The 144,179-nt window shown below is 38.7% G+C and overlaps 1 long non-coding RNA gene across 1 annotated transcript; it reads right to left on the minus strand.

The window, feature by feature from the left end:
• Positions 1–71,378: 71,378 nt before the first annotated feature.
• LOC148128928 (uncharacterized) lies at positions 71,379–74,957 on the minus strand. Its single transcript, XR_015746001.1, has 3 exons — positions 74,887–74,957; positions 71,627–71,758; positions 71,379–71,538 (listed from the first exon to the last, which is right to left on the minus strand). It is a non-coding gene; the product is annotated as an uncharacterized LOC148128928 (long non-coding RNA).
• Between the last annotated feature and the right edge of the window lie 69,222 nt (positions 74,958–144,179).

The raw sequence follows: 144,179 nt of genomic DNA on the forward strand, positions 1-144,179 counted from the left end.
TATGAATGAGTCTTGGTTTTTTGTCCCATAAGAAGGCATGCCAACCTGCTTGAATGTCGTGGCCCTCAATTGCCTAAATTCTTTTATTTTTCAAATTTATCCACTCCTTCACCCATAATAGTACTGCTGCTTGGTAATACAGTTCCTATTTTGGGAGTCCAAGGCCACCTCTACTTCTACTATCTTATAGCGTTTTTAGGCTTATTCATGCTTTTTTACCCAACCATATGAATTTCATAACTGTCTTGTTTAGCTCCTGAAAGAATCTCTTATCCAGTTTTATAGGGATTGTCTGAAAATAATATAGTAATTTCAGTAGAATATTCATTTTTATCGCTACTGTGCTGTCCAGACAGTTTAGAATTAATGGGATTTGGATAGTTAGTTAGGATTTGAGAGCTGTCCCCTTAAGGGAATGCATCATGGTAAATGTAGTTAAGGTATCCTGGGAAATGTAGTACATGTCATGTGGCCACATCTGTAACCCTGATTGGTCACTGAATTGACCCTTGTTGGGTCGGGGGAGGTTTCTTCTCTCTTGCCTGAACGCACAGCCTCGTGGTAGCAGCTACTCCCTGCCTCTACGATATGGGATGAAAGAGATAACCATCTCTTTACCTATAAAGACAGATATGCAAAGGATTGGACATTAAGAAGAACCTCATCATAACTGTGAGTTGATGGGGATACCTGATGAACCAATAAAAGAGACTTTGTATGGATGCTTTGTGGAGTTTATCTATCTGCCTTTATACAGTATTTGTACAGTATTTGTACAGGACAGGCAGAATAGCTACTATCCGCCATAATAAAGATAATTGTAGTTTCCTCCAATTTGTCAGGTCCTTCTTTATCTGTTGGAGTAATTTCTTATAATTGTCCTCCTTTATAGAGGAACATCTCCCTGATAACCAAATTCCCAAATATTTAGTTTTTTTTTACCATCTGCAATCCCATTTTTTCTTCTAAATTTTTTCTCTCTCTTTCTGTCAAATTTTTAGCTAATATTTTGGTTTTTTCCTTATTAATTTTTAATCCTGCTACTGCCCCATATTTCTCCAATTCTTGTAACAAATTTATCCCTGTCTCCATTGGTTCTTCAATAAAAAAAATACACCAGGTCATCTGCAAATGCCTGTACCTTATATTCTTCTCCTTTAATCCTCAATCCACTTATTTCCGTATTTTGTCTGATCTGGGTCAAGATGAAAAGTAGAGGTGACATTGGACATCCCTGCCATACACCCTTCCTTATTTTAAAACTTTCCATAGTCTCTCCATTTATAATCACCTTAGCTTTTTAGTTTGAGTATACTGTACTTATCATTTTTCTAAATTTGATTCCAAATCCCATTTTCTCTACCTGTTGAATTAGGAACTGCCAATAGAGATTATCGAGTGCTTTCTGAGCATCCAAGAAAATCAATGGTGCCTGCTTTTCCGGGTGGGCCTCATAGTATTCTAATACATTAAGCATTATTCTCGTGTCATTTCATAACTGTCTGGAAGATGGAAAACCGTTCTGATCTGGATGTATAAGATCATTTAGTACTTTCAACCTTTCAGACATTATTGTTACAAATATCTTATAGTCTGCATTCAATAACGAAATTGGCCTATAGTTTTAATATTTGGCTGTGATCAGTGTCTTCTTTGGGGATTAACGAAATATATGCTTCTGTCCATGATTTGGGTAGCTTGGTGTGCTCCAATACATCATTATACAGATCTAACATCACTGGTTCAAAACACTCATACAGACATTTATAAATTTCTACCAGGAGACCATCCGGTCCTGGAGTCTTATTATTTTTCTGTTTTTTAACTGCCATATCTAATTCTATGGGTGTTATTTCTTTATTTAGTATGTCTTCTGTTCTTCTCTTATTTCTGGTAGACCTTTCTCTTTCAGATATTGTTCTATATTATCTTTGTTCATCTTATCCTCCTTATATAATTGTTCAAAATATTTTTGCACTATTTTTTTCTTCTCTGCCATTCGATATTGTCTGCCATTCAATATTTTCATCTCCCAACTCCTGCATCAGCCTTTTCTCCCTTTCTATTTTTAATTTATGGGCTAACCACCCTCCAGGCTTATTAGCATGCTCAAAAAAATTCTGCTTCGCTCTTTTAACCTCCTTTACTCTCTCTTCCTAGTTCATAATATTTAACTTATGCTTAACTAAAATCATCTCCCTTCTCATTTTCCCATCTTGTGGTGTTTTTTGTAGTCTGCTTTCTAACTCTTTAATCTCCTCCTGTAACCTGTTTTGTTTTCCCCACCTTTCTTTATTTCTTTTAGCCATGCAGGCTATTATTCCTCTCAAATACGCTTTTTCTGTGTCCCATAATATCTGTATTGATGTTTGTTGGACAGTATTCTCCTTAAAAAATAACTCCATTTCTGTTTAATTTCTGACACATATTCTTTCTCTTTCATGATCTGGGGGTTTAATGCCCATCTTCTCAATTTTCTCCCCTTCCAAATTATTTTTAAAGGATTGTGGTCTGCCCATACATTTGTCATAATCTCTACTGATTCCAATTCATTTCCTAATTTTACATTCATCCATGCCATATCTCATCCCAACCATGACTTAGGTGGATTGGAGTAGAAAGTATAATATTCCCCCGAATTTAATCTCCTCCATTGGTCCACCAAATTCAATTCCTGTATCATCTCAAAGAAGGATGTTGGCAGGGTTTTCCTTTTCTTTTTCTTTTTTGTACTAGTCCTGCCACCCACTATACATATATTTCTTTGTCCAATTTCTAAAATTTTATCATGTAAATTACTATAAAATTGACTTTGGTTTTCATTCAGGCCATAAATTACAACTAATAATACTTGCTTCTGACATATCTCTAATTCAAGTATCAACACTCTTCCATTGAGGTCTACATATTTTTCTACTGCCTTTATTCCTCATTTGATATATACAACTATCCCTCTATGTTTCTGATCCGCCATATCTGTAAATAATCTTCCTAGTTTTGGGTATTCTAAGCATTTCCGAAACTGTTCTTTAATGTGTACTTCTTGCAGATACTGTATATTATTTCTACTTTTTGTTCAGCCAATCTCGCTAGTCCTTGTTTTCTTTTAATGGGTGAGTTCAGTCCATTAATGTTTAATAATATTAGCCTGGTTTCCTCTTCCATCATCCTACCTATGGGTTAATATCTTCCTTCTATTAATTCTCTTTGTGGGTGTGTTCTTAGTCTCATTTCTTCCTTTTCTCCTTGCTCAATTTCCTTTTTACTTCCTCCTTCTTGTTCCATTTCTCCTAGTTCCTGTCATTGGTCTTCTTGGGTCCCTGTCTTCAGCTCATTCCTGCTGCTACTTTCTTCTTCCGCTCCTACTATTTGGTTGTACAGGTCCTGTGCTTTATCCAAAATGTCTATTTTCAACCTCTTTTCCTGCCATGATACTAACATCCTTTCTGGGATAAGCCACCGAAATGCTATATTTCTTTTAATCAGTTGCATTGCCAGAACTTTACAATCTCTTCTGTGCTCGTGTACTTTCTTCATGATTTGTTTTAAAGTTTGTATCTCTTTATCTTTGTATATTAACGGTTCATCCCTCATTATTTTATATATTATGTCCCGTATTTTCTTCCTAGCAAACCTAATGTGGATTTCTCGTGGTAGTCTATTGTGTCTTGCTTAGCTGGTTTGAATTCTATAGGCTTCCTCAATCTCTAACAGGATTTCTTGACTTTCTCTCTGTAAAGCTGGTTCTGCCATGATAGTGCTCAGATCTTCTCTTTGCTCTCCATGATGTTCTGGAACTTCAAGTAAAAAGCAGCATGGTCCATTTTGAGATGAATAATTTGTTCCTCTAATTCCTTATTCAATGCCATCATCTTTCTATCTACTAACTCCAGTTTCTTCTCATTTTGCTCTGATCTAATTTCCACTACTTGTAATTTTTGTTCATTTTTCTCAATAGTTTGTTGTATCGTGCCTACTTTATCTTCTAGCTTGTTGATGTTCCCCTTCATTTCCACATGGTTCCTTGATATATTCTTCTGCATCTTCATCTGCTGCTCCTGCATCTTCATCATGGTATCTTGGATTACCAGCAACGATGCTTGTATTGTTTGCATATTAGACGTTGCACTTTGCTTTTTTGCTCCCAACATTCCCTCGATCGTCCCTAGCCAGCAGGGGATGAGACTGTCAATACTGGGCTAGGTGTTGTCTTCTTTGTCGTTTTCAAGGTTGATGTTATGGCACTTGTCATGTTTTTGAAACTTCTATTTATTTCTGCCCACACTAGCATCCACTTTATGTTCTATTTTAAGGTTTTATTTTGGTTGATCCCTTTTTTTTCCTTCCTACTTATTTCTACTTTAGAACCTACTCCAACTTGTCAAGTTTTCCTTATTTTAAATATTTAAACCTTTCCAATTCACTATATCCCTACCATCACCAAACATACCTATCTGCCTCTCAACCAAGCTTTTTCTCACTATTCCTATCCTATTTATATACAATATTATGTTAATTCCTTTTAATCCATATACTAAATGTTCTTAAACAACATCAAGACATCTTTTACATTTTCTTATCATCTTCCTATATACACATTTCTTTCATTGTACAATTTCAACTTAATATATAAATAAATATATATAGATATGAATATAGATCTAAGTATTTATATAGTTTCTTATTCTTTACCTAACTGTCAATTTGATTTCTTTTTATTCTTAAACCATTCATACCAGGCCTCCCAGACATTATAATATATTGATTCTTCTTTGTCTCTTAATTTCATTGTTAATCATTGTCCATCTCTGCACAGTCTAAATTTTTTTTTTATAACAACATCTGATGGTACATTTTCCTGCTTCCAAAATTGTGCATAGGAAATCCTAGCAGCTGTTAAGGTATGTAGTATAATGTATTTATCTTTTTTATTATATTTTTCTGTTATTATGCCTAATAGAAATAGTTCTGATTTGGAATCAATTTTCTGTTTTGTTATTTCTTCTATCCATAATTGAATTATATTACAATATTTCTTGACCTCTGGGCAGGTCCACTACATATGAAAATATGTATCTTTTTCCTTTTTACATTTCCAACAGCTTGGGCTTAGGTTGAACATTTTTGCTAGTCTAGTAGGAGGAAGATGCCATCTATAAAACATTTTATATAGATTTTCCCGGTATTTCCCAGGTATTTGTAGTAATCATCTTCATCCAGATTCTTAATGTTATTTTCATGGGGCATCTTGACTCCTTCAGTTTTCACTATTTTTCCTTGTTTGATAGTGAGTGTGGCACATTTGTCCATCCAAACTCCATTGCAATATCTTGGCTATATAAACAGTGTTGAGCAACAATTCTATTTTAGAGGGTGTTTTTCCATAAAGCTTCAGATTATCCATGTAAAGGAGGTGGGACAGTCTGGCAAATGTTTTTGGTGTTTGGTACAATGGCCTGAGTTATTCAGTATTATTGACAAAGGAAATAGTGCAATGACAAACAGTAGTGGTGATAGTGAATCTCCTTGAAATATTCCTCTCTCACCAGTCTCTCACCATTGACCTGCAGCTGTGTCTTCTATTATGTCATCGATCTTTGCACAAAACTTCTGATGTTTCTATTGACTCCTATCATTAGTAGAGGTGGTGAAGAGTGGGGTGACTGCCAGCAGGGTTGAGGAGAGCTGCATCTTTCCTCCTCAGCTGGCCATTACTCCCTTTCCCGAAGGCGGTTGCAGCGGTGGTCAGAAATTGCCACCTCAAAGAAGAACTTGTCCGGAAAAGAATGTGCAGGAGGAAGATAAGAAGAGAAAGTTTTGGTTCACCGGGTTAAACTGAAAAAGCAATAACGTAAGGTACCCTGGAATTTAAACTAAATACCATTGTTCCCAAAGAAGATTTTGAAGCAGCGAAGGAGAGAAAAAAGGGAAAGGATTAGGTTTTTTTCCCCCTTTCATATACTGACAGCTAAGAGACTTAAGCAAGAAATTGAAAAAAAAATCCACTTTGACATTAATAGGCATTTAAGCTGAAAATAAAAGTCAAAGGTTTCTGGATATTTAAAAGTTTTTAAAAGCAGGAAAGGAGAATAAAAATAGAATAAAAGGGTAGGATCTGGAAAAATGGAGGACACTGCCTGGAACTAAGGAATGGAACTGTAAATAAAAGGAACTTACAATGAAACTTTAGCAAGATTCCCCAAAGATACATCCTAACTGAAACTTGGCAACAAAATAATAGAACCCCAGGAAGAGAAAGTGGAAAAAAGAAACAAGAAGAAACAGCTTTGGATTATTTGGATTACTTGGTGATTTTTGGTTTTTGCAGCTAAATGACTAAAACTAATCGGGTGGTTGTTTAAAAGTGTTTAAAATGGTATCACTCTTAGAAGAACTGAAAATGGAATTTAAAAAATGGAAAGAAGATGCACAAGAAGGGAGAGGTTCTTTTGGCTTCGTATTTCAATTCTTAGATATGGAGATCTGGAACTATGAGAAACAACAAGAAACACTTGCAGAACAAGAAGATCAGGACAAAGAAGAAGCCATCTTTAATGATCAAATAATTTTAAGTGGGGGAAAAAAAGGAAAGGGGGGAAAGAGAGTGAAAGGTTTAAGACTAGAAAAAACAACCAAAAAGAAGAAGAAGAGTTTGAAAGAAAAGTATAATATTAGAAAGCAACAGAAGAGGGGATTACAGATGAGAGAGTTAGAAGTAGAGAGATGAGGGGGTAAAAAGGGGAGGGAGAAGAAGAGGGGGAAGAAGGCAAGGAAAAGAAGTTATAAAAGACAGAAACAAGATATAGAGAAACAGAGAAAAGATATAAGGATTGAAACCATAAGCCTGTTTAGAGATAATGGGTGAAAATTTAATTGTAAAAGGGATTCTGCAAAGGTACATAAGATAGCATTGTTATATTACAAATAGAAATAATTTTAGGAAATATGACTAAAATGATGGATAAAATATTCACTGTAATGTAGTGGAATGTTTGTTAATAAATAAATGAATTAAAGTGAATGAGATAATTAAATTAGGAAAGGATGGGAACATTTTAATTATTATTAATGATTTATAAAAATATAAGTGAGAAATATGGAAAAAAAGAGAATTAATTATGGAAAGTTTATAAGTGTTCCCAAGGAAGTATGATATTTAATTAAAAAGAAATGTTAAAAATGTTAAGATTTTAATGAATATTAATGATAGAATTGAATTAGAATGGAATGTGTGATTTATTTACATATATATATAATCTTTTCTTTTTAAGAATATAGTGTGTATTTTAAGAATGTACCAAGCAGAATTAGATTGGAAGTTATGTATGCTATAATCTTAAATGCTATAATCTTAAAGGCATACATTGAAGCTTAAATAAGAGTTTGAATGGATAAAATTAAAAGATATAAAGGTGTCATACTCCAATTAGTAACTACAGGGGAAAATTTGTTTAATGAGAAAAGATAATATGAAATTGCAACAGGACAGACAAAAGTATAAATATAATGATTTGAATTGAGATGAGATAATTAAAATAAAGTTGAGAAAATTAAAAGAGGGGAAAAACTATGTAGAAAATATAAAACAGTAATAAGATATGGAATAGAACATAAAAATGAGCATGAAATTGAGTTTGTCTCTGTATGAAGTAGTGATAACCTGGGTCCATGCTATTTCCAAAAAACGATGTTTTATTTGTATTTTGTTTTTGTGAAAACCCAAATAAAATTTTCAAAAAAATAAATATAAAATAAAATAAATAATTTTAAAAGTGCTATTCGTAACAGCATACATTTTAAGAAAATACTTGGTTGATACCTAGGATGCTGGCAGCGACCCCTATCAACCATCAGAGCCAGTCAATGATATTTGTGATACATGTTTAAATGTTCAGTTGACAGTTTCATGTTTAATGAATAAAAGTTTATAATAATAAAATAACAACAACAATAATATATGTGTTGCCATTTTGTCATTGGCACAATTTCTTACAGAAGCCACGGCAGGCAACCCATATGAAAGATGATCCATCCAAAGGCAGACACACAATTGGACCACTGCATTACTCAAGATGTCTTTTAAAATATATACATAGACAATTTTAATACAAAAAATAGAACATTCTAGATTATACCTCAAATGTAAAATTGTTTCATGAAGTTGATTCAGACACTTACCTGCCCATTGTAGCAGTAGAATAATTATATTATTTCTGAATTAGCCAAACAAATAAAATTCTAAAGTTTAACTTGTTTTCATTAATTTTCCCCTGCTTTTTTCTCTTTTCACATAATTTCTAATCTTCTCCACTTTTTTTATATCTTGTCTATTTTATTTACCTCTTCCCCATCCTCAAATCCCATAAATGGAAAAATTTCTTATTAGCTGTGTAAGATTTTGATGTTTGTGGCTACATATCTGTTTCTGAAAGTCAATATTTCAAATGCTTATTTACAGGTCAGAAATCCAGTTTAATTAAAACTTAATAAAGACTACAGAGTAGAACTACAAAATAGAATATACAAAATAAAATAAGACATACAAGATTAAAAATATACAATCATGTTTGCATTATTCAACCATCTGCAAGATATGAATTTTACCATCTGCAAAAACATTTTTTACTTCTTATCTGTTAGTAAAAATTGAACATACCTTTCTCCAGTTTGTCACAGGAATGAAGTTAAGAGGATAGATCTTTACGTGTCTTGATAAAACTTGAAATATGTAGAATGTGAGTTCGTGTTTCAAAGATGTAAAAAATATATTAAAATTGAAATTTTATTAAATTTTCTCTGGCAGAAAATTTTATTAAATTTTCTCTGATGATGAAAGCTATGGTTTAACTTCTAAACTTAGACTAATGTGCTCAGATTTCCAAAATAATTTCATTAATGACAGTATTACAGTAGTGATATTTCCCTGACCAAGCATTTCCATTGCTAAGCAATGTCATAAAACATGAAGTCACATGACTGTGCTGCTTAGCAACAATAATTCCAGCATCTGGTTACCATGGGAGAACTACACAGTCATTAAGCAAGAACCTCATATAATCACAAATTTTTCAGTTTCTCCATTGACTTTACTTGTGGAAATTCAGAATTGCAAATTGTAATTATGTGACTGTGGGACACTGTTGAAGTAATTCCACATTAGGAGAATGAGCGCATACAGGGATATGTATTTGAGAGTAGTGTTTGAATAATACACATACAGAACACAGATACACTATACAGTAAATGTAGGTTTTTACTTCCAGAAAGGTTTAAGCAAAGTTCAAAATAGGCAGTCCAAAGTTATTCACAGTTAAATCAGTCAGTTTTTCAAGCCAGGGATAATCCAATAACAAATTCCAGTGTCAAAAAAACAGTTCAGTATCAGACTTACATCAAATCCAGGAATATCAGTCAATTAGGAAAAATGGAGCAACGGCAATACTTTCCAACAGAAGGAAAACAGAGATACACTCACACTCTCTTCTGAGGCTCAGACTAAACAACCCAGGTTTCTGGCTCCATCTTATGGCCGTTTGAGAAACCACACCTAATTACAGTTTTGAATTTTCTTAAAGAGACAGTATTAAAATGTCTATCCTGGTTTATATATTTCTAACCCAAATACCTGTTAGGTGACTTATATTCCTAACAGACACCACAATGCTAGGATATCCAGGCCAATTACTGAACACTCAGAATGTAAATTATGTAACTGTGGTGTGTTGCACTTGCTGGGCCTTTGAGGACTTGTCATTGCTGTCACTTGTAAAGAATCAACACAAATTACAATGGTCATTGAACAAGGGGTTGTTAAATGAAGATTACCTCATAAACAATTTAGTAATCCAGACAGAAATATAGGTAGCCCTCAATTTATGATCATAACTGAGCCCAATTTTTTTTGTTGCTAAGCAAGACAATTTTGCCCCATTTTAAAACCTTTCCTGCCACTTGTTAAATGATTCACTGCAGTTGTTAAATTAGTAACATGGTTGTTAAGTGACTCTGGCTTCCCCATTGACTTTCCTTGTCAAAAGATTGCAAAAAGTAATAACATGACCCAGGACACTGCAACTGTCATAAATATGAACAAGTTGACAAGTGTCTGAATTTTGATCCCATGACCAATAGAGATGCTGCAATGGTCATAAGTGTGAAAAATGGTGATAAGTCACTATTTTAAGTGATGTTGTAACTTTGAACAGTCACCAAATGAACTGTTGTAAGTCAACGACTACCTGTAATGGGAAATGAGAACTATGATGGACAAACAAATAATAAAAGTGTTTTACTGCATTTGAATTATTCAAATAGGACATCTGCTTGCTAAGAAAGTATTGCTCTTTGATAAGAATGCAATTGAAAAACAGACTTTTAGGTGGAATGCCATGAGTGGCCAATATGATTTCTTTCAACAACCTTTAAAATCCAGTATTTGGGAAAGTCATTGGCCAAACTTAGTAGATTTCTAGGTGTCCCCCACTACTTAAGCTTGACTTTAATTGTTCTTGGCAGGTAGATATGCTTCCAAACACGTTCTGAGAGTTCATCATTCTTATTTAAGAAAACCTATTATTTATCAATACTGCCAATATAGTGATTTGTTCAGTGAAAGCAAAGATGTTAATTCCAAGAAAACAGAAAATGATCCCAGCAGATATTTTACCATTCATTTCTTCATGGTTTTTTAGTTCAGGAAAAAAAATCCAAAAGATTATTTTGCAATTCTGTCTGAATTACTTCAATATGTTGCATGAACAATTTTCTGCTAGAAATGCTTGCCAAAAAAATCTTTCCATGCTTATTTAATAGAAAGGATTATGTAATGCAATGGAACATATTCTGGCTATGCATAAAATGGACTATAAGTTTCACTGAAAGTTATGGAATATAGCTTCTAAATGTAAATCTTTTATAACTCTTATGTTAAGATTCTGTTATATTATATGTTGTTACTGAATAATTCACAGAAGAAATTTATAATTATTGCAACTTTAATCATTTGTTTATAAACCAAATTGGGACATCTACTTTTAAAGATAGAATATGAGTTATTATAACAAACAAATAAATTATTATCTTATGTTTGTGATGAAAAGTAATGCTGTGGACATTTATTTCTGATATTTATTTTGTGATTGGAGCATTCACTTTTTCAGTGCCATATTCACTACATGTGTGTATACATTTAAAAAAGAACCCTAAAAGGAGGATTTTGTATATGTGATCTCATGTCAGGTCATCTCCTACACTCAAATAAAAAAAGAGACCACATCCCATATTAGCTTAATTGTTTTTATTATTGTTCCACAAAGAACAAATAGAATTTTGTGCAGGATTGAAACATCTGGAGATGCCATTAACAATGCTTTTATTCAGAGCCATAAATCCACACTGTTCAACCACCTAAGAATTTAGTACACTCCTGTAATTTTCCCATGAAGTCACTGCTCTTATTATTCAGTTAAGTGCTTTTGGCTAAGAAGAATATATTCATTCATGCATGACTACACATGTTTGGAACAAGGAGAAAAAACCCTTCCCTTCACTATTTTTTGCATGAACCAAAGTCATTACCTGCATCAGGAATGTATAAATGAAAAGTAAAATATGCACTTGTAAATGATTTATCTCCCTTATGATGTTGGATCTATAGAATAACAAAAGGCTTGGAAGATCACTTAGGCTAGATGGGTCTGCTGTCTTTCTAGCAAGATTTCTTTACAGACTTCAGAGGCTGTCTTTGTACAAGGGAGATAGTGCTGCAAATTGAGTTCAGCCAGTCAATAGTTTGTAACAGTAGAGCTGTTACAAAATCATTAGCATTACCAACATAATTTAGAAAAGTGTAACAAATGGTCGGAAGTGTGGCTTTTTGCTTTGTAGAGAAATGGCGGCTCTTTAGAGGTAAGATTTTGTTATATTTGAAATGATGAATCAGGCAAAGATATTTCCAAGAAAACCTTGGGTAGAAAGTACAAAAACTGACATTTCAAACAGCTGTTTTTGAGAGCTTTGCACCTGCAGCACAAATTGGGTGGTTTCTGGCTGGGTTGCTTCAAGTATTCCAAGTATAGGGTGATAGGGCTGCTATTTTGTGACTTCGTAGAAACATTTTTTTCTAGTCAACCCAAAACAGCAGAAGAAATTAGTCACGCCCACCTGCTGTTGTTGTAGATGGCTTGGGTGATGTATAAGTATAGTGTTGAGGACAAAGAAGAAGTGAAGCATATGGCCAGAGAAAAGAAGATAGCTTAGAGTTCCCCTCCTAATTTTCTTTGAAATTGCTTCTGGAAATTCAAGATTGCATGAGTGTTTGCTCTGAATTATTTTATTTTATTTATTTATTTGATTTGTCAATCGCTTACAAGATAATAGTTATAAGTATAAACATAGTTATGAATACATGAAATGGATACACATAAGAAAAATAAAAAGAAACAATAGGACAGGGACAGTAGGCACGTTGGTGCGCTTATGTACACCCCCTACAGACCTCTTAGGAAAGGGGTGAGGTCAAGAGTAGACAGTCTAAGGTTAAAGTTTTTGGGGTTTGGGGAAGAAACCACAGAGTCAGGTAGAGTATTCCAGACATTGACCACTCTGTTACTGAAGTCGTATTTTCTGCAATCAAGTTTGGTGCAGTTTACCTTGAGTTTGTATCTATTGTTCGCTCTTGTGTTGTTATGGTTGAAGCTGAAATATTCATTGACAGATTGCAATGTATGATTTTATATACTATACTTAGATCAGACCGAAGGCAGTGTAGTTCTAGATTTTTTAGGTCTAGAATTTCAAGTCTGGTGGCATAAGGTATTCTGCAACGAATAGAGGGGTGGAGAACTATTCTTGTGAAATATTTCTGGACTTTCTCTAATGTGTTAATATCAGATATGTAATGCGGGTTCCAGACTGATGAGCTGTATTTGAGTATTGGTCTAGCAAATATTTTGTATGCTCGAGTTAGTTGTGTGATATTACCAGAAAAAAAGCTACGTAGGATTAGGTTAACAACTCTTAATGCCTTTTTGGCTATGTAGTTACAGTGGGCTCTAGCACTTAGATCCTTAGAGATGAGTACTCCAAGATCTTTGACAGAGTTTGGATCCACAACAAGGTCTTGACTATTCAGCTTGTATTTTATTTTCTGATTTTTTTTGCCAATATGTAAGACAATTTATTTGTTGAGATTTGAAGTTGCCATTTGATTGACCATTCTGATACATAGTCATGGTCTTTTTGAAGGGTAGCAGTATTGTCTGTGGTGTTGAATAGCTTTACATCATCAGCAAAGAGAACGCAGTTGCTCTTAATATGACCACAGAGGTCATTTATGTAGAGTATGAAGAGAGTTGGTCCTAGAACACTGCCTTGGGGGACACCACTGTTGACAGGTACAGGATTTGATAGGACGCTCCCAATTTTGACCATTTGCTGTCGGTTTGACAGGAATACTTCTATCCAGTTATGCAAGTGTCCAGAGATACCATAAGATTTTAGTTTTAGTAGTAGTTTGTCGTGTACCACTGAATCAAAGGCTTTACAGAAGTCTGTGTAGATTGCATCTATTTCTTTGTCCTGATTGAGTTGTGTAGTCCATATGTTTTTGCAGTGTAAGAGTTGAAGATTACAGGGTAGTTTTTTTCTGAAACCAAATTATTTATTAGAGAGTAGATTGTTTGTCTCTAAGTGGAGGATAATGAATTGGTTAATAATTTATTCCATGACTTTACAGGTGACGCAGCATAAAGAGATTGGTCTGTAATTTTCAATTAGGCTGGGGTCTCCCTTTTTGAAGATGGGGATGACTGTGACTTGTGACCATAGTTTTGGCAAGGAGCTGGTCCTGAAAGATTTTTCAAAGATTATGCTTAGAGGTTTGGCTATGAGAGTGGATAGCTTTTTAAAGAAATAGGCACATATTCCGTCCGGTCCAACAGATAGAGATGGTTTTAGATTGCGTAGTACTTTTTCAACATTGTCTTCTGTAAAATTGATATGTATTAGATCATTGTAGTTGTCTGTGGTTCAACTAGGAAATACTGGGCATGATCCATTGCTGTTTACAAATACTGAGCCAAAGAATGTGTTGGCTTTAATGGTGTCATTGTTGCAGTCTTTACCATTAGGTCCTTTCAGGGGTGGGATGGACCTTGAGTCTTTTAGTTTGTTGTTTACAAAATTGTAGAAAGCACAGGTGGAATTGCTGTGTAGAAGGTTTTCCTCCTGTTTAATGTGATAATTGGTGCATTCAGTCTTTATCTGGTAGCATAAATGTATAGGTAGATAAGGCATAGTTGTGTATCCATAATAGCATTATGGTGCTTCATATACACCGGATATTAGTCAGTGGTGGGATTCAAGTAATTTAACAACTGGTTCTCCTAGTGACTGATTGGGTGGGTGTGGCTTGGGTGGTGTCATGAGACTGAGTGATGTCACTCACGGCAAGTTGGGGCGGTGCAGGCAAACCCATGCTGCAGAGAGCCCCTTCCCTCCCCCTTGGACTGAAAAAATAAAAGTCCATCTAAAGATCACAACTGCCTGCCGCATGCTGGCAAAAGGAGGCTAGGGAGAAAAAAAAAGAAGGACTGATGGAATCGTCCCAATTTCCACCTCCAATGGGCTGTCTGCACCATGCTGGATTGGGATTGGGATGGGGAGGTGCGGGGGAGCAAAAAGCCCACTTGGTCCCTATGTACTCACCAGCACAATGGAGATTCTCTTCTAGCTCGCCAGTTTGGGCATTGGGAGCTTGAGGAGTAGATTTATGTGTCCTGAAATCCAGCTGCTGCTGCTCCAAGCCCAGCTCTGGCTGCAGCAGACCATTGGCCAATTTTCTTTCAGTGCTCATGAGAGGAACCCAGGGACAGTCAGCATATTGAACGCTTTTCACTCCAAGTCTGTGTTTCCTGCACAAGTGCTGGAAGTCTCGTACTCCTTCCCCACCCAGTCAGCCTGCACTCCCTTCTCACTGCAGGCACCGATTCCCCCAGCACCCTATGTGTGCAACCACCCAAAATGTTAAAGAAATAGAGCTGCGTGGAGGCAAAGCACACTCACTGTTTCTCTACGACTAGCCTTGCCTGCCCTCACAATTGGACTCCCTTTTATCACTCATATGAGGAACCCAGTGAGCTTAGCAGCAGCATATTATATGCTTTTCACTCCAAGCAGCCCAGGCTGGAAAACGCATGGTTGGGAAGAGGAGTGGTTCTCCTTAACAAGCTCCAAACTGTTGCTGATGCTGTAAGCCCAGCTCTGGCTGCAGACATGCAATTGTGAGGGCGGGCTTTTCCAAGGCTAGTCGTAGTGGGAAAAAGAGATGAGTTTATTTAAAGTTAAATTTATGTTCCAAACTGCCTGAATCCCACCTCTGGTGTTACTGTTGCTGAAATTCTGCTAATAGAAAATATAAATACAGTGTCTCTTAAGTTTTTGTGTCTGTGAATTCTGTGTATGCTGTAGTGATCTGTGGATGTTGAGCTTCAGGCTTCCTTTGTGGTTTCACTGGAATTATTGAGGTTTGATATGTATGGTCTGCACAGAGTCTTCTTACAAAATAATGGGAAACTACCGAGACAGTTTGGTGTAGTGGTTAAGGTGTTTGAGTCAAATTTGGGAGACCATGAATTCTAGTCCTCCCTTAAGAAGCTGACTGTGTGACTTTGGACCACACATTCTCTGATTCTAACATGCCTGATAGAGTTGTTTTGTGGGGAAAATAGAAGCAGTTACCTTAAATTGCACAAAATAAATGTGGGATATAAATTCAATAAATTAATAAAAAACAGCTATTTTTTCCTGTAATGTGTGGATTGAACTATTCAGAGAGTTCGTGTAAAAAAAAATATTGAAAATGCCTTTGTTTTCTCTGTTTAGAAAGAGGTGCCTATGTGTGAGAGAAATTTTTCAGCAATAGATTCTAATTTCTTTTCCCATGCAGTGTGAAAATAGAATTATATTCCTCCTGTTTCCTGTAGGAATTCATTAAATTTGTTTTTCAAAAATGTTTTAGAAATAATTAATTTGGCCAATTTTTAATAGTTTCAATGGTAGATAACACTCAGCATGGATTACTATTCCACCCACGCTTGTGGTTTAGAAGTGAAGAAAGGGAACAGAAATGAATTCTAAGTTTCTATTGTTGGCCAGAATATTCTAAATGTTCCAGACTATTGAAGACATGCTGAATTCCTTCCATCAGAAGAGCCAATTTGAAATATTTTGACAGTTGTGGAGGCTGTTTTATTTAAAAGTTCAAAATAAAAGTAAGTAGGTTGCTCTTCTAAAATTCTGGTTCAGAGCAATTCTAATTATTCATTAGATAACCCATGACTTTCATCCTTCCTTCTACAAATAATATAAGTTGGTGTTGTTTCCCCTCCAGAAGGAGGCAGGAAGTGGGTGAGGCCTTTCCATCTTCCCTTGTACCATACAATCTATGGGTTTCTGGGAAGTGGGATTGGAAATCGCGATCTAGTGATCTGAGCTAATTGTGGCGACTCTCAATGGGCACAACTTTGCACATATAATTGGTGTGAAGATCCTTGCAATTTCAGTTACACTGGAATAATGATAATATTATTCTGGTAATATTACAGTAATAACTAGAGCATACAAAACATTTGCTAGACCAATACTTGACTAGAGCTCATCAGTCTGGAACCCACATTACGTATCTGATATTAATACAGTTGAGAAAGTCCAGAAATATTTCACAAGCACTCCTCTACTCGTTGCAGAATACCTTATGCCACCAGACTTGAAATTCTAGACCTAGAAAATCTAGAACTATGCCGTCTTCGGTCCAATCTAAGTATAGTATATAAAATCATACATTGCAATGTCCTACCTGTCAATGAATACTTCAGCTTCAACCATAACAACACAAAAGCAAATAATAGATACAAACTCAAGGTTAATCGCACCAAAGTTGATTGCAGGAAATACGATTTCAGCAACAGAGTGGTCAATGTCTGGAATACTCTACCTGACTCTGTGATTTCTTCCCCAAACCCCAAAAACTTTAACCTTAGACTGTCTACTATTGATCTCACCCCTTTCCTAAGAGATCTGTAGAGGGCATGCATAAGCGCACCAATGTGCCTACCATCCCTGTCCTATTGTTTCTTTTCTTTTCTTTTTTTTCTTGTATGTATCCATGTATTCATAACTGTTTTTACTTATACCTATTGTCTTGTAAACAATTGACAAAAAAAATAAAAAATAAAATGAGACTTGGTTCAAAATTGTTGCTCTGTGGTGTCCCTTTACAAACACAAAGGAAATATTAGTAGCATATGAGTTCAAGTTCATTTATTTTACTTGCTGAATTCCTAGTAAATTGAGATATGTATATATTTGGTATAATCTATTGATACTTAAATTACCCTAATTCTGATTGAAGAATGTTGAAATATATGAGTTCCCTCACCAATGAATCTGATGATGGAAATGTGAATGAATTAATATACAACTACAGACTAGCTGTTTTTAAGGAATCTTATCAATTCAGATTCCTACAATAATAGAAACATGGTCTGACTCTATTGCAGTTTGGTGAATTGCTGTCATTATAGTTTCATTCTATTTTTATCACAAGGACATCAAATCAAATGTTTAATGTATTTTCATTTCTTTTTACATGCAGTCTTGACTTCACATGGGCCCCCAATTTTTGTTGCTAAGCAAAACATTTGTTCAATGAATTTTTCCTCATTTTATGACCTTTCTTGCTATAGTTGATAAGTGAATTACTGGAATTGTTAAGTTAGTAACAAGGTTGTTGAGTGAATCTGGTTTCCCCATTGATTTTGCTTGTCAGAAGGTGGGAAAAGGTGATCACATGACAGTGCAACAGTCATAAATATGAGTTAGTTGCCAAGTATCTGAATTTTGATCACATGACCACAGGGATGCAACAACAGTCGAAAGGGGGAATAATGGTCATAAGTCACTTTTTCAGTGCTGTTGTAACTTTGAAAAGTCACCAAATGAATTGTTCACTTAGTCAAAGACTACTTGTACTAGTTTTACTTTAGCTTTTGTAATCTCTGGTAAAACAAAATAATGAATGTTAATTACAATTAATAGATATCAAAGATTAAGAAAATCTTTGAATTTAATATTCCATTATTTTCAAGATCCAAGCTGTTTTTTATTTTTATCCCACAGTGTTTCAGCCATTCAAAATAAACTGTTTTTAAAAAAAGATCTTCCCAAACAAATTGAGATGCTAGAGTTAAAAATAATCTCTCAAACAAGATTCCATTCTTCCAATATTTTATATTTAATTCTTTGAAACCTGGCATGAACAAATGAAATCTATTTTCAATGATGCTAACAACAATGCTAAGGTGATATAACCTTAGACTGTCTACTATTGACCTCACCCCTTTCCTAAGAGGTCTGTAAGGGGCGTGCATAAGCGCACCAACGTGCCTACCGTCCCTGTCCTATTGTTTCTTATTCTTCTTTTATTTTTCTTATATGTACCCATTTCATGTATTCACAACTATGTATACACTTATACTTATTATCTTGTAAACAATTGGCAAATCAAATAAATAAAAATAAATAAATAAATAAATATTGGGCTTTATTATTTACTTATTTATTTGTATCCTGCCTTTTTTATTTATACAATAATTCAAGGTGGCAAACATATACAACAGACTTTCCTCCTCTTGTTTTTCTTCACAACAACTCTATGAGGTGGATTGGGTTGAGAAACAGTAACTAGCTCAAAGCCAGTTCACTTTAATGGCTGAGGCATTAGAGCTTTAACTTCTACACCCAACTTATATAAAAGAAATCAAGAACATATATGGAGCCACGCATCTCTTTAAATTAAATATATTTCCCAGATGTTACATGACTTCTAAGGTGTGTGCATATATCACATACCACCCTTACATATAATTAAGTCCAAATTCCTAAGTGTGCTATTTCTACTTTGCTTCTTCTTGAATTCAGCACTTTGTTTAGAAATGAAAATGATTTTGCTGAAATTGGCTTAAACTCTACTTTATTAACAAGTCTCTGCCTGATCAGTTTTCTTTCTTGATCGATTTTCCTCTTTCTGGAAAGCCAAACGTTACAGTGAGTTTGTACCAGTGTGGCTTTTCAAGTGCAGCCTTCTTGAAATTACTTACAACTGTGATACAACAACAGGGCTTTTGGTACAGCACTGTTCCAGTAAAGCAGGGAGAATTAGGCTGCTAACAGTAACATTTATAAAACTGATAATTTAAACCAGTCAATTATCATCCAGTATTATTTGCTCAATACACGGCAGGCCATTTCTTTAGCCCACTTTAAATTCTCTGTTTTTAAATTTTGGAGGGAATATAGAACAGCATGAAGAGAACTTGCTCCAGAGATTTGGAGGAACCTGAAACTCAAGCTATATATTTCTTAAATGTTATTTCTTTAGCAACTTGTACTCAGACCGTAAATTTTGCCTACTAACAGTAGTCTCCCCAGGTATGAGATAGATAATAATTTCATTTGCACCTTACTATTGGACGGAAGCCCTAACATTTCTAGGAGAATTTGCTAATTTCTTTCAACTGCTATTGCTTTCTACAAAAAAACTACTTCATTAACTTTTAGGAAACTATTAATATGACATTCATTTCAAAAACTGTCTTTTATGTGTATGCTCTCTGTTGTATTTTATCAGTCACTGGCCTAAATAAAATCTATATACATATATGCCCATGCTTGCTTGGCATTTACTACATAAGCATTTTATTTTTTCACAAAGAAATTTTACAATCCTACAAATAAATAATAATACATGATTATTTTTATATAATTTTAAATAATCCTATAAGTCAATTAGATTTAACGTTTAGAGTCGTATTTATTATTTACTGCAATTCCAGTGTTAAATGATATCATTTACTTCTATTGATTTTAGAATAACATCAGTGCTTTTTATCTTATAACTTCTCATAATAATTACACAAATGGCTCATCAGTGATTTTAATAAAATTAGATTTTTAAACAAAATATTCTTTTTTAAAGTTCAATAAGGTCTGTTGTAATGACCAAATCAGCTATTAACTTAGTCAAATATCTTTATTTATTTATTTGATTTGTCAATTGCTTACAAGATAACAGGTATAAGTATAAACATTGTTTTGAATACATGAGATGGATACGTATAAGAAAAATAAAAAGAAACAATAGGACAGGGACAGTAGGTATGATTGGTGGGCTTATGCATGCCCCTACAGGCCTCTTAGGAAGGGGGTGAGATCAATAGTAGACAGTCTAAGGTTAAAGTTTTTGGGGTTTGGGGAAGAAACCACAGAGTCAGGTAGAGTATTCCAAACATTGACCCCTGTGTTGCTGAAGTCATATTTTCTGCAATCAAGTTTGGTGTGGTTAACCTTGGGTTTGTATCTATTGTGTGCTCTTGTATTGTTATGGTTGAAGCTGAAGTATTTGTTGACAGGTAGGACATTGCAATGTATGATTTTATATACTATACTTAGATCAGACCGAAGGCAGCGTAGTTCTAGGTTTTCTAGGTCTAGAATTTCAAGTCTGGTGGCATAAGGTATTCTGCAATGAGTAGAGGGGTGGAGAACTATTCTTGTGAAATATTTCTGGACTTTATCAACTGTGTTAATATTATGTAATGTGGTTGCCAGACTGATGAGCTGTATTCAAGTATTAGTCTAGCAGATGTTTTGTATGCTCTAGTTAGTTGTGTGATATTACCGGAGAAAAAGCTACATAGGATTAGGTTAACAACTCTTAATGCCTTTTTGGTTATGTAGTTACAGTGGGCTCTAGCACTTAGACGATTAGAGATGAGTACTCCAAGATCCTTGACAGAGTTTGGATCATCAACAAGGTCTTGACTATTCAGCCTGTATTTTGTTTTCTGATTTTTTTTGCCAATATGTAAGACAGAGCATTTATTTGTTGAGATTTGAAGTTGCCATTTGTTTGACCATTCTGATACATAGTCGAGGTCTTTTTGAAGGGTAACAGTATTGTCTGTGGTGTTGAATAGCTTTACATCATCAGCGAAGAGAACGCAGTCGCTCTTAATATGATCACAGAGGTCATTTATGCAGAGTATGAAGAGAGTTGGTCCTAAAACACTGCCTTGGGGGACACCACTGTTGACAGGTACATCTTTGTTCTTAGAATTGGCAGCACACAAGCAAATAACAGAGACAATATCCCCAACATTTTGAAATACCATGTTCCTGCTTCCTTTTTTCACAACATGTCTACTAATATTTGATTGTTACACCAGAAGGACAAACGGAAGATTGTATTTGAAAAAGGACACCATGACTTTATTTCAGTCACTGAGCAGCATTCCGTAAATATTATGAGAATGATACACAATGAAAAGATTTCTGGATGACTTTATAGATGCATTCATGCAGTTTTTCTGGCTGTATTACTGTATAGAAATGTTTTGGTACTACTTTCCTCTGCAAAAAAAGTCATTCATTATCTAAGTATTGCTATCTCCCTTTAAATGTTAGCAAATGGTGAGATAGGAATGTGTCATCCTTTTTCCCTCCTCCTTCCTTTCAGGGTGGGGAAAAAAACCCAAGGGATTCTAAGTTCAATACACATTTTTTTTTCTCTCAAAGGAAAACCAGATTTGGCTCATTGCTATATTTAAAATATGTGAAACCTTGAGAAAGACTAGGAACCACAAAGAAGGAAAAGCCTGCACTAGTGAAGTTCTTTAAGATAGATGATACATATTTCAGTTATTTTTGACCAATATATTAATGCATACTTGGTAAACTATGCATTAATATATTGATTAAAAAACCTGAAATATGTATCATAGTTTACTAAGTATGCATTAATATATTGGTCAAAAAATAACTGAAATTGAACCAAACATTAAATACCAAGGAAAATCAAATCAATAAAATAAGTCATAATGTCCTTGCATGCTCACTAAACAACACACATTCATTTCTCCAAATTCATTTAGAACACTGGCTTTGGAATTCTGAGAATAGTAGAGATTAATTAATTCTGTGGGCTGTTTTGAGGTTAGGAGTCAAGATAAATGAATTAAAGGAAAGAAGGTGGTGATATTTTTTCTTACTATTCATTTACTAGGAAAAGGTTGCTTCACTACTTTGTGCAGAAAACTTGGAAAACTCTTCTTACACTTGAATTAGTTATTAATCAACTAATTGGATTCATATGTGATATTTCATTGTGCTGGATTGGCCATGCACATTATATACTAGGATTGAGCAATTAGCAGGCTACAGATGTCTACTAAAACATTTAAAAATTAAAATTGTATTATTATTATCTCTTTTGTTCGTTAAACATGAGACTCAGTCAACTGAACATTTAAAAATGTATCACAAATATTATTAACTGGCACTGATGGTTGATATGGATTGCTGTTAGCATCCTAGGTATTGACCAAGTATTTTCTTAAAATACTAACAGGAATTTGTAACTATCCTTTGCGAATGCTTTCACAATGCTTCCATTTCCCAGTTCTATTTCTTCTATTTTTTTCTATTTTTCCTCACTGTGCAGTTGGACTGTGTTTGTTGAGTATTGGCTCAAGTTCTGTGGGATTTTTCACATACAGTTTTAAGTCATCCATGTATAATAGATGGTTTATCTTGCCATGTTGGCTTGAGATTTGGTATCCCAGTTTTGTGTTTCATAGGATTATTGGCAGTGGAATTAATGCAATGTTGTACAGTAGTGGCGAAAGTGAGTCCCCTTGGAAGATTTCTCGTCTGATGTTGATTTCACCAATGTTCTCCCCATTTGCTGTTACAATTGTTTTCCATTTTTGCATGTTTGCTTTCAAAAATGTATAAATATTTTTGCTGATTCCAAAGTTTTCCAGACAGGTGTTAATCCACTGTGGGGTAGTGAGACAAATGCCTTCTTGTAATCGATCCATGCCATATTCAAATTTGTTTTTCTTCATCTTGCATTTTTTAGTACCATTTTGTCAATGAGCAGCTGATCTTTTGTTCCTCTCGATTTTTTATATTTTCCATTTTGTTCTAACTGATACAAGCTGTTTTCTATCAGATCATTGTATACTGAATTTGCTAGTATTATTGCAAAAAGTTTGAATGTTGTTGGCAGACAAGTAATTGGATAATAGTTGCTTGGTTCTGTGCCCTTTTCTGGATCTTTCATTATCAAGTATGTTTGGCCAGTTGTTAACTATTCTTTGCTTGTTGCATTTTGAAGCATTTCATCAAATTGAGTGGCCATGCGATGATGGAGGCTGGTCAAATGTTTTAACCATGCAGTTCGTCCAGGCCAGGTGCACTCCAGTACTTGACCTTCTGTGCTTGTTTTGCAACCATGTCAGTTGTTATTACAATATTTTCCATTTTGTTTTGTGTTGTTTGTTGTTGAATATATTTGATCCAGGGTGCAATTTTGTTGTATTCCACTGGGTTTTCTCACAGTTTTTTCCAAAACTTCAAAGTTTTTTATTTACATTGGTGAACATTAGTTTGGACCCAATTTTCATCAAGGGACTGGTAGAAGAGATGTTGGTTTCTTCTGAACTGGATATTTTCACGATATTGTTTTATTCGTCCTTTGTGTATTTCAATTTTCTTTGCTGTTGCTATTACACATTATTTTAGTTCTTCCATGATTTCCATATTGTTTTTTCCTCCAGGTTGTATTTTTTGTATGAACTATTTTTCAGCTTTTTGTTCTTTAGTTTTCCTTCTTTCAAGTACTTCAAATTGCTGATATCCCCTCGTAGTTTTATTTTCAAGTTGAATTTTCCACTTCGTTGTTCCAGTGGGTTCTTTTTTGGCATTTTATAACCCAGTCCTGCAGATATAATGGTGGCTGTGCTATATATTAGTTGGTTGGTTTCATATAGCATGCTGGATGGGATGGAAGTTAAAATGTTGTACATGGCAGTTAACAGATCTTTCACTCATTTGCTGTGCACTTTGCGAATGGTAGGTAGTCTTTTTTTTTTGTATGTTTTCTTTGATGTGGTTTTCAATCTTTTTTTTCAGCATTTTTGCTAGATCACTTAGCTCTACACTTTTGAGTTATTGCACAGGAGGATCTTCATCCTGTATGTTGGTTTCTTCTACTGGCTGGTCAGTTTGTTCAGGTGTTGGAGTAGTTTCTTCAGCTTGTTCATCATTATTTGTTGTTGTTTTTTTAGCCAATATTTCTAGATGTTTCATTTCCACATCTGTGAAAACTTTATTACGGATGATGAAACACATTTGATTCATTAATCTTTGTTCAGTTATGTCACTTTCCGGATGTTTTTCCTTTCACAGTTGCATCATTCTTTTTTGAAATCCCCTGGTTCTTGCTTTTGCCTGGTAGTAATATTTGATGATTTCTCAATTTTTCAATGTATTGCTGCTGCTGCTGCTGTTGTTGTAATTATTATTATAATACACAAAAAATGACAGTGTACACAGAAAATGAATAACTATGCTGGTTTTGTATCACAAATCACTAATTGAACACTTCCCAAGCATTTAGGTGATGTAGTAGCGGATTATGCGAGCAGATCCCAATAAGGTGGCCTTCTGCAGCTGACCAATGGTGATCTTATCAGTGCCAATTGTTTTTAAGTGCTTGCCTAGGTCTTTAGGCACAGCACCCAGTGTGCCAAGTACCACTGGAACCACCTGCACTGGTTTATGCCAGAGTCTCTGCAGTTCGATTTTCAAATCCTGGTATCTGGTGATTTTTTCAAGTTGTTTCTTGTTGATTCTGCTGTCACCAGGTATGGCAGTGTTGACGATCCACACTTTCTCCACAAATCCACCCTCATTCAAATCAAAAGTCTCTAGCCGCATCTCAGAGAAAAGTAAATTGGTTTATTAGAATTTGCCATGTTGGTGCGTGGCTGGATGCAGCCGTTACTAAATCACATCATACATTTCCCCCTTGAACCTGGTCTTTCCCCCACCCCCTGGATGTGACTTCTCCAATGGGACACATCCACCTCCAAGAGTCATCCATTATGCTCGCCAATAACCTTCTTATGCTCCAACAACTTTGGGCTGCCGAAGTGATTATCTAGGCATTTCAAGAATGCCTTGTTTCCCCCCACTCCCTTTTTCTGGCAGCTGAAAAGACCAAAGGAGTATCTTTTTAGTTGAAATGGGGTATTGTGTTCCAAAACTTTGTCAGTCTGTATTCGGAAGTCCCACAGTAGTTTTGCATGCTCATTTTCGACCACTTTCTCAGGCTTATGATCCCACCAGTTCTTTGCTACAGGCAGATGGTAGTTGTGACACAAGTTCCAGTGGACCATCTGAGCGACTATGTTGTGATGTTGTTTGTAGTCAGTCTGAGCAATTGTCTTGCAACAGTTTCCAACGAGGACTAACAGAAAGGCAGTGCTGCTCCATATTTTTCCTTTTGGAGTAGAAGTGTAAGACAGTGCAATAGGGTTTATTTGGTGGTTATGGCTGAAGGTACTGATCCAGAATGGATGGTGGAGGAAGGCACCGAGGTGGCTGAGGAAGTGGGGAAGAATGGACAGGAGCTGCAGGCTGCTGGAGAGAAAAAGCAACCCATGCCACCAGCATTGAAGCCGGTAGTAAAACCTAAAATATCCAAGGAACCTGACCCTGAGAGAAAGTGGCAGAGAGACATTTAGGTGTTTTTGGTGTGATAGACCTGGACATTGGGCTATGGAATGTCCTGTACCACCATTGACAGTGATGAAGGATCCCCAAGTGATTTTATCTCTGCATCAAGCTAAACTGGGTAGACAAGAATGACAAGAGCATATTCAATTAGTAAGGCAGGTGCTCAAGAAATTATTAGATGCCCATCTCTATGTAAAATTATCAAAATGCGAATTTCATACTCAACAGCTGGACTATCTTGGTTATTATATCTCTGAACAGGGCATTGAAATGGACCCCAAGAAGGTAGAAGCCGTGTTAAAATGGCAGGCTCCGACTACCAGGAAACAATTGCAAAATTTCTTGGGGTTTGCAATTTTTTATAGACAATTTATACCACGCTTTGCTGATATTGCTCTGCCATTGACTGATCTACTGTGGACCAAATCTATTGGTATTGAAAAACCAAAACCGGATATTTTACCATGGACAGCAAAATGTCAAATAGCTTTTGATAATTTAAAGAGTCTGTTTGCTCAAGAGCCAGTATTGAAACACCCGGATTCAAATCTACCATTTGTCAGCCAAGCAGATGCCAGTGATGTAGCGTTGGGAGCTGTTTTGTTACAAAAGAATGTGGAGGGAGTGGTACAACCGTGTGCTTATACCTCTCGAAAATTTAGTCCAGCTGAACGAAATTGGGCAATTTGGAAGAAAGAAGCTTTTGCCATTCGCTGGTCTTTACTTACCTGGAGACATCTACTGGAGGTGGGGTATGGACTGATCATAAAAACTTGGAAGCACTTCAGAATCCACGCCAGTTGTCACCAAAGCAGGTTCGATGGGCGTTATATTTCAAACAGTTTGATTTCATATTAAAATATGTTCTGTTGGGAAAGAACTTTATGGCAGATGCCTTATCATGAGTTCCTCAGTATAAGAGTCAGTGAGATAATATAGTTCAATCACTCATACCACGTACTGATCGGGCTGACTCGTTATGAACCACTATACTTGCAACTGATTTGCCTACAATATTGGCAGAAGATCAGTGGTTGATCAACAATAAGAGCCAGATAGATATGATAAATGGTATCACGTGGTGATGAGATAAGATATATGTGCCTGACCATCTGAGATCGATAGTGTTAAAATGTTGTCATGACGTTAAACAAGCAGGGCATTACGGGTTTTTAAAAACCTCACATTTAGTGAAGCAACAATTTTGGTGGCCAGGTATGAGAACAAATATAGAGAGTTATGTGAAATCATGTCCCACTTGTATAGTAAATAAAACAAAAATGGGAAAACTTGCAGGTTTACTGCAAACCGTATCTGAGCCAATGAAACCCTGGCAAGACATTGGTATGGATTTCATAGTTGAATTACCGGATAATCATGGGTACACTGTTATATGGACTGTGATTGATTTGTTTTCCAAGCAGGCACATTTCATTCCCTGTAAAGAATTACCTTTGGCTAGAAAATTAACAGATTTGTTTATAAAACATATATACAGATTACATGGCATGCCTTGCAGAATCATATCAGATAGGGGAGTACAGTTCACTGCAAAATACTGGTGAGAATTTGTACATCTGATTGGGTCAACACAAGGGCTGAGTACAGCCTATCATCCATGTACTAACAGGGTGGCTAAAAAGGCTAAAGGCGCCATTGAGCAGTACTTGCAATGTTACATTAATTATCAACAGAGTAACTGGGTAGACCTGCTCCTGTATGCTGAAATAGCTTATAACAATACGATGCATAGCAATATTGAGTATTTCCCATTTCATATAGTTAGTGGTATGGAATTCGTACCAATACCTGAATGGCCTCATAAGAAACAAGAGTTAGGTACTGCTACCACATGGGCAGATAATATACAGAAACAATGGGAAGTGGTCCAACTTGCATTGAAAAGCAGAATATAAAATCCAAGCTCATTAAAAAAAAGATCTGCACAAATTCAACATAATGTGGGAGACACACATACACTTAGGTCTAACTAGTAAAAAAATGGGACCAAAATATATTGGGCCATTTACAGTGGTATGAGTAATAAATCCTGTCATCGTCAGTCTTCGACTACATTCCCGTTTTAAGAGAGTTCATCCTGTGTTTCACATCAGTCTTCTTAAACCTGCTGATATGAACAGACAAGAACCTAGATTAAAAACTCCAGGTCCGGTTCATTATGACAATTATGAGATTGATGAAATATTTGATTCCAGTTGTAGACGTGGAATACTACAATATTTGGTTGCTGGAAAGGCTATCCGATAACAGACGCATCATGAATACTGCGTAGTGATGTATCCGCTCCTTGCTTATGGTGACAGTTCCATATAAAACACCCCACAGAAGTGGGTGGGAGGGATGAAGTGGAATTTATACATAATGGTAATCATATTCTCTCTGTTTCAGACAGAACCATGGTAGAGGGGGCCGCCTGTCGGACTTCAACTATCTTGCCGGTTTGTCACATGGTGTGAAGCCCAACACATTGCAAACCAAGTCAACTGCCCGACAGGGACTTGGTTGGGGGGGTTATTGCTCCTGCCATTTTCTCACTCCTGCCGTTCCTGACCTGTCATCCATTCCCAACATGGCATCAGTCGCCCAGTGCAACAGAGAACTGTTCTGGACCATGGCTTTGTTGCAGTGATCCATAATCATGCAGTCACATGATGTGCGGAGCAAGGTGTAGAGAGGCTCAGGGAGTTTTGGGTTATTTGGCTGTTCGGAGGCTCCGCCTTGAGGCTGCTGAGGATCTCCTGCAGTTAGGGCACACGCCAGGAGGACAGGTGGGGAGAGCAACCAGCTGTGGGCAAGGGTGGTTTGTGAGTGTGATCAACTGTTAGAAGTAGTTGCGATTAGCACTGCGGGGTGGAGGCATGAGGGGTTAATAAGGAGGGTGGATGTTAGCTTAGATGAAAGGGGAGGGACTGGTTAATAAATGGCGCTGAAAGGCAGTTGCTCTCAGCGCTGGCTTAACTTGGGATTGCTATTGTTGCCTAGTTGGAGGAAATGAATTATAATAAACCAGTCTTTCCACAAAAAACATGAATAACGTTGTTTATTAACAGAGTTTCTACAGTTTCCAACGAGGACTAATACTTCCTATTTTTTGTGTTTTTGTTTTTTTTATTTTTTTTTAAATAAAAGTTTTTGTTTTTTAAGACAAACATATACAAACAAAACATAAAAACATAGAACCATCTTCCATTTTATATACATACTGTGTGTCAGGTGGTTACAAATCTTTTGTGCTATCCTTTCGTAGTCATTACTCAGTTTATATAATTTTTCACCTTGTCAAAGTAACATATGCTTATATATTTATCAGTTCTTAATCATCCATGACTGAACTATTTATTCCATCATTTTATACGAGATATTCCAAATTTTATTTTAAAATTTATATTGTACTTTCATCCAATGGTTATATATATCATATTGTGTTTTATATCAATCTATTGAACTTCTATTACAAAAATATCTAATCTATTACATTACCATGTCTTTTTGTCCAACCAGCTGTGAGATAGTGAATCAAATGTTTTCTTGTAGTCAATCCAAGTTGTATGCAGATTTGTTTTTCAGCTTTTGCAGTTCTCTAGAATCATTTTGTCGATCAGGAGCTGATCTTTTGTGCCTCTGCTTCCTTGTTTGTTTCCTTTCTGCTCTACTGGCAAGATGTTATTTGCTTCTAGGTAGTCCTGGATCCTGTCAGCTATGATGCCGGTCAGCAGTTTGAACATGGTTGGCAGACACATTATTGGCCTGTAATTTGCAGGTGTTGCTCCTTTTGCTGGATCTTTCTGTATCAAGTATGTTTTTCCAGCTGTTAACCATTCACTGATGTTTCCTGTCTGCAGCATTTCATTGAATTGTTCGGCCATTTTTCTGTGCAGGCTGGTCAGGTATTTGAGCCAAAAGCTATGCAGTTGATCATTGCCAGGCGATGTCCAGTTCTTGACTTTTTCACTCTGTTGCTTATCATTTCAGTAGTTATTTCCAGTTGGTCCATTTTGTTCTTGGAGAATTTCATCTCAAAGTCTCTGATCCACCCAGCATTTTTGTTGTAACATTTCTCAGTCTTCCACAGGTCTTTCCAAGTTGCCATTTTCTCAGGTTTTTCAATTTTCGTATCCCCTGTCTGATTCAGACTCTGATAGAACCATCTTTGGTCTGATTGGAACAATTGATTTTGTTTGTACTGGATGACTCTGGCTTGGTATCTTTCAATTTTTCTTGCTGTTGCTGTTATCTGCTGCTTCACAATTTCCAATGCTTTGTCAATTTTTCTTGTGCTGAGCCCATATTTTTTATCAGATGTTTCTTGATCTTGCTGTTCTTCAGTTTTTTCTCCTGCAAATGCTTCAAGTTGCTTGCATCTACTCGCAGGCTCTTGATTTTCAACTCCAACCTGATTTTCCACTGCGGTTTTCCAGTCGATTTTCTAGGGGGCTGCGGCTGTTGAACCCCTAGTTCTTCTGTTACTATGACTGCTGTACTGTAGGCAAGCTGATTTGTTTGTTCAATTGATGTTATCTGGACTGCTGCAAGTGCATAGTTCACATCTACCATCAATGGCACCAAATGTTTTATAGGCACAGTCTTCAATGTTGGAAGCCTTCTTCTTTCTGCATTTGTTGCAGCATGTGCCAAGATTTTAGCTTTCAGTTCTTGCTGCCTGGCATTGAGTACTCCTGGTGTTTCAATGATGACTTCAGGCCCTTGCTGATCCTGTTTTTGCAAAATATCTGCATTTTCTTCGAATTCATGCTGTTCAGTTGCTCCAGATGTTATTGGGGTATTTTCTGCTACCACTTCAGCAATCTGTTCAGCAGTCTGTGTTCCCATTTCACAATTTTTCCTTATTTCTTCAAGTTCGACTTCACTGAACACTTTGTTCCGAGTGATGAACCGTCGCTGATCGGCTATTCGTAATTCAGTTATCCTTGAGTCTGGGTATTCTTGTGTCTATAACTTGTACATCCTTTTTTTGGTTTTTCTGGTTCTGCTTTGTAGTGCGGTTCTCTGACATGGTGTATTTCTGCCACTTCTGAGGTTGTTCAGCTTCCAGTAGTCCTGCAGGCCCATGCCCTGGTTGCTCAGCTATGGGACCCATGGCCTGTAGCCCACTTGTTGATGGATGCCCAGGTTCCCCAACACCCGATGCGGTCCTTGTTAACCCGGGCAATGAATGAGCTGGTATAGGCTTTGTTCGGTTGTGTTTCACCATGATTCATTGCATGGGTTGTTGGGTGCACTCAGTTCTGCTCCTTGGCCTAGACCTCTCTCTTTTTTTTTTTTATAAAAGTTTTATTGATTTTAACAACAAATAAAAACACATAAAACATAAAACATAACATAAGAACATCGTCATTCTTCATAAATTTACAGACAGTGTATCGGTTGGTTTATCACTCCTTTTTGTGCATCTATTTCATAGTCATCATAATAATTATGTTACATAATAACTCATATTATCAATCAACAATTATATATCCTAATATCCTTATTAAACAATCATTTGACTATAATTTAACTAATTCATGCTTAGCGAGATAACTATAATTTAGTTAATTTATAACAAATCGTAAAATCATACCAAATCTATCTTAATATAATATTCTAAAAATATTATCAAAACCAAAATATATATATATTCTATTATTATATTGTTTTATCTAACCATTGATAAAAAGATCCCAAACTTCATAGAATTGTTTATCTTCTTGTTCTCTAATTTCAAATGTCAATCTACTCATTTCAGCACATTCCAGTATTTTCTTAATAATTTCTTCCTCTAATGGTATTTTCTCACTCTTCCAATTTCTAGCAAATACAATCCTAGCCGCTGTTAACACATTTACAATCAAATACTTTAAGTTTTTATTAAATGTATCAGGTAAGATTCCCAATAGAAAAATCTCTGGTTTCAAATCTATATGTTTTTTTGTCATTTCTTCCAACCATATGCGAATTCTAGCCCAGTATTTCCTGGCCTCCTCACAAGTCCACCACATATGGTAATATGAGCCAGGGATCTGATGACATTTCCAACACTTTTCGGATTTATTCTTGAACATTCTTGCTATTCTTGTCGGGGAAAATGCCACCTGTAAAACATCTTATACAAATTTTCTTTATATGCTACTGACATTGTCATTTTATAATTTTGAGACCACAATTTTTGCCATTTTTCTAAATCAATCCCATATCCAAAGTTCTTCCCCCAAACAATCATTGTTTCTTTGACTTGTTCTTCCTCTAATTTAATTTCCAACAAATAACTATATAGTTTTTAATCACTTTTTCATCAGCACCTGTCAAAATCCCATCTAAATCAGTCAATTTATCATAAAATCCTTCTGTTTTAGAATCTTTAAGATACCTTGAGTGTATTTGCGCATATGAAAACCAATTCATCTTTATATCTTGTTCTTCTAGCTTTTGCATCGTTTTAAGTTCACCCTTTTCATCCAGTATTTCCCCATATCTAACTGTTTGTTCCTTCTTATAAATTATGGGATAGGAAAAAGCTTCAATAGTTGATAACCAAACTGGAATTTTCAAATAACATTGTTTCTTAATTTTCTCCCAATTCAACCATAATGATTCCCGTATATAGTGCCTTCTGAAATAACCCTGCGATTTAGTTCCCTTATACCATAAAAAAGCATGCCAACCCAATAATAAATCATGTCCTTCCAATGCCAGTAATCTAGACTTTCTTAACGTTATCCATTCTTTAACCCACATTAAATTTGCAGCTTGATAATACAACTCCCAATTAGGAAGGCCAAATCCTCCTCTAATTCTAGCATCCTGTAAAAGTTTTAGTTTTATTCTCGCTTTCTTACCTTGCCATATATACTTCAACACCATTTTATTTAATTCATCAAAATAGTCTTTACCAAGCCTAATTGGTATTGTTTGAAACAAATATAAAATTCTGGGTAAAATATTCATTTTAATTGTTGAGATTCTACCTATCAAAGATAATTGTAGATTTTCCCATTTTTTCAAGTCAGATGCTATCTGCTGTTTAAGTTTAATATAATTATTCTCTTTCAGTGTAGTACATCTTGACGTCAAAATTATCCCCAAGTATTTAACTTTATTCGTAACTTGAATTTTCAATAAGTCTGCCAACTCTTCTCTTTGCCTTAATAACATATTTTTTGTCAGAATCTTTGTTTTGTCTTTATTTATTTTCAAGCCAGCCATCTCACCATACGTCTCTATCTTTTCCAGTAGTTTTAAAGCTGTCTCTAGAGGGTCTTCCAGAATAAAGACCAAATCATCCGCAAAGGCTTGCAATTTAAATTCCTCCTTTTTAACTTTCATTCCTTTTATATTTGTATCCTCTCTAATATTTCTATTTAATACTTCCAAAGTCAATACAAATAACAAAGGGGATAGTGGACATCCTTGTCTTGTGCCTTTTTAATATTGATAGTGTCTGTAAATTCTCCATCTATCATCACTTTTGCTGTTTGCTTATGATATATAGCTTCTATTGCTTGAATAAATTTTCTAGCAAAACCCATCTGTTCAATAATAATAACATAAATCTCCAATTCACGTTATCAAATGCCTTTTGAGCATCTAAAAATATCAAAGCCATTTGCTTTTCAGGGTGTGCCTCATAATATTCCAAAGTGTCCAAAATTACTCTCATGTTGTCTTTAATTTGTCTCTTTGGTAGAAATCCATTCTGATCAGAATGAATAAAATTATTTAAGTATTTTTAAGCCTTTCTGCCAAAATTGAAGCAAATATTTTATAATCTGCATTCAATAAAGAAATAGGTCTATAATTCTTAATTTGTAATGGGTCAGTCCCTTCTTTTGGAATAAGCGTAATATAAGCTTCTGACCATGTTTTAGGCATCTTCTTATTTATCATAACTTCATTCATAATTTCTAACAATGAAATACTCAATGATTCTTGTAATGTTTTATAAAATTCTGCCGGAAACCATCTGGTCCTGGTGCTTTCCCGTTATTCTGTCTATTAAGTGCTTCAGTTAATTCCATCATTGTTATAGGATTTTCCAACATTTTCCCAGTTTCATCAGATATCTTGGGTAGGTTGGCATTTTGTAAATACTGTTTAATTTTCCCCTCATCAAAATCCTCCTGCTTATATAATTGTGCATAAAAATCTCGAATAATTCTCTTTTTCTCCTTATTACCATGACAGACTAGACCCTGTTCATCCATTAACTGTAGTATTCTCCTTGATTCTTTCTCTTTTCTCAGTTTGTATGCTAACCATCTACCTGGCCTGTTTGCATCCTCAAAATAGTTCTGTTTAGCACTTCTAATTTTTTGCGCCAATTCTTCTTTCTCTGTTTGATCCATTTTATGTTTAATTATGTCCATTTTAAATTTAATATCTTTTTTTCTGTGGCATTCTCTGTAATTCTTTTTCCAATTTTTTATAATCATCTTCTAAAGTTTTAATCATTTGCCTCTTTCTAATATTTTTTTCTTTGTGTATTCCATTATCAATCCTCTTGCATATGCCTTCATTGTGTCCCAAACATTCTGTATTGAAGTATCTTCTTTTCTGTTTTCATTAAAAAAGAAGGCCAGTTCTTTTTCCATCCACTGTGTAAAATCTTTTTCCTTTAAAATAGTATTATTTAATGTCCATCTAGATCTTCTTTTTTGTCCTATCCATTTAATTGTCATTGGGTTATGATCTGCCCATGTACTTGTTTCAATATTTATTTCTTGAATATTAGATAATAATTCTGTTGACGTCCACATCATATCTATTCTGGACCATGATGAATGTCTATTCGAGTAGAAAGTATATTGTTGAGTTTTAGTATTTCTTTCTCTCCATATATCTTTTAGTTTTAGTTCCTCTATCATTTCAAAAAAGGATTTAGGGAGGATCTTCCTATTTTGTCATGTTATTTTTGCTGTGTAGTCCAATTCATTGTCTACAATTCCATTAAAATCTCCCATTATAAATATATTAGCGTAGTCCAATTCAATTATTTTCATATGTAATTTTTATAAAATCTTTTTGTTTATCATTCGGAGCATAGATTGCAACCAAAAGTATCTTTGTATTGTTATCCACTATTTCAACCATTAGTACTCTTCCATCTTCATCAGTATAAATCAATTTTGCTGAAATGGTTTCTTTAATATACAATACCACTCCTCTTTTCTTACACTGGGCCAAAGAAGTAAAAATTTTCCCTATTTTTGGTCGCACCAATAATTGTTGATGTTGTTTTTTAATGTGTACTTCTTGTAAGCAAATTATATCAAATTTTAATTTCTCTATTTTATGAAAAGTTTTCCTTCTTTTAGTAGCTGAATTCAGTCCATTTATATTCAAAGAAATCAATTTTTTTCCTCCATAGTTATGATTTATATTTAGGTCTAACGGCTCTCGTTGATCTTACTTCACGTTGTTCTTTAGTCTCCACTTGTCCACCTACTGCACCTTCTTCTTTTCCCATCTCTATTTGGTCCTCTTGAAATTCAGTTAAGGTAGTCTCTTCTTCTATCTCTGTTTCTCTTCTTTTAAAAATTCCTTATAAAACGATTCTGTTTCATCAATTGAGCCAATTCTGTATCTCTGTTCTTTCCATGTAACCATTAATCCTTCTGGAATCAACCATCTGTAATTCACCTCCTTTTCCAATAATACTTTAGTCAGGAAACGATATTCTCTCCTCATCTCTCTAATTTTTCTGGGTACTTGTTTTAAAACCCCAATCTCTTTATTTCCATATTTCAATGTCTTCTCTCTTGCCGCTTGTAATATCTGTGTTCTGATAGATTTTTTAGTAAATCTAACATGAACTTCTCTTGGTAACTATTCCTCGATGCATATCTTGTAAAACTCGGTATATCTCATCTATTCCATCCATCATTTTTCCTCTGTTATTTCCAAAGCTCCAGCCAAGATTTCTATCATTACTGCAGCAAGATCTTGTCCTTTTTCTTCCTCTATATTTTGAAATCTGAGGTAATATTCTGATCTATCCATCTCCCACTTCACCATCTCATTCTTGTTTTGTTCAAGCGTTGTCACTCTGTCATCAATATTTCCAATTTTCTCATCTCTTTGATTGTCTTTCTCTTCCAATTTTTGCAATTTCTCATCTCTTTGATTGTCTTTCTCTTCCATTTTTTGCAGTCTCTCATCATACTTCGCCATCATCTGTTGGATGTTTTCAATTTTTTGTTCAATACTCCCCATCCTTTGTTCAATACTCATTTTAAGTTCTTGAATTCCTTGCATAACCGTCGTTAGATCCGTTTGTCCTTTATCTTGCTTCGCCATTGTTGAAAGTCGTCCTCCAGTTGATGGGGAGGCAGGAGCAGAAGTTGATGCGCCAGAAGGTAGAACTTTCTTACTCATTTGAATAGCTCAGAATCTTCCCACTCTTTTAATCCAGTTGGCAGTGTAACAATTATAATCCAATTAGGGAAAGGAAAAACGTAAAAAAGAAAAATCAGTAAAAAAAAAAAAAAAAAAACCCCAAAATTTAAAAAAGGAAAAAAGTTTCAAGGAAAAAAGAAAAATTTCTTTCTTCAGGTTCTTCTAGACCTTAATCCTCAGTTGCAATAGTCAAAAGGAGAATAAAACCCAATAATATTAAAAAAATAACAATAATAATAAAAGGAAAAAAAAAGAAAAATTCTTCAGGTTCTTCACACCTTAATCCAATTGCGAAATCTCAAGAAAAAAAAACATGGCCACAAAAAAAGAGTATATACATACAAAGGTAAAAAAAAGCAAAAGTCCCCCCCCAAAAAGAAAAGAAAAAGGAAAAAAGAAACAATATTCTGAGGCTTTCCCTTTAGAGAAAAAAAAAATGAAAAATAATAATAATAGTAATAAGCAAAAGTGTACAAATATTACAAAATACTATAGGGTTGAGGAGGAGGGATAAAAGCTAACAACAAGTAAAGCAAAAAGCACACTGCATTTTATTTAAACATCCAAGGCTCTTATTATGGCTTCTCCACAAGTTTCAAAGCCAAGCTTCAAACATTCAGTTGATTGTAGAAATCCCAAAGAGACACCTGTGAAAACATTCTCCAGAGTTCCTCTCTCTATCTTATCAACTCAGTGTCCTTGGGAGAGAGTTTCTCACAGTTCTCTCAACTTCAAGTAAAATATTTTCAAGCCTCTAGTTGGCAGTGTTGCAGAGTTACAAAGTTTCTCAACTCCACTCCCCTTCTTCCTCCCCCAAAAAAACCAATAGAAAAAGAAAATATGTATATATATATGTGTATATTTAAAAAAGAAAAAATTACTAAAGGAAGCCTCTATTAAAAATATAAACAGTCAAAAAGGAAAGGTAATTATAGAAAGAAAAAAAAAACAAAAACCAGTCTGGTTACAATTACTAATCACAATAGAAGTTCGCTAGAAAAAAAAAGTAAAAAGCCAAGCCTCATTTTGACATCTCCTAAAAAATCGCCACTAAGTCCATCTTATCAAATTCTGTCAAAAATCTTACAGATTCCTTCTTCTTCTAGGGTGTCCTTATCCCAAATAAAAAATAAATAAATCTCACCAGCCGATACACTTTCTCTTTCTTTCTTCTCTTCCTTTCGGAGCTGTCCCTGCTTCAGCAGCTTAATGGCTGCCTCTCCGCCCGATGGTAAAGGGCTTCTTCTGGATCCACCAGGGACTTGCGGTGTCCCTGTGATCAACAGAACGCCCTTACTATCACCGTCTCTGGGACGGTTTAGGTCCGTTGGGACCGACCAGGGGCGAAGATATCAGCTGTAACTTCGGAGCCCCGAAATTACAGCTGTAACGCGGCGACGTGACTCCGCCTTCTCCGGCCTAGACCTCTCTGACATGGTTGGACCTGCTGGGAGTTTGCACTACCACCAGCACAGCTCTCAGCTTCATTGGAGCAGTTAAGCCCCCACCACATCAAGGCGGCACCCCGTGGGGGGATTATTATTATTATTATTATTGTTGTTGTTGTTGTTGTTGTTGTTAAATCTTTAGTGAGATTCACAGCCTTTGGAGCTGGTTGATAGCTCAACAGCTCGAGTCCTAACCAAGGACCTAGGAACTGTTCAGGTAGCGTTGGAGGATATAAGCTGTTCCAAGTAGGGAGGTTTTTTTTGTAGAATCATGGTATTTAAGTCTGATAAATTCAGATTTTCCAAATAGTGAGGCAGCCCTTTAGGTATTGCTCCAAGGGCTCCAATTACAATTGGGATAACACATGATTTCTTTTTCCAAAGTTGCTCAACTTCAATTTGTAAGGCCCGATACTTTGTGATTTTTTTCCTTGTGTGTCTACAATTCATGCATCACCAGGTATTGCAATGTCAATGAACCAACCCTTTTTCTTTTCAACTATTGTTATGTCAGGTGTGTTGTGGGCCAAGTGCCTGTCCATCTGAATTCTGAAGTCCCACAAGATCTTGACTTTTTCATTCTCCAGAACCTTCTCAACCTAATGTTCCCAATAGTTGTTACTATACTCAAATCCAAACTATTATTATTATTATTATTAAACCTTTGAGGTCATTTCAGTACTCTGAAATGATATATCTCATAAACAGCACCAATTCAAGTTTAAGATTAAACAAGACTCCAATAGGTTCATCACTGTCTGGAAGAAGTAGACATGCAGTTTGAAAAGTTTCTCATGTTATCTTGATGCCCTCCGTGAACCCTTCATCACTTCTGCTGAAAATGAACAATTGTCTTTCCTGCCATTTTTAAGTAGAATTACATAAAAACTAAAAGAAAACTCTTGCATAAATTGTATCTAGCTTCCAAAAACCTTATTCACCCCAGAAAGTTATTTTTAAATTCTTTCCTTGCCATACATGACACAGTGCTGTTCACTTTGTGTCATTGTCTATTACAATATGACTCCTTGCCCAGAGGAGATGCCTGTCTGTATTGTAGCATTGCTGGTATGGTTATTCCTATACTGGCACTGAGCCTTGAGAAAAAAAGCAAATAGCAATGACAAAATATATTCCAATACTTAGACTGGAACATAGTAAAACATAGTCATGGGGGGAAAATAGATTGAAGCATTAGGATTCACACTAATACCATTTCTGTTAGGAAGCATACACTTTCCAAACTAGATATCATTTCTCATGCTTCTCTGTTTGCTTCTCCTCTTGTTACTTTTTATATCTCTACAACCTCTGTTTATTTCCCTTCTTTTTTTTCAGTAGTGGTATATTACCTTTTGACTAGTTGGGTTATTCACTATTGGTACCTGGCCACATGGTATTTTGATAGTTTCCACTATCACTTGGTTGAGTGGAATTAACTACTGGTTGTAGGTCAGAAACCTAGGCCACAATATATTGTATTGAAATCATAAGGCATTATTGTCCTCTTGCTATTCAAATTAAATTTTCACACTTTCTCTTCATTTGTAATGCAGTCCTGTTCCTCATCTCTTTCATAGAGTAAACTTAAATTTTGGAGATTAGCTTAAATCCAGACTTCCAAGAAATGACAAATGAGCACAAATTGTCCCTGGTGTATTATTTACTTGGTCTGAGGCACTAGGTATAAACTGTTAGATTGTAAACAAAGTACTTTCTTTTAACCTGTGTTTAAATGCAAACACAGATGTTCATAGACGTAGGCGCATTTCCTGGAAACATGTCAATGTACTCAGAAGAAAAGGAACGAAAACATCTGTTTTGACTTATGTCCAACACTAGAAGTTTGGACCATGTCACTTATGTCTTGTTTGCTTGATGTCCTTAACTGGGGTGTTCAGATGTCCTGTTTTCTGCTGCTGCATCAAGAATAGAGCAACAGAGTTCTAATCACATTTTTAAAAAATTATAAGGGCAGAGGAAGGTCCAGATTTTTATTTTGGAAGTACACTTAACAGCAAATATTTTATTTGTTCATTCTGGCAGCTACTTCTACATAGAGAAATGTGTTTTTTCCAGTAGCCACAATGGAATTATATAAATTATATTTTATATAAAACTGATTGACAATGCCGGTGATATGTGGCTTGTCACTATCCTCTCTAGCTGGCAGAAATCTCCAAGATCTCAAACAAAATCACTTTCTCAGCCCATATTTCCACAATTCTTTTTATAAGGAGGTGATAGATTGAACCAGGCAAGCAAAACATATTGGGAACAATAAACTCTTAATTAAAGATATTGACACAAAACACTTTTCCTTTCCTAGCATCAGGAGGATAGATGGCAGAAACTGTGGAATGTCAATACATTACTAGAGTATTCACTGCTGGGGTGCAATTTTTTCAGGCCTTAGTAATCTCTTTTTCCCCATGAAAAAAACCCCAATCCATTTAAAGTCCAATACCACTTTTTATCTGCTTTTAGGATATAATTGATATATTATTAGTACAGTATATTATTCATGCTTAATTAGAAATAAAACATAGATGGGAAAAGAGAAAGCATGGAAATGTTGTAAATGATAATCATATACAGTATTTCAGTATTTTATTTTATCATTTTTAAAGATTTAGGCACCACCCAACTCCCAAATGATTCTAGGTGGCTCATAAAATGAAATACTTTTTATTTTATTAAACTAAAGGGACTAATGGACTTTTTAGACAAATTCTTTTCTTTCTCCAAAATTAAAATCTGCTTTCTACTCATGTACAGAAATGAACACAACTGGATTCCTACAGACATCAGGTAGAAGGTCTTTTCATGTAGATGTACAGAGGCACCCACATCCCATTTATCTTGTGACACCCTCTATACTTTTACTAATCAACAGCTTTTTTGATACAGGTGATATTGTTGTGGCTTTACTTCAAAATATGGCCATGTTTGCCTAATGTTGGTGGAAGCAAGTAGACAGACATATAAATATTCTAAATAAAATAAATACATACATCAAAATACATAAATCAAAACAAATGATAAAGATTCATACAGCAATCCTAAAGATTAAAAAACTTTGTGGCATTATGTTATATAAAGAAGGATGAATGAAATCAATGAAATACATGCCATAGTTTTAAAGGTAATCAATGGATGAAATAACTTCAATTACTCAATCATTTAAGTAGCTTCAAACCTGAGGGATACAATTCAAGCACATATATAAACATTACATGCAGAAGACTGTGTTGGAGTAGTATATCTCAGCTTCTTGGATGCAATATTGTTTAACAATAGTGGAGGCCTAAAATGTTAAATATGTTCCTATTCCAACATGAAATCTAACTCTGGCCAAGCAAATGCTATTAAGACCACTTTTCCAATTCTTGCTGTTGTTTTCCATTGTAATTTTTTCCCCTGTAGCTTTACTTTCCTGTAATATTGTCTGTAAAATAACCACATGTTCACAAAAACGCTTTAAAGTACCAATATTCTATCTTCTGCATGCACCCTACAACTTGTTGGGTTTATTATTTTCATTTTATATTTACAGTAATTCCATCTTTCATTTCAACAGTGTGCAGACTGGGTACATATGTCTTGTGCTAACAATTATAATTAATACTTTTCTTACCAATATAACAATAATAACATTTTCTTTATAACCATTATTTCTTATATCTATTATTTTTAACAATATTCATCTATTCCATTTTAACCTGTTTTATTTTCCAACCATTGATAAAATAAATCCCATACTATGTAATACTCCATTACTTCTTTTTCTTTAATTTCTACTCAGAGTCACTCATGCCCTAGTCACTTCCCATCTTGATTATTGCAATGCACTCTATATGGGGCTCTCTTGAAGAGCGTCTGGAAGCTCCAGTTGATACAAAATGCAGCAGCCCACATGGTTTTGTGCAGACTCTGGTATGCACATGTGTCACCTCTCCTGCGGGAGCTGCATTGGTTGCCGATTTGCTTCCGGGTGCAATTCAAGGTGCTGGTTGTCCCATTTCCTGCAACATCTGTTTATGTAACATGTATTTCCTATGTCATTTATTTTGGTTTTGTTCCTAAAGTGTTCTTTGTCTCTTAAAACCAGATGAAATTAATGGAGTTCCTTCACCTATAATGAACAAAAAGATGAAAAACAAGTATGAAAAAACCCACCAAAGAAAACTAAGCACACTTTTCCTATTTAAAACAATAACAATGAAGATGATGAATGATAGTCAGGGGTAAGATTCTACTGATTTGGACCAGTTTGGGTGAACCTCTTGCTCCTCAGATCAGCTGGTAGCAAACCTGTTCGCTGCGACGAGCATGTGAGCCCGCCCGCCCCTGTTCTTTCCTGTGCTTTATTTCCTTTGTTTAGAGCACAGCTGATTCACGTGGCAGAGCAGTTTGCCATGCCTCAGTTGTTTTATTCACAGGGATTGCAGTAGAAGGTAAGTATTAGAGCTTTTCAAAATGTGGAGCGGGAGCAGAGTGTGCATGCATGTGCAAAGAGCAAAATCACTGAACCAGTATTTATACCAGTGGAATTCCATCCCTGATGATAGTCCATTACAAACAATAGCATTTTGTATTTTTGTCAGAGGCTTCCTTAACCCTTTTTCAATCATAGAACACTTCAGAAATTTTGAAAATTTACTGTAGGTCTATGGTAAAATAGGTACTGAGGTCTTATTCTTCTTCTTCTTCTTCTTTTTCTTCAGCGTTTGTCTCGCGCTCTGGCGAGGTCCGCTAATGTCCTTGAGTACTGCTTCCACGCAGTACTCCATGAGGTCTTATTCATTCACCAAATGTCAGCGAGGGGAACATAACCTGAATATATTCAACAAAATACCATTTGCTAATCCCTCAAAGCTTCCCTGAAAATGTTCCTCACTTTTGTTCCTTTCTTCTTTTTCAGAACATACTAGAGGTATGCACTGTGTTTTGAATTCATAATGTTGCAAGCTCAGAATGTTCCATTCAGTCTAACAATGTATCTCTGTGAGAACTTACAGTAAGTTTCAACGGTATCTATTGAGGATAAAGTAAAATAATGTGCATAGTGTTTTAATTTACTTGAAATGCTCTTATTGTGGTTTATAAGCCAAAGTTGCTCAGTCCAAACAGATGTTAAAAGATTTAGGTATTGTACTTTTCCAATATACTCAAAAGTTTTTTTCTTTCAAGGAAAAAAATAAAAAATGCTATAGCAATTTCCAGTGAAACTAAACTGTGGCCTTCATTAAAATTAACATAGGTAGAGTTAGAATTATAGTCCAGTTGCAGAATTAAAATGCTGCATTTAATTTCTTTTCCATATATAATAGCATATTTGAATGAGTAACCTAATTAGGAAGTGGGATGGAGTGGCCTTTAATATCAATGCTTATATTTGAAGACAAAGATATATTTCAGATTGATATTATTGATATTCCAAATATAATATATCAAGCCATATTTCTCTCTATACCACTCACAGATTCATGTTCAAGAGTACTGAAACAAAGGCTTGGCCAAGAGATATCTAGATATTTTGTTAGATAAGGTGTTACAAATTGAATCCATGAGTCCTAACAGAAAATGCAGTATAACAGGATGTGAGCTATAATTTCAATAGCCCCTTGACCACAAGGGCACAGACTCAGGTCATATGTTATTTTTTTGTATTGACCCTGCTGTGGGAATTGCACTGCAGTGTACTAAAGTTAATGCTGGTCAGATTTCTCAGATTGTTGTATGATATAAACATCTTGCTGCTTTAAAAGGGAGAGTTTGACTGCTGAAATAAACATTCTTGGGAAGAACAGCCAAATCTGCCTGGCTTGGTATAGGGGCCTCACAAGGCATCCTTTTTATGGCATCTTGCCATAAAAAGAAGGGGGCAGGTTGAAAGGGGGAAAGATGAAAGGGCAGTAAAGCTTTGTGTGTACATGATAGGAATTTGGGAGCGAGGAATGACAGGTGAGAAGGACCAGAGCAACTAAATCCTGTTATTTATTTTTTTTTATTTTATTTGGTTTGTCAATTGCTTACAAGATAATAGGTATAAGTAAAAACATAGTTTTGAATACATAGGTATATATAAGAAAAATAAAAGAAACAATAGGACAGGGATGGTAGGCATGATTGGTGCGCTTATGCACGCCCTCTACAGACCTCTTAGGAAAGGGGTGAGGTCAATAGTAGACAGTCTAAGGTTAAAATTTTTGGGGTTTGGGGAAGAAATCACAGAGTCAGGTAGAGTATTCCAGATATTGACTCTGTTGCTGAAGTCGTATTTCCTGTGATCAAGTTTTGTGCGATTAACCTTGAGTTTGTATCTATTGTTTGCTCTTGTGTTATGACTTTTTAATTGCAAAGTTGGCAATTTTTCAGTGAATTTTTGTATCTTCGTTTTCATGGCATTAATTTATAGTGGTTGTTCTTGAGCAGCAAGTATTTTTAAACTTTCCATTTCTTTCTTGATGGTTCCTATCTTATCCATGCCCATGTCAAGTTGTTATCACATTTTCCTTCAATGTTTTTCAAGTGCTGTCCATGTAAGGCTTTGGTTTTCCATCCATTTAATCTGTCATCCAGATGTTTTTCCTTTGTTTCTGTTGTCTTTATAATGTTCTCCATTTTCAGAGCCTGCAGCAGTTTTTCTGTACTTTAGTTCACATAGTCATTCAAATTTCATTCTTCTTCTTCTACAGTTTGATGGATTTGCAATAGCCCTCTGCCTCCTATTCTTCTTGGCAGGTATACTCTGTCAATGTAACTTCATGGGTGTAAAGCATGGTACTTATTCAATAGTTTACATGTTTTCCAGTCCAGGTTTTCCAGTTCAGCCACAATCCAATTGATGATTCCAGCTGGGTAGGGTATCACTGGAACTTATTATTATTATGGTGGTTAATCTTTGGTGAGATTCATAGCCTTTGGGGCCGGGCCGGTTGATTGGTAGCTCAACAGCTCAAGTCCTAACCAATTGAATAATAATAATAATAATAATAATAATAATAATAATAATAATAATAATAATAATAATAATAATAAAAAAATGTGGATCATCGACATTGCCATACCTGGTGACAGCAGAATCAATGAGAAACAACTTGAAAAAGTCACCAGATATCAGGACTTGAGAATCGAACTGCAGAGACTCTGGCATAAACCAGTGCAGGTGGTTCCAGTGGTACTCAGCATACTGGGTGCTGTGCCTAAAGACCTAGGCAAGTACTTTAAAACAATTGGTGCTGATAAGATCACCATTGGTCAGCTGCAGAAGGCCACCTCACTGGGATCTGCTCACATAATCTGCCGACACATCACACAGTCCTAAACACTTGGGAAGTGTTCAACTAGTGATTTATGATACGAAACCCAGCATAGTTATCTTGTTTGCTGTCTATGCTGTCATTTTTGTGTATAATAATAATAATAATAATAATAATAATAATAATAATAATAATAATAATAATAATAATAATAGCATAATCAGCCAGATGTTCAGACTGGGTTTGGCATTTTTGCCTACCTATCGAGCCCTTACCAAGGACCTGGGATAGGCAAATCTGGATGTTTGATGGTGTTATAGATATCGCTGCAGATGGAAGATGTTCCAAGTAAAGCTGCATTTTGGGACAGCACCCAAGGCGCCTATTACTATTGGTAATACCCTTGCTTGCCTTTACCATAGTCGTTCTATTTCTATTTGTAGGTCTTTGTATTTTGTTATCTTCTACAGTTCTTTGTCTTCTCTTCTACTGTCTCCAGTTACTGCCACATCTATTCTCCAGACTTTGTTGTTGTTGTTATTATTGTTGTTGTTGTAATTATTATTATTAATCACACAGTCAGCCAGATGTTCATACTGGATTTGGCATTTTTGTCCACTTATCAAGTCCTTACCAAGGATCTGGAATAGGCAGATCTGGATGATTGACAGTGTTATAGATATCATTGCAGGATGGAATTTTTTTCCAGCAACGTCTCCTTTTGCAATTGACTGATGCCAATGGTCTTCAAATGGTGCTCCAGTTGGATTGTACCCCAGACACCTATTAGTATTAGTACTGCCTTTGCTTGCATTTGCCACAGTCGTTCTATTTCTATTTGCAGGTCTTTGTATTTTGTGAATTTTCTCCAGTTCTTTCTCTCCTATTCTGGTGTTTCCAGGCATCACCACATCCACTATCCAGACTTTTTGTCTTTCTTATCGATAACTGTTAAATCTGTGGTGTTATGTGACATGTTCCTGTGTCTGAATTCTGAAGTCCCTAGGCAATTTTACTTCTTTGTTTCCTATTACTTTCTCTATTTTATGGACCCACCAGTTCTTGCAGGCAAATGATAATTCTTGCAGGTCTGCCAATGCACCATTGTTGCTACTTTGTCATTCTGCTGCTTATAATCAATTTTTGTGATCTTCTTGCAGCAGCTTACTAGGTGATCCACTATTTAGTTTACTTTACTTTATTGTCATTGCACTTTGTACAATGAAATTAAATGCCATCTTCAGTGTACAGCATACATAAGAAAAAAATAAAAATAAAACAAAAACACACTTTCTTCACATTCTATACATTTGAATTGAAAACCCCTGATACTGCATTAATATTACTATACAGTAGAATTCAATATAGTTATTCAATACACTGTAGCTCTTCAGTTATAGTTACTGTTTCTTTAGCTTCTTTGCATAGACAGTACTTACTGTCTTACTGTCTTTTCTCAATTCTGTTTTCTCAATTCTGGCTTGGTTTGCATTTATCCTTAAGGCTTGGTCTTGCACAGAATTAGTCCCTGATAACTTTCTATCTTTCTTTAACTTTCCTGCTCTTAGCCATTGCCAGGTTTTCTTGTTATCTGCTTTCCCTACTATTTTTTTTAAAATATACTGGCTCTGTAGTACTTTGTCTTCCCATGCCTCCATTCTGTTCTTCATTTGATCTTTCTTGTAGACTAGTTTGGTCTCTCCAGTAGTCACTAAGGCTTCCTGGTGTACTAACTTCATTGCATCTTCTTCATTGTCCTTCAGATATTATCCAAAGGCCCTTTTTTCCTCTTCAATCATCTGATGTACTTGCAACATTCTAGCCCACCTATTTGCCTTGGTAGGTAGAATCTGACAATGTCACTGTGAAAATGAAGGGCATGATTCATTGTCATTATTTTTCTGGTCTTCTTATCCATTGCTTTTAGTTCTGCTTGAATCCAGTTCATTATTCTGGCTATGTATGTAACGACTGGAATTACCGAGGTGTTGATTGCCTTGATGGTATTTCCTCCATTGAGTTTGGGCTTTAAGATCTTATTCACTCTCTTGATATATTCACCTCTAATGTTTTTCTTGACTTCAGTGTGCTGGATGTTGTCAGCTTGAAAGATACTCAGATATTTGTAGTAATCATCTTCATCCAGACTCTTAATGTTATTTTCGAGAGTCAAGTTTCTTTTAAATTTTGAATACAGGGTATTGTCCGAGTATACCATTTTACAAAAAAAAAAAAAGTAACATATATATTGATAGCAATAGAATGCTATCTACAGAATGATTCTAACCATATTTATAATTATGTTAGTTTATTTGTAATCCTATTGATTATATTAGCATACTTATAATTATAAACAATGTTCATGTTTAATTTATACATAACAATGGTCTTTCTTCATCTAATTTCTACCTCTTATCTCTAACCATTGATAAAATCTATTCTATGTTAAGTAGTACTCTGTATCTCCCTTATCTTTTATTTTCAATGTCAATCTATCCATCTCTGCACAATCCAGTATTTTCCAAATTACATGCTCATCTGATCGGGTGTTCTTATTTTTCCAACATTGTGCAAATACAATTTTTGCTGCAGAATAGAATAGGATAGAATATGATTCTTTATTGGCCAAGTGTGATTGGACATACAAGGAATTTGTCTTGGTGCAATGCTCTCAGAATACATAAAAGAAAAGCCACACTCATCAAAAGTCAAGAATTATAAGGTACACCACTTAATAATAGTCATAGGGTACAATAAGCAATCAAATTATGCTAGGAAACAGTCAATATAAATTATAAGGATTCAAGCGACAAAGTTACAGTCATACAGTTACAAGTGGGAGGGGATGGGTGATAAGGAGTGATGAGAAGATTAATAGTAATAGTAGTGCAGACTTTGTAAATAGTTGGACAGTTGTGAGAATTATTTGTTTAGCAGAGTGATGGCATTCAGGAAAAAAACTGTCCTTGTGTCTAGTTGTTCTGGTGTACAGTGCCCTATAGCATTGTTTTGAGGGTTGGAGTTGAAACAGTTTATGTCCGGGATGTGAGGGGTCTGTAAATATTTTCACAGCCCTCTTTTTGACTTGTGCAGTATGCAGGTCCTCGACTGAAGGCAGGTTGGTAGTAATTGTTTTTTCTGAGGTCCTAATTATTCTCTGATGTTACATTGTCAATACATGTAATGAAGATGAACAGAACTATGGAACAGCTGTCCTGCCCTACATAAGAGGTACTACAGACAAAATCAGTAAGATACTACACAGGCATCACATCAAGACTGCCTTCAAAATGGACAGAAAAATAGCAGCCATCCTTAGAAACCCCAAAGATAAAATTGACCTGGAAAACTAAGGCATATACGAAGTCCCCTGTGCATCATGCCCAGCCACATACACTGGACAGACCAATAGAAGAATTAGTACCTGTCTGGATGAACACAAAAATGCAGTAAAAAAGTTGGAACACACTTCCTCACTAGTCCAACACATGAAAGCCACAGGTCATAGCATCAACTTCAATGGCACCAAAACCCTAGCCACTATAGAAAACCCCAGCCACAGAATTATCAGAGAAGCCATAAAGATTGAAAAAAGACCTGAAAGCATGAATAGAAGAGATGATTCCACCAGACTGTCAATTATTTGGAAGCCTCACAAACAAAAAAATCTCCACACCACAAGCCAGGCAAACACCTGGGCACAAACAGACCCCCCCGATACCTCCAGCTCAAACACACCCCAACCAGGCACCCAGATGAAACCTAGCTTCTTAACAAATGATAGCCATCCATTTACTCGGAGTCAAGCTGCACTAAAAGCCTCCAATATAGGAACACAATGTTGCCAGCCAATCAAGACACAAAAAAAGCCACAAAACAGACAGAAGATATTAGAAACACCAATCAAGCAGAACACAGCAAACTCCAAGACCAATAAACACAGACCAAGACTCCCAACCAATCAGGATGAAGAAAAAACCATTCTGGCACAGCAGTAGGCTAGCCCCAAATTTTAAACTGAAACAACTGTAAAAGTCTGACTCACAGACAAACACAATACAGAAGCTTGATGATGGCAGATGAGATTCTGCCAAAACGTTGCTACAACTTTAAAAGCACAACTACAATGACGTGGAAAATACCCAACAAAGCTGAATACCATACATGTAAGTACCATGAAAACTTAAGAAAACATACATATACATACATACATACATACATACATACATACATACATATATATATACATATATATATACATATAGCTACTATAGCAGGAGGAGGTAGGGGAAATTAGCATAATAAACTGGTTCTGTTGATGTTTGTGCAGCATGATCTGCCTGACATTTTCTTGAAAGGGATGGAATAGCTGAGGAGCTCTTGTTTTTTTTACCAAATAAGGAAAAGACATTCTGTTTTAATCTACTTGAGCTTTCTGACCAAGGATTATACTAGCCATTTTTTTTGTTTTTATATTCCTATTTTCCTTTTGTCTTTGCAAGATTGAATACATTCAGATTGAATGCATCTTTAATTCATTCTTATACTTAAATAACATCAAACCAAGTTATGTTCTATTATTTGTCACTGAAACAATCAGTTATAGCCAAATTATTTAAGTTGTTGCTAAAGCTCAACCTGTTTGCTAACCTTGAAATGGAAATTACATCTCTCCCCCAAATAACTTCTTATTGGAAATATATCTATCATCAGCAAGTAATTTGCGGTGGTTTAGGTTGAATGTAAAAGCTGAACAACTGTAAATATTTCTTCTTAATAATTAAGTTATTTTATTACAAGTGTGAGTAATTTCAGCAAGTTACATTTGAAGTCAGTTAAGTCAAAATGTGTGTGTGTGCACGCATGCGTGCAACAACTACTTCTATATATGGATTAAAACGTATTTAGTCAGCTTTCAGCTACAAATATATTTTATTATACATGCTCAACATTCATTATAGCATAGTGTGTGGTATAAACTGGTTTATGGATCATTGTTTCTAACTTAATATATATGAGAATTATTTGACAAAGCATGAGAAAACAAATTTATGCCAATATGATCTGAAAACCAGATCTGTGTATTAGATCACTATCTATGATTGTTGAATTATATTTAAGATATGTATGTTATTTAAATATATATTAACCCCTCGCTTTAGTTTTGGTAAATTTGGTAAATTTAAATTAATTAAATTTAATAAATTCAAACATATGGAATGAGATGGCTGGCCCTAATTAAAGCTGATGGGAAGTCTGGATAAGGCTGGTGGTTGATTAGGAAAGCAGAAAAGATGCTTTGAGGCATTTATGAGATTTAGATGGTTGAAGTTTTGGCAATTATATAGTGTTTACCAAAGACTAGGGTTTGTTTTTTTGTTTGATATACATAATCTGAATTGTATTATTGTTATTTGTTGCTTTTCATTAATCAAACATTAATCAAACATTAATGGGAAAAACTCAAATCTATTCGAATTATGAGGTGGACTCAGGCATGGCTGCTGCGTATTTCCTCTGTATCCTGGAGAGCTTTAATGATTATCTACATGAACTTTAATTAACCAAATTTAACGCAAACTCAAAAGTGTGTTAACACATGATATAATAAGGGTATGCTTAGTTTTTACATTCTTTTAAAGTACACACATTTTTTTTCAACTGCTTGTAAGCCAAGTTTTAACAGAAAGTCTAGAAATCTGGATTGAAATTGTAAAACTTTTAGTAGTTAACTTTTCCTGGAATGTATATGACAAACTGTCAGAATACAAACTTTACATTTCCATATTTATACCTATTACATTTAAGGAATAACTTCTATATACTGCAGCTAAGCTATTTGCCAAGGAAATAAAAGTGGATAGCTCTCACTAATCAAATATGGCAGTTATTTTCTATAAAATTATACAGGTTTAGAGCTGGGTGCATAACAGAACTCAACATGTCAGAAAGCATTGCCCAAACATGTCCTGCTAAAACCCATTTTCTGCCTCATTCCCACAACAGTGTCTTTCTCTCATCATCAGTTGATGTGTCAGAGAGCCATAAAATATTAACTGCATATAAAAGTTGCCATAAGTAGACTGTTTTTCATCCCATCATGTTGAATAAAAAGCATAAAGCCTTATCCCTCATTATTTCAGAGGAGCAATCAGTTGAGAATTAGCAATCATCACCATCATCATTATCATCATCATCAATGTATGTGGGGTCTGCTCCCTTTTTATACAAGGATCTACCAAGGAGAAAGAAAACCACTAGCACTGATGATGTTGCCTAGTTGGATAATGAAACATCTGCAAGCAAACAACCAAGTTCTAAGAGCATCAAGGACTTCACAGTTCAGGCCTGAGCTACATATATTCTCTTCTTCTGTAAGTTGACAAATCTGTGATATTTTGACTTAAAGCTTTTTGATTGTCTATATCCACAATTTGATAAATCCACCCTGATAAATCTTTAGTCTTTTCTAATCCTAAAAAGAATAAATCTTCAAACCAAAAACTACAGGAGAACAATTTACATTGGTGCTCTTCCACCAATGTTTCCTGTAATTGTTAACTGATACTAATGATGGTGGCCAGTTGATTATCCCCCCCCCAAAAAAAACCCAAAACCAAACTTTGACTTAGTTAATGTACTTGATGATAAAGTCTATTGTGGTTGAATATCTAGTGTTCGATCTCATTATTCTCCCTCTGAATTATTATTCTCTCACAATTTTTTTCACTGCCATCATACAGTGAAATAGAGGGGCTTCCTTGTAACTGTTGTCACATGAATTTATTTAATACATACAGGTAGTCCTTGATTTACAACCATGTATTTAATGACTGTTCAAAGTTACCATGGTACTGAATGACCCATCTTTAAAATTCTAGCCATTGCAATGCCTATTCAGTCAAGTTAACTTAATCCAGGTTTTAGCAACCATCTAGCAATTATGGTCAACTGCAGAATCTTGTAGTCATGTCATCAATGCTGCCAATCGTTTCCACTGGCTTCTTAACAAGCAAAATCAAACCAGAGGGGAAAGCCACAACTGACTACAGTAAGTTTCCCTTGGACCTTTCTTTGGTAGTATGCACTGTGCTCTCCTTCCCCCTTTGCTTTCATACAACCACCATTGCCCTCTTTTCCCGGGCCTTCTTGTAAATACACACACACACGCACACACACCCCACACATGCCCTCTTTCCCCAGTCTTCCTGACCTTGTACATACATTCACCCATCTGCACTTTCCTTCACTGGGATCCCACACATATTTGCATATAATCCACACTGTAGACATAATACACTTAGATTTCAGCAAGGCATTTGACAAAGTAGACTACAAGCTACTTCTTAGTAAGCTAGAAGAAAGTGGAATAGATAGCACCACCACTAGATGGACTCCCAACTCGCTGGCAAACCATATTCAACAAGTACTCCTTAATGGGTCTAAGTCTACATGGAGGGAAGTAAGCAATGGGGTGCCACAAGGTTCCGTCTTAGGCCCAGTACTCTTCATTAACGACTTAGATGAGGGAATAGAAGGGGAACTTATCAAATTTGCAGATGATACTAAGCTGGCAGGAATAGCTAACACTCAAGAAGATAGGCTCAAGATCCAGATGGATCTTGACAGAATAGAACACTGGGCCATATCTAACAAAATGAAATTCAATGTAGAGAAAAGTAAAGTCCTACACCTAGGCAAGAAAAACCAAAAGTACACATATAGACTGATTGAAACCAGGCTCAATAGCAGTAATTGTGAGAGGGATCTTGGAGTCTTAGTGGACAACCAGCTAAATATGAGCCAGCAGAGTGCAGCAGCAGCCAAAAAAGCTAATGCAAGCCTAAGTTGCATTAACAAAGGGATACAATCAAGATCAAATGAGGTACTGGTACCACTCTATAAGGCCTTAGTAAGACCACACCTAGAATACTGCATCCAGTTTTGGTCACCACATTATAAAAAAGATGTTGAGACTCTAGAAAAAGTACAGAGAAGAGCAACCAGGATGATTAGGGGACTGGAGACTAAAACATATGAAGAACGTTTACAGGAACTGGGCTTGGCTAGTCTAGTAAAGAGAAGGACCAGGGGAGACATGATAACAGTCTTCCAATATTTGAGGGGCTGCCACAGAGAGGAAGGGGTCAAGCTATTTTCTAAAGCACCTGTAGGCCAGACAAGGAATAATGGATGGAAACTGAACAAGGAGAGATTTAAACTGGAAATAAGGAGAAACTTTCTGACAGTGAGAACAATCAACCAATGGAACAGCTTGCCCTCGAAAGTTGTGGGAGTGCCATCACTTGAGACTTTCAAGAAGAGTGGACTGCCATTTGTCAGAAATGGTGTAGGATCTCCACTTGGGCGGGGGTTGGACTAGATGACCTATAAGGTCCCTTCCAACTCTGATTATCTGTTATCTGTCTTTCTCTGGCCTCCTTGTATTTGGAGTGCACTGCAGCAATTCCTGAACTCCTGCACAACATGTGACAAGCCTTCCTTGTCCCCTGCAGCCTTCTCATACTCCTTACCTGGGGTTCCCTGTATGTCTTGAGGTTGTGACTGCAACTATAACTGCCTAAATTGTTACTAAGCCATAATCATGTGGTGCCACTTTATGACTGCAACTCCTAGCAATGACAGTTCTGGTCCCAGATAAGGTAAGATTAATTTTTGTTTTGGCTGGAACCAAAATAAGACAAGAAAAAAGTTCCCTGGATTTCTTAACAAAAGAGTTCAGAAAGCTTCCAAACAACAAAAATAGTAAGACTTAAAAGCATTACTTGGTACTGAAGGGTTGAGTGCAACAGTTCCAGAGATTATATATATTTCTCCTTCTTGGGTTTATTAAGAGGCACTTTTAGCATAGTTCCAATCTGATTAATGCTTTATGTAAGTTAAGTTTTATTACATGGAAAACACGCTGACAAAGACTTCACCTGACTCTGAAAATAGCATTCATCATATGTGCATATAGCCACATGAGAAACGAGTGCCCAGGGTAAATAAATTTATAAATTTATCCAAAGATGGAAATAATAGTGTTGTCATAAGACTATATTCCAATGAGCTGCTTCTCAGTTTAAAAATCTCAGAACATTTGTCTTTAAACTATAATAGAGACATTATCCTGCATCACAAATAGCTTCCTTCCATCCCCCAGTTTGCCAGCCTCAGCCATGCCACCCGTAATTTTTTTCCAACCACTCAACACCAATTAACATAGACTGATTTAAACTGGTATACAGCTAATAAGACACAACGCAAAAACCTGAACATCCAATAGCTACAAACCACATCTCTACCCAACAACCACAATCCAATCCAAAACCCAATCCACAAATAAACACAACCCAGACAAATATTGATATCCCAATCCTCATCAGAGAAGCCGTTGAGCGTGAACGGAAACGCGTCAAACGCCATCTTATTTGGTCTAGAAGACATCAATGTCAATGATGACATCACAACTGTCCGAAACATCATCAGAGATTATCAAGCATCAACCATCTCCGCTGATGAAATACTTGACATTTCCCGCATCGACCGAGAGCTCAAAAATAGAAACGGCTCTGTGGCCCCACGCTTGTGCAGGGTCATTTGCAAAAATGAATCAAGCAAACGTAAATTCATTTATACTATAAACTCACTCGCCAAAACCAACACCAACCATAAGAACCTCCGTTGCCGCCCTGACCTAACCATACAGCAACGTGCCCGCTCCCGTGTACTCCGCATCGAACTCAAAAACCGTCTAGACAATGGAGAGAAGGACCTGTACATTGACTACCATGCTGACTGTATCAAAAGTAAGCCACGCAACAATACTCAGCTTTTACCCTCAACCACAACCCTACCTCAACCCATCCACCATCACCCAAGACTAGGCACGCACGCCCCCAACTACCTCAATTCCAACTACTGCCGGCCTTAAATGCAAACTACTCAATGCAAGAAGCCTCGTGAATAAAATACCTGAATTTCTCATCCTCCTAAATATGGCTAACTTCGACATTATATTTGTCTGTGAAACATGGCTCAATGCATCTCTCCCGACTCCATTACCACAGTAAGAGACTATCATGTTTACCGATCAGATCGTGAAAATCGTCGAGGAGGTGGTGTTGCTATATTCTATAAAAAATCCTTACATCTAAAAAATATCCAAGTTACCCAGGAGCTTGCCCTTCCTGAAACCATCATCTGTGAACTATCCTTAAATATCACAATTCGATTCTTACTATGTTACAGAGCACCTGATTATGACATCGAACATGTAAACAAGCTAAATACATTACTAACATGGGCTGCATCCTGCCCATACCCTTTATCCTTCTTGGTGATTTCAATCTGCCTCATATTGACTGGACCCTAAATGATTGTACAACTGAAATCATACACACAACCTTCTACAATGCTATTACAAATCTGGGACTGGAACAACTAGTAACCAACAATACTAGACTAAACAACTGCCTCGATCTCATCTTCTGCAATAGTTTGAATTTAATTTACGGAATACAAACTAAAGAACCCTTTTCAGTAGTGACCACAATATGATTGACTTTTGTCTCAACATACGTCCACACAAAAATCACCACAATGATGTAATCCCCAATTGTAACTTCAAAAAAGGCAACTATGATCTTATAGACAACGATCTCTCATCCCTTGATTGGCAATCTCTATTCACTGAATGCAATACCGTTGAAGACCATTACAACATATTTTTACTTGAAGTCAAAAGAGTCATCAAACTATATGTTCCAACAACAACTCCCAAAACAAAACAAAAAGCAGATTACCCATATCAATAAGGAAACTTCAATCCAAAAAGAGATCACTCTGGCGGAAAAACAAATCTGGTCACGTTGCCAATTTCAAAAACCGATACAAAAATTTATGCCACCAGATAAAGACCGAATGCACCAATTATCACATTAAACAAGAGGAAAACCTTCTAAGCACCAATTCCATCCGTGCTTTTACAATTTTGTAAACAACAAACTAAAAGACTCAAGGTCCATCCCTCCCTTGATAGGACCTGATGGTAAAGACTGCACTGTGACGACACCATTAAAGCCAACATCTTTAACACATTCTTCGGCTCAGTATTTGTAAACAGCAATGGATCATGCCCAGTATTTCCTAGCCGTACCACAGATAACAACAATGATCTAATACATATCGATTTCACAGAAGACAATGTTAAAAAATCACTACACAATCTAAAACCATCTCTATCTATTGGACCGGATGGAATATGTGCCTACTTCTTAAGAAAGCTATCCACTGCCATAGCCAAACCTCTAAGCATAATCTTTGAAAAATCTTTCAGGACCAGCTCCTTGCCTAACCTATGGTCACAAGCCACAGTCATCCCCATCTTCAAAAAGGGAGACCCAAGCCTAGTTGAAAATTACAGGCCAATCTCCTTATGCTGCATCACCTGTAAAGTCATGGAATCAATTATTAACCAATCCATCATCCTCCACTTAGAGACAAACAACCTACTCTCCAATAAACAATTTGGTTTCAGAAAAAAACTATCCTGTAATCTGCAACTCTTACACTGCAAAAACATATGGACGACACAACTCGACCAAGGCAAAGCAATAGACGCAATCTACATAGACTTCTGTAAAGCCTTTGATTCAGTGGTACACGACAAACTACTCCTAAAAATAAAATCCTATGGTATCTCTGGACAACTGAATAACTGGATAGAAGCATTCCTGTCAAACAGACAACAAATGGTCAAAATCGGGAGCGTCCTATCAAATCTAGTACCTGTCAATAGTGGTGTCCCCCAGGGCAGTGTTCTAGGACCAACTCTCTTCATACTCTACATAAACGACCTCTGTGATCATATTAAGAGCAATTATGCGTTCTCTTCGCTGATGATGTAAAGCTGTTCAATACCACAGACAATACTGCTACCCTACAAAAGATCTTGACTATGTATCTGAATGGTCAAACAAATGGCAACTTCAAATCTCAACAAATAAATGCTCTGCCCTACATATTGGCAAAAAAATCAGAAAATAAAATACAAGCTGAATAGCCAAGATCTTGTTGATGACCCAAGCTCTGTAAAGGACCTTGGAATACTCACCTCTAATGATCTAAGTGCTAGAGCCCACTGCAACTACATAGCCAAAAAGGCATTAAGAGTTGTTAACCTAATCCTACGTAGCTTTTTCTCTGGTAATATCACACTACTAACCAGAGCATACAAAACATTTGCTAGACCAATACTCGAATACAGTTCATCAGTCTGGAACCCTCATTACGTATCTGATATTAACACAATTGAGAAGTCCAGAAATATTTCACAAGAAGAGTTCTCCACTCTTCTACTCGTTGTAGAATACCTTATGCCACCAGACTTGAAATTCTAGAACTAGAAAACCTTGAATTACGCCGTCTTCGGTCTGACTTAAGCATGGTATATAAAATCATACATTGCAATGTCCTACCTGTCAATGAATACTTCAGCTTCAACCATAACAACACAAGAGCACACAATAGATACAAACTCAAAGTAAACCGCACCAAACTTGATTGCAGGAAATACGACTTCAGCAATAGAGTGGTCAATGTCTGGAATACTCTACCCGACTCTCTGTAGTCTCTTCCCCAAACCCCAAAAACTTTAACCTTAGACTGTCTACTATTGACCTCACCCCTTTCCTAAGAGGTCTGTAGGGGGCGTGCATAAAGCGCACCAACGTGCCTACCGTCCCTGTCCTATTGTTTCTCTTATTCTTTTATTTTTCTTATATGTACCCATTTCATGTATTCACAACTATGTATACACTTATACTTATTATCTTGTAAACAATTGGCAAATCAAATAAATAAATAAATAAATAATAGATTTTCTCTCTGTTTATAATTGCGTTTGACACATACTTCCCCATTTATATGATAGTGTTGCATTGGCACTTGGGTTTCTGAATAGACAAAGTAGCTTTTTGCAAAGGGTTTTACACAGTTACTGTGGACAAATTGCTGGCTAGTTCTGATACCATTTGTTCACCAACCTCACTTGGCAGAACTTACAGAGGCAACAGACCTGCTACAACACATGAAATGATTTAGTGAGTCTGAGAACAGCAACTTAGCACATAAGTTTCGGCTATTCAGCTCAGCTCCATAAAGCAACAGAAGTCCTGAGTTTTAGCTAAGCTGTCCATGAGCAGCTTTCCTTGGGGGACAGCGTGCTTTTCACTGTGCAGTTCTCACATAAGAATCTAAGTGGTCTTACTTTTCTATCTACATTTACTATTTTTCAGGGGGGGAAATCTTTCCTCTTTAGTTGCTTCTTCACTTTACAGTTTGATGGGGTTGATGAGGATTGATTGGAAGTGGGAAGAGTCCCACTTCTATTTCTTTGGAATAAACAGTTTTAACTGCTGGTGAATTCTTCATTGTGGTAAAGGAATAGAAATGGTTAATGATATTGGCTGGTTCACACACTGGATTGACCTAAAATGTGGCCTGTTTGGTTATGATTAGTGTATATATTAAGCCAGTGAATGTGGATCCGTGAAGTGGGGCTTTCAGCAATGTATTATGCAGATAGCTAATCTTAGTTTATTAAAATAAAGCATGATTATATAAATTATGGCTTAATCTGAAAAAATGAAATCACATTATTGTGAAGTATATGTGAAAAAGGGAAAACAGAAGGGTGGTGCTCACAATCTGCCAATTATGGGCAATCAACACCTCAGTAGTTGCACAGAGAGGCTTATCTCAACTTCACAGAATAGCCTGCAGCCATGAATTTCCTGGTTGCTCCAGTTAATAACCAGGCCTGGCTTTCCTAGTTTTGTGAGTTCAGCCAAGATTAGCTAGGTTTGTCACCTATCTATGTCTATGCAAAAGAAGATGAGCATAGAAAGGGAGCATTAATTAAATATGGTTTTTGAAATAAAGAATATGATAGAATCTGTACATCTTGATATTGCATATATCATTTATTTTGCTATGCAATAATTATAATTCTGAAGAACTGACTTCTATTGAATACATGGCTATCGTACCGTAACTCAAAACAGTAATGTAATTAAAAGCTTGCAATGCCTCATTTTTGACTCTGATTCTTAATCCCAAATTACAATGGAATGGAATGAGAGTTTATGTCAGATGTATTGTTTGTTTAGTGCATATATTCAAATACTGCCACTCCATTTTGTCTCTCATTTGTTGAGTTCATTAACTTTATGTCCCTTTTATATATTCTAGAAGAATGATTAGGTTAAATATTATTAGTTTCTGATTAAAAACTCTCTGCTTTCTAGTGAAGTACTAGAACTCTGATTCTGGGAAAGCAAAAAGCAAACACACAAACCCAAAAAAATAAGATGATGAAATCCTAGTTCTCAAAAAAGCAGAAGGAAAATAGCCAGGATTAATTATTAATCTTCTGGACTGACTCACTTCAATTAAAGAGTGGAAAAAGCAAGCTTAAAAATTACTCTTTATTATTTTGCCAAATTACACCTGGCCTTTTACACCTGGCCAATTACACTGCCCATTTACAAATGTGGTCTCAAATCTTTGCTTGCCTAAACTAGAGACACTCAGCAAATTATATTCCATTTCTGGCACACATAAAACATTATTAAACCTTGTTTCCAAATATGGGATTTGCACACTGCCTCTTCCAATGACTTTAGCCTTCTTTCCATTTGCCAAGGCTACTGTGTCTCCAGCAGCTCCATCCTGTAAAACAATTTAGCATTATTAATAATCGTTTGGCTAGCCCCACTGTCTATTAGCCATTGACCTTTCCTGTAAGAGTTGACTTTTGCTATTGCAATTTGTCCATCAATTTGCCTTTCTTGCAAAATGCTTCTTCTGTCTTGCAAACAGTCCCTTTGCAAACAGTCTTTTTTTAAGTTAGTCATTTGTCCACAAATGAAGCACCGCCTGTGTTGCTGGGTTGTAAACTGATATCCCCTCTGCTCTTCTCTCCTCTGGAGACAACCAGTCTGTGGAATTTTCCATTCTGCTCCGTGGGCCCTCTTCTCAGGAATTTCTCCTTGTGGCTAATTAAACAAGCTTTAAGGAATTCTAAATGCAGCTCCTACTCCGGTTTGTATTCAAACACTGCAGAAACAATATCCCAAGTTTCATCTAGGTTGTTCAAAACTAGTAGCATTTTCTGAGATTCAGGAATCCTCATCCCATGCTGTTCTAACTCCACAAACAAAGTTTGCATATCAACAAAATACTGTTCCACTGAATCTCCTGGCTGCAAACAAATTCTATATAACTTTCTTGATAATTGTATGATGTTACATGCAGATATACTCTGACAGTTCCTAACCGCAGCCAAGCCAGTCTAGCTTCATGCTTCTATTCGCGTGTTAGGCTAAGCTCAAAAAAAGTTTGGAAACCAACCATTTTGGCTTAGAGGGCTGCACCTGTACCACCCTGCAATCTGGCCACTTTGGGGATTGTGCTTTAGCAGGACTGCATCCGGTATGCTCTCCCCCCCCTCCCATGCAAAGAAAAGAAAACGGATTTTGCACTCCAGGGCACTGCCAACCTCTCTCTGGCACAACTCCCCCAGACGTTGCAATACAGGCTGAATGTGGATGTAGAGGAGAGGAAGCAGACTTTGGCTGCTTCCAACCACAGAAGAGGAGAGCAGCCACTCCGCTCTCTTCTCTGCCCCACTTCTTTTTTTAAAAAAAAGTTTTATTGTTTTTAAAAGAAACATAAACAAACACAACATAAAACATCAAACCATCTTCCATATATGTGCATACAGTGTGTCAGTTGGTTTACAAATTGTTTTGTGCTTCCATTTTGTAGTCTTCAATTAAAATTACATTGTATATGTTCTCATATTGTCAATCAAATATTCCTAAATACATTAATATCATTGTTAATCAATTATTTGACTATACTATTATTCATTAATGTTTTACAAGATAATCCATATTTTACTTAGTTTGTTTTATGACAGTTCATATTATTATCTCAAATCTATCCTATAATCATTTTGTAGATATAATAAAAAAATACATCTTTATATATTCATTATGTTCTAAAAATCTACATATTTCATTACCATGTTTTATTGTCTAACCATTGATAGAATAGATGCCAAATTTTATAAAATTGTTTATCTTCTTGTTCTCTGATTTCAAATGTCAATCTATTCATTTCAGCACATTCCAATATTTTCTTAATAACTTCCTCCTGTGTTGATATTTTCTCATTTTTCCAGTTTTTAGCAAATACAATCCTAGCTGCTGTTAATCAAATATTTCAATTCTTTACTATATATTTCAGGTAAAATTCCCAATAAAAATATCTTTGGTTTCAAGTCTATATGCTTTTTTGTCATTTTTTCCAACCATGTGTGGATTTTAGTCCAATATTTTTTGGCATCCGCACACATCTACCACATATGGTAATATGAGCCAGGTACCTGATGACATTTCCAACATTTTCCAGATTTGTTCTTGAACATTCCTGCTATTCTTGTTGGGGGGAAATGCCACCTGCAAAACATCTTATACAAATTTTCTATATAAGCTGTTGACATTGTCATTTTATAATTTTGAGACCACAATTTTTGCCATTTCTCTAGATCAATCCCATATCCAAAATTCTTCCCCCAAGCGATCATTGTTTCTTTGACTTGTTCTTCTTCTAGTTTAATTTCTAATAAATATCCATACAATTTTTTAATCACCTTTTCATCAGTACCCGTCAAAATCTTATCTAAATCAGTCAATTTATCATAGAAACCTTCTGTTTTAGAATCTCTATCATACCTTGAATGTATTTGCACATATGAAAACCAATTCGTCTATACCTTGTTCCTCTAGTTTTTGCATAGATTTAAGTTCATCCTTTTCATTCAATATTTAACCATATCTAACTGTTTGTTCCTCTTTATATATTATAGGATAGGAAAAAGCTTCAATAGTCGATAGCCAGACTGGAATTTTCAAATAACATTGCCTTTTAATCTTCTCCCAATTTAACCACAGAGACTCCCGTATATAATGTCTTCTAAAATACCCCTATGTTTTAGTTCCTTTATACCATAAAAAAGCATGCCACCCCAACAACAGATCATGTCCTTCTAATGTCAACAATCTAGCATTTCTTAATGTTATCCATTCCTTAACCCACATCAAATTTGTAGCTTGGTAGTACAACTCCCAATTAGGCAAACCAAATCCTCCTCTTATTCTAGCATCTTGCAAAAGTTTTAATTTTATTCTCGCTTTCTTACCTTGCCATTTATATTTCAACACAATTTTATTTAAATCTTCAAAATAATCTTTTCCAAGCCTAACTGGAATTGTTTGGAACAAATATAAAATTCTGGGTAATATATTTATCTTGATTGTTGATATTCTCCCTATTAATGACAGTTGTAAATTTTCCCATTTCGCCAAATCTAGCGCTATCTGCTGCTTAAGTTTAATATAGTTATTCTCTTTTAGTGTACTACATCTTGCTGTCAAATGTATCCCCAAGTACTTGATCTTATTTGTGACCTGGATTTTCAATACATCCGCCAGTTCTTCCTTTTGTCTTGATAACATATTCTTTGTCAAAATCTTTGTTTTGTCTTTATTTATTTTCAAACCAGCCACCTTCCCATATACCTCTATCTTTTCTATCAATTTTAATGCTGTTTCTAGTGGGTCTTCTAAAATGAAAACCAGATCATCTGCGAATGCTTGCAATTTAAATTCTTCCTTTTTAATTTTCATCCCTTTTATATCCTTTTCTTGTCTAATATTTCTGTTTAGCACTTCCAAGGTTAACACAAACAACAAAGGTGACAGTGGGCACCCTTGTCTTGTTCCTTTTCTTATATCAATAGAGTCCATTAATTCTCCCTCTATCATTACCTTTGCTGTTTGCTTATGATATATAGCTTCTATTGCTTGGATGAATTTTTTATCAAAACCCATCTGTTCCAGCAGTAATAACATAAATCGCCAATTCACATTATCAAATGCCTTCTGTGCATCTAGAAATATCAAAGCCATTTGTTTTTCAGGATGTGCCTCGTAGTATTCCAAGGTGTCCAAGATTACTCTCATATTGTCTTTAATTTGTCTCTTTGGCAGAAATCCATTTTGATCAGGATGGATAAAATTGTTTAAGTATTTTTTAAGTTTTCTGCCAATATTGAAGCAAAAATTTTATAATCTGCATTTAGTAAGGAAATAGGTCTATAGTTCTTGATTTGTAATGGATCGGCCTCCTCTTTTGGGACAAGTGTAATATAAGCTTCTGACCATGATTTAGGTATCTTCTTCTTTAACATAACTTCATTCAAAACTTCTAGCAATGGAAGATTCAACAATTCTTGTAGTGTTTTGTAAAATTCCGCCGGAAGTCCATCTGGGCCTGGTGCCTTTCCATTGTTTTGCTTCTTAAGTGCTTCAGTTAACTCCATCATCGTTATATTGCTTTCTAACATTATTTCAATCTCTTTAGGTATCTGGGGTAGGTTAGCATTCTGTAATTACTGTTTAACTTTCATCATCAATGTTCTCTTGTGTGTATAGTTTCCCATAATAATCTCGTACAATTTTCTTCTTCTCTTTACTTCCATAACAAACTTGGCCTTGATCATTTATTAATTGCAATATTTTCCTTGATTCTTTCTCCTTTCTTAGTTTATATGCTAACCATCTACCTGGTTTATTTGCATCTTCAAAATAGTTCTGTTTCGCACCTCTGATTTTCTGTGCTAATTCTTCTTTTTCCATTAATCCCATTTTATGTTTAATTATATCAATTTTTAACTTAATGTCCTTTTTCTGTGGCATTTTCTGTAACTCTTTTTCAAGTCCTTTCTACTCATCCTCTAATGTCTTAGAGGCTAGTCTTTTCATAGCATTTCTTTTCCTTGTATAGTCTATTATCAAGCCTCTGGCATATGCCTTCATTGTATCCCATACATTCTGCGTTGATGTGTCTTCTTTTTTATTTTCTTTAAAGAAAAAAGCCAGTTCTTTCTCCATCCTCTGTATGAAGTATTTTTCTTTTAGTATAGTATTATTTAATGTCCATCTAGATCTTCTTCTTTGTCCTTTCCATTTAATTGTCATTGGATTATGATCTGCCCAAGTACTTGTTTCAATATTTATTTCTTGGATATTAGCTAACAATTCTGTTGACATCCATATCATATCTACTCTGGACCATGATAAATGTCTGTTTGAATAGAAGGTGTATTGTTTAGTCTTAGCATTTGTTTCTCTCCATGCATCTTTTAAATTTATTTCATCTGTCATTTTAAAAAAGGATTTAGGGAGAGTCTTTCTGTTTTGCTTTGTTGTTTTCTGTGTTGTATAGTTCAATTTATTGTCTACAATTCCATTAAAGTGTTCCATCATAACGATATTAGCATAGTCCAGTTCAATTATTTTCATATGTAATTATCTATAAAATTCTTCTTGATTGTCATTTGGGGCATAGATTGCAATCAGGAGTGTTTTCATATTATTGTCCATTATTTCCACCATTAATAATCTTCCATCATCATCTGTATGGATCAATTTCACTGGGATAATATCTTTAATGTATAAAACCACTCCTCTTTTCTTGCATTGTGTCAAAGAAGTAAATATTTTCCCTAACTTTGGCTGTATCAACAGTTGTTCATGTTCCTTTTTAATGTGTACTTCTTGTAGGCAGATTATATCAAATTTTAATTTCTCTAATTTATGGAAAGTTTTCCTTCTTTTAACAGCTGAATTAAGTCCGTTTATGTAAATTGTAATCAGTTTTTTCTCTTCCATGGTTATACTTTATAGGTAGGTTTGGCAGCTCTGAATTCCTCGCATTATCATCTGCAGCGTCACCTTTTCCTGTTCTTTTTCTTGTTGTAACATCGTCTGTATTGAGCGTTGTCCTCCAGATGGTGAAGAGGAAGATGTAGGAATTGAAGAACCAGCCACTGTTAGTTTCCTGCTCATTTCAGATGATTCAAAATCTTCAGGTTCTTCTAGACCAGGCTTGTCCAACCCACGGCCCACGGGCCACATGCGGCCCAGGTCGCCTCGTAATGCGGCCCAACGCCCACCCCAACCTTCATGAAAGATCCAGCGAGGAGGAGGAGGAGAGGCAGGCGCGAGGCGGGGTGAGGCGAGCAACAGAAAAGGCAGGCAGCCGCAGCCCAAAAGTCCCGCCCCGCCACCTCCTGCTGTTGCCGCCGCCGCTGCATTTGCAGGAGAGGTAGGTGCGAGGCGGGGCGAGGTGAGCAACAGAAAAGGCGGGCAGCCGCAGCCCAAAAGTCCTGCCCCGCCACCTGCTGTTGCCGCCGCCGCCACCGCTGCTGCTTCTGCCCCCGTTGCCGCTGCTGCTTCTGCTCCCGCCACCGCCGTTGCTGCTTCTGCCCCCACCACCGCTGCCGCCGCTGCTGCATTTGCAGGAGGAGAGGTAGGCGTGAGGCGGGCGAGTTTTCTTCCCCCTCCTCCCCACCCCGCAAAATTTGGCCGAAAAATTAATAAAAAATAAATAATTTGCAGGAGGAGAGATAGGTGTGAGACGGGCGAGCTTTCTTCCCCCTCCCCCACCCATAAAATTTGGCGGAAAATTATAAAATAAATAATAAATAATTTTTAATAAACAATTAATAATAAATAATAAATAATAATTTAATTTAATTTAATTTAATTTAATTTAATTTAATTTAATTTAATTTAATTTAATTTAATTTAATTTAATTTAATTTAATTTAATTATTTAATTTAATTAATTATTTAATTTAATTATGTGCGGCCCAAACCAAATTTTCATCTTCTAATGTGGCCCAGGGAAGGTGAAAGGTTGGACACCCCTGTTCTAGACCTTAATCCACTCATGAAATAACCAATTGTAATTCCAAGTAAAAATAGTGGAAAAAAAGAAGCAAGATAAAAAAAAATTCTTCAGGTTCCTGTATACCTTAATCCAATCGATTAGTTAAATAGCAGTAAAAACTCAAAAAAGGAAGAAAAAAAACCATAAACAGAAAAAGGAAAAACTTGTTAAATCTTGTAGAAGGCAGAAAAATAAAAAGTAAAAAACTAAAGAAGAAAAAAAAAGAAGTCCTTCAGGTTCTTCAACACCTTAATCCAATTAAAAAGTCTCAGGTATGAAAAGGTATACAAAAAAAGAAAGCCACAAAAAGAAAACCAATATGGAAAGTAAATAAAAAATGCAGGAGAGGGAGAGAGAAAAAAGAAAAAGGACTACTCCCTAAAAAAAAAAACATTAATACGAAGACTTGTCCTTTAAAATGAAATGCAAAAGTAAAAATTAGGCTCCAAAAGCAAAAAGAAAGACAAAAGCAAGTTCCAAAAGGCCAAAGATCCAAATGACAATTGCAAATAATAAGCTAATAGGGAGGGGAGTTGTTAAAGTGAGGAATAGCCCAGCTTAAAAAAGAGAAAAAGAACACACTGCACCTATTTAGTTATCCAAGGCTTTTGTTAAGTTTCATAGCTCTCTTCTCTGGAGTCTTATCGTCTTTTTTCTGTATACTTCAACACCAGACTCCAGCTACTGATAGAAACCCAGAAGAGCACCTGCAATAATACTCTCCCATGCTCTTCCCTCTATCTTATCAAAAAGGCTCAAAGTCCTTGAAAAGAAGTCTGAATTCTTTCTCAGCTTTGTCTGGTCGAGAGAGAGAAAAAGAGAAACAATATTTCTAAGCCTCTAGTTGGCAGTGTTACAAAGGTTCCTGTTTTCACTTTCCCCCTCCTTTTCCAAACAAATTATTATAAAAATTAATTAAAAAAGAAGAAGGGTTTAGAAAAAAAGGTAAAAGGGAATCTCTAGCCTAAAATATTATAAAGACAAAAAGGAGAAGAGACAAAAAAGAAAAAAATAAGGTAGAAAAAAAAGACCAGTCCAGTTCAAAGTAAAAAAATCATATATGAAGAGTCCAACAAAAAAAAAAAGAAAAAAATAATTTGACTTCCCATTTAAATTTGCCACTTAATCACTTCTGTCTGAGATTTTACAGATTTTTTTCTGTAAAATTCTCACCAAACCAGCACACTTTCTCTTTCTGTTCTCTTTCATTTCGGAGCTGTCCCAACTTCAGCAGCTTTAATGGCTGCCTCTTTGCTGCTGGCAAAAAAAGCTTCTCCTGGATCTACCAGGGACTTTGCAGTATCCCTGGGATCAACAGGATGCGCTCTTTACATTCACCATCTCTTCGGGATGGTTTAGATCCATTTGGACCGTCCAGGAGCAAAGATATCGGCAGCTATCTCAGACCTTTAAGATTGCATGCCGTATCGTTGCAATGCCAGCTCCGCCCCCTCTTCTCTGCTCCACTTCTTGTCCCTTCCATCTCTCCAATAAATCAGGGATCAGCATGAGAGAGACCCTTCCATTGCCAACTTGCGTTCCCAGCCCATGCATTTTTGTGCAATGCTTCCTCACCCTGCTCTGGCTGCTTCCCCTTGGCTAATGTAGGAGAAGTTGCTCTGCCATGAACAGGCGGAGATGGGTGGTAAGGGATGTGCCTGAGTGGCACTCCTATGCCCTTCTTCTTCCCCTGTGTAAAGATCAAGGTCTTTCATTCCATCCTAGACTGAGGGGACACTCCGGGTGCAGGTCATCATTGGGCATTACCTTTGTGAGCAGCTGTGGTGGAAGCCCCATGGGCTGGAAAGTAAGGTGGGCCATCTCGGGGGAGATGGTGAGGCTTGGCTGCCTTTTGGTCCCAGCTGTTGGCTTCTGCCAGCCTTCCGGGTGACTGCTGCCCATTTGCCCTCCCCTTTGCCTTGGGTCCTGCATCCAGCCCTTGATGGGGTGACACACATCATGCACTGCTTCCAGGCCAGCCTGGCTGGTGGGTGGGTGAGCAAGCAATCCTCAGGGCAGAGCACCATGCTGGTGTTGAGTCTGCTTCAGTGTGGTGAGGTGCGAGCAGGCAGCTCCTAGATATTCATCTGCCTAGTTAGCTAGGAGTGCTGGCTCTGCTGGGTTCTGAAGGGTAGGCTGCTTGAGCCGGTGGAGGCATGTGGAAACTCTGGAGCCCCTCAAGACCTTCAGGACAGATCAGGTTGTCTCAGGCTTTGCTCCCTGGGGAGGGCTGTATGAGAGCTGGGCCCAAAAGGCAGCCAAGCCTCGCCATCCCTCCAAGGCTTACTTTCCAGCCCATGGGGCTTGCACCACAGCTGCCCATGAATGTAATGCTGACAGAGAACTGCACCTGAAGCATTCCCTTGGCCTACAGTGGAGTAAAAAGGCCCTGACCTTTACACCAGAGTAGGGTAGGGGAAAAAATTTTTGGCACAGGAGTATTGCTTGGGCACATCCCCTCACTGCCCATCTCCATCTGGTCATGGCAGAACAACTTCTTCCTTGCTGGGTGTTAACCAAGGGAAAGGAGCCAGATCAAGGCACAGCAGGGAAACCTTGCACAAAAACACACAGGCCCGGGAGGCAAGTTGGCAATGAGGGGATGGTGAGGCTCAGCTGCTTTTCGGGCCCAGCTCTTACACAACACTCCCCGGGGATCAAAGCCTTGGATGACCTGATCCATCCCAAAAGCCTTGAGGAGGTTCCAGAGTTTCCATGCACCTCTGTCGGCCTGAGCAACCTGCCCTTCAGACCCAAATGGACCCAGCGCCTGGTGGCAGTGCTTCTGGCTGGCAGGCAGGCAGATGTCCTGGGAATGCATGCTTGCACCTCACTGCACTGCAGTGGACTTGGCCCTAGCGTGGCACTCTCACTGTGGGAGCAGCTGTACTTGGGCGACAGGTGCCATGTGGTCCAGGTGAGTGGTGATAGCAGGCAAGTTAGCGTGGAGTAGGAGCATCTGTGCCTGGGCCACAGGCACCATGTGATCCAGGTGAGCAGTGATGGCAATCAAGCTGGCAAAGAATGGGAGCAGCTGGGCCATGGGCACCATGTGGTCAGTAATAGCAGGCAAGCAAAGGGGGAATCACACAGTCCCTGTATTCAGAGCAACTTACCAAAATTAGTCAGACAATGGCAGGTAAGCAGGTGAAGAATGGGAGTAGCTGGGCCTGGGCCATGTGGTCCAGATGAGCGTTGATGGCAGGCAAGTAAGCAAGGACTAGGAGAAGGCGAGCAGCTTGGTGGTGGTCATGACTCTAGGAGAATGGCCAAGGTGGAAGAAGTGAGATAAGGAGTGGTGGGGTGGGTGAGGTGGGGCAGGGCCAGCCAGTGGTGTGATCAGCTGGTTCACCAAACTGAGCCAAAAGTTAACAAACAGTTTGGCTGAACCGGTGCAAACTGGCTGGATCTCACCTCTATGTTTTCTTCTTAGAAGTACAATTTTTTATTGGTTCTCCTATTCAAAGGTAAGGGAGGGAGGGTTCAAATATATGAAATAAGTGTTATAAGTCTAAAAAACAATAATAAATATAACCTGAATGAGTTTATTTACTTTTATAATACATTTTGAATAAGTTGAAATAAGTTGAAAGCAGACTTGCCAACCTTTAACATAATTCCCATTATGCGTCTGGGCTCATTTGCCATGTGCTTATTTTTCAAATAGTCCATATTAGAAGAAAAAAAGTGGGGGTAAAATGGGATGCTAGAAAGATACTGGAGTAATATATATTGCCATTTTGTAAGAATAACCAAGAAACATATGCAAAATCATGAGAATAACCAGTCCCCAAAACTGAGATTCTTGTTCTTAAATACATGCATATTTATTATAATCAATAAATGTTTATAACATTTCTTCTCCAGATTCAATTTTAATCTAGAAGAGACCTTATGTTCCCTTCCTTTTTCCAGTTCATCAATGAACTCACTTCAGAGCTATGGAATACTTGTGGCCAGATGTTGCTTTAGCAATATGCCAGATTCCACAAAAGACTTCGATTGCTATATCTTCATCACCAAAATAGAAAGCCAGGAAATTGCATGGGAATTTTTTACAAATTGAACAGGAAAGATATGTTTATTTATTTATTTATTTATTTTATATTGTCACCTATTCATCCATGGCAACTATGTTACTAAGTTACCATGTTCCCAATGATATAACAACATAGGTTTGAAATGAGCGAGGACTTGTTTAAATTTGACTCTATTTTAACCTTTATCTGGAAACTTTGCTCCCAACTAAATTTATTCTACTTCATTTAAATGGCAAACAAATGTATGCAAACAGTTTGTAAACTCGCTAGAAATTACTTATTCCTTCTTAGCTCTTTTTTAAAAATAACTGTAGTTAGGAATGGGGAATTTACTTAGATGGAAGAGCTTTCTTTCTACGCCAACTCAGAAAGCTCAAACTGCCCATGGAGCTGCTGATACAGTTCTACAGAGGAATTATTGAGTCTGTCATCTGCACCTCTATAACTATCTGGTTTGGTTCTGCAACCCAACAGGACAGACACAGACTTCAGCGGATAATTAGGACTGCAGAAAAAACAATTACTACCAACCTGCCTTCAATCGAGGACCTGTATATACTGCATGAGTCAAAAAGAGGGCTGTGAAAATATTTACAGACCCCTCACATCCCAGACATAAACTGTTTCAACTCCTTCCCTCAAAATGACGCTATAGGGCACTGCACATCAGAACAACTAGACACAAGAACAGTTTTTTTCCAACGGCATCAATCTGTTAAACAAATAATTCCCTCAACACTATCCAACTATTTACAAAGTCTGCACTACTATTACTATTAATCTTCTCATCACTCCTTATCACCCATACCCTCTCACTTGTGACTGTATGACTGTAACTTTGTCACTTGTATCCTTATGATTTATATTGACTGTTTCCTAGTATGATTTGATTGCTTATTGTACCCTATGACTATTGTTAAGTGTATGTATCTTGACTCTTGACAAATGTATCTTTTTTTAATGTATACTAAGAGCATTTGCACCAAGACAAATTCATTGTGTGTCCAATTACACTTGGCCAATAAAATAATTCTTCTTTTTCTTAAAAAAGAAGCAACTAAAAAGCAAAGTGCAATTATAATGGACTTAGTTTGGAACTCTAAGTCCACCCTCTGCCCCTAAGCCTTGTTTGCTGATTTTTCATCTTAGATATTCAGTTATTACTGCAATCATACTATATATTAATTGATATTATAGCATTGGTATATTTTAATATTTGTGCTAATTGTTTCTCTAAGACAAGAAAACAAAGAAACTAAAGTGCTCTAAGACTTTATAATTAGATAATCAACTTGTCATATAACACTCCAGACTCAACAATTGTCAATAAGTAAGAAAAAGAAGTCTGGGTAACAGACATGACAACACAATACATTCGAGGCAACAGAAGAGAAGAGAAATAAAATGGCAAAAAAATAACAATACAGATTGCAAATAGAAGAAGAATGACTGTGGTAAATATCAGGTCAGTTAGGTAGTAGCTGCCTAACTAACTGTTATTTTGAGATGCAATCAAAATAACTCGAGCACCACTTGAATATCATTGGCATTGACAAAAATCACCACCATCAACTGCAAAAGTCAGCTTTACTTGGAATACTTATATTCTGTGATGGCACTTTTAGTACATCTGTCTATCCCAGGTCCTTCAGTAAGTGGAACTAAATTCAAAATCAAGTCAACATCAGAGTAACTATGTGACAAACTATAATAATGTCATAATCATTGAATACAGTTCAGCAGGTCTTCTGGGATTGGGGATTTAGGATGTCATGATGAGTTGGTGCTGTGATTTGGAGCAAAAGTTCTTCAGTTGTGCTAGGGCTTGGAAGCCAGAGTGGCAATGATTGGTGGTTGTGACTTCTGAAAAAAAAAACAGCTTTGCAAATCAAGCAGCTTCAGAGCAATTCAATTCCAGCATTTTGTCAAGTTCCGTGTTATTTTGTCTCACCTAATAGTTCACTCTGATTTTATTTTCCATACTCTGGCATACTACTGTCATCTTCAGGGCCTTCAACAGCAATAGTAGATTCAAAGTTCATATGCTGGAAGAATTATTTGGGTATCAGACAATACGTAGAATCTGCACATAAGGAAATGTGAGAAGACAAAGGAAAAATACTGTCTTTACAACATCATTCAACAAAAGTGATAACAACATCATTTTAACAAAAAGCATCTGAAACCAGAAGTGACATCATGGCGACACCAGCAGCAAGAGAACAAAGCTCTCCAGCCCTGCTCTAGCTTCTTCATGTTCGTGGGCTCCAGAAGCAGCAAGAGCCACCTAGGAGAGGGGTGGTGAAGCAAAGGAGAGGTGCATTGTGAGGTTCCAGGGGAGAATGCAACTCCCCTGTAGAAGAAGAGGTAGCCAAGATGGCCACCATACAGTTGGAGACAGCTTCAACCTCTGCAGAAGCAGAGCTAGTGGTAGTGTGGAACTGGGTGAGAACTATCCTTCTTGCTTTAAAATATAACCCTGAGAAGAATATTCAGAAAAGGGGAAGTACCAAGCAGAGTCTGAATGATGAGATTTACATGATATAAAATAGATATTAGAAATTTGAATGTTATAATTTTAGATGCTCAAATTTAATGTTTAATGAAATTTCATATGATAATAACAATAAGACTTAAAGGTGTTGCACTCTGATTGGCAATCATAGAGGGAATTTTGCTTTTTAAGGATGTTGGAAGAGAACATAATGAAATTGTAAATGAGACAGACGAAAGTATAAGTATAATGAATAAAAAGATATAGAAATTTAGGTAAAAGAAATACAATTAAATAAGAAGAAAATGAGATAATCATAAAAGAAAATTAAAAGAAGTAAAGGGAGAAATAGTGAGAAGTTGGAAAAAGAGTAATAAGATATGAAGTTGAATATATAAGATGAAAATGCATATGAAATTGCATCTGTATAGAAATGTGATAACCCTGAACCATGCTGTACCATTGTGCCATTGTAACTTTGAATGGTCACTAAATGAACTGTTGTAAGTCAAGGATTACCTGTACAAAAATATAGAAAGCTTCTTTGCTTGCAAAAAGCTGCCCTAAATGCCAATCATTAGATTAAAAATATCTGCAAGCCAGAGTTACAAATCAGGCAGGGTGCCAGAGCACCTTGAGGAATTAAAATAGTTAAAATGCAATGGTAGCTTTCAGCAACTATCTTGCTCATAAAGTGAAACCCTTTAGCAGAGAGGTCATTTAAGCTCTCCAGAAAGAGCACACCCAGGAGAAGCAATCCTTAAATCCATTTGCACCACTTAAAGATACCAGCTGGTCTCACTCACCTCACAAGATATCTTAAGGAAATCATCCAGATTTAAGGAAAGGTCACATGTCCCCCAGAAAGGAAGTTAAAAAAATCAGTGCCAAGCTTGCATCCAGCCTCTTGGAAGTACACCCCAAAAGGACAGTGCCAGATACCACTAAAGCAGTGAAGGAAAAACCCCTCTCCAAATTAAAGAAAAACCATGAGGCAGGAAAAAATTCAAACATAATATAAATAATTAAATCACAACAGTAGCTGTTGTTTGTTAAACCAATTACCAGAAAAAGGAGACATAGGAACTAGCCAGATTTCTCAACCCAGTTTCTTTTTAGGAACAGAGATTAACCTTTTTCCTTCCAAACAAAGTTGAATAGGAAAAATTATCCCATCAATAAACATAGGATTAAACATCACTAAGCACAGAATTAAACTTCACCAAAAACCAGTTTTAGACCAAAACTCAGAAAGGGTTTGTAAACTCATGTTTGAATGTCAATTTTTTTGCTAGCCAAGAAGCCTTGCTGAATGTCACTCATCTTGGTTCCTTGTCATTAAAAGCTTCTTTTCAGCAGCCCTGATTCATTATTCAATTATTTCTTCAAAGTGCTAATCAACAGGGGAGTATTTCCTCCCAACAGCAGTGTAAAAACCTTAAACAACCCTTCCCCTTTAAGAAAGTCAAGCTGTCAGGTTTTCAAGTGAAATGGCTACACATATGTCAATTTCAGGCTGGACACAAGCAAAGTACCAGCGAAGGAGAAAAGAAAACCTCCAGAGAAGCTCTGGAGACAGGAAGTTTAGTCCTGCCAAGAATGTAATAAGGGTTAAAAGAGAGGCAGTTCTTGTAAGCAACAACACCAGAATGTAAGGAATGCCTTCCTTACAGGATTAGGCCAGTAAAGTGGGAAAAAAACAAAAGATTTCTTCTAACAAGCAGTTCTCCAAATTGCTTAGAAAGTTAACGATCAGATCTAGTGAATAGGTGTGAATGGTAGAATCCCACCCCTGACTATATGTGTAGAGACTGTATGAAACAATTTTCAGGTATCTTTTAATATTGTTATCTGAATTTTAGATACAAGTCAGATGGATATTATGATACATCCATTTCTCATTTGGATTTCTTTCTAATGCAGGGGAGTCAAACTCTCATTGTCATGGTGGCATTATGTGACATATCAGGACTTTTTCCACCTCTGCTAAACTGGGTGGGGTAGGGCCACATGTGATGCATCTGACTCGTGGGCTGCAAGCTTGATATCCCTATTTTAATGCTTTGTATGAGATCAAGAGAGCTTGCTGACTCTGTAACCTACATTTCATAATTGTGCTGTATTTACGCAAGATTGAGTAGCTACCTTATTTTATTCACAGCAGTTAAATATTAATTTGTAGTTAGGCTCTTAAACTTAATGCTTTCTTGAGTTAATTTCTTCATAGTCTAATTGCAGTATTGTGATAAAAAAAGGAATCGATTTTAATACCTATTATTATTTGAGAATATACTATATAATCAGAAATCATGTTTTGGTTCACTGCTTTTTAACTAGCAATCTAGACCAAGTTTCCCATTTTGAATGCCACATATTTCTTGAACACAGATGCATGCGAGTTGCTGTATTAGTTTGAAAATAAAGAATAGTCAGAAGTCTTTGCTTACACATATCATGTGCACTATTGAAGTGACCAATATTTTAGGATTTCTATACACAAGGACTGTTTGGGTAATATTCATAAATGCCCATTTTTTTAAACAAGAAAATGCATGGAAAACAGTTGAAGACCAGAAAACAAGCAAGGTTACTCAGATGGATTGTATAAATTTGGTGAGATATATGAAGGCATTTCATGAAATCCAACAATAGAGTGATGAATACATAGAGTCTAGATAAATCTTCTCATGCTTTAAATGTGTTGAATTTCAACTCACAAAATTATCAGCCAGCAGAAGTTCCTTTCACTTCTGGGAAAGAATGATTGGAACACATCTGGAAGACATTAGGAAAAGGCTAGTATGTACTGTGAAGCCAGTACAAACCACAGTACTAAATACATTTTACTGTATCATTTACAGTGTGCTTTATATTATAAATTAAATAATTTTTCTGCAATTCTTTTATGTAGTCAAATATATCTTATCTTTTTTTTACAATTTAATGTTGCAAATATATACTATGAATGTAAATAATATGTATATTAATAAGACTAACTTGCTAGCAACTTATTCTGGAATTTAACAGATTATCACAGTTTTTAAAAAGGCATACTAGTATTCAATGATTTGAGAGTATTGTTTGGCAATAAAATGTTGGCTGTACATCAAATTGTTACTTAAAGAAAGCATAAAACACACAATAGATCCTAAGAATCCTAAGTAGAAAATAACAAAAGACCTCTTAAAGTATTTCAATTATTTTAGTTGCATTTGTCAAGAAATTAGGAGTTTTTTTCTTCCAGCATATGACTCCAATAAACCATCAGTGTGCATGACTAGAAAGAGAAGCATTTTATATAGCCCATGGTATTTTACAGAAATGAAGGCATTTACAAGCACTGAATTATGTAAGCAAACAATATTAGATGTCAATGGCAGATAATAACTGAGCCCTCTATCTACAAAAGATTTGTTTAGTGCATTTTCTTTTGAAAGTTACCATAGGGTAATTTTGCAGAGCTGCAATGCATCTTGCGCCAACTAACCTGGGTCAGCAGTGATATTGTGACAAATATATTGTACATGTGTAATTTTTGTACGAACAGTTGCCCTTATATTATTGACTTAGCTGCTAGAGTTCAGGTCAGGTCAGTTTAAAGTGGATTTGGGAAGAAATACTAAGAGTCAGTGGTTTCAAATGTCCTGGTGGAGTTTCCCTGGCTCTTAGGATGATGTTAGACTATAATTCTGATTCACACAGATCTTAGAACTCCTGCTTTAAGCTAAACAGTCTGTTGGATTATTCACTACGATCAGATCAAGAGCAATTGTTTAGAATTACATGTTTTTAAATATCTGTTATTTCCCCCCTTCTCTGTCTCTGTACCTTCTTATCCAGATAACTGTAGCAGAAATTTGATATTTAATATTATTATGAAACCTTCCTTCCTTCCTTCCTTTTCTAGAAAAAGAGAAAATACATGTGTGTCCACATGCCTTTGCAAAACATTCAATTTCCCTATTAGTATGGTGACCATTTTACTAGTAAGTGAATAGCAGTTCATCATCATGGTTTAATAGCTTCAGGAACTAAGGCAAGTCAAATTAACAGAAAGTGAATACTGCAAAGTATTCTGGCACTTTTCCCTCTTGAGTTTTAGGCCTGCCTTGCGGAAACATTGGGGTACTGTGTGGAGATGTTCTGCCAGGACTGCTGCTGATTCCCCTGTGATCAGTATGTCATCGAAGTATGGGCAGATGCTGGAAATGTTCTTCAGTGTTCATTCCATAATACTTTGGAACAACCCCAAAATGCTTACCCCAAACCGCAAATCGGAATGCACCTCTGTGTGTGACTATTGTTTGTGCTTCTGTGATAGCATCGTCTACCGGTAGCTGCTGGTAGGCCTGGGCAAGGTCTAACTTAGCAAAGATTCGGCCTCTCTGGAGCAAGGCGAGGATGTGGCTTATCATTGGTACAGGGTAAGCATGCTGTTCGAGCGCCTTGTTTATGGTGCACTTGTAGTCTGTGCAGATGCAAACATCCCTGTTAGGCTTAACTGGGGTCACTATGGGAGTCTCCCACAGGTTGGAGCACTCCCTGCTCTACCAGCTTGTCTAGTTCTGCATCAATTTTAGGCTTCAAGGCAAAGGGAACCCTGCATGGTTTTAATCAGATTGGAGTTACTGCTGGATCGAGGTTGAGTGAAATGGATGCCCCTTTGTATTGTCCCAACTCAGTGCTGAATACATCAGCATATTGTTGGCATACCATTTCTAGATCAGCTATTTGGGTTCGATGGATGTCCTTTACCTGATGCCCAGGGCCTTGAACCAGTGCAACTCTATAAGGCTGATGTGTGGCCCCTCTACGACCACTATGCTGAGGGGACCCTCAAACTCTCTGAATTGTATTCTAATGGTAGCTTCATCCCTTACAAGAATGTGGCAATTCTGGAAGTCCATTAGCACTAAGCTCGATGATTTGAGCAGGACCCACCATTGGCTACATTTGTTGTGGAGGAGATGATGGACAGGGCCAATCTAGTATCTAGTTCCATAGAACATGGGAGTTTTAGTTGGAGTCTTATTTTTTTCTTTGATGGGACTTGGGTCCCTGTGCATTGGATGCTATGCCTTCCTGAGCAGTATTCAACTCTGTTCTGTCCTGGGGACTTGTCCCTTGTGCTGCTGTGTTGCTGTGTCACAGGTTTCATTATCCACTGACAACCTCTGCAGACTCTGGCAATATGCCCTTACTTTCCACAGGCACGGCATACTGCTATGCGGAATCTGCACTCTGCTCTTTCATGCTGCCCCCTGTGGGGGAGTTTCTTGCTCTGTGGAATATGGCTGTGGCTCTCTCCACAAGCAATTGATTTCTTCACTCTCACTGACCTCCCCGAGCCTTCTGCAGTCTCTTGGTGGATTGCTGGGGGGCTGGCTTGTACTTTTGGTGGCTGGAGAGTCTTCATGGCACCTCCGGAAGTCTCATCCACCATGACTTCCTTCAATGAGTCTTGGAAAGTCAGTTTCTCCATGGCAAATAGGCGCTGTTGTAATTCACTATTACGCAGGCCGCAAATGAGCCAGTCCCTGAGATGGTCTTCCAGATCAGGGAACTCACAGTGGCATGAAGCTTGGTGAAGGACTGCCATAAGCTCTACTGCAGATTCCCTGGATCTCTGTTCACATTGCTCGAATGCATGGTGCCAGGCAATGACCGAGAGTTTAGGCTCAAAATGTTCCCTTAATTTTTTCTTAAAGTCTGCATAGGCCACAGTCTCTAAGCTTGCCAGTACTATCAAGTTTTCAGCTATATCAAATGTGATGTGATGACCCGGGGCATGGCATAAAGGCAACACAGTCAAATAAGCAATAAGAGTCCTTTTATTATTTCCAACTTTGCCCCCAATGTCCAGATTACTTTCGGCTGGAGAAAAACTCTCCCAAGAACAGCCTTTAACTGCAGAAAATTCAGTCCAAAACAAGGTACATACAATCTGTAACTAAAAATCCAAACAAACCAAGCTTAAGTAATTAGCTTGACAGGGCAGGAGAAGGAATTTCAGACTTGAAAGCATGCCAAAACTCACACAGTTGGGAAGACTCCAGGAACACAGATAAGCCATGACGATACAAGATAAATTCACATTTGCTCCCAACAGCTTGCTTTGCACAGCTTCCTTTTTTATATACTGTGTTCCCATTTGCAGCTAATGGAGGTAATCAGGGCCCTTTCCTCTCCTGTAAGCCACACAATTCATGTTGCTCCCTTCTCCGTTCCTCCCTGTGTGCCCTAGGATGAGAGAGGGTGGGCCTGGGTCTTCCTCTCAATTCCCTGTCCCTTGTTCTACCTCTGCCCTGGTCTGCCCAGCCAGACTTTGCCCTTCCCCAGTTTCTTCCACAGCCAATGGAGCCACACTCCCACTCCCTGTCAGCTGTTTGGCTTCCCCTTTCAAGTCAGATTCTGACAGAGGCATGACACATGGCTTGTCCGCAGAGGCATAGTTGGGTTGCCACCTTCAGGCTGTCATCCGTGACCTGGTTAGCCCGGAGATAATTGTCTACCCGGGAGACATATGAGCTCCACTGTTCCAGGTGAGTAATATCAAACTGGGTAATATCATTACCCAGCCTATCACCCAGTGATTTCAGTCTCTTATCAGCAGCTCTCTCCTCTGCAGCATCCCACCTTCGTCACCACTATTGTGTAGTGGGCTTCAGTAGGCAAGAAGCAGACCAGCATAGCCACAACAACCTTTATTGACTCAAAGTTGGAACTGAGGAACAGCAGGCAAATGCCTGTAATTTATACCCTGGGCCCACAGGGCCTTAACCTATCATAATGCTTGAAAAGCCCGCCCAAATATGAATGTTCTAAGTTTCTTTAAAAACAGTTGGAGTTAACAGTTAGGGTCATCTAAAGGTTAGTTTCACTTTAGCGGGGCTTAAAAAAACCAGATGGCCATTAAACAAATGTGATTTTCATTATTGTTTTTTCTTGCTGTAAGATGGCTGGGATGGTAGCAAATGGAAATCTTGTGTCCCTGGGACACTGTAACTGTCATAAATATCTGCGATTACCAAGTGTCCAAATTTTGATTACGTGACCTTAGACATGCCACCATGATTATAAGTGTGAGATCTGGTTACAAGCCACTTTTTTCAGTGCTATTGTAACTTTGAATAGTCACTAAAAATACTTTTAAGTTGAGGACTATCTATGCTACAACTTCCAAGCCTATGATGGGGAAACATATGAGGTTAGCAATAAAATGCTGCTGCAAGCCTCATCTCCTCAACAATAGGGTTATCATATCTTCCAGTATGGTGGCTGAGATGTATAAAGTCCCAGTGATTCAAACTCTGAGGCAAGATTCAGCATCCTTCCAAGGAGATCATTTAGACTGAGAACCTTTCTGTAATATAATGCTAAGCACAGTATGAGGGTTCAATGTATGAATGATGAAGCAGATTCTATCAAAGAAACAATAAAATTAGTTACAGAAAGGAAAATTAACTTTCAGAGATTTATTTGCTTCCCCCTTTGTCTTGGTTACAAGACAAGAAATTGAGTTTTCTCTGACATTACTTTGCATTCTTGGCCCATTCAAGCTCATAATAAAAATGTTGTACTCATAGGATAGCCATTACAGGTGACCAAGTCTTTTTTGGAAGTGTTAGCAAACTCCTGTCATTTATCAGGGATACTGCAAGTTATAAACTTCACTCTGTCATTTTGAGCTACAACTTTCTTTATTTGCACTTGATTGAGCATGGTATTCCTCACCCATTTTTCTTCAGGCAACTACACATATGGATGCATTCACAGAGACTCTAAAATTAGACATGGAAGGAATTGTGTGTTTGTGTATGTTTATGTGGGTGCATATTATTATAAACCAAATGCCAAACAATAAATGAGTTTTAGATGAGTAAATAATATGGTATTCTCCAACTGTTCTGGATTACAACTAAAAAAACAGTTTAAATTTTTTTTAGTCAAAAATATTATTGGTCAGTAATAATTAATTTTGTATTTCAAAGCCTTTGAAAGATACTCAAGTTGCCTGCCTTACTGGTCATGACCTCACACATTTTGATCCAGCGATATATTTTCCTCTCTTGACACACCCACTGATATTTTCAACATTTTTTGAGTTTAGAGAATTTTATTCCACTGCTTTAATTTTTCTTTTAATTTTTAAATTAACATATTGCATAATTGATTATAGGGATGTACTGGCTCCATGGTTAAAGATGCTGAGCTTGTAGCTGGAAAGCTGGCAACCTGGGTTTAAGACTTGAGCGCTGTGTGATGGACAGGGAGTTCCCATTACTTGTCCCACTTAGCAGTTAGAAAGCATGCAAATGTGAGTAGATAAATAGGTACCACTGTAACAGGAAAGTAACAGCATTCTGTGTACCTTCAGCATATACTGTAATCACGCTGGCTACATGAATGCTGTAAAGTCTTCAGACAACCCTGGCTCCTTGGCTAAAAAATGAAGATGATCACCACCCCCTACAATCAGATATAACAAAACAGAGGAAGCCTTTATCTTTACCTTAATTGATTAAACTCGACAAAGTATTCAAAACCCACCACTTTATCAGGCACATTTCACATATACATAATCTGAAACTATATCATAATATTTCTCTGTGAAATGTTGGAAGGTTTTCTGTTCTATTTCTGATCATCCACAAAAAGTACCTCACAATTTTGTTGAAGTTTTGCACTGAAACTCCCATCTGTCACTGTTGACTAGGGATGAGAAGTCTTTTTGTCCAGGAAGTGCTAGCCTGGTAGAAAGACTGAGTTATTTTAATAGAGCCACACAGATGAACTTAGTAGTCAGAATAAAAATCTTGCTATATACAGCTGCCTAAGAGAGAAGTTTCTATAGTTAGGAATAGAATGTTAACAATCCTCAGAAATATTAAATTTGGCAAGGAAGTAATATTACCATCATTTGTACCACAATGTGTGTAGTGTTGCTTGTTATTTGTTTTTTTACACTTAATCAATAGGCATTTGTAAGTCTAATCAGTCTCCATGTCAGGAAAGCAGGTATTGTAAAATAAATAAAGCTTCTGTTTCCCATTATCTCTTTTTGCTTTATACATTGCTTGCGGCAAAAACTATTTACAAAGGGCAAATACAGAAAAGTTTATGACTGCCCAACTTTCACTTATTCTTTTCATTCTTTCCAAAAGTATATCATATTTTATGCTCCAAACTGATTACTTTCTTGCAAAAATCAGTAAATGATAATATTTAATTCAAAATATAATATATTTTATTACTATTGAATAAGCTGCTTTTTAAAAGTGGAAAAATAAGTAATGCTTTAAAAATTGGGGAACTTTTTAAAAAGAGCATTTGTAATTGTAGGTATGGAAATCAAGAGACTATGAGTTCTAATTCTGCCTTAGGCACAGAGCCAGCTGATTGACCTTTGCCCATCCCTTTCTCTCAGCTCTAGGAGGGAGACAATGACAAACCACTTCCAAAGTCTTGCCAAGAAAACTGCAGGGATTTATCAACACTGCAGTTGCACCAAACACTTGCCAAGAAAACTGTTGCCAGACCTTGATTTCAATTTGAAGGCACAGAAAGAAAGAAAGAAAGAAAGAAAGAAAGAAAGAAAGAAAGAAAGAAAGAAAGAAAGAAAGAAAGAAAGAAAGAAAGAAAGAAAGAAAGAAAGAAAAACAGAAAAACAGAAAAACAGAAAAACAGAAAAACAGAAAAACAGAAAAACAGAAAAACAGAAAAACAGAAAAACAGAAAAACAGAAAAAGGGGAGTGGCAATTTTACCACTTCATTTGCTGTTTATATGAACAAGATTGCTGCATTTATATCCCGGGGCTTAGTAATAACTCTAAAGTAAAACAAATGACTGGATAAGTCTCTTCCCAGTATACTGAAAATTGGGTGATGGGAAACATTTTCATTTGCTTCTTTGTTTTCTAGTTGATCAAAACACAGGAACAAAATCAAAAGAAATATGGAAACCCTCATCATGATTAACTTGGAGCTGCTTCAGAAAAGGTGTTGACTATATTTATTTTATTTAATTAAAAGCCTTCTGAATTTCAGCTGTTCTTCATCTAGAGAATGCTGAAGTGCTGTAAAAATATCTCAATGAAACTATTCTCAGAATCATATAAATGCAATATAATCAAATGGCAGTAGCTTTGCTCTGGTGGATCTTTTACATAGTCTTGGAGCCTTTTGCAAAAGTTAAGAAGCTTATGTGCTAGAACAAGTCACTGGATGAAGGAATGAGACAAATATAACTTTTCAAACATCTGAAAGAAAGTCACCCAAAAGAAAGTCAGAACCTGTTTCCCTTCCTCTTACTGAACAATATATGCAATAATGTGTTAATTTGCAGGAAGACTGATTTTGGTTGAAAAGTAAAAAAAAAATGGTAAGAGTAGTTCAACTATGGAATAAATTATCCCAAAATATTGTTGACTCTCTTTCATTAAATGTGTTTGAACAGAATGTCTGGGATGCTTTACAAATGCAGATTGGACTCATTGATCTAATGGCCTAATTCAATTCCATATTGTTATCTTTCAGCAATTTGGGAATGAAGGAAGATGAAATTGCCCACCTGGAACAAAAAAAGAAGATCAAAAGCATCCTCCTGGAGCAAGAAGAATAATGTTCTACTCTCTTTGAATAATGGTTTCTTCCCCAAACCCCCAAAATGTTAACCTTGGACTGTCTACTGTTGACCTCACCCCTTTCCTAAGAGGTTTGTAGGGGGCGTGCATAAGCGCACCAACATGCCTACCGTCCCTGTCCTATTGTTTCTTTTTATTTTTCTTGTATGTATCCATTTCATGTATTCATAACTATGTTTATACTTATACCTGTTATCTTATAATCGCTTGACAAAATAAACAAACAAACAAATAAACAAACAAACAAATAAATATGTGTCCAATCCTGTCTAGTTCATGACCAGAAGAAAAGAGAACGGGACTCTCATCAGTTACCCTGAGACTCCAATTTTATCACAGATTACCTATGACAGTATCTTGTACTTCTATTTAGATTAAAATAATGATTTGACTTCCGGATATGAAATAGCAAACTGAACACATCTCCAATAAAAACTGAGTCAACGCCTCTGAAGATCCAGTGAGTGGTCTATGCGGTTGCTTTTGATGAAGAGACCTCAAAACAGTCACTAGTGGGATGTAGAGCTTTGGGAAATGAGAAAACGGAAGGTTTGCATACTTCCTTTTCTAGTGACTTTCAGAAATTGCTTATTAACTGTTTTTCAGCTATTAGGAACTTTGAATCAACAAATCTGAAAATACCAGGTGAGTTTCCTTCTATACTTAGTGAAAAAAAATTCAATACAAGTTAAGGATTCTTCTTTTTTTAAATAAATAACAAAAGGGTTATTAGAAATTTGATTTGGAAAGATATACTTGGAATAAGGGTCCAGATGGATTTTAAATAAGATTGTAGGATTAATTGTAAGAAGCTTTCCTGCCAGAAAATGCTTTTATTTTGAATTACTTAAAAGAATATGAAATAATTTGCTATTGCCTTCATCCCAAGCTAGAAAGAGAATGACTGGCCCATAGTTTAAGACAGGACCCATGGTCTTCCAGCTTTTAGCTGGTGCTTTGAGCTCCTTATGCCAAATTAGTTTTCTCATATGGTAGTACATATGCTTATTATTTAAACTGCAAAAGCAAGAGGAAACCAGTCCTGAACAGCAACTGAACAATTCAGTGTGGATATTTCTGCTATTAGACCTGCCCTTACAGATGTTGGATTGGCACATAAACACGTCTGTCTGCTACATAATTGGAACTGCAAACCTCCGGGTCCCATTCAAAAGAAAATCAAGATATTACATATTGTCCTAGATATCATATATATGTTGTGTTAGAATCAGGTTTATTTTTGTGTGGCCCAGATTTAAGCTGCTAAAATTGGGTAACAAATCACTGAAAATTGATTGTTTCAATAGGAAACCAATATGCCTGTAGATAGGTTTAGCACAGTTAAACCAGCAAAACAGCAAACAACCCAGAAATGAGCAGCTGTACTCAAAGAATTGTACATGGCATCATTTATAACTTTCCTGTCTTTCTTCACCACTTCTGTTCCTTTTTTGTACCTGAAAAAGACTGATAAAGAAGAAAAGTCAAAGAAGTTGCTTTTTAAATAATCATAGTTAAGAGTCCTGTATGTAGAAACATTTATTTATTTATTATTGCTCCTAAACATTAAACTGTTTCTAACAATACAACAGAGCCTGTAAACATATTTCTGTTGACTGAATTTACCATGAATTTTCTGTTATTTATTTTTCCATTCATTTATTCCCTTTTTTCTGCTGCTTCATCTTCAGTAAATTTTAGATTGTAAATTTCATCAGGCAGATACCTGCCCTCTTTTATTCTATACAGCACTATGTATATTCATTGGAATAGTATCAATATTTAATAACAACACTATGCATAGTATCAATTATTTCTGGTAGCTTTATGATAATAATATCAACACCAATAGGAATTAGTCAGTGACCATCTTTAAATAATAAACACAGATGCTATATTTAACTGGTGGGGAAGACTATTTCTGCTGCTTAAGTAATTTATGAGCATCAAATAAAATTGGATGTTATATTTGCTTAGCAATTTCTTCCTCTATTCAGCAATATGAGGAACAATTGTATTACAGTTGGACATTTATTCCTGTCAAAGTTTTGCAACCGAGGGATCACTTCCAAACTTCCATGCTTAGGTCATATGTTTAGTCACTATTAATTCTCAATATATTTTGCAATATTAGATGGGAAATGTAGTGAACAAATAAATACATGCCTCTTTTGCAAATTACCTCAAACATCACATTATCCTTACAATTAGAGCAATCTTTGTACCATCTCAAAAAAAAATTTGAATTCTGAATGTAATTCTGAGAATTCAGAAAATACTTTGTGAGTCCAGCTTCCTCTTACAAAGAGTACATGGCTACATGGCCAAAGCTATGGTTGGAAGGCACAGTTATACAGTTTAAATCTAGTACCTGGATAGGAAACCTCTATATTGGAATTTAAATATATAATGCATATATCTCTAAAACATATGCAGTAATGACATGAGTTTAGACCAGGGGTCACCAACCTTTTGGATCTCAGGGACCACCAAACTCATAATTTTAAATCCCACAGACCACTAATATGAATTTTGACTGACAGTGGCTTGCTGACGTTGGTGGGAGAGATAGAGAGACTGTTGGCTTCATGCAAGGGAAGCAGCAGAAGCAGCAGAAGGCTTTTATTTCTCTCCCCCTCTGCCAGAAATGAGTCTTTGCTGGCACAGACTCTTGCAGCAGGATGCCTTGCAGGTCCCAAAGATTTCTGGTGGAGTTTGGGGGAGAGAAAGACTTTTGCTGCTTTCCTTGCATGCAGCCAAGAACAGAAGAAAGAAGCGGAAAGAAGCAGCCTGGTGGCCAAGCCAGGCATGTGAGGTGAGTGGGGCAAGTTCCCCCCCTCCACCCTTTCCCCCTTCCCCTCACTACCTCGTGTTGTTAGCAATGCAAGTGAAGCAAGCCTTGGGTTCCTGTGCAGTCTGGATTGTTTTGGGGATTGCTTTGGGAGTGACATTTCTCTCTGGACCACCAAAATTTTCTCGTGGACCACCATTGGGTCATGGACCACCACTTGGCAACCACTGGTTTAGACTGTCTACCCTGGTTTTCCTGTAATATCTGGCAGTGAAACAATAGTACCACTAAATGTTTAGATTAGATTCAACTATCCTCTCTAATTCTCTCCACTGCACATGTGAAATAATTTTCTAAATTAAGCCTTTCATCCTGATTCCTAAAACAAATAGAACTTGCCTGGGCATTCTGTCTAAAAATATTTTTCTGGAAAAAGTCATAAGTCAGAATGAGTTTTGTATACATATGAATATGTATACTTTGAAATTATTATTTATGTTTGCCTTAGCTAAATTTTTCATCTAAGATGCCCTCCGAAATTTACTTTAAAAGATCTGTAGGCATCTAGGCATATGATGCTGGCATTCAAAATGCCATCTTATAAATGAGGTTCAAAAGACTGCATTTCCACTGTCTTACTTAAATGTACGCAACAACGGACATTGTTGAAATGTAGTGGGCAAACAATAAGCATTTCAGTTATGTGCTAATGCTTTCTTTACTTCTAGGCCGCCATTCCAGTCAAGCAACTTAATGATGTATTTAAGTTGACCAGTTTAATTTTTTTTTAAATCAAAAACCTGATCTAATCCTGGAACCACTTTTTAACATATTGCAGGCATGTAGGTAAAGCATCCTTTGTAGTAGCACTCTTTGGCCTAAGTAGCTTCACCTAACTGTCTTTTAAAATGAAATTATCAAAATAATTGCAGTTGCATTCTGATCCAATTATGTCACAACACTTGATGGAAGTATGTAAGTAGGCATCACCTTTGTTTTCTCCTTCAGATGCCTATAGCTTAATTGGCTAGCTTTAATTCAGCCAAGCAGGTAAGAATCGAAACAAGGTTCATAACACTCTTCAGAAAAAAACAGTGAATTTCCAAGAAAGGAAAAGCAATTATTTTGTTCTTAGTGTCTTTGGGGTGGCAGTATTAGCCTGAAGCAGAATTAATAGCATACTTATTACTGTATAAACAACAACAATTATCTGACAAGGCTTTTTTTGTGGATAATGGATGTTATAAGAGTGTCACAGTATTGTTTACAAAAGGAAAGGCATAGCATATTACAAATCCCATTGATTAGGGATAGTCATCTGGTTGGACCATGAAAAAGAGCCTTCTTGGTGGTGACCCTTTCTTTTTGGAATATCATTCTCCCTGAGGTACTGTGTAGGCCATCATCCTGATGCTTTTCCGAAAGGCCCTAAAAGCATGACTTTGTCAGCAGGCCTGTGACCATGAATGAAGACAAAGCCAATCAAATGGCTCATCTGCATAAGTTGTTGCTGGGGGAGGGGGTGTTCTTTAAACAGGTTTTTATGTAGTGATTTTTTTTTTTAAAAAAAGTTATAAGCTATCCATCCATGAGCTCCAGCCTCCAGGCCACTTTCATGGCTTGTCATTTATTGCTCAGTTTCCTTGGTAGACATTGATGTTCTGGTTGACTGCTACAACAGAGCTTGCCTTTTGTCAGACTGTCCCCAGCTACTCCCGAGGAAAGAACAGCCCTGGACTCAATAGGTTTTGGAGAAAAGTTACTTTTACTAGAAATGCTGAGTGCAGTGTGGATGAGGCAAGCTCTGAAGAAAAAACACACAAAAATATTATATTGAAAGCAATCCTCCCTTGGGAGAGCAGTCCAAACAGGTCTTGTTCCAATATTTTGGGAACTTGGTGCCTCAAGTGCCAGTGTAAGGATTGTCATTCACTCCTTGACTCAGCATAGCTATGATTTCACCTATTGTTTTCTGTTCTATTTTCCACCACCTACACACACTATCAGAGTCAGGAGTGTCCATTGGGGGAAGGAGCAGCCAATTGTCAAAGACGTTTAAAGGAGTTGAGGCTTTGATCTTGTATTGTGGTTACCATCTTGAATTTTTAAATCTTCCTCCCTCCCTCTCCCCCCTCTTTCCTTATCCCTTTCTCATGGACACTTTTGGCCATCTGTCATAGACTTGTAATTGATATTATGAAATTTTTTTTAAACATGTACAGGCTGACAGAGACCCTGGGAAAATCCCCCAAAAAGTCTACAGGAAAATCCCCCACCCCGTTTTCCTACCGATCAATCGTTCTTTATTTGGGATTACAGAATACCATCTCTCTCTCTCTCTCTCTCTCTCTCTCTCCCTGAGAACAGAACTGAAAAGCAGGTTAGGAATGTGGCTGCCTTGGAAGGAATGGGTGTGTGTGAGGGATCTGTGTGTGTGTGTGTGTGTGTGTGTGTGAGAGAGAGAGAGAGAGAGAGAGAGAGAGAGATACTCATATTATTAGTGGTCTGTGGGATTTAAAATTATGAGTTTGGTGGTCCCTGAGGTCCAAAAGGTTGGCAACCCCTGCCCCATAGTGTTGTTTTGCGGGTGGAAGTTGAAACAATTTATGCCCAGGATGTGAGGGGTCTGTAGATATTTTTACAGCACTCTTTTTGACTCTGCTGTAGACAGCTCCTCAATGGAAGGCAGGTTGATAGCAATTGTTTTTCTGCAGTTCCAATTATCCGTTGAAGTCTGTGTCTGCCTTGTTTGGTTGCAGAGCCAAACCAGACAGTTATAGAGATGCAGATGACAAGCTCAATAATTCCTCTGTAGAATTAGCAGCTCTTTGGGCAGTTTGAGCTTTCTGAGTTGGCTCAGAAAAAAAAATCTTTATTGTGCTTTTTTAATGATGTTTTTGATGTTAGATGTCCATTTTAAGTTCTGAGATATGATAGAACCTAGAAACTTGAAAGGTCTCTACTGTTGATACTGTGTTGTCTAGTATTGTAAGAGGTGGTAGTATAGGAGGGTTTCTCCTAAAATCTACCACCATTTCTATGGTTTTGAGTGTATTTAGTTCAAGATTGTTCTGGTTGCACCATGAGACTAGTTGTTCAACCTCCCATCTGTATGCAGATGAATGAAACCAAACACTGTTGTATCATCTGCAAACTTCAGTACTTTAACAGAGGGATCTTTTGAGATGCAGTCATTGGTATATCATGAGATGAGAAGTGGAGAGAGCACACAGCCCTGAGGGGCTCCTGATGTGGGTATCTGATCTGATTTTGCCTAGCTTCACCTGATGCTTCCTGTCTGTTAGGAAGCTTATGATCCATTTACAGGTGTGGTCAGGTACAGTTAGCGCTTTTAGTTTAGTTAGAAGAATATCTGGAATGATGATATTGAATGCTGAACTAAAATCTACAAAGAGGAACCTTGCATAGGTTTTTGGAGATTCAAGATGTTATAGGATGTAGTGCCATATTAACAGCATCATCTGTCGCTCTATTTGCTCGGTAGGCAATTGCAAGGAGTCTAACAGCGGATCTGTGATGGTTTTCAGGTGGGCCAGCACTAGCCTTTCAAAGGTCTTCATAATTACAGATGTTAGAGCAACCAGTCTGAAGTCATTCAGTTCCTTGATGGAAGGTTTCTTTGGCACTGGGATGCTAGTAGAGGATTTGAAGCAAGAAGGAACATATCACACATAGTGATTTATTAAAGATGCAGTAGGGGGCAGTTGGTCAGCACAAGCTTTTAAACAAGGAATTATCTTGTCCGGGCCTGGTGTTTTTCCTGGCTTTTGTCTGTGAAATAGACCTTGTACCTCATTCTCTGTACCATCAAAGGTGGTAGGCACAATGGGATGGGATGTAGGAGGCTTGGCTGTTGTTGTGTCTAAGATGGGGGTTATGGAGATGGGTGGCAGTAGTTTTCTCTCAAACCTACAGTAAAACACATTCAGGTCATCTGTCAGTTGTTGATTTCCTTCAGCATGGAAGGAGGTTTGCTGTAATCAGTGATATTTTTAAGAGTTTTTCACTTGTGCTGGTTCATTTGTTGAGAACTGATTCCTTAGCTTTTCAGAGTAGTTTCTTTTTGCTGCTCTGATTTCTCTTGTTAATATGTTTCTGGCCTGATTGTACGGTATTCTATCACCTTTCCTGTAGGCTTCCTGTTTGGTATGATGTAGCTGCTTAAGTTTAGCTGTGAATTTATTTATTTATTTATTTGTTTGTTTGATTTGCCAATTGTTTACAAGATAATAAGTATAAATGTATACATAGTTGTGAATACATGAAATGGTTACATATAAGAAAAATAAAAGAATAAGAGAAACAATAGGACAGGGACGGTAGGCACGTTGGTGCGCTTATGCACGCCCTACAGACCTCTTAGGAAAGGGGTGAGGTCAATAGTAGACAGTCTAAGGTTAAAGTTTTTGGGGTTTGGGAAGAAACTACAGAGTCGGGTAGAGTATTCCAGACATTGACCACTCTATTGCTGAAGTCGTATTTCCTGCAATCAAGTTTGGTGCGGTTTACTTTGAGTTTGTATCTATTGTGTGCTCTTGTGTTGTTATGGTTGAAGCTGAAGTATTCATTGACCAGGTAGGACATTGCAATGTATGATTTTGTATACCATGCTTAAGTCAGACCGAAGACGGCGTAATTCAAGGTTTTCTAGTTCTAGAATTTCAAGTCTGGTGGCATAAGGTATTCTACAGCGAGTAGAGGAGTGGAGAACTCTTCTTGTGAAATATTTCTGGACTTTCTCAATTGTGCTAATATCAGATACGTGAGTGGGGTTCCAGACTGATGAACTGTATTCTGAGTATTGGTCTAGCAAATGTTTTGTATGCTCTGGTTAGTAGTGTGATATTACCAGAGAAAAAGCTACGTGGGATTAGGTTAACAACTCTTAATGCCTTTTTGGCTATGTAGTTGCAGTGTGCTCTAGCACTTAGATCATTAGAGGTGAGTATTCCAAGGTCCTTTACAGAGCTTGGGTCATCAACAAGATCTTGACTATTCAGCTTGTATTTTATTTTCTGATTTTTTTTGCCAATATGTAAGACAGAGCATTTATTTGTTGAGATTTGAAGTTGCCATTTGTTTGACCATTCGGATACATAGTCAAGATCTTTTTGTAGGGTAGCAGTATTGTCTGTGGTATTGAACAGCTTTACATCATCAGCGAAGAGAACGCAATTGCTCTTAATATGATCACAGAGGTCGTTTATGTAGAGTATGAAGAGAGTTGGTCCTAGAACACTGCCTTGGGGAACACCACTATTGACAGGTACTGGATTTGATAGGGCGCTCCCGATTTTGACCATTTGTTGTCTGTTTGACAGGAATGCTTCTATCCAGTTATTCAGTTGTCCAGAGATACCATAGGATTTTATTTTTAGGAGTAGTTTGTCGTGTACCACTGAATCAAAGGCTTTACAGAAGTCTATGTAGATTGCGTCTATTGTTTTATATATTCTCAGGTTTCTGATCGGCACACATAGGTCTTCACAAAAACTGACATATGATGTTACAGTATCTGTGAGTTCATCCAAGTCTGCAGAGGTATCTTTGAACACATTCCAATCAGTAAAGTGAAGGCAAGTCTGTAGCTTTATCTTTAACTTTGCCTCCTCAGTCCAAGTCTTCACTGATTTAATTGTTGGTTTTAAGTCTTTGTCTGTAAGCAGGTACAAGGTGAATCATACAATGATCAGAGTGTCCCACAACTGCTCATGGTAAAGACCGATAAGCATCTTTTAATGTTGTGTAGCAATGGTTTAAAGTATTCTTGCCTCTAGTGAGACAATTGACAGCACATCATCCCTGTTTGTTTTGTACATGAATTATGACATCATATGAATCTTAAGAAATTGTAGTGTGATGGTGCATACAACTTGTCATTTTAGCTATAATAGCATGATTTTGGGTTATTTATGTTCAAAAACTCTCATCACCACTGTGTCTTTCACTACGATATTTCAAACTTTTATCATAAAAATTATATTTTTCAAATGTATTATTTTCATGTATAAGTGGATTTAGGCTTTTAACTATGTGTTTCAAATAAATAGATTCCCCCCCAAGTCAATGTTTATCCCAGACCATTCCTATTCATGAATGCATTTCTGAATGGCTCCAACATTTTTTCTGTATTTTCATATTTCTTTCCCATCATGAATTCATGTTAACAGCCAGAATAAGTTTTTCAGTAGACTTCGTTCATTCAGAATTTTAACTTTTCCCCAACCACTTTAACAGGTAACATGTAAATATCAACAGGTTCCTACTTCCATAATATGCCATAAGTGCAATGAAAGCTCTATTTTTTGTCCCAAGCATATCCATATGATTCTATGCAAGCTATCTTGCAAGTTAGAAACAACCTCACAAACAATCAAAAAAATACTTACCAAGAGACCTGTGGTGTACTTCACGCACATATAGGAAACACATGAAACATACTTTGCAATATTTTCCAGACTTTTTCCTACCAAAAGTCGATGTATTTCCTAAGCATTCTAGCATAGTGATTTAAAATGTTTACCTAAATATTAGAACTGAAAAAGTTAATTCACATTCATACATGTTAATCCAAGAGAAAGTGTGTTAAATATTCATTGACACCTCATCAAGATTCATGTCCGTAATATGTAGAGTGCTCATTGGTCCAGCCATTGGTGGGAATAATAAAGCTCCATCAGTGGCTGAAATGTTGGACAGTGCTGGCTATAAAAGTCAGCACCAGCTGTGGCTTGCCACTTTTTTCCTGCACTTTAAAATAAAACTGTTTTTCTGCAACTCCTATGGTCCTGCTCCTTCCTTTTCATGCATCCATTTAACACTGGCAATGAGGATGGGTTACTGAGGAAGACAAAGGGCCTCGTGGCACCACGGCCATCTTCAGCGGACCATTGGGACTCACCCATTTCCAGCCCTACCAGCGATCACGATGGCCTATCGACCACTATCCATCCCATTTGAACCAACAAAAGAAAAATGGTCTTCATATATGGGAAAGTTCAAATTGAATCTGGAAGTAAATGGACTGCAGACAGCATCTGAGACAAAGAAGAAGGTTTTCTTCTTAACCTACTACGATTCAGAGCTGCATGAGCTGACAGAAGCCCTTGTCACAGACAAGCTTGAGAATGTCTCCTGGGATGAACTACAGTGGGCACTGAAGGGACACTTTGATCCAACTCCATCATACCTGGCAAACCGGCATGACTTCTATATCCGGAGCCAACGAGAGGGGGAGAACATCAACAAGTTTGTGGCTGCCCTAAGGAGACTATCTAAAAACTGAGTTTGGCAATGCCAAAGACATGATCAGGGACTGGCTGGTCATAGGTCTGAGGGACTTAACCTTAGAGAAGAGACTGCTCGCAAGGAAAGAAGTCTCATTCAAGGAGGCTTTAGAGGAAGCCAGAGCCACAGAAAGCTCCAACAGCTCCGTGGCCCAAATCAAGGGAAGCAGCAAGGTGCACGCCACCGATGCCGAGAGGAGATTGACTCAAGACCCATCCAGCTCAGAAAGCAGAGAGGACGAAGATGTGCACCCGAGTGAAACCCAGCAAACCCGGGGCGTACAAAGGAGCCAAGCCATGTGGAAGCTGTGGAGGGAACCATCCCTGGTCTAACTGCTGCTTTAAGGAAACCATTTGCTGGCAATGCGGGAGGAAAGGCCACATCTCAGAAGTCTGCAGAGCCAGCCAGCTGACAGGCAGACAAAACAGAAGAGCCTCCTTGTCTCCTTTAAATGTAATCCCTCAGTTACCACACAATCCAATTTCAGTGGAGGAATAAAACAGAGTTCCCACCACCTGTTACTAAATAAGAAAATGGATAATATTAAAGTTGAACTGAAGTATTTCAGCCAGTTCAGACTTGTTTTCAAAGAAATTTAATAAACTGGAAAAAAATTGTGTACTGTTAATGAAACTTACATTGAGTAGATAAGATGTACACATATAACTTGTAGGTGCCTGATTTTATCTGTAACCGTTGGCAATTTATAAGAATTTTGCAGTGTGCAAAGTTATTACCATAAAAATGATACAAATACAGCTGTATATAAGTTGCAGCAGAAGGTATATCTGAAATTCATTCTAAATATACCATCAATTTCCATATTCTGTAAGGTTTTTTTATTGTGCCAATAAATGTAATTTTGACAGGCTGGCAAAATTAATATATCTTTTAATAAGATGTTCAATTACAGCAGTATGTTCAGGATTGTATTTCACAGTGCCCAGTTTGCTGATTTCAAGAGTTCAGTTTCTAAAGAACTTGTTGTTTTGCAAGTCCAGACACATCAACAATGTGAGTATGGTAGGCCTTAATTATGACCCCACCCCACCAAAACCCTGCCCTTTTTTTTTCTTGCGTATTAACTTGTTAAGTATAGATATATGCAAGTGGAATCTTTTGGTTCTCAAAATAATTTAATTCTATAAAACCATCTAGTCTGCCCTCAGCTAAATGGATCAATAATCTAGATTAATGCAAGCAGATGTGGATCAATAATACTATGGAGCTGGTATGGGAATTTCAACTGCCTTGACCAGAAAAGCTGGGTCCAATATAACTTCATGGCACTAGTTTTAGGAAAGTTATGAAACCCGTGGGCTAATCATTCTTTTAAAGTTTATTTCATTTCATCATTTTTAATAGAAATGTGAGAAACTGTGCTTCTGTCTACATCCTTGCAGAAGAGAGTGATGAAACAATTGTATATCTTATAAAGCTTACCTCTCCCCCAAAGGCATTTTCTACTTTCATTATCCTTGCTTGAATTATGTCCTGTGAATCACCATTCCTTATTTCAGAACCCTTGCGGGAAGCTCACAAATTATCTTGAATTTCCACCCCAAATTAGGTAACAAAGTTGTACAGAAAAGAATTTAATATTGGTAGGTATTTAAGAGAAGACAGAGATTTTCCTTCCACATGACTGTCCTTTGTATAAAGACTATTTGAAAATATATAATATTTGAAGATGTTTCCAGGCCAGGTTAAAATATAGAGAATTAGAAGAAAAGAAAACGAGTGCTCGAAGCTGCCCATCAACTGTTAGCATTGGATTGCAAGATGACAAGACACAGAGCAAGTTATCTCAGTCTTCCCTGCTATAGTTAGAAGTAATTATTTGTATTTCAGTTATTAGGTTTGTTTTCACACTAATGAATTAGTGTTTAATTTTTATGCAAACAAATGGTTGTTTTCATAGGATTATTTTTTGTAACAAAATAATTGCCCTTACCAATTTCCCTCTTTCCCCCCCTCTTCTGCAGCCTCATATGATATCCAATTTATGTCTTTAACATTAGAATACCTGAAATCTTCATTCTTTTTCATTGAGAGATTTTAATGACTGTAGAAGTGTTCTAAATTCAGAAAAAGCATACTGAGATTATTTAAAATAATTAGACAATTCATTGGTCAAGAGTCTTATACTGAAGTGAGCACTGAGTAGAACAGTTGACTATTGTATTTGTGATAATCAGAGATAGGCAGGGACATTGATTGAAAACAAATATGATAATGTGACACTGGAGGACCATAGTTCTGTGGAAGATATAAAAAAGCACCATGCGTACTTGTGCACTTGGCCTTTTAAGCAATTTAGTATCTTTTCTCTGTAGTGGAGCAGAAGTGTTCTCTAAAGCTTATGGATTATTTTGATTATTTAGTACCATTTGAGATCATAGCCAAGCAGCTCTTCTTCATATATTACATTTAAAACAGCTTTTGTCCCTAAAGCCAAAGTTGGTAATCAGTTAAAATAATGAAAAGCAGCAATGGATCTTTTCCTTGTCTGTCTAAATATTATGTTTTATGCATTATTTGGTTCTGTATATATAAGTCAATGTCTTTCTACAAAGTAATATAAATATTTAATTTTCAGAAAGCATAACTTTTAAAATTAAACTTTGGGAGCTATGTTTGACCACAGCAAAATTTTAGAACAATTTTTTAAAGAAAAGATTTTATATCCCGTAGACCAGGGGTCCCCAACCGCCGGTCCGCGGACCCGTACCGACGCGGAACAACCCTTACCGGGCCGCTGGTTGCTGGGCGCCGCCATCTTTTTTTGGTAAAAAGCGCTTCTGGTGAGCTTTTCCAGGTAGAAAGCTCACCGGAAGCGCTGTTTCGTCATAAAAGATGGCGGCGCCAGCTGCTCGGTGAGCTTTTCCGGGTAGAAAGCCATTTCTACCCGAAAAAGCTCACCAGAAAGCACTGGCGCCGCTCATCTTTTGATAACAGCTGCGCTCGATGACGTCCACCGAAGCGCCTTTTCGTCATAAAAGATGGCGGCGCAGCTGACGCCGTAATCGGGCCGCGGCGCCCAGCTGATGTCGGAACCGGGCCGCGGCGTCGAAAAGGTTGGGGATCCCTGCCGTAGACATTAACGCTTGCACAGAATGATTGCCTAAGTTACCCTGAAACTCAGAAACAAGATTGTTTAGTATTTTCTCTGCTTATGCTCATATGGTTCCAATAATTCATAACCCTCTTGTCACCTAAGCTTATTTATGGTTCTTAATTTATTAAGCCTCATTTTATAGATTGAAAAGGACCTAATCTGAAACATAAACGTAGACTGGCAGGAAATGATACATTTCACCCAAAGATGTTCATTTTAACACAGCCTATTTCACTAGATGTGTTTCACACAATAAATCCTATACTTAGTCAGAATGAACCAAATGATGGGAGCTGTAGTATAACACATCTGGAAATAACCTATTTTGAGAGAGCTACCTATTTTAATAAATTAGTTCAGATAATTTTTGAAGATGACCTCAGTAAGAGCCAGCTGCTCCAGAATTCATAGGACTTTGTTACAAGCACTATTCAGATAAATAGCTTGAGTCCAGCTGTGCTCTTGTTCAATTCCTATTCATTTTGATGGGGCTTGTGCACAACAGATGTTCCCAAAGGGTTATGCCTTTTGAATTGTAAGTGCTGCATTTCAAGCTGAGTTAATGTACAGGGCAGGCTGCCATATCTGTAACAACTCTTTATTCCACTTGTGCATTTCCTTGACTCAAGACAGATGGCAGTGTGATATCAAGGCTGAAAGAAACAGATGATCAGTACAAAATACATTGTTTATTATTTATTTATTATTTTATTTATTTATTTGGTTTGTCAATTTCTTACAAGATAATAGGTAGAAGTAAAAACATAGTTATGAATACATGGATACATATAAGAAAAAGAAAAGAAAAGAAAAGAAACAATAGGACAGGGACGGTAGGCACATTGATGTGCTTATGCACACCCCCTACAGACTTCTTAGGAAAGGGGTGAGGTCAATAGTAGACAGTCCAAGGTTAAAGTTTTGGGGGTTTGGGGAAGAAACCACAGAGTCAGGTAGAGTATTCCAGACATTGACCACTCTGTTGCTGAAGTTGTATTTCCTGCAATCAAGTTTTATGCGATTAACCATGAGTTTGTATCTATTGTTTGCTCTTGTGTTGTTATGGTTGAAGCTGAAGTATTAATTGATAGGTAGGACATTGCAATGTATGATTTTATATATTATACTTAGATCGGACCAAAGGCAGCGTAGTTCTAGATTTTCTAGGTCTAGAATTTCAAGTCTGGTGGCATAAGGTATTCTGCAATGAGTAGACGAGTGGAGAACTCTTCTTGTGAAATATTTCTGGACTTTCCCAACTGTGTTAATATCAGATACGTAATGTGGGATCCAGACTGATGAGCTGTATTCGAATATTGGTCTAGCAAATGTTTTGTATGCTCTAGTTATTAGTATAATATTACCAGAGAAAAAGCTACGTAAGATTAGGTTAACAACTATTAACACCTTTTTGGCTATGTAGTTACAGTGGGCTCTAGCACTTAGATCATTAGAAATGATTCACATCTTGTAAAAAAAAGGCTACATTCTTTGAAATCCAGACTTTAATAGTTATTTGAAATCCAGACTTTAATAGTTGTCCAAATAAAGTTAGCCATTTGGTTTAATTAACCCACACAATTTCATCAAAAATTATCTCTGGGGGGAGTACCTTTTGTCAACTCTCAATCAAACAGAATCAAACAGCAAATCTTATATTCCATTGCCTCCATAAAATTTTCACCATGCACTCTAAGAAGAATCATTTTCAGTCCCACTCTAGTCAAGCAATGTTTATGATGCAACAGCAGGGCTAGGCAGAGTTTGAAGAATATTTTCTCTTAGCTATGAAGACTGAAGACATGAGAGGTAGCATTCATTTGATAATTTCTCTGCACAGAAAAAAATGCATTACTATGTCGGAGGCAAGCATTAATTTAGACAAACATAAATCTGAGGCAAAGGATCAATTTGTATATTTAGGTAGTGTTGTATTGGTCTGGACGGACACACCAGGCAGACACGGGAGCTGAAGAATAACGTTTCTTTATTCGAAGCAGTAACAGATTAACGTGGCTGCCCAGATGGGCTGGCAGCCGGCTGGCTGGAGCCGGAGTCCCAACTGCTCGGTTGATGCCGTTTGACAGTTCCTTATATAGTCTGCTGTCAAACAGCACCAACCAATGGGAACAGTCGGTGGTCCCGCTCAAAATGTGGACCAGGTTGAAGACTTATCTAGTCAGGGACACAACACCCCTTTCCCCTTAGCTAAAGGCATGCGCTGGCCAGCCTTTTGGGAATACAATGGTACAATTAAGGAAATTGAACTAGTGGCCAGGGAGGAGCACCTGGCCTGGGAAGGAGGCCCTGACGAGCATGGCAAGCAACCCTGCCCAGGTGACCTCCCGCCTGTGGCGGAGTAGGGGCCCCCACATCCCAAGGGTTGTGGGTCACATACTGACAGCTGCCTGCCTGGAACCAACGCTGCAGAGATGGCAGGTCTAGCTGTGGCTTGCGTGAAGGGGTATGTGGGGACCACTGAGTTAGGGAGCTGACTATGATGGTCAAGGCCTAAGGCTGAAAAAGGGGAGCAGGCCTTCGTGCTCTCCTGGCCCCCCCTAGGGTAGTGACAATCCAGCCTCCCACCCACCTAGCTTGAGACCCCCTGGGGACATATAGACAATCTAACATATAGCTACTACCAAGAATTGCAAGACCAGGTGGAAGGACCCTAATGGTGAGTGCATGGAAGGACTCTAATGGTGGGTGCGCTCGTCGTTCAGCCTCTGCCACCCACCACCCCTAAATACGGGATCCATCCCCCAGAGTCATTGGGAAGGGGGGGCAGAGAGAATTTTTATTTAACAACCTGAGAGAACGAAGAAAGGTCTCAAACAGTTCAGTGAACCCGGTAACAACGCCAGCCATGCTCAAAACTACGAAGGGACTGCAGATCTGCCGAGCAAATGGCTGCACCGAGTCCACGATGGAGAAAGGCCTGGAGCTGAAACGCAGCAGGCCCATGAAGAGCTGCACCCGCAGTAGGCACAGCCCCAACGACGTATATCGGAGCAGCGCCAACAGCACCGGCAGTGGCCCGTCGCTTGGCAGCCGGTGGAAGATCGGCGGCCAGGACAGGCGGTGGCTGCGGCGGAAACGGCTGCGGCAGAAAGCGGCAGCGGCGGCCGGGACAGAAGGCGGCTGCGGCGGGAGGCGGCGGCGAACGGCGGCAGCAGCGGCCAGGACAGGCAGCGGCTGCGGCGGAAACGGGCTGCGGGCGGAAGCGGCAGCGGCAGCCGACAGAAGGCGGCTGCGGCGGGAGGCGGCAGCGGCGGGAACGGCAGCAGCGGCCAGGACAGGCAGCGGAAGAACGGAGGCCGCGGCGGCTGAAGAAGCGGAGGCCGCGGCAGCGAGTGCCGCGGCGGCGGCAGCGGAGGCCGCAGCGGCGGCAGAAGACGGAGGCCGGCGGCTGAAGAAGCAGAGGCAGCGCGGGGCGGCGGCAGCGGAGGCACGCGGCGGCGGCAGAAGAGCGGAGGCCGTGGCGGCAGAAGAAGCGGAGGCGGCGGCGGCAGCGGAGGCGCGGCGGCGGCAGAAGACGGAGGCGCGGCGGCTGAAGAAACGGAGGCCGCGGCGGCGGCGGCGGAGGCCACGGCGGCGGCAGAAGCGGAGGCCACGGTGGCGGCAGAAAAAGTGGAGGCCGCGGCGGTGGCAGCGGAGGCACGCGGCGGCGGCAGAAGAGCGGAGGCCGCGAGGGCGGCGGCAGCGGAGGCCACAGCGGCGGCAGAAGACGGAGGCGCGGCGGCTGAAGAAACGGATGCCGCAGCGGCGGCAGCGGAGGCCGCAGCGGCGGCAGAAAAAGCGGAGGCCGCGGTGGCGGCAGTGGAGGCGCGGCGGCGGCAGAAGAGCGGAGGCGCGGCGGCGGCGGTGCAGCAGAGAAGGCGGCGGCAGAAGAATGGAGGCTGCGGCTGAAGAAGCGGAGGCGGGCGGCGGCAGAAAAACAGAGGCCGCGGCGGCGGCAGCGGAGGCGCGGCAGCGGCAGAAGAATGGAGGCTGCGGTGGCGGCTGAAGAGCGGAGGCCGCGGCGACGGCAGAAAAACAGAGGCTGCGGCGGCGGGTAGCGGAGGCGCGGCGGCGGCAGAAGAGTGGAGGCCGCGGTGGCGGCAGAAGAGCGGAGGCCGCGGCGGCAGCGGAGGCCGCGCGCGGCGGCAGAAGAGGCGCTCGACGCCCTCGGCGGAAACGGCTGCAGCGGAGGCCACGGCGGCGGAGCGTGGCGGCAGAGGCGGCAGCTCGGGAAGCCGCGGCGGCGGCAGCGACAGTAACGGCGGCCGAGTCGGAGGGGGGCAGCGGAGGCCGCGCCGGTCTTCCACGGGCCTTGAGGCGACGTCTGTCCCTCGGCTAGGAAGTGTAGGCTTTTGCGCACTTGTAGCGCCAACGGGTGCCCTTGGCACAGGAGGCGGCTCTATGCCTGCTCTACGGGGGGTTCGCCGGCCTTCTCGGGCCTTGATGGCGACGTCTGTTCCTCGGCTTGGGAGGTTTTAGACTTCTGCGCTCTTGTAGCGCCAACGGGGGTTTCGCCGGCCTTCTCGGGCCTTGATGGCGACGTCTGTTCCTCGGCTTGGGAGGCTTTCCAACTTCTGCGCTCTTGGTAGCGCCAACGGGGGTGCCTTTCGCACGGGAGGCTAGAGTGCCTGTCAGGCAGTGACTTTCTCCTCAGCTCAGGGAGACTTTCTTTTCCCCAGCTCAGGGAGACTTTCTCCTCAGCTCAGGGAGACTTTCTTTTCCTCAGCTCAGGGAGACTTTCTCCTCAGCTCAGGGAGACTTTCTTTTCCTCAGCTGAGGAGGCTCTTTAAATTTGGCGCGCGCAGAGACTGTCTGGCTCCAGACATGCTGTGGCTTCAGCTCTTTCTTCAGTGACTTAGCTTCTTGCCTGGGTGTCTCTTCTGACTATCCCATCCTCGTCGCCAGTGTTGTATTGGTCTGGACGGACACACCAGGCAGACACGGGAGCTGAAGAATAACGTTTCTTTATTCGAAGCAGTAACAGATTAACGTGGCTGCCCAGCTGGGCTGGCAGCCGGCTGGCTGGAGCCGGAGCCCCAACTGCTCAGTTGATGCCGTTTGACAGTTCCTTATATAGTCTGCTGTCAAACAGCACCAACCAATGGGAACAGTCGGTGGTCTCGCTCAAAATGCGGACCAGGTTGAAGACTTATCTAGTCAGGGACACAACAGGTAGCCTCTAAACAAAATGATCTGGTGTGAAGGCAACGGCCTGAGGCTTTAGACTAATCTTTGTCTCCATTTGATACATGTCTGAACCTATCCCTAATCTTTCTTTAAAAAATAGGAAATGACCTCCTCATAAATTTTCCAATTCGTGGGAAGCACTATGTCTCTTTCCTACATTCTAAGACCATCTAAACCAAGATTGTCACCCTAAATTTCATTGAGAGCCACATTAGGGTCATGGTTGACCTTGGGGGTGGGTGGGGAGGATATAGCTGGGATGGATGTGGCCAGGGCGGGCATGGCCAGGGCAGGCATTGATAGCTCAACATCACTCTCTTGGGGGCATATGTGGTGGACCAGGTGGAGCTGGGGAGGTTTATTTTCCAGTGAAGGAAGGCAAGACCAGAGCAAGCACCCAACCCTTGTTCACTAGAGTAACCAGCTCAGCCCTCAAGTTCTCAGGACACCAGGAGCCCACAGCCCAGCCCAGCCCAGTCCCACTTCCCCGAGAGGGTGCCTGGCTGCACTTACCTCCTCCTTGAGGTTCCTGCTACTGTGTTTGTTCTCATTGGCCAGGTTGCTCATGGTGGGTGCAGGAGGGCAAAGTGTGTGGGTCAGAGGGAGACCCATTCCCTCTCCTTGCAAGGAGACCTGGCTTTGTAATCAAAGCATCCTCAGCTATAGGATGAAAAACCACTAGGAGAGGAGGGGACAAGGGGATGATGAAAGGGCAGTGTCAGCCGTGGAAGCCATGTTTTATTAGCCATAAACATTTAGTAGAAGCTTCAAGACTGCCACAGTTAGTGCCTGGGAATTTGGGAGGGTGGAATTCTTAGTGAGTAGTAATTTAGACTAAATAATATTCTTATGATAAGTTAAGGTCAAGGCATTCTGCACCTGGAGAGGGCTGAACGAAGAAGTGGTTTCTGTTTCAATGACATTTGATTGGGCCATATGATGGACTGATGGGTACAGGGGATAGATCTTTGATTTTCACTTGGAGAAGGGAAAACCTGTAAGTTTCAGATTTGGGTTTTCCCAGATGTGCCAACATGACTTCTTTAATAAATTCTTACCTGGATGGACTTTGTCTCTGAGTGTTGAATAGATATGAGGAGTTTCTTTTGAATGCTGACATTAAGCCCGAATCTCAAACTAAATTCTCATCCAGCTCCCCATTAACTGGGAGCTGACTGGGGTCCTGAGACCTGATCGCCGACCTGCCTACAGGGTGGCATGAAGTCTCAGGGAAGATGGAGAAGAAAACCATGATCAAGGATGAAGGAGCTGTGAGGATTGAAATGGCATCCCAAGAAGAGGTGTTTCCTCCCTTTTTGGGAGAGATGAGTCGAGCGATTGAAGCAGCCAGATTGGAATGGCAGCTAGGCATTTGACCGAAGGAACAAGAGACTTTGCAGCTGCTTGGAACAATATCAGGAGGTTGCAACTGAGAGGAGTGCTTCAGAATGCAAAGCAGAACCCAGCCAATGAAGCCATTCAAGGTCCTGGATAAAGAGAGATGAGACTTTTAGAGTCTGACAACTCCAAGGATTGGAACCTACTGCCTCTCTCATGAAGCCAGTCATTGACAGGTCTCCCAGAGAAATTTGAACATCTTGAGGTGGGAATCCCATAAGCCCAGGCAGCCCAGCCGAGATGGGTCCTGACTCAACCTACATTCACTTTTCCAGAACCTGGATCTGCAAGTGGCTACACCATAGGGTTGGCTTTCTACTCAGCCAGAGGTACCAGAGAACTGGCCCAATGCCAGCCACTCAACTGGCAGGAGACGGACAACAGATCCCTGGGGCTGGGATACTACCGGGACCAGCCACCACCACCCTCGCCAGCAGGCTTTCATGCTGCCTCCAGCAGAATGCATTCCTCCTGGCTGGGGCTTTTATCCTGGGGTGCAATATCAATGGACAGCCAGGATTTTCCCTGGTCCACATCCAACCATCAGGATTGATCCAAAAACCAGTTCCAGTTCCACAGCCAGTGCTCATTCAGCACAACAACCTGCAGTGGCACAGCAACAGGTTCCTACCTTGCCAGTGGTGGCCCAAGCAATACCACCATCTGGGCAGCCACCTCCTCCTGTGATCGTGCAGCTGACCAAGTTTAGGGTGAACTTTGATGGAATTCCCAGTAAACTGGCTGACTTCCTCAACAGAGTCTGGGCATATAGATCAACATGGAGATCAACACCAATCCGATCATGATTTAATATTTGCAATTTTGGAAGGGATGAACAAGGGTGATGCAGCTGACTGGATATCCCAACTGCACAATGAAGGGGCTGCCGAACTGGAAGATGCCAATGCTTTTGTCCAGTCAATGAGGGCAAGATTTGAAGATACGGACTACAGGAATGAAAATGAAGACATTGTAAAGATGATCAAGCAAGGAAACTGTCCCATTAAGGAGTTTGTGTGGGGTTTTGGAAGAGTAGCAGGGAACTTCAGACACTGGCTCAAATGAATCCTCCTCCATTATGTCAAAGAAGCCATAGACCAAGAAGTCAGAAAAGCTTGTGGCATTCGGGGAGTACCAGAATGGTTGCAGGACTATGTCCATAGCAATGGATCAGGAATCTATCTGCATTGGAAGACTCTGACTGAGAAACAAGCGAGGAGACCCCTGGGCCATCAAATCCCTGCTAAGCCTCCTGAGCAGCCATCGGCTCCACTGCTGGGTACCATCAAGTGCTATCATTGAGGTCAAGCCGGCCACAGGCTCCTGCACCAATTCCACAGCCTCAACTGACTCCAGCAACTAGAGGGAGAATAACGCCAAGGAAACCACTGGACATGAGCAGATTCACCCAGCAAGCCATAGAGGTTCCCTCTTCCGAAGATGAGGGTGTGGAACCTTCAGCTAAGGAAATCCCACAAGGAACCACCGGCAGAGAGAGCCACCTGAAGGTGAATGGAGTCATCCATCCTTTTGTTGTAAAGATCAAAATGAGCATACCAGGCATTGGGGAGCAGGGGAAATTAGAAGCAATAATCAACACAGGGTGCACCCGGTGTCTAATTAGATTTTCTACAGCAATTAGGGATAAAGACTAAACCCTTAGTGCACCCCATTCGATTTGAACAAGTGGATGGGACTTTAATTGGAGGAACCCCTGCCACCCAAGTAACAGAAATTGTCAGGCTCGAGATAGGAAAGCATAGGGAGCTCATGCAATTTATTGTAGCCCCCAAAATGACTGAGTCTGTTATATTGGGGTTTGCATGGCTAGACAAATGGGCCCCCTACAATCAAATGGGAAGATGGATACAGAAAAATCATAATAGGTGTTGGACCCCTGCATCCAGTTCCTCTGGACAGAAGGCAGCCTTCAATTACTCCCCAACATGCAGAAGCAGCTGAGGCCGCAATAGAACAATTACCAGGTACCCAAATACAAGGATTTTGCAAAAGTGTTTAGTGAGGAGGAATGCAATATCCTCCCACCTCACCGACAATCTGACTGTGCCATTGAAATAGAGCCAGGAACCAAGCTGCCAAACCAAAGATGTACTCAATGACACCCGTGGAAATTTATTTATTTATTGAATTTATATTGCCGCCTATTTGCCCATGGCTACTCGAGGCTGCTTACAGAATGTAATGACTGAACTGAGAAAATACATTGATACCAATTTAGCCTGTAGATTCATTAAGCTTGCCAAATCCAAAGTAGCAGCTCCAGTGTTGTTCAAGGAAAAAAAAAGATGGGGCAGTCAGATTATGCATGGATTTTCACGGGATCAATGCAGCAACAACTTCAAAGCTTTCTAGGCTTTGCCAAATTTTACAGACAAATCATCCCTGCCTTTGCAGAAGTAGCTCTTCTTCTGATGGAACTACTAAAAACAGCCCCCTCTCCAGCAAAGCCAAATGCTAGCTTGGTGCTCAGGTGCTAGCTTGGACAATGGACTGTCAAAAAGTGTTCGAGAAATTAAAAAGGCTCTTCGCAGAAGAATCCATTCTCCAACATCCAGATCCAGTGCAAGCAGATACCAATGAGGTGGCTGTGGCTGCAATACTCCTTCAAAAGAATTCCTAAAACCAAGTGCTGCCCTATGCATATGTGTCTAAAAAATTTACAGACACAGAGTGAAGATGGGCGTTATGGGAGAAGGAAGACTTTGCAGTCCAATGGGCACTCCTTTCTTGGAGGCACTTCTTAGAGGGGACTAAAAAGCCATTTGAAGTTTGGATCACAAAAACCTTGAGGCTTTAAAAACATTCAGAAAAATTTCCCCTAAATAAGTTTACTGGGCTCAATATTTTAAATGCTTTAAATTTGATCTAAAATATATCCCAGAGGGGAAGAATCTATTAGCAGACATGCTGTCGAGGAAACCCCAATTTGACAATTGGAATGAAGAAGTCCATGCCATAATTCCAGAACCACAAATGACTGGTCAAGCTATCACTAGGTCTCAAACCAGACAAAGAAGTGACTCACATGGAGATAGAATAACTGAGGACCTAAAAGTGACACTATTGACTGGCCCATGATTCGCGGAAAATAAAAATGACATTAAGAGATGATTTAGCTTGGAAAGGATCCAAGCTATATGTACTTAACAACTTGAGATTGTTGGTACTACATAAGAGTCATGACTCTCAATTAAGGGGTCATTTTGGATTTCTAAAAATGCCAGAAGGCAATTTTGGTGGCCAAAAATGAAAGCAGATTGTGGAAGACTATGTTACAAATTGCTCTATTTGTGCTGTGAGAAAAACCCAACCAGGGAGGCCACTTGGATTACTTCAGCAAGTGGGTGAACCTACTAGACCCTGGAAGCAAATTGCCATGGACTTTATGGTAGAACTCCCAGAAAGTGGAGGCAGTACTGTAATATGGACTGTGGTGGATTTATTTTCAAAGCAAGCACATTTCATTGCTTGCTCTGGATTACTGCCCACTAAAAAAACTTGCTAAGTTATTTGTGAAGCATATTTACAGGCTTCATAGAGTACCAAAAAGAGTGATCTCAGATAAAGGTGTCCAGTTCACCACTAAATTTTGGAGGGAATTTTTGAGATCGATTGGATTGTCCCAGGAGCTTAGCTCAGCTTTTCATCTGGCTATGAATGGGGCCGCGGAAAAATTGAATACTATGTTGGAACAATATCTTAGATATTATGTTGATTACCAACAAGAGAATTGGTCTTATTTTTTACCATTTGCTGAAGTAGCTTACAATAATGCAATGCACAGTAGCATGGGATTGACCCCTTTCCAAATCACAAGTGACATGGAATTTGTTCCTATGCCAGAATTGCCCATAGAACCCCTTCATCCATGTCATTAAATGAATGGATGGAGTCATTAAAAAAAGGGTTGGAATAGCACTAATAAAGCACTAATGGAAGCAATTGAGAAATATAAAAAACAAGCAGATAAACATAGATCTCCCAGCCTTCTTTTAAAATAGGAGATTGAGTGTATTTATCAACTAAATATCTTAGATTAAAATTACGAAGTAAAAAGCTGGGACCAAAATTCCTAGGACCTTTTCCTATAGTGAAAGTTGTTAGGAATGATAGTCACCTAACAATTGGGTTGACAATATATAAACCAGGATAGTCATTTAATACTGTTGTATCTTTAAGAGAATGCTGTAATTGTGATTGGCTGAGGTTCCTACAACGGCCATAAAATGGAGCCAGAAACCTGGTTTGCTTTCTCCTTTGCATTTCCCTATTGCCTTTTGCCTGATCGTCATTCTGCTTGGATTGCTGTGAATCTTGCAAACTGTTAGCAAACTCGGTTTACTGAACTTTGTTTATGATACTGGACTTCATTTTTGGATTATCCCGAGACTTGATTGTAATGAATACTACCTGCTTTAACTGTGTATGATTTAGACTGTTTGTTGGACTTTGTTTATCCATTTACTAGAAGTAAAACCTACATTTTACTATTCAGTGTATCTGTATGCTGGTTGTGTGTTATATCAGTGGTCCCCAACCTTTTTTGTGCCAGGGACCAGTTTCACACAGAAACACTTTTTCAAGGACCGGTGTGTGTGTGTGTGTGTGTGTGTGTGTGTGTGTCCGAGTTTGGTGGTTTGCTTGCAGACGTTTCATTATCTGACTAGGTAACATCTGATGTTGTTACCTAGTCGGATAATAAAACGTCTGCCAGCAAATCACCAAGTTCAGGGAGTGCCAATGCCTCCTCATTGCAACCCTGAGCGACAGATAGTCCCTGCAGGACAGCTGAGAAGCCCCTCTCAGCCCTGCCTTCATCAGCCCCACCCCTCAGGTGTCTCCCTCCCTCCCTCAGCCTCATCCCTCAGGTGTCTACCTCATTCCTCTCTCAGTTGCTCTCTCGCTCCTCCACCAGCCCAGGAAGAAACTGCTTCAAAGAAGCCTGCAGGGTGGCTTTTCCTGTCGGCGCAGCTCCCGAAGCGCCCGTTCACCCCCACCCCGCTGCCCATGGTTCAATCCAGTGCTCCGTTCTGCCTGCCTGCCTTCATTTCTGGTGGTTTCGGACGCAGCTCCTCCAGCGCCCGTTCACCCCCGCCTCGCCGCCCACGGTTCAATCCAGTGCTCCATTCTGCCTGCCTGCCTTCGTTTCTGGTGGTTTCAGAGCGCAGCTCCTCCGAAGCGCCCGTTCACCCCCGCCCGCCCGCCGCCCGCAGTTCAATCCAGTGCTCTGTTCTGCCTGCCTGCCTTCGTTTCTGGTGGTTTCGGAGCGCAGCTCCTCCGGCGCCCGTTCACCCCCGCCCCGCCGCCCACGGTTCAATCCAGTGCTCCGTTCTGCCTGCCTGCCTTCGTTTCTGGTGGTTTCGGAGCGCAGCTCCTCCGGCGCCCGTTCACCCCCGCCCGCCCGCTGCCCGCGGTTCAATCCAGTGCTGTTCTGCCTGCCTGCCTTCGTTTCTGGTGGTTTCGGAGCGCAGCTCCTCCGAAGCGCCTGTTCACCCCCGCCCGCCCGCCGCCAGCAGTTCAATCCAGTGGTCCGTTCTGCCTGCCTGCCTGCCTTTGTTTGTTTCGGAATAGCTTCGGCTGAGTAAAAGAGGCGAATAGTTATTATTCTCAGCCGAAGCTGCTCCGAAACAAACGAAAGAGCAGGCAGAACTGGAGCACTGGATTGAACCTGGATTGATTGGCGGCGGGGTGGGGAGTGACAGCGCGCCGGGGAGCTGCGCCGACAGAAAAAACCACCCTGCCGGCTTCTTTGAAGCAGTTTCTTCCTGGGCTGGTGGAGGAGCGAGAGAGCGACTGAGAGAGGAACGAGGCGGGAGGAAACCGAAGCCACTGAGCCAGAGAGTAGGACAGGCTTTGGTTGCTTCCTCCCTCTCCTTCTTTCATTTGTGTCCTTGATTCCTGATCCCAGCAGCATTAACCGAAGGCGAAGAAAGCTGCCATTTTTATTTTATTTTTATTTTCTTTGCGGCCCGGTGCAAAGTGATCCACGGACCGGGACCGGTCCGCGGCCCGGTGGTTGGGGACCCCTGTGTTATTCAACACCACTCTCACTACATTTCCCTGAGTGCACTCATTTTCCTAACGGGGAATACCTCAACACTGGTTATGGGCCTAGGCCATAACAGGCTCAGATAACTGAGAGTTAGTGTGAATACACAGTACCGTATACAGACAGCTGTTTATTGTTTCATTGTGGGTTACTGTCCTGGTAAAGATGGCACAAGACCCGTCAACAAGTCTATCACTGATAACCCAGTTGGATGGAACAAACTATGTTTCCTGGTCTATGAAGTGCAATCTACTTCTGCGTACGGGAGGGTTATGGGCTGCAGTTCTGGATCCACCGGATGTAAATGCTTGGGATCCAAATAATGAGGACGATGCCAAAAAGTTAGCTGACTTTAAATGGAACAACGAACAAGTTCTTTGTATAACTGGGCTAACACTGAGTGACCAGCAGCTAGTCCATATTCATGGAGAAGAGTCTGCTGCTAGATGTTGGGAGAATTTGAAGAGGATTTATGTTCGTGACAGTGTAGGTGCACACATACATCTTACACGTAAACTGTTTAGAGCATGTCTTCTGAAAGGTGGAGATATGTTAGCTCATTTGAACTTCATGAAAAGGAACTGATTTTTTCAGAGCTACATCAGGTTTACATCATTTTTTCCTCATTGGATGAAAGTTATGATGATTATGTATATTCACTGGAAGTCCTGACCAGAAATGAACTGACATTGACTGACATAACTGGACGATTGTTAGGAGAGGCAAGATGAAAGCAGAATAGAGACCAACTGAGAGAGAAACAACCACAAGAAGAGGATTTGTTTTCAACTGCCTATACTGTTAGGAAATGTTTTTCTTGTGGGGCTAGGGGACATATAGCTAGATTTTGTAAGAAGGGAAAACGGCAGAATACTGGTAATCACCAGAAGGCTAAGAAGAATGTTAATTTAGCTATGTCCAGCAATTCAACTGTAAACCATAATTTGTGGGTAGTTGATAGTGGAGCATCTCAGTGCATTACTAGAAACAGAGCGAGGTTTGTAAAGATGTCTATGAGTAAGCAATAAATTCTTACTTGGATGGACTTTGTCTCTGTGTGTTAAATGGATATGAGGAGTTTCTTTGGAACGCTGACAGGCAGCTGGTGGCCAAGTGCTAAGTCAGGATTTCCTTCAGATGCTCCCTCCATCTCATAATCTCCTTCCTTCCTTCCCTCCTTCCTTCCCTGCTTCTCATTCCCATCACCTTCCTTCCTCCTTTTTTTTGAGTGCTTGTTTCTTTTTCTCACCTATTACTACTTCAATGGTGTGTGCTCAAGGGACTGTGGCCTGCACATCTCCCACAACCTGCTGCCAGTTACTTCACACCCTGCCCCTCCAAGCTCCTGCCCTCAGCCTTGGGGAAGGCTACAAGAAGCTCCCATCCCAGCTTTTCTTATCTCTCCCATTCATAGAGCTTCTACCTCTGTGCCTGAACTGACTCTACGCCTGATGCCGAAAGGGCAGTTCTGCTTCCGTGTTCCCCAGAAGCCACACACCCCCACATGCCCAACAATGTTACTGCTGTTTGTCTGCTATGTACCTCGATAGTCCCAAAGCCCCTATAATCACCTATTGTCCATCACACGCTAGCTGGCAGAAGCACCATGACTTCTGCCTGCCACCTGATTGGCCTCAAGGTCCCATTCTTTTCCCATTCTTTTCTCCATAAGTAAAGTTGTGTATGAATGCATCCATTTGGTATGCAAGATTGGCAATCTTAAAAGTCAAGGTAATGTGACAGACAAGAAGATTGAAACAGGGTGAATACTTGTACATATAAATGAGATAGATATTAGAATTAGTCAACATGCACCTAGTTCTCAAAAATGTCATAGCATCCATTTTTTTCACTGTGATATACACAGTAGTACTAGCATAAGTAATACTGAAAGAAGAAAAGGAGCAATGAGATAGATGTACTGGCTGAATTTTTTTATGGATAAAGACAGGAAATCAAGGAATTTATGGTCCAGATCAATGTCGGGTTAGGGTTATTTACTTCCTGTTGTGCGTCTCAAAATAAAGAAATTCATTCTGTTTCTTCACAGATTATTTTAAAAATGAAATCCTTACTTACAAGAATATAAGAACAGAAGAATTATTCTGAAGATTTCTCTAATAAACAGTTAATCATATCTATGAAAAAAAAACTTAACTAGAAAAACCGAAAACTAAGGAGAAATTTCCTAACAGTTAGAACAATTAATCAGTGGAATGAATTGCCTCCAGAGGTTGTGGATGCAGGAAATACAACTTCAGCAACAGAGTGATCAATGTCTGGAATACTTTAGCTGACTCTGTGGTTTCTTCCCCAAACCCCCAAAACTTTAACCTTGGACTGTCTACTATTGACCTCATCCCTTTCCTAAGAGGTCTGTAGGGGGCATGCATAAGCACACCAACGTGCCTACTGTCGCTGTCCTATTGTTTCTTTTATATATTTTTTATTTTTCTTATATGTATCCATGTATTCATAACTATGTTTTTACTTATACCTATTATCTTGTAAGCAATTGACAAATTAAAAAAAAAACAGTTGGAAGGGGAAAAAAAACTTTAGAGGCTTTTAAAGAATAAACTGGATAGCCATTTGTCTGAAATGGTATAGGGTTTTCTACTTGAGCAAGAGGACTAGAACCAGGGGTGGGATTCAAAATTTTTAACAACCGGTTCTGTGGGCATGGCTTGGTGTGCGTGGCTATGTGGTCATGTGACTGGGTGGTGTAGCTATGTGGTCATGTGAATGGATGGGTCAAAAGAGAGAAACTCACTTTAGCAATGCTCTTGGAGCAGGGGGTTGGACTAGATGACCTCTAAGGTCCCTTGCAGTCCTAGATTGCTGTGCTGTTTCAAAGCATTCTCTGAAGCTGCATCTAGTGCCAGGGTTTCTGTCCTTCCTTCCTCTCCCTTTTCTCTCCCTCCCTCTCTCTCCCTCCCTCCCTCCATCCATCCATCTATCCATATCTCATTCACTTTCCCTTCCCTCTTTCTCCCTTCCCTCTTTCTTTCTTTCTTTCTTTCTTTCTTTCTTTCTTTCTTTCTTTCTTTCTTTCTTTCTTTCTTTCTTTCTTTTCTTTCTTTCTTTCTTTCCCCCTTCCATGTATGTATGCTTGTGAAGTGGAAAGGAAAACTAGGATCCAGAGTAACTATTAGCATATTAAGAAAGATATAATCATTGTTGTGATGTACGTGTTTATAAGCATGTTTAGATTAATTTGTTTTTCTGTTTGGCATCAGCTATAATAAAGTCAAAGGTTACCAAACTAAATTAGGGAGAGTAGAGAGAGAAAGAAGGAAAAGGACCAGGATATAATTTGTAAACTAGTATCATGAAAGTAAATAAATGTGTATAATGCTGCTAGAGATCTGTTGCCATGGCCACATGTCTAATATAAAATATGCCACTGTTAATAAATATGGAAGTGCAAGAATATTTATCAGCAGTGCATGAAACTGAATGATTAAGAGGAGAAGGTGTAATTAATAATAATTCCAACAATAACAAAGCACTTAGCCTCATATCACCACAGCAGAAGCCCATGGATGTGGTTCTGTGTCTTAGATCCCCTGCTATTTGGGGAGGCAGGACTTCATTTGCCAAAACAACTTCAGGTGCCAGACTAGGAAGTGTATGCCCAGGGTACTATATGTTGAGATTGGATCTGGAGATTTGGAGTTGAATTGCAGCTGCATTGCATGAGAATAAGCACTTTTGAACCTCATTTCTCCATCTGTAAAATGAGAGCAGTAGTGAGATGGGTCACTTACTTGTGGCAAAGGTAAATTTGTCACCATGCCCCCTTGATTATGCCTCCAAAGGATGGGTTGCTCACTCTGAAATGGTAAGGAGAGTTTATATTCTTCACAACTTGGAGATGTAGACTCCCCCGACGCCCCATTTTCGGCCTAGCAAGTGTCCCTGGAGTCTCCTGGGAGCAAAAACAGGGCATAGGGGGTGGCACCATATCCCCTGCTCTCCATTTTTAGCCTAGAAAGCCTTCCATTCTGTTCCCTTGGGCTGACAAAATAAAAGGGAACAATTTCTGCACCACCCAATCTTAATGTACCTCATTGTTGCGGCACTGCTTGTTGCTGCTGTGGGTACTGCTGCAGCTATTGAGCTATCCAAGTAAAGAACCACACCATCTCCTGGTGAGTGTGAGGAGCAAGAGGGGAAGCCAAGGCGCTCATCCCACAGTGGCCCACTTCACTCTCTCTCACTCCCATGCATGCGAAGTGTGAAGGGAAGCATACATTGCACCTCTGAGGAAAAGAGGAGGCAGTGAAGCCCTGGCTGTCACCCGGGAGGGATCGCAGAGGGACACGCCCCTGTTGTCCTTGCTGCTGCTACTTTTGCCCTTGGCTTCTTTCATGGGGGCTGAAGAGTGACAAAGAATAATTGGCAAAGTCTTCAAAAGAGGGAGGCTTAGTGTGAATTAACCGGGGGGGCAGTGTGGGAGGGGGTGCTTTGGAATTCAGTGGAGATAAAAGAACAACTGATCAGCCTTTCGCCTAAAAAAGCAAGGATGGGAGTCTTTCCAAGCAAGCCACAACAAGCAGCAGAAGAGTCTAAAACTTGGGCACTCTTAAAGTCGATATTGAAAAGCTGGAAGACATTTCATTAGATCACCACCAAACTCATTCTTGGGAGAGGTGTAGCTTCTGAATACATGAGAAGTCTTGGGCAAAGTTCCTCCAAAGTTCAACCAAGCCTTCTCCTCCTTCTTGGCCTCAAACATACACACAGAGCAAACACATACACCTCATGGTGCTAGAGGGGCTTGCCCAGGCACCGTCTCCTCACAGAAGGTCCCGGCACCATGAGGTGTGTGCGTGTTTGCACTGTATGTTTGAAGCTGAGATGGAGGAGACGACTTGGCCGAACATTTCCTGCCTTGGAAGCTGCTCAGAAGGCAGCCACCATGGCCTGTCCCTTTATGGTTCCCCCCTCCCTCCCGCCACCAGGCTTCAGCATGCAGAATGACCGAGTTGAGTCCTTTTCCTTTGGCAGCAGCGGCCTTGTTGGGCTGCCTTTGCATGGGGCTGGATGACAGGCAGCATTGAAGTACCTTAAAGGGACATACTGCGGCGGCTGCCTTCTAGCAGCTCCACTGCGAAGGGAGACAGAAAAGTTTGGCCAAGTCATCTCCTCCTTCTTGGGCATACACACAGAGCGTGCACACTGCACTTCCGGTTGACGTTGCGATGGGAGCAGAAGCAGAGAACAAAGTTCTCCATTCCTGTGCTGGCTTCTCGCTGTTTGTGGGCTCCAGAAGGAGCCAAAAACTGCCCTGAAGGGGTGGTGAAACCAAGGAGAGGTGCTTCATGAGGTCCCAGGAGAGAATGCAACTCTCCTGTGGAAATCTGGAGCTTTTTCCCTCTGTGCTACGATGGAAAAAGGGGGCTGGTCAAAATGGCCACCACAAAGTTGGGACAGCCAGAAAGAAAGCACTGTGCAGGAGTGGAGATAGTGAACAGTGCCTCAAGCAGGGTGAGAAGAATCTTCTTTACCTAAAACTTAATTCCAAAAGTCTATCTAAAAAAGGAACTTTTTTATTCTTAAATCGGTGGGTATATGCATTCAGAGAAAAAAATTTAAAATTGAAAAAAAAAGGGAGAAGGCAAATGTTTCGAAAATATGGAAAATTGGAACTTTAAAGTAGATAGATATTGTACTGAAAAGGCATTTTAAAATGCTGGAATGATATATTTAACAAAAACTAATATTATCTTACTATTTTGGATTGCTATTTTTAAAATCTGAGAAAACTGGTTAAAATTGGAATGGGGCGTCACCTGCTGATGGAAGGAAGGAATAACTTACTCCCAAAAGTTGGAAATGTTATGAACTGACTTTGAAGGTTTTAATATAAGATTGAACTTATAGACTATGAAGTTTTTGGAAAATCTCTGAGACAATCCAGAGGATTAGACCGACTAAACTGAGAGATATAAAGATATAACACCTTTAAATTTTGTGAGAAGTGAATTTGATTTGGACCCCAGAAAATTACATTATAAAATTGAACTGATGGGAGAAATTTATGAACATACTAACCTTGGACTATCTAAAAGAAATAGATTGATTCACTTTGGGACTCAAAGACTCCTGGACATTGGATTTATAGCTTGAAATGTGAGGCTTGGCTTATTGTTGAACAAGTGGAACAAGAAAAGGAATAAATTAAAAAAATGAGTGGAATATATAGAGAAATTGTGTCAGAACTACAAGCTATAAAAGACATTATGAATAGAGGATTTGCAGACATTTGGAACAAAATACAGGGCATGGTAGAAAAGCTAGAATGGAGTCACAGACAGCAGAGACACTAGCAACAGAAAGAAAACAAGAAACTCAGGAAGAGGAGGAGTCAACTGGAAATATAATCAGAGAAACAGAATGGATGATACAACAAATGAAAAAAAAGGCAACAAGGAAATAAAACTTAATATGTTAATGATTAAGGTAATAAAACAAGGGGGGAATGTTCTTAGGGAAAAACAACAGGAAATGGAATCTCAGAGAAAATATGCTGAGAGAATAGGGGCAGAACTAGATATTTGGAAAAAGAGACAATGGAATTTAATAGAGAAGGAAGGAATGAGTAAGGGGAAAGATAAAATAGAAAATAGAAAATGAGAGACAAGGTAGAAAGAGACAAGTTAATTCTCTAATGAGAGCAAGAGACGATGGCTGAAAAAGAAAAGATAAGGATTCCACATGAATGTATGTATTAATATTTAAGATGTATAATTATTAATAGTAATAAGAATTAAATGAATATGGTATTAGAGGATTAGTATTAAAGATATACAATTGAACTGTAACAAATAAGAAAACTAATATTCTGAGATAGGAAAAGAAATAACATGTGGAATCTGACAGATTTGAAAATAAGATAGTGAAATATGCAAATAGATAAAGGGGAGTATAGTTTAACTAGAATGATATAATAGGTTAAATGTCAATAGGATGTATATTGTCTGCTTTATTATAATTGGGAGTAGGAAGAAATTTTATTTTAGGTGTAATGGTGGCATAACCAAGAACTAAAAAGGGGATAAATAAATATAAATACAAATTTATGAATGTATGACTGGCTATTTGAAATATACAATTAGTTAAATATTGCAAATATGACTATAAACATAGAATTTATAACAAAAGAAGGGATGTTAAGAATATAAAGACTGATACAAAACAGCACATGAGAATATTGAATAATTACAATTGACAATATGTATTAATATCAAATCATGTAAGAAAGCAAATAATATCAATGTGAAATTATTGTCATGTAAAATAATCTGGAACTATACTGCTCATGCAATGATGTGTATATATAATTGGTTGAACATTGCAAATATGACTATTAATATAGAATTCATGATAAAAGAAGTGACGTTAAGAATGTAGAGATTGATATAAAATAGTACTGAGAAAATTGAATAATTAAGACTGACAATATGCATTAATATCAAATTATGTAAGAAAGTTAACAATATCAATGTGAAACTATTATCATGTTTGCTTTAAAATGTAAAATACCCTGGAACCACACTGTTCACACAATGATGTGTTTATAGAAAAAATGTATTAAAAAAATAGAGCGTGCACACATCTCACGGTTCCAGAGGGACTCGCCCTTGTGCCATCTCCTCACAGAAGGTCCTGGCCTCACGTGTGCATGCTCTGTGTGTATGCCTGAGAAGGAGAAGAAGACTTGGTTGAACTTTTCTTCCTCCCTCTCTTCTGACACTGGCCTGGCAGGTGAGCAGCGTCAGGTGAGGCAAGTGTCCTCCCAGCCAGTGCAGCCATGCGGTATCCTGGCCAGGGAGGAAAGTATTCTCCCTGTTCTCCCAGCCAGCGCAGACATGCGGCTTCCTGGCCAGCGGGAGAGCATGCTCCTGGCTAGCGCAGCCATCCAGCTTCTCAGCCAGCATTCAGAGGCAATCAGGAAGATCTGGGAAGCTCTGGAAAATGCAGGAAGCTCCAGTAAGCATGGGAAGTGCTGGGAACAGCTCTGGGAAGAGGCGGGAAGCAGCCAGGAAACTTTGGGAAGCTCAGGAAGCAATGCTAGAGGGCCAGAGATAGTGGGGGGCGGCAGCTAGTTAGCTAGGCTGCAAGCGCTGTATGCAATGGAGCCGCGGCCCCAGTGGCGAAGCAAGCCAGCCCAGCCCAGGGATGTGGGGGCAGCGCAGCAGCCTAAGCCAGTCCAAGAGTCGGCACTCGACCGGGGCTTGTGGTGGTGGCAGTGGAAGCAGGAGGGCCGGGCCAGGAGTCGACTCGACCAGGGCTTGCTTGCAGGTTCGCTCACCCAGGGAAATCAAGGCCATGGCATAAGGCACGCAGCAATGGCAGGTGAAAGCAGGTTATCAATGGTATGGCAGGCAAGATCAGGAGTGACTGGGTGGGACAGGGCAAGGAGTTGGGCAGGAGGGGTGGGGCGAGTTGAATGAGCGGGTGGGGGGAGGGGGTAGGGTGAGTGGGCAAGCAGTGCAAGTGGGGAAGGAGCGGCAACCGGACAACCGGGGGTGGGGTGGGGCCAGCCAGAGGCGATATTTGCTGCTTCTCTGAACTAGTTAAAATTTCCGCGACTTATTTGCCCAAACCGCTCTGAACCGGCTGAATACCACCTCAAATTACAGCTAAACACATAATTAAAATATCTTGTTTGGTGTGTATTTCATTACTATTTCATTCTTTCATACAATTTCATAAAATAATTACACCTTGTAATATTCTGATTTAAAATGCTCCAGTCCACTTCTAAATTCATTTATTATTAATACAACCAGTTTTATCAGTTTGTACAATTTGTTTTGCTACTCTATGCTTAAGGTACTAGGAAGTATTGTTATGCTATATAATAATAAAAGGGGATTCTGTATGCATTTGTAGGACTCAAACATGAAGTGGTAATTTTAATTTTAACTAGGGACTACATTCCCATGTATGTATGTATGTATGTATGTATGTATGTATGTATGTATGTATGTATGTATGTATGTATGTATTGCCAAAGAGAATTGCAGAGAATGTAATAAGGTTGTCACCAAAGTGGATGGAATCAAAGTGTTTTGGCTTGGCTTTTTTATTTTTATTTTCAGAGCCTCACAGTAGAACTGTTTTTATTTAAAATAAGCCAAGTGATTATACTCTTTTCTAGGACCAGTTTTAAAATAGAAAAATGCAAAGTATTGCATCAGAAAGATAATTTTCTTAGGAAATTTTGACATCGTAATATTGGGGAATGGAGATGATAAAAAGCTGGTTGAGAGGCCTTGAGGGAGAAATTCAACACGTCTTTGATTTTTTTTTAAAGCTCCAGTCACAAAATTTCCCAACAATACCATTCATCATCCCATTTTCCAAATATTGGAAGATAAACCATTTTTGGCAGACTAGTAAATAGTTTGATGAAAATCCCTCTTGTAATGAATGATACATAATTAGCTAGGCATCTGACTTAACCGTAAAAGTTTGCAAAGATGTTTAAATATTAGAAAATTAGGGTGTTTTAATGTAAGAGTTTTCCTATGTAATTATCCTGCCCCATTTATGCATTTCAAAAGATGATCAAACTTGCCACTGCTATTTGCTGTCAGGTGTCATGCCCTTGTTGGAGTCTGATTCTGAGGGGGAGATTGAGCAGCTGACAGGGAGTGGGAGTGTGGCTCTGGTGTCTGTGGAAGAAATGGGGGAAGGGCACAGTCTGGTTGGGCATTCTGAGGAAGACCCAGGACCACCCCCTCTTCATCCTAGCAGGGAGGAATGGAGAAGGGAGCAACATGGCTTACAGGAGAGAAAAAGGCCCTGATCCCTTTCATTAGTTGCAGCTGGGAGAACAGGATATAAGAATGGCATTTGCACACAGCACCTTACAGGAAGCAAAGCATGCATTATCTTTGTCAAGGCTTATCTGGGTTTTGGTGTCCTCCCAATTGTGTGTGCTTCGTTATCTTTTGGAACTCTGCAATTTATTATCGTGGCCTGTCATGTTAATTACTTCAGCATGGTTTGTGTTGGTTTTTTTAATTTCTAATTTATCTGTACTTTGGGTTCGGACTGCATTTTCTCCCTTTGTAGACTGTTTTTGGAAGAGTTTGATCTCTAGCTGAGGATAACTGGACATTGGGGGCCAAGTTGGAGGTATTAAAGGGACTTTACCTATTTTTGTGACTTTATTGCTTTTGTGCCACACCCTGGGTCATCACATTATGATTCTAAGTAACATCCGCAACAGAATCAAAACCCCAAGGCAGGCATATTCCTCAAAGTACAGATTTATTAGGCATGTCATATTGGCACATTTTGGGAAACCCGAATCTAAAGTCCCTCGGGTTTCCCCCTAGTAAAAAGTTACATTTTTCCTCCTTGTGTCCCTTCACATGGCCCAATCAGGTCAGAGTCCAAAGTTTATCCATACTTACGTCCTGTCTCTTCACACCTGGTGGGAATGTTCTCGATATTCAGAGGAAATAATTTTATTTTGGTTACAAAGCCCTTGCTATCTTTACTCTCCATTCTGCTGTGGCAGTCCTGAAGATGCCAAGAAAAATGGCTCCGGGGCTGACAGGCTGCCCATCCCCTCAGCAGAAGAGAACATCCTCAAATCAGAGAAATGAGAGGGGGTTAGTAACATTACTCCTAACCACCTCTTTCTCTCCCAGGGGCCCCCTTTGGCTTACTAGGGTACTTCTCATGGAATTGCTTCACTAATCTGTCAGCTTTTACATCCCAGCTTTTAACCCAAGTGGCTTCAGACAAAAGGTAGCCTTTCCAATGGACCAGGTATTGCTGGCATCCATGGTGCAACCTGGAATCCAGTATTTTCTTAACTTCATAGTAAGTCTTGCCTTACACCACTACAGGTTTTGGGACTGCCCTCTCCCTTGGTCTCAACTGCGAGCTGGCTGCTGCTTTTAAGAGGCTGCTATGAAAGACCAGGTATATTTTCCTAGCAGTCATGGGAACCTAAGCTGTACCATCACTGAGTTAATTACTTTCACTATTGGGAATGGCCCTAAGACCTTAGGTCCAAGCTTTTTGCATGGCAATCTTAGCTTGAGATACTTTGTTGACAGGTATACGTGATCTCCCACACAGAAGGGAGGCTGTGGGGAGAAGCGCTTGTCTGCCTGTTTTTTGTATTACATTTCCGCTTTCACTAGGGCTCACTTAGTATTTTCCCAACCCAACTTTAGCGATTCCATCCATTCTCTCAGAGTCATGAACAAGGGAGGCTCTTGGGGCAACTCGGGCATGGGGACAAATTCCATAGCACTGGTGACCTGGAAAGGAATTCAATCCAGTACTACTATGCACTGTGTTGTTATAAACCACTTCTGCAAAGGGCAGCAAATATGGCCAGCTAGACTGCTGATAGTCAATGTTACATCTCAGGTACACCATGGTGTTCGTATATTCAGCCGCCCCATTCGTATTTGGATGGAAAACTGAGCTTATCCCCTGAGTGAGTCTTATTGACCTCAAGAATTCTCTCCAGAACTTTGCTGTGAATTGGACTCCCTGGTCAAAGATGACTTCACAGGGCACCCAGTGCAGTTGGTACACCTACTTTATAAACATCTTGGCTAATTTTCTGGCTGAGGGCAATTCTGAGGAGGCAGTGAAATGGGCTTGCTTCGAAGATAGGTCAATCATGGTCCAAATGACCATGTTTCCTCCACTCTCTGGGAGCTCAACTATAAAGTCCAGAGCAATTTCCTCCAGCGGTCGGCAGGGGTCTGTCACTGGTTGGAGGAATCCAGGAGGAATCCAGGGGGCTTCCCTGGTCTCATCTTCATGGTAGCATATGTGGCACAGCTCTTAACGTAATCTTCCATGTCAGCCTTCATCTGTGGCCAGCTGATTAGATGAAGGATTTTTAAGAATCCGAAGTGGTCAGCCAGCCTGGAGTCAAGGCTGCATTGTAGGAATTGGAGCCTCAGGCTGGCAGGGACCTATAATTTGGACCCTTTCCAGGCTAGTACATCCCTTAGGGTCAGGGTGTCCTTGTTGTCGCCAAGCCACTGGTCAGCTGGGAGGGCAGACTTCAGTGCCAATTTCATTTGGTCCACTCTGAGGTTCTCCTGGCATTTAGCTTGGCCTCTGGTGGTGACTGGGCCGCTGGTTGAGAGAGGGGAATGATGGCATGAATGACTTCCTCCCAGCAGCTATTAAACTATGGCTTTCTTGACAAGGCATCCATGAGCAGGTTCTTCCCCCACTCCTACCCCCTCAGATTATTTTGGCTTGAAGTTGATGCACTTAAAGTACTGCATCCATCAGACATGCTTGGGAGGTCTTTAAAGCCTTGAGGTTTTTGTGATCAATCCAAACCTCAAATGGCACTTTGCTCCCCTCCAGGAAGTGCTGCCATGAGACAAGACTCCGTTTAACTTTGTAGCTTTCTCTCAGTGTCTGTGAGTTTTTTGGACATGTATGCACAGGGTTTCATTGCAAGAGCACTGCTGCTTATGGCCACATCACAAGTATTGGCTTGGATGACAAATGGCCATTCAGGGTCAGGGTGGTTGAGTTTTTCTATGAAGGATGGGTTCTTCTGCAAAGAGCCTCTTCAGCTTCTCAAATACTCGCTGGCAGTCTAAGAACCATACCAGTTGTTGGCTCAGTTGCAGCTTTAGAGCACCCCTCACCCCATTTTCAGCAGTTCTGTCAGGGGCAAGGCAACCTCAGCAAAGGCTGAAAAGGTTGTCAAGCCCAAGGAAACTCTGGAGTTGCTTGAAGATGCATGGGGGTTGCCAGTCCAGCACTGCTTTTACATTTCCTGGATTCATCTCAACTCCCTCATTTGACACTTGGTAGCCCAGGTGGTCTAGGGAAGTATTGTGAAATGCACACTTTGACAGCTTTGCATACATCTTCGCTGCTAGGACTTTTTTAAGCACTTGGCATACTAACTTGATGTGCTTCTCCACCATCTCGTAGAATATGAGAATGTCATTCAAATAGACTAAGACCACTTATATAGTGCTCATGCAGCACCTCATTTATCAGCTGCATCAAGACAGCGGAGGCTCCCTGTAATCCAAACGGCAGGACTTTAAACTGAAAGCTGCTTTATGGGCAGTGGAAGGCAGTCTTCTATTTCCAAGTTACATTTTTCCTCCTCCTGCCCCTTCAGACCATCACATGGCCCAATCAGGTCATAGTCCAAAGTTCATCCAGACTCATGTTCTTCACACCTGATGGGAACGTCCTTGGTTCTCAGAGGAAATAATTTTATTTTGGTTACAAAGCCCTCACTATCTCTCCCTTCCCCCTCCAGTTCCCACAGCTTGACCAGCCACCACTGTGGCAGCCCTGAAGATGCCAAGGAAAAAAGCTCCAGGTCTGACATTTGTAATGTTATATATCTTAGCATTTTTGCTTTTTTTAAACTAAAAACATCTATATAAAAGAAGAAGTCCCAGCTGAATACTTCAGTAGGCAACCTAAATAAAAGTTTGAATTTCTAGCTGTAATGAACCTTATTTATATTTAAATATTTCTTATTTATACTATTGGCAGGAAAACGATTGTGTCCAAAACTCACCATGAATTCAGTTTTCATTTCACATTTTTTGCAACTAATATAAATAGGGATGGACTAGTTAATCCTTGACAAGCCTATAAGGAACTGTGAAGCACTGTGGGCAGTGGGCAGTCTGTCATTGTTGCTTTATGGAATGGGAACTGTATTGGAGCTTTTTCATATTAATAAATCTTGAATGTTGACATAATTCATGAAAACTGTAGGCATAACATATTATTAAGTCAACAACAAGAAACATGGAAGGATATATTACCAACCTACTGATAATAATGCCTTCAGTTTTAACACTTTTGGTCTATACTATTTTAAAAGAAAAACAACTGCTCCTCAAAAAAGAGCAGAACTGCAGAGAGTTATGCATAACTTAGGCTGAGTCATTTTTATTTCTGAATAATTCATCACATCTTAAAGGGAAAAAAATAATATCTCCATTCTGTAAATTTGTACCTGCACTTTTTTTATCCAAATATAAATTAAAGTAGTCAAGATACAGACGATCTTAGGTCTTACATCCCTATTCTCAGGGAGATTTTTTTAAAAAGAAAAGTCAAGATGGTGACCTTGGCTGTGTGAGCATGGACAGCATAAAACATGGCCAGGACTTCAATCACCAATTGATACAAACACAAAATGGGCAGGTTATCAATTGGATGCTTACAATTGCCATCTTATTTTTTCCCTTCTGTGTCTATCTGTAGTTTCCTGGCATCCTAGACAAATTCTGAAGTTAAGAACCAGACTGGAGCATGAAAACCAAATAAACTAAAGTTCTTTTTTATTCTGAAAGAGACCTATATTTAAGCTAACTCTAGCCAATGAGCACACAAATAGTACCTTGTTAGATTAAACTATATGATTTTGCACTAGAAAAATATTGACAGATCAAAAATAAAATGGGGATACAAACATACAAAGAGAAATTGTGAGATCCTCAACATATCCTGCTGAAATTGATACTTTAATAATTGTAATCAAATAATTCCTATTCTGTTTTGTTACAGTAGTCTATGAGTTGTGGGCTTTAAATTCCTTCTATTAAAATTCCTTTAAATTCTTCCTTTCTTCCTATCCAGTGAGAGAAAACTAATTGGAGGCGTTGCCTACAATTTTCTGGCATCCAGTTGGCAATTTATCCTCCAGTTCAGGCTTGGACAGAGGCATTCTCAGGTTTAGGAGATTGCTTTCGTCTGTCATGTAAAGGCAACCTGCAGCCCATGAGCCACATTCATTCTGCATTCTATTGTTACAGAGTTTTCTGCTAATGTTGCCTTTCTGAATTCCTGCAGGAATAATATATGCCCTACAGCTCTTTAGGGCGAGCAATAGCAGGGAAGATGACATAAGAAGCTAATTCTTTCTGGCACCATTCTCTGAATATCGCAGCCTGCTAGACAGACTTTTGGTGGGTTGGAATAAATGCATTTGTGCCCAAGAATAATTAACTCTTCCATAATTTTTCATACAGCATGTGTATGAAACTGGTAATGCATATATGATTACAACTATGTAGAATGTTATATGAAAAAATAAAGGGGACAATGGCATAACTACCCCATTGCAAATTAGGGCAGACCCATTTATTATCTGCAGCTGTGCTCATCACACTGGTACATGCCAGCCTTAGGGAGAAAAGATTGTGTATTTTAACTAAGATGTTTTCTAGTCAATGTCACATGCTTGATGAGGAGAACATCAGTAGCAGAGCAAGCACTTTATGGCAAAGGCCTTAAGATCAGTTGGAATACTCTGATTAAATGGATCACTAATAGAAGGATTAGAAAAGAATTTTGCCACAGATTTTCAAGGTGCGTTGCAAACAAAAATTTGACATAAAAGAAGCCATATGGCTGTGGACATTGTTTCAAAAAATTCTTTCCTTCTTTTATGTAATACTGTGAAACTATGGCTCTAGCAGTAAATATGGCATAATCACTTCTCTAAGACAAACACATTAATCTGCGAACCTGAAAAAAAATGTAGATCTGAAACCAAAAAAACATAAAGCTTCTGCTTTTTAATATTGGCAGTTTGGAAATAATGTAAATGCAGTAAGAATAGCACTTAGCAATAGCATTTAGACTTATATACCACTTCACAGTGCTTTACTCTCTCTAAGTGGTTTACAAAGTCAGAATATTGCCCCCAACAATATGGGTCCTCATTTTACTGACCTCAGAAAGATAGAAGGCTGAGTCAGCCTTTTGCTAGTGAGAATTGAACTGCCAAACTACTGGCAGCCTGCAGATGTAGCCTACAATGCTGCATTCTAACCTCTGTGCCACTACAGGTCTAGAATATATAGTTAAAAGAGGTGGCTGATTTCACTGTTGCAAAGTTTCCTGTAGCTCGTCTGATTTTTAAAGGATCACTAATCCACAATGGGGTGGGGGGGGAATAATCCCTGCAGAAAAGTAGTGCAGTCCCCTGTTTGGCTAATAAAAATTGACCACACTGACTATCATGAAGCACATTTGTGGATAATGGATATAGGATTTCAGTGTTAGTTTCCCACTAAAAATCCATGTTGCAGCTTTTCTATTAACTGTGGTATATTCCTCCTTCAGCGTTGTCACTTTTTTTCATATGCACTAAAGTGAAAATGGCATTTTGATAATTTGGAGGTTGATATGATGCATATTTATCACAGTTACAAGTTTCTGCCCAGCTATTGTTACTCTGATTTCTTGTGAATAATATCTTGAAGATGTAAGTTAGGGCCATGAAAATGGATGGAAGAGGCAATGTTTCTTTGCTTTTTTTCAAGGGACCCTGGGAAGCAGGTGGCATTGGCTAATTAGAGTCCTACAAAACCATGAACTAGGTAGCAGAGAATTGGTCATCCTGGCAATTTTGAAAACACCTACCCCTCCATATTTCTTTTCTCATTGCCTTCCTGAAAGGTTCCTACTCAATCATGTTTTGTGGTTGTTATATATCTTGCTTTAGAAGAGCTTGTGCTGCACATAGAGAACTTGTGGTCGTGTCTTTCTTTGGAATCCATGATACCTCTCACCTACCAGCCATTTGGAAACCCGCCCTCATGAACAAACGAGTACCTAACATGAAGAATGACACCAGACCCACACGCACGAGGGCCACACAAGTTGCTACCACCACACTTCCACGTAGAAAGCAGACTCACACACACACAGAAGATGAGACACGACCACGGACCAGAAGCCGTACCGCAGCTGCATCACTACCCGCTTTAAACCCCTCCGACCCATAGATGAAGCGAACTGGTGCCCACCATGAAGATGTGGCACGACCACGAAGCCAAACAGCAGGATCACAGCTCACCAGCTCAAATCCCCCAGCAACTGAGACTAACCTGAGCACAACCAAGCCCCCACCTGAACAGAACACAGCCAATCAGAACACAGCCAACCCCCAACCAATGAGAGCACACCCCCACCCAATCAGAACACAGCCAAGCCCCCCACCCGATCAAGTCACACCCCCACTAGCAGTTAAAAGGAATAAGCAGCTGCAAGCTCACATTACTCTGAGAAGCACAAAGCTGAAGACACAAGCCGGAAGATGATGAATGAGACTTCATCGAAACGTCGCCTAGATACTTCCAATTCTATGCGGGAGAAAACCCAGCTTTGTTCGGGTATTTTCCCATGTCATTGTAGTTGTGCTTTTAAAGTTGTAGCAACGTTTCGGCAGAATCTCATCTGCCATCATCAGGCTTCTGTATTGTGTTCGTCTGTGAGTCAGACTTTCACAGCCATTTCTGTTTTAAATTTGGTGCTAGCCTACGTTGTGCCAGAATGGTTTTTTCTTCATCCTGATTGGTTGGGAGTCTTGGTCAGATTCTGCCATTCCTCTAGAATCCTCCCTTTGTACTTCTTAGTCACTTTTCTCTACAGATTCAAAATCAATCCTTTCCTACAGCTCTGTCTCTCTGACTCTCCTATTCCTTTTTGTCCAACTGTTCTTTTCTCTTCTCTCTTCGCTTTCATGTTCACTTACTCTTGCTCTCTCCGCATCCTCTTTCTCAATCCAATCCTTTCTGGCTACACATTCCCTTGTGATACCGGTCACACCGCCATTTCATGGCTATCACTTGAGACTTTCCGTCTCTCTCTGTCTGAGCCTCCTTGATTGCCAGCTGATCCTGGGACTTTCACTTTCCTCTTATGCTGCTTTAATTATGGCTCCTGGGGTTTAACTCCTGTCTGATGCCACACTTTGCAGATCTTCTTTCTTGTCTGGCGGCTGTCACAGCTTCTGGTCAGCTATATTAATATGACTGACACTTTCGTGCAGGATATGCAAGGTTTCCCTTAGTTGCAGCGGTTGATTGCCTTCCACCACGCTGGCCCTCAAGCTTCCTCTCTTTGCTGCATCTCCCTCTGAAATACACAACCCTCTGATAGGGCTCCTGGCACAAGAGATCGAGTCCAAGAGATGGAGCCCATTCTCTCTTCCCTAAACCGCTGTAACGTCACTGCCGGAAGTCTCCCAACTTAACTTCTAATGGATTGTGCCCTAAATGAATCAGTTTGTATTAAAGGGTTGTTTTGGATTGTATGAAAAAATCAGATAATTTCCTGAATGTTGTAATAGTTAGTTACCTATTACAACAAATAAACTAATGAACTAATTCTTTGACCTAAGAAGAAATTAGCATCACCAATTTATAGCATCACATTCATGAATCATTTGGAAGAATATAATAATTTTAAGGATGATGTTAATGAAAAAAAGTTTCTAAATGATTCTTTTAAATTTGCAAAGATATGTTTATCTCTTTTAACACTTAAAATATATGACCTGTAAGGAACCTTTACTGTATGGGACATTTCCCAAGATCATGTTGTGTGCTGCAAAGACTTCTATGCCATGGTTTGTAACAGTGCATACTTAATCTGTGTTGAAATCTAGCTATTTCACCTGAATCTCTCTCTTCTTGGGGTACGTGAATCTTCATTACATTTTGCAGGAGAAAGGCAATAATGGTGGATCAGTTTTCATTCAGGGAAGTTGAGGAATTCCAGCATTCCCTGGAACATGTTTTAAAGCCATAAGTGTGTATGGAAATGCATTGGGTCAGGAACAACAGACTAGTATATTTATCTATTGTTGTTTAACTAAATTTTCCTCAGGGAGAATACCAAAACTACATTTTGGTATTTACAGTAAGCTAGGCACCTCCCTCCATTTTTTTTTCTTATTGCAAAGCCAAGTAAAAGAAAGTTGTTTTGCCAAAAGAAATGCCTGTTAGGCCAGAATTAGCTTGAGGCTCCACTTTGCCATGTTTGGTTTAGTGTAATAGGAGGTTAGTGGAACCCAGAGGCCTTGGCTTTAGATCTGAAAGTGGGAGTGTATATCAGCCGTGAGCAGCAAGGAGTCAGAGAAAAAGAGATGAAAATAGGTATAAGACAGCAATCCCGCTGAGAGGAAATAAGTTCATAGCAGGACAAACCCAGCCTAATAGGCAGCATTAGGAGGTGCCTAGGGTGCCAAAATTCCAGGAACTCTTGTTCAAGGATATGGAATTAGTGACCATCCAAATGTCATTGAAGTACAATCCCAATAGTTCCATCTGGCATATAGAATAGGAAAGGAAGAATAGAACTCCTTCCTTCCTAGGAGCAAGAAAGTTAGCTTTACTGCTTAAAACAGCTTCTTGATTGAGAATTTGTAACTGTATAGCCCTCCCACTCTTGGAAAAGGATCTTGTGTGAGCAGTAAGATTTTCTTGGCTCTCTGGTGTGTTTCTCTGAGATCCATTACTCATTTTGGACAGGTTGATGTTTGCGTATGGGAGTAGAGTTAATTTTTTTTAAATCATAGAACTCTTACATCTAAGAATAATAATATCCAACAAGTCGGATAAAAAAATCAATTCACCTTTATGGAGTAAGAAAAGCAGTTGCAATTTGGAAGCCTTTTAGATCAGGGGTCCTCAACCACCGGGCTGTGGACCGGTACCGGTCCGTGGAGCACTCTGTACCGGGCCACAAAGAAAGAAAAAATGGCGGCTTTCTTCGCCTTCGGTGAATGCTGCTGGGATCGGGGATCAAGGACACAAATGAAAGAAGGGGAGGGAGGAAGCAACCGAAGCCTGTCCTGCTCTCTGGCTCAGCAGCTTCGGTTTTCCTCCCGCCTCGTTCCTCTCTCCAGTCGCTCTCTCGCTGCTCCACCAGCCCAGGAAGAAACTGCTTCAAAGAAGCCGGGGGTGGCTTTTCCTGTCCCGCAGCTCCTCCGAAGCGCCCGTTTACCCCCACCCGCCCGCCCACCTGTCTGGTTGTTTGGGAGCAGCTTGGCTGAGAATAATAACTATTCGCCTCTTTTTATCAGCGAAGCTGCTCCGAAACAAAGGCAGGCAGGCAGGCAGGCAGAACGGAGCACTGGGTTGAACCACGCGGGCGGGGTGGGGGGTAAGCAGGCGTTCAGAGGAGCTGCGACAGGAAAAGCCACCCCGGCTTCTTTGAAGCAGTTTCTTCCTGGGCTGGTGGAGCAGCGAGCGAGCTGACTGAGAGGAACAGGCAGACACCTGAGGAGGGAGGAGACACCTGAGGGATGGGGCTGAGGGAGGCAGGGCCGAGCTCCCTGAACTTGGTGGTTTGCTGGCAGACGTTTTATTACCCGACTAGGTAACAACATCAGATGTTACCTAGTCAGGTAATGAAACGTCTGCAAGCAAACCACCAAACCTGGATTCTCCCCGGTCCTTGAAAAGGTGTTTGTGCTTGAAACTGGTCCCTGGTACAAAAAAGGTTGGGGACCACTGTTTTAGATGAAGCGGGCAGGTGTTCATGCTTTTGCAATGTTTTATTTATTTATTTATTTTGTCAAACACTTAGAATATAATAGAAATAAGAATAAACATAAGTTTAAATACATGAAATAGGAACTAATAATTGGGGACAATAGGACAGGGACGGTAGGCACGATTGTGCACTTATGCACACCCCTTACAGACTCCTTAGGAATGGGGTGAGGTCAATAGAGATTAGTTTAAGGGTAAAGGAGTGGGGTAAAGGAGTGAGGTTAGTTTAAGGGTAAAGGAGCATGTGACAACAGAATCAGGTAGTGAGTTCCAGACAGTGACCACTCTTGCTGAAATAGTACTTCCTGCAATCAAGTTTGGAGTGGTTTACATTAAGTTTATATCTGTTGTTATGGAAGATATACCGTATTTGCCGGCGTATAAGACGACTGGGCGTATAAGACGAGCCCCCAACATTTCCACTCAAAATATAGTTTTTGTTATATACTCGCCGTATAAGGCGACCCCCCACTTGGAGGCATGCTTTTCAAGGCAAAAAGTCGTCTCATACGCGGCAAATACGGTAAGTTGTAACACTTGGGGTATTCTGGATATAATTCTTGATTGACACCCCAACCCCTTTCCCCAAACTTACAAAGCCACCAAAATGCTTTAGAGAGGCAGCTTCGCCTTTCTCAGGCTGGCACTCAATTCCTCTCCCTTTCTTTGTGACAGCCCCCGCATGCGTGCCATCGGGACTCCAAGGGTGGGGGATGGACAGCTGCCAACTCACTCACTCACTCTCTCTCTCTCTCTCTCTCTCTCTGTGTGTGTGTGTGTGTGTGTGTGTGTGTGTGTGGTGTGGAGGGTAATTCCGGCTATCTCTGGCCTCCGCTCGGTTTTAAAGTCGCTTGGCCGGTTCCCAAGTCGCAAGCGCGCGCTGGCCGGTGCAGGGGAGGCAGATCTTTCTCTCTTAAGCAGGGAGGAGGAGGGGACAAGAGGAGGGACGGGACGGGACAGGGGGCGGGAGGAGGCGCTCGCCTTCTTCCACCGCCCACCGGACCCTTTTCTTCCCAAGGGGACCCTGGAAAGCAGCTCGGGAGCTGGGTGGCCCTGCCCAGCGGGGTCCCATCAGGAACTTCCTGAGGACACCCCCGCGCCCCAAGCACAGCCCTCCCGGTCTTTCAAAGAGGGAGGAGAAGCGGGAGGAGCAAATTGCCGCCCCCGCCCCGCTGCCCAGAAGGAGGGGCGCCACAGTCCACCCCCCACCACCTTCTCCCCCCACTCCCATGGCCATTACGCGGCTCGGGGCTGGCTGGGCGACGGCCCGCCAGAGACCCTCCCGCTCCACCCCCCACCCCACCTCCAGATTGGCCTCCGCAAGCGCCCGAGCCGGGCGGAGGGTGGGTGGGTGGGTGGGAGGAGGAGGAAGAGAGACTCCGGCTGGGCTTGAAGGGGCTTCGCAAGTTGCGAGGAGCTCCGCCCCGTCGCTCTTGCACCGGTGACAATGTATTTACCGGCGTATAAGGCGACCCCCACTTGGAGGCATGTTTTTAGGGCAAAAAAGTCGTCTTATACGCCTGCCGGCCAAATACGGTAAAAGAAGCAAGCTTAATTTTCAATAGACATATTAAACAGCTTCAATAGATTAAACTTCATAAATGACAAGAATATTTTAAAGTAGGTTTAAAGGCATGCATGTTTTCCAGATATTAATTTTAGAGAAAAATAATGGAATGACAGTGATACAATGCCACATTAGAATATATTGTAGATCTCTGGGCATAGATTTCTACCAGTAGATATCATGAGCTTTCTGGGCACACTCCAACATTCTGTGAAGGGTTTCAGCTATTCTATATCTCCATCACATGCAATGAAATGACATTTGATTGAGGAATGTGTCAAAAGAGCTAAATGAATTATCTAAATATTTATGGTGTCTGCTCAGTTAATGTCTTTATAAATATCAATTGTGGGTTAGATTTAAGACTCTATTGGCAACTTTATTATTATTAAATTTACATAGCCACCCTGTTACACATATGTTATTGCTGACTTCACAACTAACAACAACAACATAAAAAATAAGTAAAGTTTTGCATTTTCGTGGGATCTACCTGGGGGTACTCACTGTAGAATTGCCGTATGTAGAATAGGGGGTGTTATGCAAGGGATACAAGATAAAATATGCAGGGGTGGGTTTCTACTGGTTCTGTCCACCTCTGTAGAACCGGTATCTCTGAAGAGCAGCAGACATAGAACCGGTTCTATGTCTGCTGATGTTTTTGCCCACCCGCCCACCTGGGCTCTTACCTGATCTTTATTTCCTGATTTTTCAACTTCAGCTGCCGAACGAGGCACAGCTGCAGTTAAAAAAGCAGGAAAAGAAGGCTGTTTCAAAGGTTGCTTCTCTGAATGCAGACTGCTGATGACGATTTACAGGCACGCGGCTCCCAGCGTGCAGGGAAGCTCGTAAATCCCGAACCAATAGTTAACTCTGTCGTATCCCACCCCTGAAAATAGGCCATGTAAAAGATGGTGTACATGTATTTTTCTCTTCTGTGGATGTTATTGCAAGAAAACATCTTGCAAGATAAAAAATTGATATCTCTTTCAGCTATGCAATGCTAATGGAATTTTTATGTAAACCAATGCAGAAATAGCTCCTCCAATCATACCTAGTTATTGGTGTATTGCTTCCTCCAGGATTCCTAAACTAATTATATTCCTGCCAGCCTTGTAATATTTCTTTTCTTTTCTTTAAATATTTTTTCATTTTTTTATTATTTCTACAAACACATCATTGTGTGAACAGTGTGGTTCCAGGGTGTTTTACATTTTAAAACAAACATGGCAATAATTTCACATTAATATTATTAACTTTCTCACATCATTTTATATTAATGCATATTATTAATCTTGAATTATTCAATATTCTCAAATACTATTTTATATCAATTTATACATTCTTAAAATTCCATCTTTTATCATTAATTCTATGTTAATAGTCATATTTGCAATGTTCAACAAATTATATATACCTATTGTTAGGGATAACATTGTTTACCCTAACTGGTTTGGGTAAAAAATAATAAATATGGTATCATGGTTTGTTAGTTAAAGTGTGTGTAACTTTAACAGCAAGAATGTAATTAAGGGTGTGGTTGTAAAAGCACTATATAAGAAGCGAGGCAATTACAGCTCTCTCTCTCTGGCTTACTGATCCCTAATTACTGGATGGATTGATGACTGCGTTCTTGCTGGAACGGGGAGAGAAAAAGGAGTGTTGATTTTCTCAACGGTGAGAAGATAAAGATTGGACAGATTTATTGTAAGTGAACTGACATTGGCTATTCAACACGGACTTTGCAAATAGAGTATCCCCGACAAGACTTGACTGAAATTGATATATGACTAATGGACTGTTTATTATGACTATGCTATAATTCTTAAATGGAATAAACTATATTTTTGATAGTACAAACGTATCTGTATTTTTACTGCGTGTTAACTAGAAAACTTATCTCACACATTTACCTGTCTTCCTATCTGACTTCGCTGCACGTTCTGTTTAGTTTGTTTTCCTTAACACCCGTTGGGGAATCCAGGCTTAACACCTATCATTACATTAGCAGTATGGTTCCAAATTACTTTACTTTTTAGAAACAAACTACCTTTCACTACCTTATTTCCAATCTGATTCCACGTTATTTCTTTTCCTATCTCACAATATTATTTGTTTATTACAGTTTAAATATAAATCTTTAATGCTAATCTTCTGATACCATATTAATTTCATGTTTGTCATTATTAACAATTGTACTTCCTTAATACATACATTCAAGTAGAATCCTTATCTTTTAATTTTCACCCATTGTCTCTTGTTTCCATTAAAGAATTAATTTGTCATTTTCTAGCTTGTCTCCCATTTTCTATTATTATTTTTTCCCTTTCCACTTACTCATTTCTCTCTTCTCTATTAGATTCCATTTTCTCTTTTCCCAAGTATCTAGCTCTACCCGTATCTTCTTAGTATGTTTTCCTCTTAAAACATTCCCCCCTTGTTTTATTGCCTCGATCATTGTCATATAGAATTCTATTTCCTTATTGCTTTTTATTTTTATTTGTAATGCCTTCAATTCTGGTTCTTTAATTGCGCTTCCAGCTGGCTCTTCCTCTTCCAGAATTTTTTCCTGTTGCTTGCATCTCTGCTGTCTGCATCTCCATTTCCAACTTTTCTACCATGCCCTGTATTTTATTCAAAATGTCCACAATTCCTCTATTTATAGTATCTTTTATATCTTGTAATTCTGACACAATTTCTCTACATATTCCACACATCTTTATTCCAAACTTCACATTTCAAGCTATAAATCCAATGTCCAGGGATCTTTGAATCCCAAAGTTAATCAGTTTATTTCTCTTAAATAGTCCAAAGGTAATATGTTCATAAATTTCTCCACCAGTTCAGTTTTGTAATATAATTTCCTAAAATCCAAACCAAATTCATTTCTAATCTTGTATTGAAATCTTCAAAGTCATACATAATATTTCCAATTTTGAGAGTAGATTTTGCCTTTCTTCCAACAGCGGGGGGCACCCATTCCATTTTTAATCAATGTTCTCCAATTTTAAAAATAGCAGTCCAAAATAGTAAGATGATATTTGTTTTTTAAATATGTGATTCCAGCATTTTAAAATGCCTTTCCAATACAGTATCTGTCCATTTTAAAGTTTTAGTTTTCCATATTTCCAAATATTGCCTTTTTCTTTTGTTTTTTTTCAATCTTAAAGTTTTTTTTTCTCCAAATGTTTGTACCCCCATTGCAATAATAACAATAAGTTCCATTTTTAGATAGTATTTTGGGGTTGGATTTAGTTAGAAAAGATTCTTCTCACCCTGCTTGAGGCACCATTCACTATCTCCATTCCTGCACAGCGCTTAGATGTCATGGCTGTCCCAACTTTGTGGTGGCCATTTTGGCCACTCTTCTCTCCTTCGTGGCATAGAGGGAAAAGGCTCCAGATTTCCAAAGGAGAGTTGCATTCTCTCCCAGGATCTCATGGAGCACCCCACCTTGGCTTCACCACCCCTCCAGGGTGGTTTTTGGCTCTTTCTGGAGCCCACAAACAGGGAGAAGCCAGAACACGACCAAAGTGCTCCGTTCTCTGCTTCTGGTCCCACAGTAACGTCAACCAGAATCCCCTTGTAATATTTCTTCTAATGAGGCAGTGCATATTCTTGTAACTATTCCTGTGCATCTATTGTACTTAAGAGTTAATCAAAGGCATTCATTATAATTATCTGGCAACCTCTCATATCTATCAGCATGTTGATTTTCTTTTCATAGATTCCTTTCTTCCCCTGGTCCTCTTCCATCTTTTCCATTCAATTTGATGTTTTAGTACTCTCGATTCACCCTGAAGTCAGCAAGCCTTCGGCCAATTGTCTCTAAATCTGTGGTTCACTAACCATTCTCTTCCTCCAGTCCAAAAATGCTAATCAAAATTCCTTCTTTTTAACCAACTCATCTGTTTTTCACTTATTTCCTTTTATCCTTGTCACTGTGAAATCACTTATCCCTATTGTTCCTCAAACCTCTACTTATCAGTTCCATACACTGTTTGTCAGTCTGGGAGATTATGTGACAGGATGGCCAATAGTGTCTAGTTTTTCTATTTTTCTGTTCTCTCTGTGTGTATAAATGATAGGAGCTAGCTAAGGTTTGGAAAGCTAAAGCTTAAATATATATATATTTACTTCTCTTATTACAAATCTATTTAGGTATTAATAGCCAATTCTACAGAAAACAAATGAAAGTTCAAAAGGGATTTGACAATCTACATATGAGAATAAACCAACCACAGGAAATGAAACAGAAATAAATCTTTATCTTTAAAATGGATACAAGGCAGACAAGAAAATTCATGACCCACTGTCATCCTTTCATAGATGTTTCCGTACCTAAATAGAGAAACAGAATAACAATGGGCAAATTGCTGTTGCTTTGATAATAAAATTAAAGAAAAAAAAGCTTTTATTGAATAAGAAAAATGCATAGCAAGTGAAATATAGATACTTTTTCTTTAATAAAAAATAGTTTTGATGATAACATTTGTGGATGATCTGGACTATGTTAGTTTTCATTTCTTTTTCCTTGGCCAAAAGCAACATAAATCTCACCATGTTGCAATATTGGTTTCTTCAGAAAAATCTCCATGATAGTATACTGAGAGCAAAACATGACCATATAACAGATAAGAGTTGGAAGGGACCTTGTAGGTCATCTAGTCCAACCCCTTGTCCAAGCGGGAGACCCTACACAATTTCTGACAAATGGCAGTCCAATCTCTCCTTGAAAGTCTCAAGTGATGACACTCCCACAATTTCCGAGGGCAAGCTGTTCCATTGGTTGATTGTTCTCACTGTCAGAAAATTTCTTATTTCCAGGTTAAATCTCTCCTTATTCAGTTTCCATCCATTATTCCTTGTCTGGCCTACAGGCACTTTAGAAAATAGCTTGACCCCTTCCTCCCTGTGGCAGCCCCTCAAATATTGGAAGACCGCTATCATGTCTCCCCTGGTCCTTCTCTTTACTGGACTAGCCAAGCCCAGTTCCTGCAACCGTTCGTTGTATGTTTTAGCTTCCAGTCCCCTAATCATCCTGGTTGCTCTTCTCTGTACTTTTTCTAGAGTCTCAACATCTTTTTTATAATGTGGTGACCAAAACTGGATGCAGTACTCCAGGTGTGGTCTTACTAAGGCTTTATAGAGTGGTATTAGTACTTCCCTTGATCTTGACTGTATCCCTCTGTTGATACAACTTAGGATTGCATTAGCTTTTTTGGCAGCGGCTGCACACTGCTGGCTCATATTTAGCTGGTTGTCCACTAAGACTCCAAGATCCCTCTCACAGTTACTGCTATTGAGCCTGGTTTCACCCAGTCTATATGTGTACTTTTGATTTTTCTTGCCTAAGTATAGGACTTTACTTTTCTCTACATTGAATTTCATTTTGTTAGGTATGGCCTAGTGTTCTAGTCCAGGGGTCACCAAACTTTTGGACCTCAGGGATCACCAAACTCATAATTTTAAATCCCGTGAATCAGAGACCCTGGGAAAATGCCAAAACAAGTCTGCAGGAAAATTCCCCACCCTGTTTTCCTACCGATAGATCATTCTTTACTTAGGATTGCGGGATAACGTCTCGGGGGTGGGGAGAGAGAGAGAGAGAGAGACTTTTGGCTTCATGCAAGGAAAGCAGCAGAACAGCAGAAGTCTTTCTTTCTCTCCCCCAAACTCCGCCATAAATGAGTCTTTGTGAGACTTGTCATGCCGGTGAGCCTATTGGAGCAGGATGCCTTACAGGGTCCCAAAGACTAATTTCTGGTGGAGTTTGGGGGAGAGAAAAAAAGACTTTTGCTGTTTTCCTTGTGTGCAGCCAAAAGCAAAAGAAAGAAGCAGAAAAAAGCAGCCCAGTGGCCAGGCCCAGGCACATGGGGCAAATTCCCCACTCTGCCCTTTCCCCCCCTCCCCTCACTATCTCATATTATTTGCAATGCAAGCGATGCAAGCCTTGTGTTTCCATGGGCCATGTTCCTGCGCAGCCTGGATTAATTTCTTTGGAAGGTGCTTTGGGGGTGACATTTCTCTACGGACCACCAAAATTGAAGAATGAAATAAGATTGGTTTGGCATGATCTCTTTTTAACAAACCCATGCTGACTGCTAGCTATTACTTTACTTGTTTCTAGATGTTGGCAGATCTGTTTTTTTATTATCTTTTCCAGTATCTTCCCGGGTATTGATGTTAGGCTGATTGGTGTATAGTTTCCTGGGTCTGTTTTTTTTTCTTTTTGGAAGATGGGAACCACATCAGCTCTTTTCCAGTCCTCTGGTAGTTCCCCGGTGCTCCAGGATTTTTTAAAGGTATCGTGCAGTGGTTCTGAGATGAACTCTGCCAGCTCCCTTAAAAGTCTGGGATGTAATCCATCAGGCCCTGTGATTTGTGTTTATCAAGATCAGATGTGTTCTCTTACTATTTTTTTTTTTTTTTTTGCTTATCTTAACTTTTATTTCTGGTCTGCCTTTTACAGTTACATTTTTGGTGGGTTGAGCTATAGTTTTTTTTTTTTTTGCGTGAAGACAGAGGCAAAGAATGAGTTAAGCAGTTCTGCTTTCTCTGTTACTTCCTTGCCCTCTTCTCTCTTTACTGGACCGACTGTTTCCTTGATTTTTTTCTTGTTATTTATATGTTGGAAGAAACTTTTTTTTTATTATCTTTGACTTTTGTTGCAAGTCTCACAGTAAGGAATCACAGTAAGGAAACTATTTAGTGGATGCTTTTCCCAAAATATTGTAACATTGTTGAGAGAGAAACTGAAATGAGGGCAATTGACCAATTTCTTTCCTTAACTAGAAATCCCACATTAAAAGTGTAAGCATAATACAAATTCCTATCCATGTTACTGAGGCAGAATAGGATTTAGCAGTTAAGGCAATGCAAAAGTATGCTGGCATGCCCTAATTATAAAGCAAATAAACAGCTTGTCAAGTAACTTTTTATCTACAGATGTGTTGACTTGCCTGGTTGAGAAGGAGGGGGATTGTATTCAAAATATATTCATGCACCAAGATAGAATAAGTGGCTTATGAGGTGTGGCACCTATAACTTACAGTAATGTTTTATTTTCAGTCACTTTGAGGTAAATTGGTTTTCTACCATCATAAAATTTAGGAGCAAAACTTTTCAACTTTTCAGAAAGCCCCTCATTTTATCCCAGGGCTAGGTTATCATAATTATTAGTGTTGTTGTTGCTAAAAAGAGTGTGGGAACTAGGTTGAGAAAATTTCTTCTCTTCATCATCAGCCTCAGGTAATACTTCAAACTGTGGGATTAAATTCCCAAAGCAGGAACTCTGCCAAAAGCTGCTGTTTTGTACACATGCTTCAACATGACCAGATTCGATGTTTGCAACAGCTTGATCTTACCCATTACAACAGAATTCTAAAAGAAAAAGAAACCACCTGAAATGAAAATCACTGTGCTTTATAACACTTCATGTATGAGATGATTGCTTAAGAGTACAATTTTGGCTATTCAAAAGCAAATTGTTTTGTGTAAGTTAGAGCTCCTTCCCCTCGACCAGGATTAATACAACATTGGAGCCATTTTCTAACTATTGATCCCAAAAGCTCAGGTATGGTTCTTTGCTTCCAAATAAAGAACCAATTTCATTTAAAAATAGCACTGATAATTTGTCCATATACCTGAGGCTGGTATGCAGTAGGTTTCTATGGGTTCAAAAGCAAATTGTTTTGTGTAAGTTAGAGCTCCTTCCCCTCGACCAGGATTAATACAACATTGGAGCCATTTTCTAACTATTGATCCCAAAAGCTCAGGTATGCTTCTTTGCTTCCAAATAAAGAACCAATTTCATTTAAAAATAGCACTGATAATTTGTCCATATACCTGAGGCTGGTATGCAGTAGGTTTCTATGGGTTTCTATCTATATCACAGTTATCCCTAGATATTTCTTTGACTTCTATTTTGTGAAGGAAGAAGAGTTATGGGAGATTTTCAAAGAATCTTCTTGAATTTAAGAAATTATTAGTGGAGTGATATGGAATATTTGCTCTTGATACCTGTTGAAATACCACACCACAAAACCCAACAGCTTATGTTCTCCAACTCCCATAGTAGAAATTATATTTGTTAAAAGTTGCTAAATTGGAACGTACTGTAATGTGACAGAAAGTGGTTGGTTGTTTACTTTTCTCAGGCAGTTTATATTCATAAGAAATATGTCACTCTATATCAGAGGTCTCCAAACTTGGCAACTTTAAGACTTGTGGACTTCAACTCCCAGAATTCTTCAGCCACCACAGCTGGCTGGAAAATTCTGGGAATTGAAGTCCATAAGTCTTAAAGTTACCAAGTTTGGGGACCCCTGCTCTATATGGAAGGTATAGTTCCAGTTAACTCTCTCTCCACCCTCTCTCTTACACACAGTGGTGGGATTCAAAAATTTTCACTACGGGTTCTGTGGGTGTGGCTTGGTGGGCATGGCATAGCTTGGTGGGTGTGGCTTGGTGGGCAGGGCAGGAGAAGGATACTGTAAACTCTCCATTCCCATCCCACTCCAGGGGAAGAACACTGCAAAATCTCCATTCTCACCCCATTCCAGGGGAAGGATACTGTAAAATCTCCATTCCCTCCCCACTCTTGGAGGAAGGTTACTACAAAATCCCCATTTTGTCCCCACTCCTGGGGGAAGGTTACTGCAAAATCCCATTCTCTCCCCACCCCGCTAACCTGCTTTCCAGTTCCGTTCTCCTGTGCAGGGCAACAAAAGAAGACCCAGCCGATCAGCTGGGACTGAGGAGACAGAGAATAGATGCAGGTGGGGCCAGTCAGAGGTGGTATTTGCCGGTTCTCCGAACTACTCAAAATTTCCACTACCGCTTCTCCAGAACTGGTCAGAACCTGCTGAATACTGCTGAATACCACCTCTGACACTCCTTTCCTGATGGATTAGTATTACATATCAGAAAGAAAGCCAATAATAAATTATTTTCACAGCATTTTAACTTCTATAGACATGTTGAATCTTCATAAATCTTCTTTATGAAGATTTTGGTGTGGGAACAATCAAACATACAAAAGTTGTGCAACACTTCAGAAATAATTTAGAAATGGTGTTTTAAAGCGGAGGTCGCCAACCTTTTGGACCTCAGGGACCACCAAACTCATAATTTTATTTTTTTTAAAAAAAAGATTTTTTTATTTTTAGACAAACATACACAAACAAAACATAAAGCATAAAAGCATCTTCCAATTACATACATACAGTGTGTCGATTGGTTACAATTTTTTTCTGCATCCTCTCCATAGTACTCTTTTACAATTGTTTGTATAGATTCTCATATTATCAATCTAATATATATGTATACATTATTATCATTGTTAATCATTTATTTGTCTAAACTATTATTCCTTCATTTTATACAAGATATTCAAAATTTTAAATTATTTTATAATATGACAATTCATATTATCATCTTAAATCCATCCAATAGTAATACATCTTTATATTGTATTCTGTATAATTCTATTCTCATATTGTAAAATTCTACATATTTCATTACCATATTTTATTTTCTAACCATTGATAAAATAAATCCCATATCTTATAAAATTGTTTATCTTCTTGTTCTCTAATTTCAAATGTCAATTTACTCATTTCAGCACATTCCATTATTTTCTTGATAACTTCCTGCTGCGTTGGTATTATCTCATTTTTCCAATTTTTAGCAAATACAATCCTAGCTGCTGTTAATACATTTACAATCAAATATTTCAAATTCCCTACTGTATATTTCCAGTAAGATCCCCAATAAAAATATCTCTGGTTTAAAGTCTATATGTTTCTTTGTCATTTTTTCCAACCATGTGTGAATTTTAGTCCAATATCTTTTAACTTCTGCACATGTCCACCACATATGGTAATATGAACCTGGTATCTGATGACATTTCCAACATTTTTTGGATTTATTCTTAAACATTCTTGCTATTCTCATTGGGGGTAAGTGCCACCTGTAAAACATCTTATACAAATTTTCTTTACATGCTGTTGACATTGTCATTTTATAATTTTGAGACCACAGTTTTTGCCATTTCTCTAAATCAATCCCATGTCCAAAATTTTCCCCCCAAGCAATCATTGTTTCTTTGACTTGTTCTTCTTCTAGTTTAATTTCTAATAAATATCCATACAATTTTTTAATCACCCTTTCATCGGTCAAAATTTTATCTAAATCAGTCAGTTTATCATAAAAACCTTCTGTTTTAAGATCTTTGTCATATCTAGAGTGTATTTGCACATATGAAAACCAATTCATCCTTATACCTTGTTCTTCTAGTTCTTGCATATATTTAAGTTCACCCTTTCCGTTCAATATTTTACCACATCTAACTGTTTGTTCCTTTTTATATGTTATTGGATATGAAAATGCTTCAATAGTCAATAATCAGACTGGAATTTTTAAATAATATTGCTTTTTAGTCTTCTCCCAGTTTAATAACAAAGCCTCATGTATATAATATCTTCTGAAATACCCTTGTGTTTTAGTTCCCTTGTACCATAAGAAGGCGTGCCATCCCAACAACAAATCATATCTAAAGTCAATAATCTAGTGTTTTTTAATGTTATCCATTCCTTAACCAACATCAAATTTGTTGCCTGATAATATAACTCCCAATTAGGCAGGCCAAATCCTCCTCTTGTTCTACTATCTTGCAACAATTTTAATTTTATTGTCGCTTTCTTTTCCTGGCAAATATACTTCAACACTATTTTATTTAAATCTTCAAAATAATCTTTCCCTAATCTAATTGGAATTGTCTGGAACAAATATAAAATTCTAGGTAATATGTTCATCTTAATTGTTGATATTCTCCCTATTAGTGATAATTGTAAATTTTCCCATTTTGCCCAATCTGTCACAATCTGTTGTTTGAGTTTAAGATAGTTATTCTCTTTAAGTGTCCTGCATCTTGCTGTCAAGTGTATCCCCAAATACTTAACCTTATTTATGACCCGGATCTTCAAAACATCTGCCAATTCTTCCTTTTGTCTTACTAACATATTCTTTGTCAAAATCTTCGTTTTATCTTTATTTATTTTCAAACCAGCTACTTTTCCATATTCCTCCATCTTTTCTATCAATTTAAGTGCTGTTTCTAATGGATCCTCTAAAATAAAAACCAGATCATCTGCAAATGCTTGTACTTTGAATTCTTCCTTTTTAATTTTCATTCCTTTTATATCTTTTTCTTCTCTGATATTTCTGTTTAACACTTCTGTTAACACAAATGACAAAGGTGACAGTAGGCAACCTTATCTTGTCAATATCTTGTTCTTATGTCAATAGAATCTGTCAATTCCCCACCTATCATTACCTTTGCTGTTTGTTTATGATATATAGCTTCTATGGCTTGAATGAATTTCTTACCAAAGCCCATCTGCTCCAGCTGTAATAACATAAATCGCCAATTCACATTGTCAAAGGCTTTCTGTGCATCTAAAAATATCAAAGCCATTTGTTTTTCAGGGTGTGCCTTATAGTATTCCAAAGTGTCCAGAATTATTCTCATGTTATCTTTAATTTGTCTCTTTGGCAAAAACATATTTTGATCAGGATGAATAAAGTTATTCAAATATTTTTTTAAGTCTTTCTGCCAATATTGAAGCGAAGATTTTATAGTCTGTGTTTAGCAAGGAAATAGGTCTATAGTTCTTAATTTGCTGTAGGTCGGCGTCCTTCTTTGGGACAAATGTATATATGTTTCTGACCATGATTTGGGTATTCTTCAACATAACTTCATTCATAACTTCTAACAATGGAAGATTCAACGATTTCTGTAATGTCTTATAAAATTCCGCTGGGAGTCCATCCGGACTGGTGCCTTTCCATTGATTTGTTTTTTAAGTGCTTCAGTTAACTCCATCATCGTTATATTGCTTTTTAAAAATCATTACAGTCTCTTTGGGTATCTGGGGTAAATTTGCTTCCTGCAGGTATTGTTTAACTCTTTCGTTGTCTATATTCTTTTGTTCATACAATTTTCCATAATAATCTCATATAATATTTTTCTTCTATTTATTTCCATAGCAAACTTGCCCTTGGTTATCTATTAATTGCATTATTTTTCTTGATTCTCTCTCTTTTTTCAATTTGTATGCTAACCATCTACCTGGTTTATTTGCAACTTCAAAATAGTTCTGTTTAGCACCTCTGATTTTTTGTGCTAGTTCCTCCTTTTCCATTAGCCCCATTTTGTGTTTGATTGTTTCCATTTTTAATTTAATGTCCTTTTTTGGTGGAAGTTTCTGTAACTCTTTTTCAAGTCTCTTGTAATCATCCTCTAATGTTTTAAAAGGTTGTCTTTTCATAATATTTCTTTTCCTTGTGTAGTCTATTATCAAGCCTCTGGCATAAGCCTTCATTGTGTCCCAAAGATTCTGCATTGATGTATCCTTTTTTTTGTTTTCTTCAAAGAAAAAAGCCATTTTCTGTTCAAAGTCTTTTTCTTTTAATATACTATTGTTTAGGGTCCATCTAGATTTTCTTCTTTGTCCTTTCCATTTAATTGTCATTGGATTGTGGTCTGCCCAAGTACTTGTTTCTATATCAATTTCCTGTATATTAGAAATCAATTCCATTGACATCCATATCATATGAGTGTCTATTTGAATAAAAAGTTATTGTCTAGTTTTAGCATTTCTTTCTCTCCAGACGTCTTTTAAGTTTATTTCATCTGTCATTTTAAAAAAGGATTTTGGAAGAGTCTTTCTACTTTGCTTTATTGTTTTCTGTGTTGTATAGTCCAGTTTATCATCTACTATTCCATTGAAATATCCCATCATGCAAATATTAACATAGTCCAATTCAATTATTTTCATATGTAATTTTCTATAAAATTCTTCTTGATTATCATTTGGAGCATAAATTGCGATTAAAAGTATTTTCATATTATTGTCCATTATTTCCACCATCATGATTCTTCCATCATCATCTGTATAGATCTGTTCTGCTGGAATTGTATCTCTAATATATAAAACCACATCTCTTTTCTTACATCGTGTCAACGCAGTAAATATTCTCCCTAATTTTGGCTGTACCAATAGTTGTTCATGTTGCTTTTTAATATGTACTTCTTGTAGGCAGATTATATCAAATTTTAATTTCTCTAATTTATGAAATATTTTTCCTTCTTTTAATAGCTGAATTAAGTCCATTTATATTAATTGTAATCATTTTTTCTCTTCCATGTTTATACTTTATAAGAAGAATTTGCTGCTTAGTAGATCTTGGTTCTCATTGTTCTTTAGATTCCACATTACCACCTACCGCACCTTCTTCCTTTTCAGTCTAAACATTCCTCTTGAAATTCAATTAATGACTCTTCTCTTCCTGTCTCATCCTCTTTCCCTCTAAAATATTCTGCATAAAATAATTCTGGTTTCTCGGTTGAATCTATTCTGTGTCCTTGTCCTTGCCATGTAAACATGAGACCTTCTGGTATCAGCCATCTATAATTAGCACCTTTTTAAAGTAACATTTTAGTCAAGAATTGATATTCTCTTCTCTTCTCATCTCTCTCACTCTTCTTGGTACTTGTTTCAGGACCACAATCTTT

The sequence above is a fragment of the Notechis scutatus genome, chromosome Z (genome assembly GCF_049901735.1).
Source record: "Notechis scutatus isolate UNSWTSFEM ecotype Mainland chromosome Z, rNotScu1.2, whole genome shotgun sequence".
In the NCBI taxonomy this organism is placed as follows: Eukaryota; Metazoa; Chordata; class Lepidosauria; order Squamata; family Elapidae; genus Notechis; species Notechis scutatus.